Below are 143,557 nucleotides of genomic sequence, written 5' to 3' on the forward strand. Positions count from 1 at the left end.
GTTAGTAATATACCCCTGGTGAACTAGTCCTTAGTTAGTAATATACCCCTGGTGAACTAGTCCTTAGTTAGTAATATACCCCTGGTGAACTAGTCCTTAGTTAGTAATATACCCCTGGTGAACTAGTCCTTAGTAATATACCCCTGGTGAACTAGTCGTTAGTTAGTAATATACCCCTGGTGAACTAGTCCTTAGTAATATACCCCTGGTGAACTAGTCGTTAGTTAGTAATATACCCCTGGTGAACTAGTCCTTAGTTAGTAACATACCCCTGGTGAACTAGTCCTTAGTTAGTAATATACCCCTGGTGAACTAGTCCTTAGTTAGTAATATACCCCTGGTGAACTAGTCCTTAGTTAGTAATATACCCCTGGTGAACTAGTTCTTAGTTAGTAATATACCCCTGGTGAACTAGTTCTTAGTTAGTAATATACCCCTGGTGAACTAGTCCTTAGTTAGTAATACACCCCTGGTGAACTAGTCCTTCGTTAGTAATATACCCCTGGTGAACTAGTCCTTAGTTAGTAATATACCCCTGGTGAACTAGTCCTTAGTTAGTAATATACCACTGGTGAACTAGTCCTTAGTTAGGAATATACCCCTGGTGAACTAGTCATTAGTTAGTAATATACCCCTGGTGAACCAGTCCTTAGTTAGTAATATACCCCTGGTGAACTAGTCCTTAGTAATATACCCCTGGTGAACTAGTCCTTAGTTAGTAATATACCCCTGGTGAACTAGTCCTTAGTTAGTAATATACCCCTGGTGAAGTAGTCGTTAGTTAGTAATATACCCCTGCTGAACTAGTCGTTAGTTAGTAATATACCCCTGGTGAACTAGTCGTTAGTTAGTAATATACCCCTGGTGAACTAGTCCTTAGTTAGTAATATACCCCTGGTGAACTAGTCCTTAGTAATATACCCCTGGTGAACTAGTCCTTAGTTAGTAATATACCCCTGGTGAACTAGTCCTTAGTAATATACCCCTGGTGAACTAGTCCTTAGTAATATACCCCTGGTTAACTAGTCCTTAGTAATATACCCCTGGTGAACTAGTCCTTAGTTAGTAACATACCCCTGGTGAACTAGTCCTTAGTTAGTAACATACCCCTGGTGAACTAGTCCTTAGTTAGTAATATACCCCTGGTGAACTAGTCCTTAGTTAGTAATATACCCCTGGTGAACTAGTCCTTAGTTAGTAATATACCCCTGGTGAACTAGTCCTTAGTTAGTAATATACCCCTGGTGAACTAGTCCTTAGTTAGTAATATACCCCTGGTGAACTAGTCCTTAGTAATATACCCCTGGTGAACTAGTCGTTAGTTAGTAATATACCCCTGGTGAACTAGTCCTTAGTAATATACCCCTGGTGAACTAGTCGTTAGTTAGTAATATACCCCTGGTGAACTAGTCCTTAGTTAGTAACATACCCCTGGTGAACTAGTCCTTAGTTAGTAATATACCCCTGGTGAACTAGTCCTTAGTTAGTAATATACCCCTGGTGAACTAGTCCTTAGTTAGTAATATACCCCTGGTGAACTAGTTCTTAGTTAGTAATATACCCCTGGTGAACTAGTCCTTAGTTAGTAATACACCCCTGGTGAACTAGTCCTTCGTTAGTAATATACCCCTGGTGAACTAGTCCTTAGTTAGTAATATACCCCTGGTGAACTAGTCCTTAGTTAGTAATATACCACTGGTGAACTAGTCCTTAGTTAGGAATATACCCCTGGTGAACTAGTCCTTAGTTAGTAATATACCCCTGGTGAACTAGTCCTTAGTTAGTAATATACCCCTGGTGAACTAGTCCTTAGTAATATACCCCTGGTGAACTAGTCCTTAGTTAGTAATATACCCCTGGTGAACTAGTCCTTAGTTAGTAATATACCCCTGGTGAAGTAGTCGTTAGTTAGTAATATACCCCTGCTGAACTAGTCGTTAGTTAGTAATATACCCCTGTTGAACTAGTCGTTAGTTAGTAATATACCCCTGGTGAACTAGTCCTTAGTTAGTAATATACCCCTGGTGAACTAGTCCTTAGTTAGTAATATACCCCTGGTGAACTAGTCCTTAGTTAGTAATATACCCCTGGTGAACTAGTCCTTAGTAATATACCACTGGTGAACTAGTCCTTAGTTAGGAATATACCCCTGGTGAACTAGTCCTTAGTTAGTAATATACCCCTGGTGAACTAGTCCTTAGTTAGTAATATACCCCTGGTGAACTAGTCCTTAGTAATATACCCCTGGTGAACTAGTCCTTAGTTAGTAATATACCCCTGGTGAACTAGTCCTTAGTTAGTAATATACCCCTGGTGAAGTAGTCGTTAGTTAGTAATATACCCCTGCTGAACTAGTCGTTAGTTAGTAATATACCCCTGGTGAACTAGTCGTTAGTTAGTAATATACCCCTGGTGAACTAGTCCTTAGTTAGTAATATACCCCTGGTGAACTAGTCCTTAGTTAGTAATATACCCCTGGTGAACTAGTCCTTAGTTAGTAATATACCCCTGGTGAACTAGTCCTTAGTAATATACCCCTGGTGAACTAGTCCCTAGTTAGTAATATAGCCCTGGTGAACTAGTCCTTAGTTAGTAATATACCCCTGGTGAACTAGTCCTTAGTTAGTAATATACCCCTGGTGAACTAGTCCTTAGTTAGTAATATACCCCTGGTGAACTAGTCGTTAGTAATATACCCCTGGTGAACTAGTCCTTAGTTAGTAATATACCCCAGGTGAACTAGTCCTTAGTTAGTAATATACCCCTGGTGAAGTAGTCCCTAGTTAGTAATATACCCCTGGTGAACTAGTCCTTAGTAATATACCCCTGGTGAACTAGTCCTTAGTTAGTAATATACCCCTGGTGAACTAGTCCTTAGTTAGTAACATACCCCTGGTGAACTAGTCCTTAGTTAGTAATATACCCCTGGTGAACTAGTCCTTAGTTAGTAATATACCCCTGGTGAACTAGTCCTTAGTAATATACCCCTGGTGAACTAGTCCTTAGTTAGTAATATACCCCTGGTGAACTAGTCCTTAGTAATATACCCCTGGTGAACTAGTCCTTAGTAATATACCCCTGGTTAACTAGTCCTTAGTAATATACCCCTGGTGAACTAGTCCTTAGTTAGTAACATACCCCTGGTGAACTAGTCCTTAGTTAGTAACATACCCCTGGTGAACTAGTCCTTAGTTAGTAATATACCCCTGGTGAACTAGTCCTTAGTTAGTAATATACCCCTGGTGAACTAGTCCTTAGTTAGTAATATACCCCTGGTGAACTAGTCCTTAGTTAGTAATATACCCCTGGTGAACTAGTCCTTAGTTAGTAATATACCCCTGGTGAACTAGTCCTTAGTAATATACCCCTGGTGAACTAGTCGTTAGTTAGTAATATACCCCTGGTGAACTAGTCCTTAGTAATATACCCCTGGTGAACTAGTCGTTAGTTAGTAATATACCCCTGGTGAACTAGTCCTTAGTTAGTAACATACCCCTGGTGAACTAGTCCTTAGTTAGTAATATACCCCTGGTGAACTAGTCCTTAGTTAGTAATATACCCCTGGTGAACTAGTCCTTAGTTAGTAATATACCCCTGGTGAACTAGTTCTTAGTTAGTAATATACCCCTGGTGAACTAGTTCTTAGTTAGTAATATACCCCTGGTGAACTAGTCCTTAGTTAGTAATACACCCCTGGTGAACTAGTCCTTCGTTAGTAATATACCCCTGGTGAACTAGTCCTTAGTTAGTAATATACCCCTGGTGAACTAGTCCTTAGTTAGTAATATACCACTGGTGAACTAGTCCTTAGTTAGGAATATACCCCTGGTGAACTAGTCATTAGTTAGTAATATACCCCTGGTGAACCAGTCATTAGTTAGTAATATACCCCTGGTGAACTAGTCCTTAGTAATATACCCCTGGTGAACTAGTCCTTAGTTAGTAATATACCCCTGGTGAACTAGTCCTTAGTTAGTAATATACCCCTGGTGAAGTAGTCGTTAGTTAGTAATATACCCCTGCTGAACTAGTCGTTAGTTAGTAATATACCCCTGGTGAACTAGTCGTTAGTTAGTAATATACCCCTGGTGAACTAGTCCTTAGTTAGTAATATACCCCTGGTGAACTAGTCCTTAGTAATATACCCCTGGTGAACTAGTCCTTAGTTAGTAATATACCCCTGGTGAACTAGTCCTTAGTAATATACCCCTGGTGAACTAGTCCTTAGTAATATACCCCTGGTTAACTAGTCCTTAGTAATATACCCCTGGTGAACTAGTCCTTAGTTAGTAACATACCCCTGGTGAACTAGTCCTTAGTTAGTAACATACCCCTGGTGAACTAGTCCTTAGTTAGTAATATACCCCTGGTGAACTAGTCCTTAGTTAGTAATATACCCCTGGTGAACTAGTCCTTAGTTAGTAATATACCCCTGGTGAACTAGTCCTTAGTTAGTAATATACCCCTGGTGAACTAGTCCTTAGTTAGTAATATACCCCTGGTGAACTAGTCCTTAGTAATATACCCCTGGTGAACTAGTCGTTAGTTAGTAATATACCCCTGGTGAACTAGTCCTTAGTAATATACCCCTGGTGAACTAGTCCTTAGTTAGTAATATACCCCTGGTGAACTAGTCCTTAGTTAGTAATATACCCCTGGTGAAGTAGTCGTTAGTTAGTAATATACCCCTGCTGAACTAGTCGTTAGTTAGTAATATACCCCTGGTGAACTAGTCGTTAGTTAGTAATATACCCCTGGTGAACTAGTCCTTAGTTAGTAATATACCCCTGGTGAACTAGTCCTTAGTTAGTAATATACCCCTGGTGAACTAGTCCTTAGTTAGTAATATACCCCTGGTGAACTAGTCCTTAGTAATATACCCCTGGTGAACTAGTCCCTAGTTAGTAATATAGCCCTGGTGAACTAGTCCTTAGTTAGTAATATACCCCTGGTGAACTAGTCCTTAGTTAGTAATATACCCCTGGTGAACTAGTCCTTAGTTAGTAATATACCCCTGGTGAACTAGTCGTTAGTAATATACCCCTGGTGAACTAGTCCTTAGTTAGTAATATACCCCAGGTGAACTAGTCCTTAGTTAGTAATATACCCCTGGTGAAGTAGTCCCTAGTTAGTAATATACCCCTGGTGAACTAGTCCTTAGTAATATACCCCTGGTGAACTAGTCCTTAGTTAGTAATATACCCCTGGTGAACTAGTCCTTAGTTAGTAACATACCCCTGGTGAACTAGTCCTTAGTTAGTAATATACCCCTGGTGAACTAGTCCTTAGTTAGTAATATACCCCTGGTGAACTAGTCCTTAGTAATATACCCCTGGTGAACTAGTCCTTAGTTAGTAATATACCCCTGGTGAACTAGTCCTTAGTAATATACCCCTGGTGAACTAGTCCTTAGTAATATACCCCTGGTTAACTAGTCCTTAGTAATATACCCCTGGTGAACTAGTCCTTAGTTAGTAACATACCCCTGGTGAACTAGTCCTTAGTTAGTAACATACCCCTGGTGAACTAGTCCTTAGTTAGTAATATACCCCTGGTGAACTAGTCCTTAGTTAGTAATATACCCCTGGTGAACTAGTCCTTAGTTAGTAATATACCCCTGGTGAACTAGTCCTTAGTTAGTAATATACCCCTGGTGAACTAGTCCTTAGTTAGTAATATACCCCTGGTGAACTAGTCCTTAGTAATATACCCCTGGTGAACTAGTCGTTAGTTAGTAATATACCCCTGGTGAACTAGTCCTTAGTAATATACCCCTGGTGAACTAGTCGTTAGTTAGTAATATACCCCTGGTGAACTAGTCCTTAGTTAGTAACATACCCCTGGTGAACTAGTCCTTAGTTAGTAATATACCCCTGGTGAACTAGTCCTTAGTTAGTAATATACCCCTGGTGAACTAGTCCTTAGTTAGTAATATACCCCTGGTGAACTAGTTCTTAGTTAGTAATATACCCCTGGTGAACTAGTTCTTAGTTAGTAATATACCCCTGGTGAACTAGTCCTTAGTTAGTAATACACCCCTGGTGAACTAGTCCTTCGTTAGTAATATACCCCTGGTGAACTAGTCCTTAGTTAGTAATATACCCCTGGTGAACTAGTCCTTAGTTAGTAATATACCACTGGTGAACTAGTCCTTAGTTAGGAATATACCCCTGGTGAACTAGTCATTAGTTAGTAATATACCCCTGGTGAACTAGTCCTTAGTTAGTAATATACCCCTGGTGAACTAGTCCTTAGTAATATACCCCTGGTGAACTAGTCCTTAGTTAGTAATATACCCCTGGTGAACTAGTCCTTAGTTAGTAATATACCCCTGGTGAAGTAGTCGTTAGTTAGTAATATACCCCTGCTGAACTAGTCGTTAGTTAGTAATATACCCCTGGTGAACTAGTCGTTAGTTAGTAATATACCCCTGGTGAACTAGTCCTTAGTTAGTAATATACCCCTGGTGAACTAGTCCTTAGTAATATACCCCTGGTGAACTAGTCCTTAGTTAGTAATATACCCCTGGTGAACTAGTCCTTAGTAATATACCCCTGGTGAACTAGTCCTTAGTAATATACCCCTGGTTAACTAGTCCTTAGTAATATACCCCTGGTGAACTAGTCCTTAGTTAGTAACATACCCCTGGTGAACTAGTCCTTAGTTAGTAACATACCCCTGGTGAACTAGTCCTTAGTTAGTAATATACCCCTGGTGAACTAGTCCTTAGTTAGTAATATACCCCTGGTGAACTAGTCCTTAGTTAGTAATATACCCCTGGTGAACTAGTCCTTAGTTAGTAATATACCCCTGGTGAACTAGTCCTTAGTTAGTAATATACCCCTGGTGAACTAGTCCTTAGTAATATACCCCTGGTGAACTAGTCGTTAGTTAGTAATATACCCCTGGTGAACTAGTCCTTAGTAATATACCCCTGGTGAACTAGTCGTTAGTTAGTAATATACCCCTGGTGAACTAGTCCTTAGTTAGTAACATACCCCTGGTGAACTAGTCCTTAGTTAGTAATATACCCCTGGTGAACTAGTCCTTAGTTAGTAATATACCCCTGGTGAACTAGTCCTTAGTTAGTAATATACCCCTGGTGAACTAGTTCTTAGTTAGTAATATACCCCTGGTGAACTAGTCCTTAGTTAGTAATACACCCCTGGTGAACTAGTCCTTCGTTAGTAATATACCCCTGGTGAACTAGTCCTTAGTTAGTAATATACCCCTGGTGAACTAGTCCTTAGTTAGTAATATACCACTGGTGAACTAGTCCTTAGTTAGGAATATACCCCTGGTGAACTAGTCCTTAGTTAGTAATATACCCCTGGTGAACTAGTCCTAAGTTACTAATATACCCCTGGTGAACTAGTCCTTAGTAATATACCCCTGGTGAACTAGTCCTTAGTTAGTAATATACCCCTGGTGAACTAGTCCTTAGTTAGTAATATACCCCTGGTGAACTAGTCGTTAGTTAGTAATATACCCCTGCTGAACTAGTCGTTAGTTAGTAATATACCCCTGTTGAACTAGTCGTTAGTTAGTAATATACCCCTGGTGAACTAGTCCTTAGTTAGTAATATACCCCTGGTGAACTAGTCCTTAGTTAGTAATATACCCCTGGTGAACTAGTCCTTAGTTAGTAATATACCCCTGGTGAACTAGTCCTTAGTAATATACCACTGGTGAACTAGTCCTTAGTTAGGAATATACCCCTGGTGAACTAGTCCTTAGTTAGTAATATACCCCTGGTGAACTAGTCCTTAGTTAGTAATATACCCCTGGTGAACTAGTCCTTAGTAATATACCCCTGGTGAACTAGTCCTTAGTTAGTAATATACCCCTGGTGAACTAGTCCTTAGTAATATACCCCTGGTGAACTAGTCGTTAGTTAGTAATATACCCCTGCTGAACTAGTCGTTAGTTAGTAATATACCCCTGGTGAACTAGTCGTTAGTTAGTAATATACCCCTGGTGAACTAGTCCTTAGTTAGTAATATACCCCTGGTGAACTAGTCCTTAGTTAGTAATATACCCCTGGTGAACTAGTCCTTAGTTAGTAATATACCCCTGGTGAACTAGTCCTTAGTAATATACCCCTGGTGAACTAGTCCCTAGTTAGTAATATAGCCCTGGTGAACTAGTCCTTAGTTAGTAATATACCCCTGGTGAACTAGTCCTTAGTTAGTAATATACCCCTGGTGAACTAGTCCTTAGTTAGTAATATACCCATGGTGAACTAGTCCTTAGTAATATACCCCTGGTGAACTAGTCCTTAGTTAGTAATATACCCCTGTTGAACTAGTCCTTAGTTAGTAATATACCCCTGGTGAACTAGTCCTTAGTAATATACCCCTGGTGAACTAGTCCTTAGTTATATACCCCAGGTGAACTAGTCCTTAGTTAGTAACATACCCCTGGTGAAGTAGATGGTGCCCTCTGCTGGTCAGGATGAGCCCCTACAGACGGATGAGTCATCAGGAAGCTCCAACACCAAAGAGACTTCCATCCTCTCTACTAACACACAGCATGCTGGCAAAGCTTTGAGTAGGAAATCAAGACTCAGAACAAACATACAAAAAAGGCTTTTAATCAGGGACCTTGTACAAAACGATGACACTGATTTATCTGCACATTGTGAAAACTACTATTTAAGACGGTTGGATGGAAGTAAAAACAGAGAAGGCAGGAAGTGCATCACTAAGGGAAGATCTCAACTCCGCCTCCAAATTAAATGCCCTTCACACCGGTATGTTGGGCCTCTCACGTTTCCACTCTGATGCTGCGTTTGTAACCATGAGGCCATTGACCAGTTGTGTAGTCATAAATACCAGGGGGAATATTCATGTGGTTTGAACTTGTTGAGAATCACCGATTGGCTAACGGCCAACGAGCTGCGTCAACCTATAAGTACAGCTATCATGCTTGTAAACAAATCATAGTTCAAAAACCACATTCACAGACTGCTATTTCTAAATAATGTTTTGTTGCATTTAACTGCCGAAAATGTCCTTTAGTAGGTGAGGTCAGCATGTGGGTGCTCACAATGATAGTTTCCCACCAGTAGTTACCAGTTGGAGGGACATTGAAGTAGATTTAACCCAGTCGTATGGGTTAGGTATGGGTAACCAGTCGTATGGGTTAGGTATGGGTAACCAGTCGTATGGGTTAGGTATGGGTAACCAGTCGTATGGGTTAGGTATGGGTAACCAGTCGTATGGGTTAGGTAACCAGGGTAACCAGTCGTATGGGTTAGGTAACCAGGGTAACCAGTCGTATGGGTTAGGTATGGGTAACCAGTCGTATGGGTTAGGTAACCAGGGTAACCAGTCGTATGGGTTAGGTAACCAGGGTAACCAGTCGTATGGGTTAGGTAACCAGGGTAACCAGTCATATGGGTTAGGTAACCAGGGTAACCAGTCGTATGGGTTAGGTAACCAGGGTAACCAGTCGTATGGGTTAGGTAACCAGGGTAACCAGTCGTATGGGTTAGGTAACCAGGGTAACCAGTCGTATGGGTTAGGTAACCAGGGTAACCAGTCGTATGGGTTAGGTAACCAGGGTAACCAGTCGTATGGGTTAGGTAACCAGGGTAACCAGTCGTATGGGTTATGTAACCAGGGTAACCAGTCGTATGTGTTAGGTATGGGTAACCAGGGTAACCAGTCGTATGGGTTAGGTATGGGTAACCAGTCGTATGGGTTAGGTATGGGTAACCAGTCGTATGGGTTAGGTATGGGTAACCAGTCGTATGGGTTAGGTAACCAGGGTAACCAGTCGTATGGGTTAGGTAACCAGGGTAACCAGTCGTATGGGTTAGGTAACCAGGGTAACCAGTCGTATGGGTTAGGTAACCAGGGTAACCAGTCGTATGGGTTAGGTAACCAGGGTAACCAGTCGTATGGGTTAGGTAACCAGGGTAACCAGTCGTATGGGTTAGGTAACCAGGGTAACCAGTCGTATGGGTTAGGTAACCAGGGTAACCAGTCGTATGGGTTAGGTAACCAGGGTAACCAGTCGTATGTGTTAGGTAACCAGGGTAACCAGTCGTATGGGTTATGTAACCAGGGTAACCAGTCGTATGGGTTAGGTATGGGTAACCAGTCGTATGGGTTAGGTATGGGTAACCAGTCGTATGGGTTAGGTAACCAGGGTAACCAGTCGTATGGGTTAGGTAACCAGGGTAACCAGTCGTATGGGTTAGGTAACCAGGGTAACCAGTCGTATGGGTTAGGTAACCAGGGTAACCAGTCGTATGGGTTAGGTAACCAGGGTAACCAGTCGTATGGGTTAGGTAACCAGGGTAACCAGTCGTATGGGTTAGGTAACCAGGGTAACCAGTCGTATGGGTTAGGTAACCAGGGTAACCAGTCGTATGGGTTAGGTAACCAGGGTAACCAGTCGTATGGGTTAGGTAACCAGGGTAACCAGTCGTATGGGTTAGGTAACCAGGGTAACCAGTCGTATGGGTTAGGTAACCAGGGTAACCAGTCGTATGGGTTAGGTAACCAGGGTAACCAGTCGTATGGGTTAGGTAACCAGGGTAACCAGTCGTATGGGTTAGGTAACCAGGGTAACCAGTCGTATGGGTTATGTAACCAGGGTAACCAGTCGTATGTGTTATGTAACCAGGGTAACCAGTCGTATGTGTTAGGTATGGGTAACCAGGGTAACCAGTCGTATGGGTTAGGTATGGGTAACCAGTCGTATGGGTTAGGTATGGGTAACCAGTCGTATGGGTTAGGTATGGGTAACCAGTCGTATGGGTTAGGTATGGGTAACCAGTCGTATGGGTTAGGTATGGGTAACCAGTCGTATGGGTTAGGTATGGGTAACCAGTCGTATGGGTTAGGTAACCAGGGTAACCAGTCGTATGGGTTAGGTAACCAGGGTAACCAGTCACCACCACTACACTATACTGGGGTGATGGGGGTGTAAACATGTTGGAGGTGCTCCGTCATGCTACACTATACTGGGGTGATGGGGGGGGGTAAACATGTTGGAGGTGCTCCGTCATGCTACACTATACTGGGGTGATGGGGGGGGTAAACATGTTGGAGGTGCTCCGTCATGCTATACTATACTGGGGTGATGGGGGGGTCAACATGTTGGAGGTGCTCCGTCATGCTACACTATACTGGGGTGATGTGGGGGGTAAACATGTTGGAGGTGCTCCGTCATGCTACACTATACTGGGGTGATGGGGGTGTAAACATGTTGGAGGTGCTCCGTCATACTACACTATACTGGGGTGATGGGGGTGTAAACATGTTGGAGGTGCTCCGTCATGCTACACTATACTGGGGTGATGGGGGTGTAAACATGTTGGAGGTGCTCCGTCATGCTACACTATACTGGGGTGATGGGGGGGTAAACATGTTGGAGGTGCTCCGTCATGCTACACTATACTGGGGTGATGGGGGTGTAAACATGTTGGAGGTGCTCCGTCATGCTACACTATACTGGGGTGATGGGGGTGTAAACATGTTGGAGGTGCTCCGTCATGCTACACTATACTGGGGTGATGGGGGGGTAAACATGTTGGAGGTGCTCCGTCATGCTACACTATACTGGGGTGATGGGGGTGTAAACATGTTGGAGGTGCTCCGTCATGCTACACTATACTGGGGTGATGGGGGGGTAAACATGTTGGAGGTGCTCCGTCATGCTACACTATACTGGGGTGATGGGGGTGTAAACATGTTGGAGGTGCTCCGTCATGCTACACTATACTGGGGTGATGGGGGGGTAAACATGTTGGAGGTGCTCCGTCATGCTACACTATACTGGGGTGATGTGGGGGTAAACATGTTGGAGGTGCTCCGTCATGCTACACTATACTGGGGTGATGGGGGGGTAAACATGTTGGAGGTGCTCCGTCATGCTACACTATACTGGGGTGATGGGGGGGTAAACATGTTGGAGGTGCTCCGTCATGCTACACTATACTGGGGTGATGGGGGGGTCAACATGTTGGAGGTGCTCCGTCATGCTACACTATACTGGGGTGATGGGGGTGTAAACATGTTGGAGGTGCTCCGTCATGCTACACTATACTGGGGTGATGGGGGGGTCAACATGTTGGAGGTGCTCCGTCATGCTACACTATACTGGGGTGATGGGGGTGTAAACATGTTGGAGGTGCTCCGTCATGCTACACTATACTGGGGTGATGGGGGGGGTAAACATGTTGGAGGTGCTCCGTCATGCTACACTATACTGGGGTGATGGGGGTGTAAACATGTTGGAGGTGCTCCGTCATGCTACACTATACTGGGGTGATGGGGGGGGTAAACATGTTGGAGGTGCTCCGTCATGCTACACTATACTGGGGTGATGGGGGTGTAAACATGTTGGAGGTGCTCCGTCATGCTACACTATACTGGGGTGATGGGGGGGTAAACCTGTTGGAGGTGCTCCGTCATGCTACACTATACTGGGGTGATGGGGGTGTAAACATGTTGGAGGTGCTCCGTCATGCTACACTATACTGGGGTGATGGGGGTGTAAACATGTTGGAGGTGCTCCGTCATGCTACACTATACTGGGGTGATGGGGGTGTAAACATGTTGGAGGTGCTCCGTCATGCTACACTATACTGGGGTGATGGGGGGGTTAACATGTTGGAGGTGCTCCGTCATGCTATACTATACTGGGGTGATGGGGGGGTAAACATGTTGGAGGTGCTCCGTCATGCTACACTATACTGGGGTGATGGGGGGTAAACATGTTGGAGGTGCTCCGTCATGCTACACTATACTGGGGTGATGGGGGTGTAAACATGTTGGAGGTGCTCCGTCATGCTACACTATACTGGGGTGATGGGGGGGTAAACATGTTGGAGGTGCTCCGTCATGCTACACTATACTGGGGTGATGTGGGGGTAAACATGTTGGAGGTGCTCCGTCATGCTACACTATACTGGGGTGATGGGGGTGTAAACATGTTGGAGGTGCTCCGTCATGCTACACTATACTGGGGTGATGGGGGGTAAACATGTTGGAGGTGCTCCGTCATGCTACACTATACTGGGGTGATGGGGGGGTAAACATGTTGGAGGTGCTCCGTCATGCTACACTATACTGGGGTGATGGGGGTGTAAACATGTTGGAGGTGCTCCGTCATGCTACACTATACTGGGGTGATGGGGGGGTAAACATGTTGGAGGTGCTCCGTCATGCTACACTATACTGGGGTGATGGGGGGGTAAACATGTTGGAGGTGCTCCGTCATGCTACACTATACTGGGGTGATGGGGGGGTAAACATGTTGGAGGTGCTCCGTCATGCTACACTATACTGGGGTGATGGGGGTGTAAACATGTTGGAGGTGCTCCGTCATGCTACACTATACTGGGGTGATGGGGGGGGTAAACATGTTGGAGGTGCTCCGTCATGCTACACTATACTGGGGTGATGGGGGGGTAAACATGTTGGAGGTGCTCCGTCATGCTATACTATACTGGGGTGATGGGGGGGTAAACATGTTGGAGGTGCTCCGTCATGCTACACTATACTGGGGTGATGGGGGTGTAAACATGTTGGAGGTGCTCCGTCATGCTACACTATACTGGGGTGATGGGGGGGTAAACATGTTGGAGGTGCTCCGTCATGCTACACTATACTGGGGTGATGGGGGGGGGGTTAACATGTTGGAGGTGCTCCGTCATGCTATACTATACTGGGGTGATGGGGGGGTAAACATGTTGGAGGTGCTCCGTCATGCTACACTATACTGGGGTGATGGGGGTGTAAACATGTTGGAGGTGCTCCGTCATGCTACACTATACTGGGGTGATGGGGGTGTAAACATGTTGGAGGTGCTCCGTCATGCTACACTATACTGGGGTGATGGGGGTGTAAACATGTTGGAGGTGCTCCGTCATGCTACACTATACTGGGGTGATGGGGGGGTAAACATGTTGGAGGTGCTCCGTCATGCTACACTATACTGGGGTGATGGGGGTGTAAACATGTTGGAGGTGTTGGCAGCAGCTATTCTCCTTATGCCTGGAGGCTGTTCCGTCCGTTATAATCTACTGACTAAATGTTCCCAAACTGGAGATTCAACGATGGAGGATCCTCAAATTATGGTTTATTGACCCCACCAATCACCATCGTACAGAACTAGTTCACAAAAGGACGGTTTTTGAAATGAGCCAATTAAGATTTGAATTTTGATTACAACCTGCGCATTGGCTCTAGTTGTTTCAACGGAAACGTCTGAAATGTTTGTTCAGCTCAGATTTACTGCAGACATGTTAATCTAGAAGTCCCCGAATGGTTCACTACCATTACACCCCTACTGTACAGGGTGTGTAGGTGTTCAGTCCTCCAGGGCGAAGTCGTATGGTTGGAATTCGTCTCGTAGTTGTTTGCTCAGACTCTCCTCCTCCTCTGGGGTCTGTTTACACTCTCTCCAGTCTGCCCTCTCCGGGATGTTCAGCAACGCCTCGCTGGCCAACACCTCCCTGCACCACACAGAGACACAGAGAGAGACACAGAGACGCACAGAGAGAGACAGAGAGACACAGAGAGAGACACACAGAGAGAGACACACACAGAGAGAGACAGAGACACACAGAGAGAGAGACAGAGACACACACAGAGAGAGACAGAGACACACACAGAGAGAGACAGAGACACACACAGAGAGAGACAGAGACACACAGAGAGACACACAGAGATACACAGAGACACACAGAGAGACGCACAGAGACGCACAGAGAGAGAGACACACAGAGAGACGCACAGAGACGCACAGAGAGACACAGAGAGACACACACAGAGACACACAGAGACACACAGAGAGAGACAGAGACACACAGAGAGAGAGACAGAGACACACAGAGAGACACACAGAGAGACACACAAACAGACACAGAGAGAAACACACAGAGAGACACACAGACAGACACAGAGAGAAACACACAGAGAGACACACAGACAGACAGAGAGACACACAGACAGACACACGTTAGTAACTGTTTTCAGTAGGGCAGGAATGATTCACCCATATGCGTCATACTAGGGCATCAGTCCCTGAACCAAATGTTGAAGATACTAGGGCATCAGTCCCTGAACCAAATGTTGAAGATACTAGGGCATCGGTCCCTGAATCAAATGTTGAAGATACTAGTGCATCGGTCCCTGAACCAAATGTTGAAGATACTAGGGCATCGGTCCCTGAACCAAATGTTGAAGATACGAGGGCATCGGTCCCTGAACCAAATGTTGAAGATACTAGTGCATCGGTCCCTGAATCAAATGTTGAAGATACTAGGGCATCGGTCCCTGAATCAAATGTTGAAGATACTAGGGCATCGGTCCCTGAATCAAATGTTGTAGATACTAGGGCATCGGTCCCTGAACCAAATGTTGAAGATACTAGGGCATCGGTCCCTGAACCAAATGTTGAAGATACTAGGGCATCAGTCCCTGAACCAAATGTTGAAGATACTAGGGCATCGGTCCCTGAACCAAATGTTGAAGATACTAGGGCATCAGTCCCTGAACCAAATGTTGAAGATACTAGGGAATCAGTCCCTGAACCAAATGTTGAAGATACTAGGGCATCAGTCCCTGAACCAAATGTTGAAGATACTAGGGCATCGGTCCCTGAACCAAATGTTGAAGATACTAGTGCATCAGTCCCTGAACCAAATGTTGAAGATACTAGGGCATCAGTCCCTGAACCAAATGTTGAAGATACTAGGGCATCGGTCCCTGAACCAAATGTTGAAGATACTAGGGCATCGGTCCCTGAACCAAATGTTGAAGATACTAGGGAATCAGTCCCTGAACCAAATGTTGAAGATACTAGGGCATCAGTCCCTGAACCAAATGTTGAAGATACTAGGGCATCGGTCCCTGAACCAAATGTTGAAAATACTAGTGCATCAGTCCCTGAACCAAATGTTGAAGATACTAGGGCATCAGACCCTGAATCAAATGTTGAAGATACTAGGGCATCAGTCCCTGAACCAAATGTTGAAGATACTAGGGCATCGGTCCCTGAATCAAATGTTGAAGATACTAGGGCATCAGTCCCTGAATTAAATGTTGAAGATACTAGGGCATCAGTCCCTGAACCAAATGTTGAAGATACTAGTGCATCAGTCCCTGAACCAAATGTTGAAGATACTAGGGCATCGGTCCCTGAACCAAATGTTGAAGATACTAGGGCATCAGTCCCTGAACCAAATGTTGAAGATACTAGGGCATCGGTCCCTGAACCAAATGTTGAAGCTACTAGGGCATCAGTCCCTGAACCAAATGTTGAAGTTACTAGGGCATCGGTCCCTGAATCAAATGTTGAAGTTACTAGGGCATCAGTCCCTGAATTAAATGTTGAAGATACTAGGGCATCAGTCCCTGAACCAAATGTTGAAGATACTAGTGCATCAGTCCCTGAACCAAATGTTGAAGATACTAGGGCATCGGTCCCTGAACCAAATGTTGAAGATACTAGGGCATCGGTCCCTGAACCAAATGTTGAAGATACTAGGGCATCAGTCCCTGAACCAAATGTTGAAGATACTAGGGCATCGGTCCCTGAACCAAATGTTGAAAATACTAGGGCATCAGTCCCTGAACCAAGTGTTGAAGATACTAGGGCATCGGTCCCTGAACCAAATGTTGAAGATACTAGTGCATCAGTCCCTGAACCAAATGTTGAAGATACTAGGGCATCAGTCCCAGAACCAAATGTTGAAGATACTAGGGCATCGGTCCCTGAATCAAATGTTGAAGATACTAGGGCATCAGTCCCTGAATTAAATGTTGAAGATACTAGGGCATCAGTCCCTGAACCAAATGTTGAAGATACTAGTGCATCAGTCCCTGAACCAAATGTTGAAGATACTAGGGCATCGGTCCCTGAAACAAATGTTGAAGATACTAGTGCATCAGTCCCTGAACCAAATGTTGAAGATACTAGGGCATCGGTCCCTGAACCAAATGTTGAAGATACTAGGGCATCAGTCCCTGAACCAAATGTTGAAGATACTAGGGCAACTAATCTGAAAGTGGTAGATGCCTAGTCTCCCTTATGGCTCTAATCTGATATTGGTAGTGGTGTGGTAGATGCCTAGTCTCCCTTATGGCCCTAATCTGATATTGGTGTGGTAGATGTCTAGTCTCCCTTATGGCTCTAATCTGATAGTGGTAGTGGTGTGGTAGATGCCTAGTCTCCCTTATGGCCCTAATCTGATATGGGTAGATGCCTAGTCTCCTTTATGGTCCTAACCTGATTGTGGTAGTGGTGTGGTAGATGTCTAGTCTCCCTTATGGCCCAAATCTGATTGTGGTAGATGCCTAGTCTCCCTTATGGCCCTAATCTGAAATTGGTAGATGCCTAGTCTCCCTTATTGCCCTAATCTGATTGTGGTAGTGGTGTGGTAGATGTCTAGTCTCCCTTATGGCCCTAATCTGATAGTGGTAGTGGTGTGGTAGATGCCTTGTCTCCTTTTTGGCCCTAATCTGATAGTGGTAGATGTCTAGTCTCCCTTATGGCTCTAATCTGATATTGGTAGTGGTGTGGTAGATATCTAGTCTCCCTTATGGCCCTAATCTGAAATTGGTAGATGCCTAGTCTCCCTTATGGCCCTAATCTGATAGTGGTAGATGCCTAGTCTCCCTTATGGCCCTAATCTGATATGGGTAGATGCCTAGCCTCCCTTATGGCTCTAATCCGATAGTGGTAGTGGTGTGGTAGATGTCTAGTCTCCCTTATGGCCCTAATCTGATTGTGGTAGATGCCTAGTCTCCTTTAAGGCTCTAATCTGATAGTGGTAGTGGTGTGGTAGATGCCTAGTCTCCCTTATGGCCCTAATCTGATAGTGGTAGTGGTGTGGTAGATGTCTAGTCTCCCTTATGGCCCTAATCTGATTGTGGTAGATGCCTAGTCTCCTTTATGGCCCTAATCTGATAGTGGTAGTGGTGTGGTAGATGTCTAGTCTCCCGTATGGCCCTAATCTGATTGTGGTAGATGCCTAGTCTCCTTTAAGGCTCTAATCTGATAGTGGTAGTGGTGTGGTAGATGCCTAGTCTCCCTTATGGCCCTAATCTGATAGTGGTAGTGGTGTGGTAGATGTCTAGTCTCCCTTATGGCCCTAATCTGATTGTGGTAGATGTCTAGTCTCCCTTATGGCTCTAATATGATATTGGTAGTGGGGTGGTAGATGCCTAGTCTCCCTTATGGCTCTAATCTGATATTGGTAGTGGTGTGGTAGATGTCTAGTCTCCCTTATGGCCCTAATCTGATATTGGTAGTGGTGTGGTAGATGTCTAGTCTCCCTTATGGCTCTAATCTGATATTGGTAGTGGTGTGGTAGATGTCTAGTCTCCCTTATGGCCCTAATCTGATATTGGTAGTGGTGTGGTAGATGTCTAGTCTCCCTTATGGCTCTAATATGATATTGGTAGTGGGGTGGTAGATGCCTAGTCTCCCTTATGGCTCTAATCTGATATTGGTAGTGGTGTGGTAGATGCCTAGTCTCCCTTATGGCTCTAATCTGATAGTGGTAGTGGTGTGGTAGATGCCTAGTCTCCCTTATGGCTCTAATCTGATATTGGTAGTGGTGTGGTAGATGCCTAGTCTCCTTTATGGCCCTAATCTGATTGTGGTAGCGGTGTGGTAGATGTCTAGTCTCCCTTATGGCCCTAATCTGATTGTGGTAGATGCCTAGTCTCCCTTATGGCCCTAATCTGATATTGGTAGCGGTGTGGTAGATGTCTAGTCTCCTTTATGAACCTAATCTGATTGTGGTAGATGTCTAGTCTCCCTTATGGCTCTAATCTGATATTGGTAGTGGTGTGGTAGATGTCTAGTCTCCCTTATGGCCCTAATCTGATAGTGGTAGATGTCTAGTCTCCCTTATGGCTCTAATCTGATAGTGGTAGTGGGGTGGTAGATGTCTAGTCTCCCTTATGGCTCTAATATGATATTGGTAGTGGTGTGGTAGATGTCTAGTCTCCCTTATGGCCCTAATCTGAAAGTGGTAGATGCCTAGTCTCCCTTATGGCTCTAATCTGATAGTGGTAGTGGGGTGGTAGATGCCTTTTCTCCTTTATGGCCCTAATCTGATTGTGGTAGATGCCTAGTCTCCCGTATGGCCCTAATCTGAAAGTGGTAGATGCCTAGTCTCCCTTATGGCTCTAATCTGATATTGGTAGTGGTGTGGTAGATGCCTAGTCTCCCTTATGACTCTAATCTGATTGTGGTAGATGCCTAGTCTCCCTTATGGCCCTAATCTGATATGGGTAGATGCCTAGTCTCCCTTATGGCTCTAATCTGATATTGGTAATGGTGTGGTAGATGCCTAGTCTCCCTTATGGCCCTAATCTGAAAGTGGTAGTGGTGTGGTAGATGTCTAGTCTCCCTTATGGCCCTAATCTGATTGTGGTAGATGCCTAGTCTCCTTTATGGCCCTAATCTGATTGTGGTAGTGGTGTGGTAGATGCCTAGTCTCCCTTATGGCCCTAATCTGAAATTGGTAGATGCCTAGTCTCCCTTATGGCCCTAATCTGATAATGGTAGTGGTGTGGTAGATGCCTTGTCTCCTTTATGGCCCTAATCTGATTGTGGTAGATGCCTAGTCTCCTTTATGGCCCTAATCTGATAGTGGTAGTGGGGTGGTAGATGTCTAGTCTCCCTTATGGCTCTAATATGATATTGGTAGTGGTGTGGTAGATGTCTTGTCTCCTTTATGGCCCTAATCTGATTGTGGTAGATGTCTAGTCTCCCTTATGGCTCTAATCTGATATTGGTAGTGGTGTGGTAGATGCCTAGTCTCCCTTATGGCCCTAATCTGATAGTGGTAGATGTCTAGTCTCCCTAATGGCTCTAATCTGATAGTGGTAGTGGGGTGGTAGATGTCTAGTCTCCCTTATGGCTCTAATCTGATAGGGGTAGTGGTGTGGTAGATGTCTAGTCTCCCTTATGGCTCTAATCTGATAGTGGTAGTGGGGTGGTAGATGCCTAGTCTCCCGTATGGCCCTAATCTGAAAGTGGTAGATGCCTAGTCTCCCTTATGGCTCTAATCTGATAGTGGTAGTGGGGTGGTAGATGCCTTTTCTCCTTTATGGCCCTAATCTGATTGTGGTAGATGCCTAGTATCCCGTATGGCCCTAATCTGATATGGGTAGATGCCTAGTCTCCCTTATGGCTCTAATCTGATATTGGTAATGGTGTGGTAGATGTCTAGTCTCCCTTATGGCCCTAATCTAATTGTGGTAGATGCCTAGTCTCCTTTATGGCCCTAATCTGATAGTGGTAGTGGTGTGGTAGATGCCTTGTCTCCTTTATGGCCCTAATCTGATTGTGGTAGATGCCTAGTCTCCTCTAATCTGATATTGGTAATGGTGTGGTAGATGCCTAGTCTCCCTTATGGCTCTAATCTGATATTGGTAGTGGTGTGGTAGATGCCTAGTCTCCTTTATGGCCCTAATCTGATTGTGGTAGCGGTGTGGTACATGTCTAGTCTCCCGTATGGCCCTAATCTGAAAGTGGTAGATGCCTAGTCTCCCTTATGGCTCTAATCTGATAGTGGTAGTGGGGTGGTAGATGCCTTTTCTCCTTTATGGCCCTAATCTGATTGTGGTAGATGCCTAGTATCCCGTATGGCCCTAATCTGAAAGTGGTAGATGCCTAGTCTCCCTTATGGCTCTAATCTGATATTGGTAGTGGTAGATGCCTAGTCTCCCTTATGACTCTAATCTGATTGTGGTAGATGCCTAGTCTCCCTTATGGCCCTAATCTGATATGGGTAGATGCCTAGTCTCCCTTATGGCTCTAATCTGATATTGGTAATGGTGTGGTAGATGCCTAGTCTCCCTTATGGCCCTAATCTGAAAGTGGTAGATGCCTAGTCTCCCTTATGGCCCTAATCTGATTGTGGTAGATGCCTAGTCTCCTTTATGGCCCTAATCTGATAGTGGTAGTGGTGTGGTAGATACCTAGTCTCCCTTATGGCCCTAATCTGATAGTGGTAGTGGTGTGGTAGATGCCTAGTCTCCTTTATGGCCCTAATCTGATAGTGGTAGATGTCTAGTCTCCCTTATGGCTCTAATCTGATAGTGGTAGTGGGGTGGTAGATGTCTAGTCTCCCTTATGGCTCTAATATGATATTGGTAGTGTGTGGTAGATGTCTTGTCTCCTTTATCTCCGCCTCTGTACACCTTTGTAGATATTCCATAAGAAATCTGCCGTTAGTTCCTGCCAAGGCAGCAGCTACTCTTCCTGGGGTTTATTATGGATCCCTGTTAGTTCCTGCCAAGGCAGCAGCTACTCTTCCTGGGGTTTATTATGGATCCTCATTTGTTCCTGCCAAGGCAGCGGCTACTCTTCCTGGGGTTTATTATGGATCCCCATTTGTTCCTGCCAAGGCAGCGGCTACTCTTCCTGGGGTTTATTATGGATCCCCATTAGTTCCTGCCAAGGCAGCAGCTACTCTTCCTGGGGTTTATTATGGATCCTCATTAGTTCCTGCCAAGGCAGCGGCTACTCTTCCTGGGGTTTATTATGGATCCCGTTACTTCCTGCCAAGGCAGCAGCTACTCTTCCTGGGGTTTATTATGGATCCCCATTAATTCCTGCCAAGGCAGCAGCTACTCTTCCTGGGGTTTATTATGGATCCCCGTTACTTCCTGCCAAGGCAGCAGCTACTCTTCCTGATTAGTTCCTGCCACCCGACTGAACAGTAGTCCAGGTGTGACAAAACTAGGGCCTGTAGGACCTACCTTGTTGATAGTGCTGTTAAGGTAGAACAGCGCTTTATTATGGACAGACTTCTCCCCATCCTAGCTACTGTTGTATCAATATGTTTTGACCGTGACAGTTTACAATTCAGGTTAACTCCAAGCAGTTAAGTCTCCTCAACTTGCTCAATTTCCACATTATTCATTACATGATTTAGTTGAGGTTTAGGGTTTAGTGAGTGTTTTGTTCCAAATACAATACCTTTGAGTTTTAGAAATATTTAGGGCCAACTTATTTCTTGCCACCCACTCTGAAACTAACTGCAGCTCTTTGTTAAGTGTTGCAGTCATTTCAGTCGCTGTAGTAGCTGACGTGTATAGTGTTGAGTCATCCGCATACATAGACACTGGCTTTACTCAAAGCTAGTGGCATGTCGTCAGTAAATATTGAAACAAGTAAGGAGCCTAGACAGCTGCCCTGGGGAATTCCTGATTCTACCTGGATTATGTTGGAGAGGCTTAAAGAACACCCTCTGTGTTCTGTTAGACAGGTAACGCTTTATCCTTGAAAGATGCACATCACTAGATTCTAGGTTAGATCATACATGGTGTGTGTGTGTGTGTGTGTATATATACCTGCCAAACTGCAGAGGGAAGTTTTTCTGAATGCGGTAGAAGAGTTTCTCTCCAGAGTCCAGCTCTACGTAGAAGTACGGTGTCCCTGGAGGAGCAATCTGATAGAAACAAATTATTATTTATTATAACCAAGAATTACCAGAAAATATATAAAAGCAACTTAGAGTCCTGTTACATTTAACGTCTGGGTGGTCCCGGGAATCCAACCCACTATCCTGGTGTGGCACCATGCTCTACCAACTGAGCTACAGACCACCACAGTTTCAGCTTCCAGCATTATCATCTCCTAGCATTACCATCTCCTAGCATTACCATCTCCTGGCATTATCATCTCCTAACATTACCATCTCCTAGCATTACCATCTCATATCATTATCATCTCCTAGCATTACCATCTCCTAGCATTACCATCGCCTTGCATTACCATCTCCTAGCATTACCATCTCATATCATTATCATCTCCTAGCATTACCATCTCCTAGCATTACCATCGCCTTGCATTACCATCTCCTCGCATTACCATCTCATGTCATTATCATCTCCTAGCATTACCATCTCCTAGCATTACCATCTCATATCATTATCATCTCCTATCATTATCATCTCCTATCATTGCCTTATCATATCATTATCATCTCATATCATTACCATCTCCTATCATTATCATCTCCTAGCATTACCATCTCCTATCATTATCATCTCATATCATTACCATCTCATGGCATTATCATCTCCTAGCATTATCATATCCTGGCATTACCATCTCCTATCATTACCATCTCCTATCATTATCATCTCCTAGCATTACCATCTCCTATCATTATCATCTCATATCATTACCATCTCATGGCATTATCATCTCCTAGCATTATCATATCCTGGCATTACCATCTCCTAGCATTACCGTCTCCTAGCATTACCGTCTCCTAGCATTACCGTCTCCTAGCATTACCATCTCCTAGCATTGTTACTAACTACCACCGTTACCATCTCCTAGCATTACCATCTCCTAGCATTGTTAAAAACTAGCATCGTTACCATCTCCTAGCATTACCATCTCCTAGCATTACCATCTCCTAGCATTACCATCTCCTAGCATTGTTACTAACTACCACCGTTACCATCTCCTAGCATTACCATCTCCTAGCATTGTTAAAAACTAGCATCGTTACCATCTCCTAGCATTACCATCTCCTAGCATTACCATCTCCTAGCATTACCATCTCCTAGCATTACCATCTCCTAGCATTGTTACCAACTAGCATCGTTATCATCAACTAAACATTAAATACATGTTTTTAAACTCTATTTCATCTGAAACATTCTTACATGTTCAGTCATCAGATGGTTCTCCAACGGAACGTGTTCCCACATATAAATACTGAGGCATTGGATCGATATAAGTCATTAGATGGTTCTCCAACGGAACGTGTTCCCACATATAAATACTGAGGCATTGGATTGATATCAGTCATCAGATGGTTCTCCAATGGAACGTGTTCCCACATATAAATACTGAGGTATTGGATCGATATAAGTCATGAGATGGTTCTCCAATGGAACGTGTTCCCACATATAAATACTGAGGTATTGGATCGATATCAGTCATGAGATGGTTCTCCAATGGAACGTGTTCCCACATATAAATACTGAGGTATTGGATCGATAGAAGTCATTAGATGGTTCTCCAATGGAACGTGTTCCCACATATAAATACTGAGGTATTGGATCGATATCAGTCATGAGATGGTTCTCCAACGGAACGTGTTCCCACATATAAATACTGAGGCATTGGATTGATGTGATGTTTAAAAACAGATGAGTTGGTTAAGAAGCTAAGATTAAAATGTTGTTCTACAGAAACAGTGTGTGTGTGTACCTGTTTGAGGTCTCTCTCTGTGTGTGTGTGTGTGTGTGTGTGTGTGTGTGTGTGTGTGTGTGTACCTGTTTGAGGTCTCTCTGTGTGTACCTGTTTGAGGTCTCACTGTGTGTGTGTGTGTGTGTGTGTGTGTGTGTGTGTGTGTGTGTGTGTGTGTGTGTGTGTGTGTGTGTGTACCTGTTTGAGGTCTCTCTGTGTGTACCTGTTTGAGGTCTCACTGTGTGTGTGTGTGTGTGTGTGTGTGTGTGTGTGTGTGTGTGTGTGTGTGTGTGTGTGTGTGTGTGTGTGTACCTGTTTGAGGTCTCTCTCTGTGTGTGTGTGTGTGTGTGTGTGTGTGTGTGTGTGTGTGTGTGTGTGTGTGTGTGTGTGTGTGTGTGTGTGTGTGTGTGTGTGTGTGTACCTGTTTGAGGTCTGTATGTTGTGGTATCTCCATCAGCTCCATGCTCTGTTCCTGCGCCTGCAGCATGAAGGCCTCTTTAATATCTTCAGTGGTACACTTATCCTCCGGTACTGGTACTACCTGGGGAGGGACAGACTGTTACAGGGGGTGTTCTACCTCCCTAGAGGAGGGACAGACTGTTACAGGGGGTGTTCTACCTCCCCAGAGGAGGGACAGACTGTTACAGGGGGTGGTCTACCTCCCTAGAGGAGGGACAGACTGTTACAGGGGGTGTTCTACCTCCCTAGAGGAGGGACAGACTGTTACAGGGGGTGTTCTACCTCCCTAGAGGGACAGACTGTTACAGGGGGTGTTCTACCTCCCTAGAGGAGGGACAGACTGTTACAGGGGGTGGTCTACCTCCCTAGAGGAGGGACAGACTGTTACAGGGGGTGTTCTACCTCCCTAGAGGAGGGACAGACTGTTACAGGGGGTGTTCTACCTCCCTAGAGGGACAGACTGTTACAGGGGGTGTTCTACCTCCCTAGAGGAGGGACAGACTGTTACAGGGGGTGTTCTACCTCCCTAGAGGAGGGACAGACTGTTACAGGGGGTGGTCTACCTCCCTAGAGGAGGGACAGACTGTTACAGGGGGTGGTCTACCTCCCTAGAGGAGGGACAGACTGTTACAGGGGGTGTTCTACCTCCCTAGAGGAGGGACAGACTGTTACATGGGGTGGTCTACCTCCCTAGAGGAGGGACAGACTGTTACAGGGGGTGTTCTACCTCCCTAGAGGAGGGACAGACTGTTACAGGGGGTGTTCTACCTCCCTAGAGGAGAGACAGACTGTTACAGGGGGTGTTCTACCTCCCTAGAGGAGAGACAGACTGTTACAGGGGGTGTTCTACCTCCCTAGAGGAGAGACAGACTGTTACAGGGGGTGTTCTACCTCCCTAGAGGAGGGACAGACTGTTACAGGGGGTGTTCTACCTCCCTAGAGGAGAGACAGACTGTTACAGGAGGTGTTCTACCTCCCTAGAGGAGAGACAGACTGTTACAGGGGGTGTTCTACCTCCCTAGAGGAGGGACAGACTGTTACAGGGGATGTTTTACCTCCCTAGAGGGGGGACAGACTGTTACAGGGGGTGTTCTACCTCCCTAGAGGAGGGACAGACTGTTACAGGGGATGTTTTACCTCCCTAGAGGAGGGACAGACTGTTACAGGGGGGTGTTCTACCTCCCTAGAGGAGGGACAGACCGTTACAGGGGGTGTTTTACCTCCCTAGAGGAGAGACAGACTGTTACAGGGGGTGTTCTACCTCCCTAGAGGGGGGACAGACTGTTACAGGGGGTGTTTTACCTCCCTAGAGGGGGGACAGACTGTTACAGGGGGTGTTCTACCTCCCTAGAGGAGGGACAGACTGTTACAGGGGGTGTTCTACCTCCCTAGAGGAGGGACAGACTGTTACAGGGGGTGTTCTACCTCCCTAGAGGAGGGACAGACTGTTACAGGGGGTGTTCTACCTCCCTAGAGGAGGGACAGACTGTTACAGGGGGTGTTCTACCTCCCTAGAGGAGGGACAGACTGTTACAGGGGGTGGTCTACCTCCCTAGAGGGACAGACTGTTACAGGGGGTGTTCTACCTCCCTAGAGGAGGGACAGACTGTTACAGGGGGTGGTCTACCTCCCTAGAGGGACAGACTGTTACAGGGGGTGTTCTACCTCCCTAGAGGAGGGACAGACTGTTACAGGGGGTGTTCTACCTCCCTAGAGGAGAGACAGACTGTTACAGGGGGTGTTCTACCTCCCTAGAGGAGGGACAGACTGTTACAGGGGGTGTTCTACCTCCCTAGAGGAGGGACAGACTGTTACAGGGGGTGGTCTACCTCCCTAGAGGAGGGACAGACTGTTACAGGGGGTGTTCTACCTCTCTGCTCCCTACTAACTAATAGTGTAGTGTCGGCCAACAGTGCACATCCACAGTGTTGGTAAAACAGGCAGTTCCATTGGCTTATTAGCCCAGTCCAGTCATCTGGTCTATTAAAGTCTTATTCCTGACAGACTTCAGTCCAGTCATCTGGTCTATTAAAGTCTTATTCCTGACAGACTCCAGTCCAGTCATCTGGTCTATTAAAGTCTTATTCCTGACAGACTTCAGTCCAGTCATCTGGTTTATTAAAGTCTTATTCCTGACAGACTTCAGTCCAGTCATCTGGTCTATTAAAGTCTTATTCCTGACAAAGACTTCAGTCCAGTCATCTGGACTATTAAAGTCTTATTCCTGACAAAGACTTCAGTCCAGTCATCTGGGCTATTAAAGTCTTATTCCTGACAAAGACTTCAGTCCAGTCATCTGGTCTATTAAAGTCTTATTCCTGACAAAGACTTCAGTCCAGTCATCTGGTCTATTAAAGTCTTATTCCTGACAAAGACTTCAGTCCAGTCATCTGGGCTATTAAAGTCTTATTCCTGACAAAGACTTCAGTCCAGTCATCTGGTCTATTAAAGTCTTATACCTGACAAAGACTTCAGTCCAGTCATCTGGTCTATTAAAGTCTTATTCCTGACAAAGACTTCAGTCCAGTCATCTGGACTATTAAAGTCTTATTCCTGACAAAGACTCCAGTCCAGTCATCTGGTCTATTAAAGTCTTATACCTGACAAAGACTTCAGTCCAGTCATCTGGACTATTTAAGCTCTGAATAGCCTATTAGCTGCCCATCTTTCTTAGGTGTTATCTTGAGCCCACTTGCAATGATGTTTCCTCAGCAGGAAATGCAGAATGATTGTCTCCTACTCTATGATCAACTCATCAGAAAGATGACAACTTAGCCCAGGGAGCCCTGATGGGCAGGCGGGCCCTGGGGGGTGAGTGTATTCCAGTCTACCTGTATCTGTAGGTGTTGGCTGTGGTAGTTCCTCTCAAACAGGACACAGCGCTGTCCTTTACTCTTGTAGAAGGTCCTGACAGCCATCTTGTATCGGTCCAGTTCTTTAACCACCTCAGAGCTCAGCTCCACTACTGACTGGTAGTGACCGATGGGCAGTACCAACACATGCCGAGGGGTTAGACTGCCCTTAGCAAGGGCCAGGTAGCACTGAGGACAAATACATCAAGACAAAATGGTTAACTGGGGTCTTCAGAGGCCTTTACACAGAACGACCTCTTTCTACTATCTGTTGTAATACTCAGATTGTGTGTGTGGAAACTCACATGTGTACCAATGCTGATGACCAGGTGTTTCTCTACCTGAGGGCTGGCCAGACAGAACCAACAGGGGCCGCTGGGCTGAGCTGAACCAGACACACACAGAGAGACAGACATGAGAGGGTGGGAGATGGTGAGGGTAGGAGACGGTGAGGGTGGGAGACGGTGAGGGTTGGAGACGGTGAGGGTGGGAGACGGTGAGGGTGGGAGACGGTGAGGGTGGGAGACGGTGAGGGTGGGAGACGGTGAGGGTGGGTGACGGTGAGGGTGGGAGACGGTGAGGGTGGGAGGTGGTGAGGGTGTGTGAGGGTGGGAGACGGTGAGGGTGGGAGACGGTGAGGGTTGGAGACGGTGAGGGTGGGAGGTGGTGAGGGTGGGAGACGGTGAGGGTGGGAGACGATGAGGGTGGGAGACGATGAGGGTGGGAGATGATGAGGGTGGGAGATGGTGAGGGTGTGTGAGGGTGGGAGATGGTGAGGGTGGGAGATGGTGAGGGTGGGAGACGGTGAGGGTGGGAGACGGTGAGGGTGGGAGATGATGAGGGTGGGAGATGGTGAGGGTGGGAGGTGGTGAGGGTGGGAGACGGTGAGGGTGGGAGATGATGAGGGTGGGAGATGGTGAGGGTGTGTGAGGGTGGGAGATGGTGAGGGTGGGAGACGGTGAGGGTGGGAGATGGTGAGGGTGTGTGAGGGTGGGTGATGGTGAGGGTGGGAGACGGTGAGGGTGGGAGACGGTGAGGGTGTGTGTGTGTGTGTGTGTGTGTGTGTGTGTGAGAGAGAGACCGAGGGAGACTCACGGGGCCTGCGAGGCTGTTTAGGCCTGTCCAGATCAAAGGGCAGTCTCTGACTCTGCCTGTCTGAATCCCACGGCTGTCCTTGATTCTGCCCGTCTCCGTCTGAGGGCCTCTTCCTACCACGCCCCCCCTGGCCACGCCCCCCTCCACGCTGCTTCTTCCCCAGGTCAAAGAAGAACTGAGATGTCGGCTCCTGAGAGAGAGATGTCCACAGTATACAAAACATTCAGAACACTTTCCAGGACAGACTGGCCAGGTGAATCCAGGTGAAAGATATGATCCCTTATTGATGTCACTTGCCAACAGGCCCCTAAAGACTCTCAGACCTGTGGTTTGACGAAACCTAGATTCAACTATTTGGCCTGAACGCCAAGCGCCACGTCTGGAGAAAACCTGGCACCGTCCCTACGGTGAAGCATGGTGGTGGCAGCATCATGTCTGGAGGAAACCTGGCACCATCCCTACGGTGAAACATGGTGGTGGCAGCATCATGTCTGGAGGAAACCTGGCACCATCCCTACGGTGAAGCATGGTGGTGGCAGCATCATGTCTGGAGGAAACCTGGCACCATCCCTACGGTGAAGCATGGTGGTGGCAGCATCATGTCTGGAGGAAACCTGGCACCATCCCTACGGTGAAGCATGGTGGTGGCAGCATCATGTCTGGAGGAAACCTGGCACCATCCCTACGGTGAAACATGGTGGTGGCAGCATCATGTCTGGAGGAAACCTGGCACCATCCCTACGGTGAAACATGGTAGTGGCAGCATCATGTCTGGAGGAAACCTGGCACCATCCCTACGGTGAAACATGGTGGTGGCAGCATCATGCTGTGGGGATGTTTTTCAGCGGCAGGGACTAGGAGACTAGTCAGGATCGAGGGAAAGATGAACGGCGCAAAGTACAGAGAGATCCTTGAAGAAAACCTGCTCCAGAGCGCTCAGGACCTCAGACTGGGGCGAAGGTTCACCTTCTAACAGGCCAATGAACCTAAGCACACAGCCAAGACAACTCAGGAGTGGCTTCGGGACTAGTCTCTGAATGTCCTTGAGTGGCCCAGCCAGAGCCCGGACTTGAACATCTCTGGAGAAACCTGAAAATAACTGTGCAGTAACGCTCCCCATCCAACCTGACAGAGCTTGAGAGGATCTGCAGAGAAGAACGGGAGAAACTCCCCAAATACAGGTGTGCCAAGCTTGTAGCGTCATACCCAAGAAGACTCGTGGCTGTAATCGCTGCCAAAGGTGCTTCAACAAAGTACTGAGTAAAAAGTCTGAATACTTATGTAAATGTGATATTTCTGTATATTTTGCATTATAAATGAGCAAAAATGGAAACCCGTTTCATGAAGCTCCCGGCGAACAGTTCTTGTGCTGACGTTGCTTCCAGAGGCAGTTTGGAACTCGGTGCTGCAACCCGAGGACAGGCGGGTTTTACTCGCTACATGTTTCAGCTCTCGGCGGTCCCGTTCTGTGAGCTAGTGTGGACTACCACTTCACGGCTGAGCCGTTGTTGCTCCTAGAGCAATGACTTCCAGTCGACCGGGGCAGCTCTAGCAGCGGAGACATTTGACAAACTGACTTGTTGGAAAGGTGGGATCCTATGACGGTGCCACGTTGAAAGTCACTGAGCTCTTCAGTAAGGCCATTCTACTGCCGATTTTAGTCTATGGAGATTGCATGGCTGTGTGCTCGATTTTATAAACGTCAGCAACAGATGTGGCCCGAAATAGGCGAATCCACTAATTTGACGGGGTGTGCACATACACTATATAGACACGAGTATCATAGGTGTTGGCCTTTATTTATCATGAAGCATTTCTCCAGACCCTGAGAGGATCCTAAGAGTGTGTGTGTGTGTGTGTGTTTACCTGGACAGTAGGGTCAGGTCTCTCTCTGACCATCCTGCTGTAAGGGTTCTCAGTGACATCCTGAGGCTGTTTGACCAGTTCTGATGCCTCCATGCTTTTCATCGGGATAATGTTGAAGGCATAAAGGTACTAGAGAGAGAGAGACACAATACCTAGTTACAATATTAACCACTAAGCCAGCTCGGATGCCTCCATGCTTCTCACTATGTTGAATACATCCTGGTACTAGAGAGATACATAGAGGTCCTGTATACAATACATCCTGGTACTAGAGAGATACATAGAGGTCCTGTATACAATACATCCTGGTACTAGAGATACATAGAGGTCCTGTATACAATACATCCTGGTACTAGAGAGATACATAGAGGTCCTGTATACAATACATCCTGGTACTAGAGAGATACATAGAGGTCCTGTATACAATACATCCTGGTACTAGAGATACATAGAGGTTCTGTATACAATACATCCTGGTACTAGAGAGATACATAGAGGTTCTGTATACAATACATCCTGGTACTAGAGAGATACACATAGAGGTTCTGTATACAATACATCCTGGTACTAGAGAGAGATACATAGAGGTTCTGTATACAATACATCCTGGTACTAGAGAGATACATAGAGGTCCTGTATACAATACATCCTGGTACTAGAGAGATACATAGAGGTCCTGTATACAATACATCCTGGTACTAGAGATACATAGAGGTCCTGTATACAATACATCCTGGTACTAGAGAGATACATAGAGGTCCTGTATACAATACATCCTGGTACTAGAGAGATACATAGAGGTCCTGTATACAATACATCCTGGTACTAGAGATACATAGAGGTCCTGTATACAATACATCCTGGTACTAGAGAGATACATAGAGGTCCTGTATACAATACATCCTGGTACTAGAGAGATACATAGAGGTCCTGTATACAATACATCCTGGTACTAGAGAGATACATAGAGGTCCTGTATACAATACATCCTGGTACTAGAGAGAGATACATAGAGGTTCTGTATACAATACATCCTGGTACTAGAGAGATACATAGAGGTCCTGTATACAATACATCCTGGTACTAGAGAGATACATAGAGGTCCTGTATACAATACATCCTGGTACTAGAGAGATACATAGAGGTCCTGTATACAATACATCCTGGTACTAGAGAGATACATAGAGGTCCTGTATACAATACATCCTGGTACTAGAGATACATAGAGGTCCTGTATACAATACATCCTGGTACTAGAGATACATAGAGGTCCTGTATACAATACATCCTGGTACTAGAGATACATACATAGAGGTCCTGTATACAATACATCCTGGTACTAGAGAGATACATAGAGGTCCTGTATACAATACATCCTGGTACTAGAGATACATAGAGGGGAGTGGCCAATAACATCCTCCAACACAGTGGGACCCCACTACAGAGAGGGGCGTGGCCAATAACATCCTCCAGCACAGTGGGACCCCACTACAGAGAGGGGAGTGGCCAATAACATCCTCCAACACAGTGGGACCCCACTACAGAGAGGGGAGGGGCCAATAACATCCTCCAACACAGTGGGACCCCACTACAGAGAGGGGAGGGGCCAATAACATCCTCCAACACAGTGGGACCCCACTACAGAGAGGGGAGGGGCCAATAACATCCTCCAACACAGTGGGACCCCACTACAGAGAGGGGAGTGGCCAATAACATCCTCCAACACAGTGGGACCCCACTACAGAGAGGGGAGGGGCCAATAACATCCTCCAATAACAGTGGGACCCCACTACAGAGAGGGGAGTGGCCAATAACATCCTCCAATAACAGTGGGACCCCACTACAGAGAGGGGAGTGGCCAATAACATCCTCCAACACAGTGGGACCCCACTACAGAGAGGGGAGTGGCCAATAACATCCTCCAATAACAGTGGGACCCCACTACAGAGAGGGGAGGGGCCAATAACATCCTCCAACACAGTGGGACCCCACTACAGAGAGGGGAGTGGCCAATAACATCCTCCAATAACAGTGGGACCCCACTACAGAGAGGGGAGTGGCCAATAACATCCTCCAACACAGTGGGACCCCACTACAGAGAGGGGAGTGGCCAATAACATCCTCCAATAACAGTGGGACCCCACTACAGAGAGGGGAGGGGCCAATAACATCCTCCAACACAGTGGGACCCCACTACAGAGAGGGGAGGGGCCAATAACATCCTCCAACACAGTGGGACCCCACTACAGAGAGGGGAGTGGCCAATAACATCCTCCAATAACAGTGGGACCCCACTACAGAGAGGGGAGGGGCCAATAACATCCTCCAATAACAGTGGGACCTCACCTTTCTCTTCTCCGGGTTGTTGACGGTTGCCAGGGCGATAAATCTGCTGACGTGCTGAGTATTCTCCTGAAGAACAACATGATTCCTACACAAACACACACGTTAACTCCCTCTACCTCTAGTGTGTGTACCTGTAAGGTTGTGTTGTGTGTGTGTGTGTGTGTATTACCCTGTAATGTTGTGTTGTGTGTGTGATAGTGTGTGTGTGTGTGTACCTGTAAGGTTGTGTTGTGTGTGTGTGTGTGTATTACCCTGTAAGGTTGTGTTGTGTTGTGTGTGTGTGTGTGTGTGTGTGTGTGTGTGTGTGTGTGTGTGTGTGTGTGTGTGTGTGTGTGTGTGTGTGTGTGTGTGTATTACCCTGTAAGGTTGTGTGTGTGTGTGTGTGTGTGTGTGTGTACCTGTAAGGTAGTCTCTCATAGTGAACTCCTTCTACCGCAGCAAAGTGGTAACGAGGCTTCAGCTTGTTAGCCAGGTGGGAGATGGAGGTCGTTCCACAGAACTTAGTGTTGACTTCCTGAAACAAAGAAACGTTTCAAATAAACAACACTGTTTAGCTGGGTCAAACACACAGCATCTGAGGCTGCTAGCTACTGGGGCTAGTTACTGTTTAGCTGGGTCACACACACAGCATCTGAGGCTGCTAGCTACTGGGGCTAGTTACTGTTTAGCTGGGTCAAACACACAGCATCTGGGGCTGCTAGCTACTGGGGCTAGTTACTGTTTAGCTGGGTCAAACACACAGCATCTGAGGCTGCTAGCTACTGGGGCTAGTTACTGTTTAGCTGGGTCAAACACACAGCATCTGGGGCTGCTAGCTACTGGGGCTAGTTACTGTTTAGCTGGGTCAAACACACAGCATCTGGGGCTGCTAGCTACTGGGGCTAGTTACTGTTTAGCTGGGTCAAACACACAGCATCTGAGGCTGCTAGCTACTGGGGCTAGTTACTGTTTAGCTGGGTCACACACACAGCATCTGGGGCTGCTAGCTACTGGGGCTAGTTACTGTTTAGCTGGGTCACACACACAGCATCTGGGGCTGCTAGCTACTGGGGCTAGTTAGAGGGTAGTGGGGCTAGTGAGAGGGTAGTGGGGCTAGTTAGAGGATAGTTAGGTGCTGAGGAGGGTAGTTAGGTGCTGAGGAGGGTAGTTAGGTGCTGAGGAGGGTAGTTAGGTGCCGAGGAGGGTAGTTAGGTACTGAGGAGGGTAGTTGGGTGCTGAGGAGGGTAGTTGGGTGCCGAGGAGGGTAGTTGAGGGTAGTTAGGTGCCGAGGAGGGGAGTTGGGTGCCGAGGAGGGTAGTTGGGTGCCGAGGAGGGTAGTTGGGTGCCGAGGAGGGTAGTTGGGTGCCGAGGAGGGTAGTTGGGTGCCGAGGAGGGTAGTTGGGTGCCGAGGAGGGTAGTTAGGTGCCGAGGAGGGTAGTTAGGTGCCGAGGAGGGTAGTTGGGTGCCGAGGAGGGTAGTTGGGTGCCGAGGAGGGTAGTTGGGTGCCGAGGAGGGTAGTTGGGTGCCGAGGAGGGTAGTTGGGTGCCGAGGAGGGTAGTTGGGTGCCGAGGAGGGTAGTTGGGTGCCGAGGAGGGTAGTTGGGTGCCGAGGAGGGTAGTTAGGTGCAGAGGAGGGTAGTTGGGTGCAGAGGAGGGTAGTTAGGTGCAGAGGAGGGTAGTTAGGTGCAGAGGAGGGTAGTTGGGTGCAGAGGAGGGTAGTTAGGTGCAGAGGAGGGTAGTTGGGTGCAGAGGAGGGTAGTTAGGTGCTGATGAGGGTAGTTAGGTGCCGAGGAGGGTAGTTGAGGGTAGTTAGGTGCCGAGGAGGGTAGTTAGGTGCCGAGGAGGGTAGTTAGGTGCCGAGGAGGGTAGTTAGGTGCCGAGGAGGGTAGTTAGGTGCCGAGGAGGGTAGTTAGGTGCCGAGGAGGGTAGTTAGGTGCCGAGGAGGGTAGTTAGGTGCCGAGGAGGGTAGTTGGGTGCCGAGGAGGGTAGTTGGGTGCCGAGGAGGGTAGTTGGGTGCTGATGACGGTAGTTGGGTGCTGAGGAGGGTAGTTAGGTGCTGAGGAGGGTAGTTAGGTGCTGAGGAGGGGTAGTTAGGTGCTGAGGCGGGTAGTTAGGTGCTGAGGAGGGTAGTTAGGTGCTGAGGAGGGTAGTTAGGTGCTGAGGAGGGTAGTTAGGTGCTGATGAGGGTAGTTAGGTGCTGATGAGGGTAGTTAGGTACTGAGGAGGGTAGTTAGGTGCTGATGAGGGTAGTTAGGTGCTGAGGCGGGTAGTTAGGTGCTGAGGCGGGTAGTTAGGTACTGAGGAGGGTAGTTAGGTGCTGAGGAGGGTAGTTAGGTGCTGAGGAGGGTAGTTAGGTGCTGAGGAGGGTAGTTAGGTGCTGAGGAGGGTAGTTAGGTGCTGAGGAGGGTAGTTAGGTGCTGAGGAGGGTAGTTAGGTGCTGAGGAGGGTAGTTAGGTGCTGAGGAGGGTAGTTAGGTGCTGAGGAGGGTAGTTAGGTGCTGAGGAGGGTAGTTAGGTACTGAGGAGGGTAGTTAGGTGCTGAGGCGGGTAGTTAGGTACTGAGGAGGGTAGTTAGGTACTGATGAGGGTAGTTAGGTACTGATGAGGGTAGTTAGGTGCTGAGGAGGGTAGTTAGGTGCTGATGAGGGTAGTTAGGTGCTGAGGAGGGTAGTTAGGTGCTGAGGAGGGTAGTTAGGTGCTGAGGAGGGTAGTTAGGTGCTGAGGAGGGTAGTTAGGTGCTGAGGAGGGTAGTTAGGTGCTGAGGAGGGTAGTTAGGTGCTGAGGAGGGTAGTTAGGTGCCGAGGAGGGTAGTTAGGTGCTGAGGAGGGTAGTTAGGTGCCGAGGAGGGTAGTTGGGTGCTGAGGAGGGTAGTTGAGGGTAGTTAGGTACTGAGGAGGGTAGTTAGGTACTGAGGAGGGTAGTTAGGTGCTGATGAGGGGTAGTTAGGTGCTGATGAGGGCAGTTAGGTGCTGAGGAGGGTAGTTGGAGTGCCTTACGGGGCTGTTGGCGTACTGCCAGACTCCGCGGGGCCACTGTGATGTCAGCAGGATGTCCACTCCTCTGAACTGGTTGTTGCTAATCAGTGGCTCCACCAGCTGACTGAGGTCGTTAGGAGAGAAGCAGTGAGCTGGTGTCGGATCCTGCTGCCCCTCACGACCACTCACATATGCTATCTGCAGGCCTGACGCCCCAGTGAAGACGCCACGACGACCTGACACACATAGTGAGAGAGAGATATGTTATGGTCTAGCCTGTGAAACAGCAGTGGAAATACAGAGCCGTATTACCCAGGCAGGGTCAGGGGTCAGAGTCTACTCTTACCCAGGTAGGTGATGTCAGTCTACTCAGGGTCAGGGGTCAGAGTCTACTCTTACCCAGGTAGGTGATGTCAGTCTACTCAGGGTCAGAGGTCAGAGTCTACTCTTACCCAGGTAGGTGATGTCAGTCTACTCAAGGTCAGGGTCAGAGTCTACTCTTACCCAGGTAGGTGATGTCAGTCTACTCAGGGTCAGGGTCAGAGTCTACTCTTACCCAGGTAGGTGATGTCAGTCTACTCAAGGTCAGGGTCAGAGTCTACTCTTACCCAGGTAGGTGATGTCAGCCTACTCAGGGTTAGGGGTCAGAGTCTACTCTTACCCAGGTAGATGATGTCAGTCTACTCAGGGTCAGGGTCAGTCTACTCTTACCCAGGTAGATGATGTCAGTCTACTCAGGGTCAGAGGTCAGAGTCTACTCTTACCCAGGTAGATGATGTCAGTCTACTCAGGGTCAGAGGTCAGAGTCTACTCTTACCCAGGTAGGTGATGTCAGTCTACTCAGGGTCAGTCTACTCTTACCCAGGTAGGTGATGTCAGTCTACTCAGGGTTAGGGGTCAGAGTCTACTCTTACCCAGGTAGATGATGTCAGTCTACTCAGGGTCAGGGTCAGTCTACTCTTACCCAGGTAGATGATGTCAGTCTACTCAGGGTCAGAGGTCAGAGTGTACTCTTACCCAGGTAGGTGATGTCAGTTTACTCAGGGTCAGGGTCACAGTCTACTCTTACCCAAATAGGTGATGTCAGTCTACTCAGGGTCAGGGTCAGAGTCTACTCTTACCCAGGTAGGTGATGTCAGTCTACTCAGGGTCCGAGTCTACTCTTACCCAAATAGGTGATGTCAGTCTACTCAGGGTCAGGGTCAGTCTACTCTTACCCAGGTAGGTGATGTCAGTCTACTCAGGGTCAGGGTCAGTCTACTCTTACCCAGGTAGGTGATGTCAGTCTACTCAGGGTCAGGGGTCAGAGTCTACTCTTACCCAAATAGGTGATGTCAGTCTACTCAGGGTCAGGGTCAGTCTACTCTTACCCAGGTAGGTGATGTCAGTCTACTCAGGGTCAGGGGTCAGAGTCTACTCTTACCCAAATAGGTGATGTCAGTCTACTCAAGGTCAGGGTCAGTCTACTCTTACCCAGGTAGGTGATGTCAGTCTACTCAGGGTCAGGGTCAGAGTCTACTCTTACCCAGGTAGGTGATGTCAGTCTACTCAGGGTCAGGGGTCAGAGTCTACTCTTACCCAGGTAGGTGATGTCAGTCTACTCAGGGTCAGGGGTCAGAGTCTACTCTTACCCAGGTAGATGATGTCAGTCTACTCAGGGTCAGAGGTCAGAGTCTACTCTTACCCAGGTAGGTGATGTCAGTCTACTCAGGGTCAGGGTCAGTCTACTCTTACCCAGGTAGGTGATGTCAGTCTACTCAGGGTCAGAGTCTACTCTTACCCAGGTAGGTGATGTCAGTCTACTCAGGGTCAGAGGTCACAGTCTACTCTTACCCAGGTAGGTGATGTCAGTCTACTCAGGGTTAGGGGTCAGTCTACTCTTACCCAGGTAGGTGATGTCACTCTACTCAGGGTCAGGGGGCAGAGTCTACTCTTACCCAGGTAGGTGATGTCAGTCTACTCAGGGTCAGGGTCAGGGGTCAGAGTCTACTCTTACCCAGGTAGGTGATGTCAGTCTACTCAGGGTCAGGGTCAGTCTACTCTTACCCAGGTAGGTGATGTCAGTCTACTCAGGGTCAGGGGTCAGAGTCTACTCTTACCCAGGTAGGTGATGTCAGTCTACTCAGGGTTAGGGGTCAGTCTACTCTTACCCAGGTAGATGATGTCAGTCTACTCAGGGTCAGGGTCAGTCTACTCTTACCCAGGTAGGTGATGTCAGTCTACTCAGGATCAGAGGTCAGAGTATACTCTTATCCAGGTAGGTGATGTCAGTCTACTCAGGGTCAGAGTCTACTCTTACCCAGGTAGGTGATGTCAGTCTACTCAGGGTCAGAGGTCAGAGTCTACTCTTACCCAGGTAGATGATGTCAGTCTACTCAGGGTCAGGGTCAGTCTACTCTTACCCAGGTAGATGATGTCAGTCTACTCAGGGTCAGAGGTCAGAGTCTACTCTTACCCAGGTAGGTGATGTCAGTCTACTCAAGGTCAGGGTCAGAGTCTACTCTTACCCAGGTAGGTGATGTCAGTCTACTCAGGGTTAGGGGTCAGTCTACTCTTACCCAGGTAGATGATGTCAGTCTACTCAGGGTCAGGGGTCAGAGTCTACTCTTACCCAGGTAGGTGATGTCAGTCTACTCAGGGTCAGGGTCAGGGGTCAGAGTCTACTCTTACCCAGGTAGGTGATGTCAGTCTACTCAGGGTCAGGGTCAGGGGTCAGAGTCTACTCTTACCCAGGTAGGTGATGTCAGTCTACTCAGGGTCAGGGTCAGGGGTCAGAGTCTACTCTTACCCAGGTAGGTGATGTCAGTCTACTCAGGGTTAGGGGTCAGAGTCTACTCTTACCCAGGTAGATGATGTCAGTCTACTCAGGGTCAGGGTCAGTCTACTCTTACCCAGGTAGATGATGTCAGTCTACTCAGGGTCAGAGGTCAGAGTGTACTCTTACCCAGGTAGGTGATGTCAGTTTACTCAGGGTCAGGGTCACAGTCTACTCTTACCCAAATAGGTGATGTCAGTCTACTCAGGGTCAGGGTCAGAGTCTACTCTTACCCAGGTAGGTGATGTCAGTCTACTCAGGGTCCGAGTCTACTCTTACCCAAATAGGTGATGTCAGTCTACTCAGGGTCAGGGTCAGTCTACTCTTACCCAGGTAGGTGATGTCAGTCTACTCAGGGTCAGGGTCAGTCTACTCTTACCCAGGTAGGTGATGTCAGTCTACTCAGGGTCAGGGGTCAGAGTCTACTCTTACCCAAATAGGTGATGTCAGTCTACTCAGGGTCAGGGTCAGTCTACTCTTACCCAGGTAGGTGATGTCAGTCTACTCAGGGTCAGGGGTCAGAGTCTACTCTTACCCAAATAGGTGATGTCAGTCTACTCAAGGTCAGGGTCAGTCTACTCTTACCCAGGTAGGTGATGTCAGTCTACTCAGGGTCAGGGTCAGAGTCTACTCTTACCCAGGTAGGTGATGTCAGTCTACTCAGGGTCAGGGGTCAGAGTCTACTCTTACCCAGGTAGGTGATGTCAGTCTACTCAGGGTCAGGGGTCAGAGTCTACTCTTACCCAGGTAGATGATGTCAGTCTACTCAGGGTCAGAGGTCAGAGTCTACTCTTACCCAGGTAGGTGATGTCAGTCTACTCAGGGTCAGGGTCAGTCTACTCTTACCCAGGTAGGTGATGTCAGTCTACTCAGGGTCAGAGTCTACTCTTACCCAGGTAGGTGATGTCAGTCTACTCAGGGTCAGAGGTCACAGTCTACTCTTACCCAGGTAGGTGATGTCAGTCTACTCAGGGTTAGGGGTCAGTCTACTCTTACCCAGGTAGGTGATGTCACTCTACTCAGGGTCAGGGGGCAGAGTCTACTCTTACCCAGGTAGGTGATGTCAGTCTACTCAGGGTCAGGGTCAGGGGTCAGAGTCTACTCTTACCCAGGTAGGTGATGTCAGTCTACTCAGGGTCAGGGTCAGTCTACTCTTACCCAGGTAGGTGATGTCAGTCTACTCAGGGTCAGGGGTCAGAGTCTACTCTTACCCAGGTAGGTGATGTCAGTCTACTCAGGGTTAGGGGTCAGTCTACTCTTACCCAGGTAGATGATGTCAGTCTACTCAGGGTCAGGGTCAGTCTACTCTTACCCAGGTAGGTGATGTCAGTCTACTCAGGATCAGAGGTCAGAGTATACTCTTATCCAGGTAGGTGATGTCAGTCTACTCAGGGTCAGAGTCTACTCTTACCCAGGTAGGTGATGTCAGTCTACTCAGGGTCAGAGGTCAGAGTCTACTCTTACCCAGGTAGATGATGTCAGTCTACTCAGGGTCAGGGTCAGTCTACTCTTACCCAGGTAGATGATGTCAGTCTACTCAGGGTCAGAGGTCAGAGTCTACTCTTACCCAGGTAGGTGATGTCAGTCTACTCAAGGTCAGGGTCAGAGTCTACTCTTACCCAGGTAGGTGATGTCAGTCTACTCAGGGTTAGGGGTCAGTCTACTCTTACCCAGGTAGATGATGTCAGTCTACTCAGGGTCAGGGGTCAGAGTCTACTCTTACCCAGGTAGGTGATGTCAGTCTACTCAGGGTCAGGGTCAGGGGTCAGAGTCTACTCTTACCCAGGTAGGTGATGTCAGTCTACTCAGGGTCAGGGTCAGGGGTCAGAGTCTACTCTTACCCAGGTAGGTGATGTCAGTCTACTCAGGGTCAGGGTCAGGGGTCAGAGTCTACTCTTACCCAGGTAGATGATGTCAGTCTACTCAAGGTCAGGGTCAGTCTACTCTTACCCAGGTAGATGATGTCAGTCTACTCAAGGTCAGGGTCAGTCTACTCTTACCCAGGTAGATGATGTCAGTCTACTCAGGGTCAGGGGTCAGAGTCTACTCTTACCCAGGTAAGTAATGTTGTCAGCCAGCTCACAGCCGTCAGCACTGGGGAAGAAGCGGATGGTCTCCTGGCTGGCTGCTCCCAGGATGTAGGTGTGGATGGGAGCTGCAACAACAAAGTCAAGACAATGCCGTTCCTAACTCCAGACCCACAATGCCGTTCCTAACTCCAGACCCACAATGCCGTTCCTAACTCCAGACCCACAATGCCGTTCCTAACTCCAGACCCACAATGCCGTTCCTAACTCCAGACCCACAATGCCGTTCCTAACTCCAGACCCACAATGCCGTTCCTAACTCCAGACCCACAATGCCGTTCCTAACTCCAGACCCACAATGCCGTTCCTAACTCCAGACCCACAATGCCGTTCCTAACTCCAGACCCACAATGCCGTTCCTAACTCCAGACCCACAATGCCGTTCCTAACTCCAGACCCACAATGCCGTTCCTAACTCCAGACCCACAATGCCGTTCCTAACTCCAGACCCACAATGCCGTTCCTAACTCCAGACCCACAATGCCGTTCCTAACTCCAGACCCACAATGCCGTTCCTAACTCCAGACCCACAATGCCGTTCCTAACTCCAGACCCACAATGTCGTTCCTAACTCCAGACCCACAATGTCGTTCCTAACTCCAGACCCACAATGCCGTTCCTAACTCCAGACCCACAATGCCGTTCCTAACTCCAGACCCACAATGCCGTTCCTAACTCCAGACCCACAATGCCGTTCCTAACTCCAGACCCACAATGCCGTTCCTAACTCCAGACCCACAATGCCGTTCCTAACTCCAGACCCACAATGCCGTTCCTAACTCCAGACCCACAATGCCGTTCCTAACTCCAGACCCACAATGCCGTTCCTAACTCCAGACCCACAATGCCGTTCCTAACTCCAGACCCACAATGCCGTTCCTAACTCCAGACCCACAATGCCGTTCCTAACTCCAGACCCACAATGTCGTTCCTAACTCCAGACCCACAATGCCGTTCCTAACTCCAGACCCACAATGCCGTTCCTAACTCCAGACCCACAATGTCGTTCCTAACTCCAGACCCACAATGCCGTTCCTAACTCCAGACCCACAATGCCGTTCCTAACTCCAGACCCACAATAAGTTACCTTTCTTTGCTCCAGATGTGTACTCCTGCCATTCAGCCTGGGCTCCTGGAGACGAACCGAAGAAGTTTCCTACACACAGCAACAGCTGCAGAGAGAATAGGAGATGACATACTGATGGGATGTGTGAGTGTGTTTGTGTGGTTAGGACTTACATCAAACTGCCCGCTCTTCTTCTGGATGGTTCGGACGCGGTTAAACACAGCATTAATGCGTCCTTCTACGTCACCACATGCGAGGCTGGAATAGATGAAACACTATTGAAATTGTAGCTAGCTAGTTATGTGCAGAATTTATTCAAACAACAAGTGTACTTTCTCATGAAGAAACTGGACAACTTGACAATCGTAGCCATCTAGTTACCTACACGGCTTGTTGTAGTTTACTCTCACTGCTAGTTAGTTTTATTAGGTTATAACTTTGACCGTTACTACCAAGTTAGGGGAAGCTAATAAATAACTATGAATTATAACTGTAACTTACATCTTCAACGGCTTTTCCCCCATTACGTCAAAAGTTCAAAACAAGACTTTTGTTTGCTAGTTTGTTAGCTAGCTCAGGTCTCTGGATAGCTAGCTGTAGACGCGGTGGGTCGTCAATATTCCTCCCCCTTTGTTGCGGACAAAATAAACCTCCCCATCTTCATAAAACAAATTCTGGTTAATAGTAAATTAATACAGAACCATGCAAACACGTTTATTTTTGAGCATACTTGATTTGTATATGTACTTTTCCCTCGACATGATGGAGTACTTTAAAACAAAGAAAATCCTTTATACCGGAAATGTTTCTATTCGGATGGATGGACAATCCTCCGGGTAGCCAGATATTTAGTGTTGTCACGCTACAAAATCATAAAGAAATGTCATTTTGTGTTGTCCTTTGACATTTTGGAGACATGCTTTAGTAGGACACCTTCAGTTTTGAACCAAAGCGACTTTACAACTGCCCTGTCGCCTCTCATGTCTGGCAACTCCGACGTCTTAGAAGGGGGGACCAAAGTGTCGTCACTAGTTACCACAGCCATAAAGTTTAAATTGTCTATCGTAAAAATGCATAAAATGTTGTTGCTTTTTGGTCTTAATTTAAGGTTAGGCGTACGGTTAGCACTGCGGTTAACGTTAGGATTACAATTTAAAGAAGATACATTGTAGAAATAGGCAGGACTGGATTTTGTGGCTGTGGTAACTAGTGGAAACCGGACCAAATACTCTTCTCCTTCCTGAATCCTGGAATTTGAGACTTTCCCCGAGGTGCCCTGTCCAAAAACACGAAATAGATAACCAAAAATAAAATCTAAAATTCAGGGGAAAGGCACCCATGACCTGCAAAGAATGAGATTTTTCGATGTATTTGATTTAGCTCGCCAGTAAGCTGACGTGCTAGCTAGTGGACATTATGTGCTATGGCTAACGAACTTTAGTTACACGCACAGGGCTTCGGAAAACGCTCATAGCCTGTCTGCAATTTCATAATGTAGCCGTTGTGGCAGAGGCGCCATTTAGACTTCGAAACAGCCGTTAAATAGCCTGCCTGAATAATTCGTGCGAGGACCACCATGATTGGGTGCATCTCATTCCTAGTAACGTTAGCTTGTTGGCTTTCTTCACTTGTCTCTTCTCCTCTCATGCACTGATCAGGGGCTAAACACATTTCCCTAGCTAGCTACCCTACATGGTATTCTCAAGAAGCTACATGGTATTCACAGCTACCCTACATGGTATTCACAACAAGCTACATGGTATTCACAGCTACCTACATGATACTCACAGCTACCTTACATGGTATTCACATCTACCCTACATGATATTCATAGCTACCTTACATGGTATTCACAACAAGCTACATGGTATTCACAGCTACCCTAAATGGTATTCACAACAAGCTACATGGTATTCACAGCTACCTACATGGTATTCACAACAAGCTACATGATATTCACAGCTACCCTACATGGTATTCACAACAAGCTACATGGTATTCACAGCTACCCTACATGATATTCACAGGCTCATGTGGCTGCATGGTATTCACAGGCTCAGCTAGCTACATTGTATTCACAGGCTCAGCTAGCTACATGGTATTCACAGGCTCAGCTAGCTACATGGTATTCACAGGCTCAGCTAGCTACATGATATTCTCAGGCTCAGCTAGCTACATGATATCCATAGGCTCAGCTAGCTACATTGTATTCTCAGGTTCAGTTAGCTACATGATATTCACAGGCTCAGCTAGCTACATGGTATTCTCAGGCTCAGCTATCTACATGGTATTCTCAGGCTCAGCTAGCTACATGACATTCGTTGGCAGTCATAATGCGTTGGCAGTCATAATGTAAGTAACCTAATTCATGTCCCTCTAACTCCTCTGAATACCTGTCAATCCAACAGCTATTATATGCAATAATCATGAGCCTATGAACCAGAGTTAAACTGTTAGCACTGAGGTGGTGTCCCAGGAGGAAGACCACTGTTAACACTGAGGTGGTGTGCCCTAGTAGGAAGACCACTGTTAACACTGAGGCGGTGTGTCCTAGTAGGAAGACCACTGTTAACACTGAGGTGGTGTGTCCTAGTAGGAAGACCACTGTTAACACTGAGGCGGTGTGTCCTAGTAGGAAGACCACTGTTAACACTGAGGTGGTGTGTCCTAGTAGGAAGACCACTGTTAACACTGAGATGGTGTGTCCTAGTAGGAAGACCACTGTTAACACTGAGGTGGTGTGTCCTAGTAGGAAGACCACTGTTAACACTGAGGTGGTGTGTCCTAGTAGGAAGACCACTGTTAACACTGAGGTGGTGTGTCCTAGTAGGAAGACCACTGTTAACACTGAGGTGGTGTGTCCTAGTAGGAAGACCACTGTTAACACTGAGGTGGTGTGTCCTAGTAGGAAGACCACTGTGTGCAGCTCACCCTGCACTATCAGCTCCAATATAAATATCACTGTCATGTCTACTTCTGATTAGCCTCCCAGTAAAGCAATAAAATCAATCAAAAATCCCAGATAACTGCTACAAACAGCCCACATTAACATATGTAGCCTAAGGAAAGTGCTACAAACAGCCCACATTAACATATGTAGCCTAAGAAATAAGGTTAATGAAATTGATAACTTGCCAGTAACGGATAATATTAATTTACTGACTGTCTCTGAAACTCACTTAAATAATACCTTTTATGATACAGTGGTAGAAATACATGTTTTCAACATCTTCAGAAGAGACAGGAATGTCAACGGGGGTGGTGTGGCTGTTTATATTCAGAACCACATTCCTGTAAAGCTTAGAGAGGATCTCATGTTAAATACTGTTGAAGTAATATGACTACAGGTTCATCTGCCTCACCTAAAGCCCATTCTGGTGGGAAGCTGCTATAGATCACCAAGTGCTAACAGTCAGTATCTGGATAATGTTAAATACTGTTGAAGTAATATGGCTACAGGTTCATCTGCCTCACCTAAAGCACATTCTGGTGGGAAGCTGCAATAGACCACCAAGTGCTAACAGTCAGTATCTGGATAATGTTAAATACTGTTGAAGTAATATGGCTACAGGTTCATCTGCCTCACCTAAAGCACATTCTGGTGAGAAGCTGCAATAGACCACCAAGTGCTAACAGTCAGTATCTGGATAATATCTGTGAAATGCTTGATAATGTATGTGATATCAACATATTTTCTGGGTGATTTAAATATTGACTGGCTTTCATCAAGCTGCCCACTCAAGAGAGAGCTTTAAACTGTAACTAGTGCCTGCAACCTGGTTCAGGTTATCAGTCAACCTACCAGGGTATTTACAAACAGCACAGGAATGAAATCATCAACATGTATTGATCACATCTTTACTAATGCTGCAGAAATTTGCGTTAAAGTAGTATCCAGATTCATCAGATGTAGTGATCACAATATAATAGCCATATCTAGGAAAACCAAAGTTCCAAAGGCTGGGCCTAATATAGTGCATAAGAGGTCATTCAATAAGTTTTGTTGTGATTCCTATGTTGATGATGTAAAGATTATTTGCTGGTCTGTGGTGTGTAATGAGGAGGAACCAGATGCTGCTGGTCTGTGGTGTGTAATGAGGAGCAACCAGATGCTGCTGGTCTGTGGTGTGTAATGAGGAGCAACCAGATGCTGCTGGTCTGTGGTGTGTAATGAGGAGCAACCAGATGCTGCTGGTCTGTGGTGTGTAATGAGGAGCAACCAGATGCTGTTGGTCTGTGGTGTGTAATGAGGAGCAACCAGATGCTGCTGGTCTGTAGTGTGTAATGAGGAGCAACCAGATGCTGCTGGTCTGTAGTGTGTAATGAGGAGCAACCAGATGCTGCTGGTCTGTAGTGTGTAATGAGGAGCAACCAGATGCTGCACTTGACACATTTATGAAACATCTTATTCCAGTTACTAATAAGCATCCATTAAGAAAATGACTGTAAAAACTGTTAAATCCCTGTGGACTGATGAGGAATTTAAAAAAAAGTGTATGGTTGAGAGGGATGAGGCAAAAGGAATAAGTCTGGCAGCCCAACTGATTGGCAAACGTACTGCAAATGTAGAAATCATGTGACTAAATTAAAGAAAAGAAGAAGAAACGACACTATGACATAAATAATGACAGTAAAAAGCTTTGCAGCACCTTAATGACATGTGGGTCAAAAAGGCAAACTCAGCTCCATCATTCATTAAATCAGATGGGTCATTCATCACAAAACCCACTGATATTACCAACTACTTTAATGATGTTTTCATTGACAAGGTTCGGAAACTTAGGCATTATATGCCTACAACACAATCTGAACCTACACATCATAACTGACCAAATGATGAAAGACAAGTATTGTCATTTTGAATTCCGTAGTGGAAGAGGTGAACAAGTTGTCTATGAACAATGACAAGCCTCCAGGGTCTGACAACTTGGATGGAAAATTACTGAGGATGATATTGCCACTCCTATTTATCATCTCTTCAATCCTACTAGAAGGTGTTTGCCTTCAGGCCTGGAGGGAAGCTAAAGTCATTCTGCTACCCAAGAGCAAAGCCCCCTTTACTGGCTCAAACAACCGACCAATCAGTCTGTTACCAACACTTAGTAAACTTTTTGAGAAAATGGTGTTTGACCAGATACGATTCTGTTTTACAGTAAACAAATTGACAACAGACTTTCAGCTTATAGGGAAGGACATTCAACAAGCACAGCACTTACACAAATGACTGATTATTGACTGAGAGAAATTGATGATAAAATTATTGTGGGGGCTGTCTTGTTGGACTTCAGTGCAGCTTTTGACATTATTGATCATAATCTGCTGCTGGAAAAACGCATGTGTTATGGCTTTACACCCCCTGCTATATGGTGGATAAAGAGTTACCTGTCTAACAGAACACAGAGGGTGTTATTTAATGGAAGAACAAATATAATCCAGTTAGAATCAGGAATTCCCCAGGGCAGCTGTCTAGGCTCCTTACTTTTTTCAATCTTAACTAACGACATGTCACTGACTGAGTAAAGCCAGTGTGTCTATGTATGTGGATGACTCAACACTATACACGTCAGCTACTACAGCGACTGAAATGACTGCAACACTCAACAAAGAGCTGCAGTTAGTTTCAGAGTGGGTGGCAAGGAATAAGTTAGACCTAAATATTTCAAAAACTAAAAGCAATGTTTTTGGGACAAATCATTCACTACACCCTTAACCTCAATTAAATCTTGTAATGAATCATCTGGAAATGTATCAAATTGAGGAGACTAAACTGCTTGGAGTAACCCTGGATTGTAAACTTATGGTCATAACATCTGGATGCAACAGTAGCTAAGATGGGGAGAAGTCTGTCCATAATAAAGTGCTGCTCTACCTTCTTAACAACACTATCAACAAGGCAGGTCCTACAGGCCCTAGTTTCTACCTTCTTAACAACACTATCAACAAGGCAGGTCCTACAGGCTCTAGTTTCTACCTTCTTAACAACACTATCAACAAGGCAGGTCCTACAGGCCCTAGTTTCTACCTTCTTAACAACACTATCAACAAGGCAGGTCCTACAGGCCCTAGTTTCTACCTTCTTAACAACACTATCAACAAGGCAGGTCCTACAGGCCCTAGTTTCTACCTTCTTAACAGCACTATCAACAAGGCAGGTCCTACAGGCCCTAGTTTCTACCTTCTTAACAACACTATCAACAAGGCAGGTCCTACAGGCTCTAGTTTCTACCTTCTTAACAGCACTATCAACAAGGCAGGTCCTACAGGCCCTAGTTTCTACCTTCTTCACAACACTATCAACAAGGCAGGTCCTACAGGCCCTAGTTTCTACCTTCTTAACAACACTATCAACAAGGCAGGTCCTACAGGCCCTAGTCTCTACCTTCTTAACAGCACTATCAACAAGGCAGGTCCTACAGGCCCTAGTTTCTACCTTCTTAACAGCACTATCAACAAGGCAGGTCCTACAGGCCCTAGTTTTGTCCCACCTGGAATTATGTCAAGTCGTGTGGTCAGGTTCCACAAAGAGGGACTTAGGAAAATTACAATTTGCCCCGAACTGGGCATCGTGGCTGGCCCTTAAATGTACAACTACTAGCACACAGCTTGGACACCCATGCATACCCCACAAGACATGCCAGCAGAGGTCTCTTCACAATCCCCAAGTCCAGAACAAACTATGGGAGGTGCACAGTACTACATAGAGCCATGACTACATGGAACTCTATTCCACATCAGGTAACTGATGCAGCAGGAGAATCAGATTATTATAATTGTATTAAATGCACCTTATGGAACATTGGGGACTGTGAAGAGACAAACACAGGCACAGACACACACACACATACACACATTACAACATACGCACTAGACACATATGTACATGTGGATTCTGTGTTGTAGATATGTGGTAGTAGAGTTGGGTCCAGAGGGCACACAGTTAATGTGTTGTGAAATCTGTTGTGAATGTATTGTAATGTTTTAAAGTGTTTAACTGCCTTAATGTTGCTGGACCTCAGGAAGAGTAGCTGCTGCCTTGACAGGAACTAATGGGGATCCATAATAAACCCCAGGAAGAGTAGCTGCTGCCTTGGCAGGAACTAATGGGGATCCATAATAAACCCCAGGAAGAGTAGCTACTGCCTTGGCAGGAAGTAATGGGATCCATAATAAACTTCAGGAAGAGTAGCTGCTGCCTTGGCAGGAAGAGTAGCTGTTGCCTTGGCAGGAAGTAATGGGGATCCATAATAAACCCCAGGAAGAGTAGCTTCTGCCTTGGCAGTAACTAATGGGATCCTTAATAATAACACGCACACGAGAGAACAAAAGATGGAAAATATTTTGAATCATATTCATCGTTCAGTTATTTCAGTTTATCTATCCTATCAAATCCTCTGTTAAAGCCTTATTCTATTTACACAAATAAAATCTATTGAATTGTAATATTGTGTCCCTTGATGAATTTGCTCCAAGCTTTCCTTCCAATAAATCACAAGCAAATACCTTATTCCACTTGGTATTTGATGGGGTCAGGTGTGTGTCTGAGCTGATCGCAAGCTGCAAATGAGTTAACACAGAATCCTCCATAATAAAATATTTATTGTTTATCAAATACGTGATTTCTATATACTTTCTCTCCGACATGTTAGAGCTCTTTCAAAAATCGTTTATACCGAAAATGATTCTAGTCCGATGACTGACGATAGAGCAATGTGAATGCTCCGGGTTGCCAGATAAGTGTATTTCTTGAATTATTCTAGTTGGAAAAGTTGTCCCACTACAAAATCATAAACAAATGTTCCATTTTATTTTGTTGATATCCGTTGACAGTTTGGAGACCTTTACTTTGTTGGACACCTTTAGATTTGAACCAAAGCAAAGATTGTATTTTATATTGACAATATAGTCGATTGATTGCTCAAACAATGGAAATACATGTCCTTAAAGATGGAAGGCAGGTGGGAAGAGGCAAGCTCAGGTTGGACCATTATAGCCAATGAGAGGGCAAATACACGGTGAACAACAGGCCATAGAGAGAGAGGGCAAATACACGGTGAACAACAGGCCATAGAGAGAGAGATAGAGGACTCATCTTTGTATCTGTGCCATTATAGCATCTGTGACAGCATGGGCATCGGCATTAAGGCTATCTCCATTTTAAAGTAGTCAATTTTCTTCTTCATTGGCTGATTGCCTTCAACTAACAGAAATCCCCACCCAGTTGACTACTTTAAAATGGTGGAAGCCCTCAATGGCAATGTCATTTTTTAAAGTTGCTGAACTGCCACATTTCCACCTATATCAGTGCATTCGTAACACAACCTAGCCATTACGAAACTTCTATTGGATCAAATAAGCCTCACGTGGCAAATTAGCAATTACCTTTTTTGTTGACCAAATTTGCCACTCACTGACCTCTATACGAACATTTCTCAATTCGTGGTCTTATTTATTATGACAGATTTCAAGTGAAGTAAAACGTCTCACTTTGCCTCTTCCTCTCTGACCAAAGCAACTGAAGAAACTTTCTATTCCTAACTTCCTCTGGCAACCCTCATACCTTCTCTACCAGATGGTCGTCATTAGTTAACACAGCCACAAAGTCATAACCCCCCGCCTATTTCTACAAAATATCTTCTTAAACTCTGATTTGAAAACTAACACTGCTAACCTTATAACTAGCCCTAACATTAAATTAAGACCTTTTTTTCATGAATTTTTACGTGTTCGCCTTTGTGGCTGTGTTATCTAGCGGAAACCCCACCAGAGTGGTTCTCCATCCTGGCATTTGCCTTCATCCTGGTCTCTCCGAAGTGCCCGGACCAAAAACAGGAAGTAAGTAACAAAATCAAACGTATAATTCAGTTTCTGCTTGGGGCTCGATGTGGTAAAAGGATAGAGCCAATGATGAAACGGGCTGCAACATAAACACAACACAATAACACGCTGAAATGTCGACCCTACTGCGTAGACACCACAAGCTGCAATTTCTGATCTAACATGGCGTCGGAGACTTTTCGTCTTCTTTCATTTAGCTGGCATGCTAGCTAGTTAGCATGATGTGCTATGGCTAACGTTAACTACCAGCACCGGGTCTCCAACTGCAAATAGCCTGGTTGTGTAACGTTAATCATGTATACGTTGCTACTACTGTTTTATCTATCTTGTTGCCTATCCACTTTACTCCTACCTGTATGTACATATCTACTTCAATAACCTCGTACCCCTGCACATTGACTCGGTACTGGTACCCTGTATAAATTGCCAAGTTATCATTACTCATTGTCTATTTATTCATTTGAACTGTTAGTCTACACATGTTGTTTACGAAGCATGTGACATAAATTTTTATTTGATGTAGCCGTTGTAAAGCCTCTATTTTGACTAAGACACAGCCGTAACTATAAAAGCCTTACTGAACGAACGAAGCTAACTAGCTAAATAATTCGTGTTTTAGCCAAAGTGCATTAGCTAGCAGCTAGCTGGTACCACTACTACGACTGCATCTCATTCATGTTAGTTAGTTGGCATCCTTCACTCGTCTCTTCTCCTGTCATGCACTGATCTGGGGCTAAACAAGCTACCCTACATGGTATCCTCAGGCTCATCTAGCAATAGGGTATTCACAGGCTCAGCTAGCTACATGGTATTCACAGGCTCAGCTAGCTACATGGTATTCACAGGCTCAGCTAGCTACATGGTATTCACAGGCTCAGCGAGCTACATGATATTCCCAGGCTCAGCTAGCTACATGATATTTCCAGGCTCAGCTAGCTACATGGTATTCAAAGGCTCAGCTAGCTACATGATATTCCCAGGCTCAGCTAGCTACATGATATTCCCAGGCTCAGCTAGCTACATGATATTCCCAGGCTCAGCTAGCTACATGATATTCCCAGGCTCAGCTAGCTACATGATATTTCCAGGCTCAGCTAGCTACATGGTATTCAAAGGCTCAGCTAGCTACATGATATTCCCAGGCTCAGCTAGCTACATGATATTCCCAGGCTCAGCTAGCTACATGATATTCCCAGGCTCAGCTAGCTACATGATATTCCCAAGCTCAGCTAGCTACATGGTATTCACAGGCTCAGCTAGCTACATGATATTCCCAGGCTCAGCTAGCTACATGATATTCCCAGGCTCAGCTAGCTACATGATATTCCCAGGCTCAGCTAGCTACATGATATTCCCAGGCTCAGCTAGCTACATGATATTCCCAGGCTCAGCTAGTTACATGGTATTCACAGGCTGCTCAGCTAGTTACATGGTGTTCACAGGCTCAGCTAGTTACATGGTGTTCACAGGCTCAGCTAGCTACATGGTATTCACAGGCTCAGCTAGCTACATGGTATTCACAGGCTCAGCTAGCTACATGATATTCACAGGCTCAGCTAGTTACATGGTGTTCACAGGCTCAGCTAGCTACATGGTATTCTCAGGCTCAGCTAGCTACATGGTATTCACAGGCTCAGCTAGCTACATGATATTCTCAGGCTCAGCTAGCTACATGATATTCACAGGCTCAGCTAGCTACATGGTATTCTCAGGCTCAGCTAGCTACATGGTATTCACAGGCTCAGCTAGCTACATGATATTCTCAGGCTCAGCTAGCTACATGGTATTCACAGGCTCAGCTAGCTACATGGTATTCACAGGCTCAGCTAGCTACATGGTATTCACAGGCTCAGCTAGCTACATGGTATTCACAGGCTCAGCTAGCTACATGGTATTCACAGGCTCAGCTAGCTACATGATGTGCACAGGCTCAGCTAGGTACATGGTATTCACAGGCTCAGCGAGCTACATGGTATTCACAGGCTCAGCTAGCTACATGGTATTCACAGGCTCAGCTAGCTACATGGTATTCACAGCACACAGTTAGTTATATTTGACTCAGTTGAGAGAGATTCACTGATCCAGATCCGGGGCCTCCTTGTGTCCTATTTCCTTGTTGTACTGCCCATCTAATTGTGATCAACTATTATAAATAAATGGTATATCTTCCTTGACATGTTATCGGTGTAGTTGAAGTGTGTGTGTGTGTGTTTCAGTATGAGCACGGGGGAAGATGAGGACTCGGTGACCCTGGAGTCTGTCAACTCTGTCACTCTCACCCAGGACAGCGACGGCAGCATCATACTACACTGTCCTCCACACGGTAACACACACATTATCTTCCACACGGTAACACACACATTATCCTCCACACGGTAACACACACAGGATCTTCCACACGGCAACACACACATTATCCTCCACACGGTAACACACATTATCCTCCACACGGTAACACACACATTATCCTCCACACGGTAACACACACATTATCTTCCACACGGTAACACACACATTATCTTCCACACGGTAACACACACATTATCTTCCTTACAGTAACACACACATTATCCTCCACACGGTAACACACACATTATCCTCCACACGGTAACACACACATTATCCTCCACACGGTAACACACACATTATCTTCCACACGGTAACTCACACATTATCTTCCACACGGTAACACACACATTATCTTCCACACGGTAACACACACATTATCCTCCACACAGTAACACACACATTATCCTCCACACGGTAACACACACATTATCCTCCACACGGTAACACACACATTATCCTCCACACGGTAACACACACATTATCTTCCACACGGTAACACACACATTATACTCCACACGGTAACAAACACATTATCTTCCACACGGTAACACACACATTATCTTCCACACGGTAATACACACATTATCTTATTAAGGATCCCCATTACTTTCTGCCAAGGCAGCAGCTACTCTTCCTGGGGTTTATTATGGAACCCCATTAGTTCCTGTCTAGGCAGCAGCTACTCTTCCTGGGGTTTATTATGGATCCCCATTAGTTCCTGCCAAGGCAGCAGCTACTCTTCCTGGGGTTTATTATGGAACCCCATTAGTTCCTGTCTAGGCAGCAGCTACTCTTCCTGGGGTTTATTAAGGATCCCCATTAGTTCCTGCCAAGGCAGCAGCTACTCTTCCTGGGGTTTATTATGGAACCCCATTAGTTCCTGTCTAGGCAGCAGCTACTCTTCCTGGGGTTTATTATGGATCCCCATTACTTCCTGCCAAGGCAGCAGCTACTCTTCCTGGGGTTTATTATGGATCCCCATTAGTTCCTGCCAAGGCAGCAGCTACTCTTCCTGGGGTTTATTATGGATCCCCATTAGTTCCTGCCAAGGCAGCAGCTACTCTTCCTGGGGTTTATTATGGAACCCCATTAGTTCCTGTCTAGGCAGCAGCTACTCTTCCTGGGGTTTATTAAGGATCCCCATTAGTTCCTGCCAAGGCAGCAGCTACTCTTCCTGGGGTTTATTATGGAACCCCATTACTTCCTGTCTAGGCAGCAGCTACTCTTCCTGGGGTTTATTATGGATCCCCATTACTTCCTGCCAAGGCAGCAGCTACTCTTCCTGGGGTTTATTATGGATCCCCATTAGTTCCTGCCAAGGCAGCAGCTACTCTTCCTGGGGTTTATTATGGATCCCCATTAGTTCCTGCCAAGGCAGCAGCTACTCTTCCTGGGGTTTATTAAGGATCCTCATTACTTCCTGCCTGTCTTGTGCCATGTCTTGTGGGGTATGCATGGGTGTCCGAGCGGTGTGCAAGTAGTTTAAACAGACAGCTTGGTACATTCAGCATGTCAACACCTCTTACAAATACAAGTAGTGATGAAGTCAATCTCTCCTCCACTTTGAGCCAGGAGAGATTGACATGCATATTATTAATATTAGCTCTCTGTGTACATCCAAGGGCCAGCCGTGCTGCCCTGTTCTGAGCCAATTGCAATTTTCCTAAGTCCTTTTTTTTGTGGACCCTGACCACACAACTAAACATTACTTAAGGTGCAACAAAACTAGGGCCTGTAGGACCTGCCTTGTTGATAGTGTTGTTAAGAAGGTAGAAACTAGGGCCTGTAGGACCTGCCTTGTTGTTAAGAAGGTAGAAACTAGGGCCTGTAGGACCTGCCTTGTTGATCGTGTTGTCAAGAAGGTAGAAACTAGGGCCTGTAGGACCTACCTTGTTGATAGTGCTGTTAAGAAGGTAGAAACTAGGGCCTGTAGGACCTGCCTTGTTGATAGTGTTGTTAAGAAGGTAGAAACTAGGGCCTGTAGGACCTGCCTTGTTGATAGTGCTGTTAAGAAGGTAGAAACTAGGGCCTGTAGGACCTGCCTTGTTGATAGTGTTGTTAAGAAGGTAGAAACTAGGGCCTGTAGGACCTGCCTTGTTGATAGTGTTGTTAAGAAGGTAGAAACTAGGGCCTGTAGGACCTGCCTTGTTGTTAAGAAGGTAGAAACTAGGGCCTGTAGGACCTGCCTTGTTGATAGTGTTGTTAAGAAGGTAGAAACTAGGGCCTGTAGGACCTGCCTTGTTGATAGTGTTGTTAAGAAGGTAGAAACTAGGGCCTGTAGGACCTGCCTTGTTGTTAAGAAGGTAGAAACTAGGGCCTGTAGGACCTGCCTTGTTGACAGTGTTGTTAAGAAGGTAGAGCAGCGCTTTATTATGGACAGACTTCTCCCCATCTTAGCTACTGTTGTATCAATATGTTTTGACAATTACAGTTTACAATCCAGGATTACTCCAAGCAGTTTAGTCATCTCAATTTACTCAATTTCCACATTATTCATTATGAGATGTAGTTGAGGTTTAGGGTTTAGTGAATGATTTGTCCCAAATACAATGCTTTAGTTTTAGAAATATTTAAGGCTAATTTATTCCTTGCCACCCATTCTGAAACTAACTGCAGCTCTTTGTTGAGTGTTGCAGTCATTTCAGTCGCTGTAGTAGCTGACGTGTTTAGTGTTGAGTCATCCACATACATAGACACACTGGCTTTACTCAGTCAGTGGCATGTCGTCAGTAAATATTGAAACAAGTAAGGAGCCTAGCCAGCTGCCCTGGGGAATTCCTGACTCTACCTGGATTATGTTGGAGAGGCTTCCATTAAAGAACCCTCTGTGTTCTGTTAGACAGGTAACTCTTTATCCACATTATAGCAGGGGGTGTAAAGCCATAACACATATGTCTTTCCAGCAGCAGACTGTGATCCATAATGTCAGAAGCTGCACTGAAGTCTAACAAGACAGCCCCCACAATCATTTTATCATCAATTTCTCTCAGCCAATCATCAGTCATTTGTGTAAGTGCTGTGCTTGTTGAGTGTCTTCTTCCACACTGACTTTACGGAATTCAAAAGTACAATTCTTGTCTTTCATAATTTGGTCCGATATACTATGATGCGTAGTGTCAGTATTGTTGCTGGCATGTCGTCCCTAAGTTTGCTAATCTTGCCAATGTATAAGTCATTAAAGTAGTTGGCAATATCAGTGGGCTTTGTGATGAATGAGCCATCTGATTCAATGAGCCATCTGATTCAATGAGCCATCTGATTCAATGAGCCATCTGATTCAATGAGCCATCTGATTCAATGAGCCATCTGATTCAATGAGCCATCTGATTCAATGAGCCATCTGATTCAATGAGCAATGAGCCATCTGATTCAATGAGCCATCTGATTCAATGAGCCATCTGATTCATTAAATGATGGAGCCGAGTTTGCTTTTGTTCCCAAAATGTAATTTAAGATGATCCAAAGCTTTTTACTGTCATTCTTTATATCATTTATCTTTGTTTCATAGTGTAGTTTATTTTTATTCAGTTTAGTCACATGACTTGTTAATTTGCAGTACGTTTGCCAATCAGTTGAGCTGCCAGACCTATTTGCCTCATCCCTCTCAACCATACAATGTTTCAATTCCTCATCAATCCACGGGGATTTAACAGTTTTTACAGTAATTTTCTTAATGGGTGCTTATTAGTAACTGGGATAAGATGTTTCATAAATGTGTCCAGTGCAGCATCTGGTTCCTCCTCATTACACACCACAGACCAGCAGCATCTGGTTCCTCCTCATTACACACCACAGACCAGCAGCATCTGGTTCCTCCTCATTACACACCACAGACCAGCAGCATCTGGTTGCTCCTCATTACACACCACAGACCAGCAGCATCTGGTTGCTCCTCATTACACACCACAGACCAGCAGCATCTGGTTCCTCCTCATTACACACCACAGACCAGCAGCATCTGGTTGCTCCTCATTACACACCACAGACCAACAGCATCTGGTTGCTCCTCATTACACACCACAGACCAGCAGCATCTGGTTGCTCCTCATTACACACCACAGACCAGCAGCATCTGGTTGCTCCTCATTACACACCACAGACCAGCAGCATCTGGTTGCTCCTCATTACACACCACAGACCAGCAGCATCTGGTTGCTCCTCATTACACACCACAGACCAGCAGCATCTGGTTGCTCCTCATTACACACCACAGACCAGCAGCATCTGGTTGCTCCTCATTACACACCACAGACCAGCAGCATCTGGTTGCTCCTCATTACACACCACAGACCAGCAGCGTCTGGTTGCTCCTCATTACACACCACAGACCAGCAGCATCTGGTTGCTCCTCATTACACACTACAGACCAGCAGCATCTGGTTGCTCCTCATTACACACCACAGACCAACAGCATCTGGTTGCTCCTCATTACACACCACAGACCAGCAGCATCTGGTTGCTCCTCATTACACACCACAGACCAGCAGCATCTGGTTGCTCCTCATTACACACCACAGACCAGCAGCATCTGGTTGCTCCTCATTACACACTACAGACCAGCAGCATCTGGTTGCTCCTCATTACACACCACAGACCAACAGCATCTGGTTGCTCCTCATTACACACTACAGACCAGCAGCATCTGGTTGCTCCTCATTACACACTACAGACCAGCAGCATCTGGTTGCTCCTCATTACACACCACAGACCAACAGCATCTGGTTGCTCCTCATTACACACCACAGACCAGCAGCATCTGGTTGCTCCTCATTACACACCACAGACCAGCAGCATCTGGTTGCTCCTCATTACACACCACAGACCAGCAGCATCTGGTTGCTCCTCATTACACACTACAGACCAGCAGCATCTGGTTGCTCCTCATTACACACCACAGACCAACAGCATCTGGTTGCTCCTCATTACACACCACAGACCAGCAGCATCTGGTTGCTCCTCATTACACACCACAGACCAGCAGCATCTGGTTGCTCCTCATTACACACCACAGACCAGCAGCATCTGGTTGCTCCTCATTACACACTACAGACCAGCAGCATCTGGTTGCTCCTCATTACACACCACAGACCAACAGCATCTGGTTGCTCCTCATTACACACCACAGACCAGCAGCATCTGGTTGCTCCTCATTACACACCACAGACCAGCAGCATCTGGTTGCTCCTCATTACACACCACAGACCAGCAGCATCTGGTTGCTCCTCATTACACACCACAGACCAGCAGCATCTGGTTCCTCCTCATTACACACCACAGACCAGCAAATAATCTTTACATCATCTCAGTGTTAACAGTGGTCTTCCTACTAGGACACACCACCTCAGTGTTAACAGTGTTCTTCCTACTGGGACACACCACCTCAGTGTTAACAGTGGTCTTCCTACTAGGACACATCGCCTCAGTGTTAACAGTGGTCTTCCTACTGGGACACACCACCTCAGTGTTAACAGTGGTCTTCCTACTAGGACACACCACCTCAGTGTTAACAGTGGTCTTCCTACTAGGACACACCACCTCAGTGTTAACAGTGGTCTTCCTACTAGGACACACCACCTCAGTGTTAACAGTGGTCTTCCTACTAGGACACACCACCTCAGTGTTAACAGTGGTCTTCCTACTAGGACACACCATCTCAGTGTTAACAGTGGTCTTCCTACTAGGACACACCACCTCAGTGTTAACAGTGGTCTTCCTACTAGGACACACCACCTCAGTGTTAACAGTGGTCTTCCTACTAGGACACACCACCTCAGTGTTAACAGTGGTCTTCCTACTAGGACACACCACCTCAGTGTTAACAGTGGTCTTCCTACTAGGACACACCACCTCAGTGTTAACAGTGGTCTTCCTACTAGGACACACCACCTCAGTGTTAACAGTGGTCTTCCTACTAGGACACACCACCTCAGTGTTAACAGTGGTCTTCCTACTAGGACACACCACCTCAGGACACACCACCTCAGTGTTAACAGTGGTCTTCCTACTAGGACACACCACCTCAGTGTTAACAGTGGTCTTCCTACTAGGACACACCACCTCAGTGTTAACAGTGGTCTTCCTACTAGGACACACCACCTCAGTGTTAACAGTGGTCTTCCTACTAGGACACACCACCTCAGTGTTAACAGTGGTCTTCCTACTAGGACACACCGCCTCAGTGTTAACAATGGTCTTCCTACTAGGACACATCGCCTCAGTGTTAACAGTGGTCTTCCTACTAGGACACATCGCCTCAGTGTTAACAGTGGTCTTCCTACTGGGACACACCACCTCAGTGTTAACAGTGGTCTTCCTACTAGGACACACCACCTCAGTGTTAACAGTGGTCTTCCTACTAGGACACACCGCCTCAGTGTTAACAATGGTCTTCCTACTAGGACACATCGCCTCAGTGTTAACAGTGGTCTTCCTACTAGGACACATCGCCTCAGTGTTAACAGTGGTCTTCCTACTGGGACACACCACCTCAGTGTTAACAGTGGTCTTCCTACTGGGACACACCACCTCAGTGTTAACAGTGGTCTTCCTACTAGGACACACCACCTCAGTGTTAACAGTGGTCTTCCTACTAGGACACACCACCTCAGTGTTAACAGTGTTCTTCCTACTAGGACACACCACCTCAGTGTTAACAGTGGTCTTCCTACTGGGACACACCACCTCAGTGTTAACAGTGGTCTTCCTACTGGGACACACCAACTCAGTGTTAACAGTGGTCTTCCTACTAGGACACACCACCTCAGTGTTAACTGTGGTCTTCCTACTAGGACACACCACCTCAGTGTTAACAGTGGTCACTAGGACACACCACCTCAGTGTTAACAGTGGTCTTCCTACTAGGACACACCACCTCAGTGTTAACAGTGGTCTTCCTACTAGGACACACCACCTCAGTGTTAACAGTGGTCTTCCTACTAGGACACACCATCTCAGTGTTAACAGTGGTCTTCCTACTAGGACACACCACCTCAGTGTTAACAGTGGTCTTCCTATAGGACACACCACCTCAGTGTTAACAGTGGTCTTCCTACTAGGACAACCCACCTCAGTGTTAACAGTGGTCTTCCTACTAGGGCACACCACCTCAGTGTTAACAGTGGTCTTCCTACTAGGACACACCACCTCAGGACACACCACCTCAGTGTTAACAGTGGTCTTCCTACTAGGACACACCACCTCAGTGTTAACAGTGGTCTTCCTACTAGGACACACCACCTCAGTGTTAACAGTGGTCTTCCTACTAGAACACACCACCTCAGTGTTAACAGTGGTCTTCCTACTAGGACACACCACCTCAGTGTTAACAATGGTCTTCCTACTAGGACACATCGCCTCAGTGTTAACAGTGGTCTTCCTACTAGGACACATCGCCTCAGTGTTAACAGTGGTCTTCCTACTGGGACACACCACCTCAGTGTTAACAGTGGTCTTCCTACTGGGACACACCACCTCAGTGTTAACAGTGGTCTTCCTACTAGGACACACCACCTCAGTGTTAACAGTGGTCTTCCTACTAGGACACACCACCTCAGTGTTAACAGTGGTCTTCCTACTAGGACACACCACCTCAGTGTTAACAGTGTTCTTCCTACTAGGACACACCACCTCAGTGTTAACAGTGGTCTTCCTACTGGGACACACCACCTCAGTGTTAACAGTGGTCTTCCTACTGGGACACACCAACTCAGTGTTAACAGTGGTCTTCCTACTAGGACACACCACCTCAGTGTTAACAGTGGTCTTCCTACTAGGACACACCGCCTCAGTGTTAACAGTGGTCTTCCTACTAGGACACACCACCTCAGTGTTAACTGTGGTCTTCCTACTAGGACACACCACCTCAGTGTTAACAGTGGTCTTCCTACTAGGACACACCACCTCAGTGTTAACAGTGGGGACATCATTTAAGTTACTTACATTGTATCTGCCAATGCCCCTGGGATAATGTACATTTGATGCAGTATTATGATGTCTCATTGTCACAATGGGATGAACTGAGCTGGTCTTGGGTCATTGATAAGTCCTTGTTTCCGTGTCAGAGGGAGACGAGAGCTTCGAGGTGACTATGACCGCCACCGCCGACAGTGACATTACAGAAGAGGGTGTGGCCCAGATACAGGTACCTGACAAACCCCTCCCACGACCTCTCATTCTCTCTCCTCATTCTCTCTCCTCCTCATCCTCTCTCCTCCTCTCCTCTTCTCATTCTCTCTCCTCTCCTCTTCTCCTCTCATTCTCTCTCCTCCTCATTCTCTCTCCTCCTCATCCTCTCTCCTCCTCTCCTCTTCTCATTCTCTCTCCTCTCCTCTTCTCCTCTCATTCTCTCTCCTCCTCATCCTCTCTCCTCCTCTCCTCTCATTCTCTCTCCTCCTCTCATTCTCTCTCCTCCTCTCTCCTCCTCATCCTTTCCTCTTCTCCTCTCATTCTCTCTCCTCTCTCTCCTCTCCCCTCCCGTCCTCTTCGTGTTTCTTTACTGTGTGTGTAGATCTTGCAGAGCTCTGATCCTCAGAACAGTGAAGAGATATCTCCTGTCAGCCAGGCCTGGTTCACCACCAAGGAGGATAAAGACACACTGGTTAACAAAGGTGCACATTGAGCTTGCTACATACAGTGGGGAGAACAAGTATTTGATGCACTGCCGATTTTGCAGTTTTTCCTACTTACAAAGCATGTAGAGGTCTGTAATTTTTATCATAGGTACACTTCAACTGTGAGAGACGGAATCTAAAACAAAAATCTAGAAAATCACATTGTATGATTTTTAAGTAATTAATTTGCATTTTATTGCATGACATAAGTATTTGATCACCTACCAACCAGTAAGAATTCCGACTCTCACAGACCTGTTAGTTTTTCTTTAAGAAGCCCTCCTGTTCTCCACTCATTACCTGTATTAACTGCACCTGTTTGAACTCGTTACCTGTATAAAAGACACCTGTCCACACACTCAATCAAACAGACTCCAACCTCTCCACAATGGCCAAGACCAGGGAGCTGTGTAAGGACATCAGGGATAAATTGTAGACCTGCACAAGGCTGGGATGGGCTACAGGACAATAGGCAAGCAGCTTGGTGAGAAGGCAACAACTGTTGGCGCAATTATTAGAAAATGAAAGAAGTTCAAGATGACGGTCAATCACCCTCGGTCTGGGGCTCCATGCAAGATCTCACCTCGTGGGGCATCAATGATCATGAGGAAGGTGAGGGATCAGCCCAGACCTACACGGCAGGACCTGGTCAATGACCTGAAGAGAGCTGGGACCACAGTCTCAAAAAAAAACATTAGTAACACACTACACCGTCATGGATTAAAATCCTGCAGCGCACGCAAGGTCCCCCTGCTCAAGCCAGCGCATGTCCAGGCCCGTCTGAAGTTTGCCAATGACCATCTGGATGATCCAGAGGAGGAATGGGAGAAGGTCATGTGGTCTGATGAGACAAAAATAGAGCTTTTTGGTCTACACTCCACTCGCTGTGTTTGGAGGAAGAAGAAGGATGAGTACAACCCCAAGAACACATCCCAACGGTGAAGCATGGAGGTGGAAACATCATTCTTTGGGGATGCTTTTCTGTAAAGGGGACAGGACGACTGCACCGTATTCCCTCAGTAAGAGCATTGAAGATGGCTCGTGGCTGGGTCTTCCAGCATGACAACGACCCGAAACACACAGCCAGGGCAACTAAGGAGTGGCTCCGTAAGTGGGCCAAAATCCCTGCTGCAGTGTGTGCAAACCTGGTCAAGAACTACACGAAACGTATGATCTCTGTAATTGCAAACAAAGGTTTCTGTACCAAATATTAAGTTCTGCTTTTCTGATGTATCAAATACTTATGTCATGCAATAAAATACAAATGAATTACTTAAAAATCATACAATGTGATTTTCTGGAAAAATTACAGACCTCTACATGCTTTGTAAGTAGGAAAACCTGCAAAATCGGCAGTGTATCCAATACTTGTTCTCCCCACTGTATATCTGTGGTTGGTCAGTGGGTTTACGCAGGCTGTGATTGGTCAGTGGGCTAACAGAGGCTGTGATTGGTTGTTTGTCTGCAGGTCATAAGTGGAAACAAGGCATGTGGTCTAAAGAGGAGATCGACCTCCTGATGAGCAACATCCAGCAATATGTGAAGGTACACACACACACACACACACACACACACACACACACGAGATCGACCTCCTGATGAGCAACATCCAGCAATATGTGAAGGTACACACACACACACACACACACACACGAGATCGACCTCCTGATGAGCAACATCCAGCAATATGTGAAGGTACACACACACACACACACACACACACACACACGAGATCGACCTCCTGATGAGCAACATCCAGCAATATGTGAAGGTACACACACACACACACACACACACACACACACACACACGAGATCGACCTCCTGATGAGCAACATCCAACAATATGTGAAGGTACACACACACACACACACACACACACACACACACACACACACACACACACACGAGATCGACCTCCTGATGAGCAACATCCAGCAATATGTGAAGGTACACACACACACACACACACACACACAGGAGATCGACCTCCTGATGAGCAACATCCAACAATATGTGAAGGTACACACACACACACACACACACACACACACACACACGAGATCGACCTCCTGATGAGCAACATCCAGCAATATGTGGAGGTACACACACACACACACACACACACACACACACACGAGATCGACCTCCTGATGAGCAACATCCAGCAATATGTGAAGGTACACACACACACACACACACACACACACACACACACACGAGATCGACCTCCTGATGAGCAACATCCAGCAATATGTGAAGGTACACACACACACACACACACACACACACACACACACACACACACACACACACACACACACACACACACACACGAGATCGACCTCCTGATGAGCAACATCCAACAATATGTGAAGGTACACACACACGAGATCGACCTCCTGATGAGCAACATCCAGCAATATGTGAAGGTACACACACACACACACACACACACACACACACACACAGGAGATCGACCTCCTGATGAGCAACATCCAACAATATGTGAAGGTACACACACACACACACACACACACACGGTAAGAGTTCCCACCAGGTGACTTGTGTTAGGGAGTCTGTACTGTGTGTGCTAGGGAGTCTGTACTGTGTGTGTTAGGGAGTCTGTACTGTGTGTGCTAGGGAGTCTGTACTGTGTGTTAGGGAGTCTGTACTGTCTGTGTTAGGGAGTCTGTACTGTGTGTGTTAGGGAGTCTGTACTGTGTGTGTTAGGGAGTCTGTACTGTGTGTGTTAGGGAGTCTGTACTGTGTGTGTTAGGGAGTCTGTACTGTGTGTTAGGGAGTCTGTACTGTGTGTTAGGGAGTCTGTACTGTCTGTGTTAGGGAGTCTGTACTGTCTGTGTTAGGGAGTCTGTACTGTGTGTGTTAGGGAGTCTGTACTGTGTGTGTTAGGGAGTCTGTACTGTGTGTGTTAGGGAGTCTGTACTGTGTGTTAGGGAGTCTGTACTGTGTGTTAGGGAGTCTGTACTGTGTGTGCTAGGGAGTCTGTACTGTGTGTGTTTGGGAGTCTGTACTGTGTGTGCTAGGGAGTCTGTACTGTGTGTGTTAGGGAGTCTGTACTGTGTGTTTAGGGAGTCTGTACTGTGTGTGTTAGGGAGTCTGTACTGTGTGTGTTTGGGAGTCTGTACTGTGTGTGTTTGGGAGTCTGTACTGTGTGTGTTAGGGAGTCTGTACTGTGTGTGTTAGGGAGTCTGTACTGTGTGTGTTAGGGAGTCTGTACTGTGTGTGTTAGGGAGTCTGTACTGTGTGTGCAGGGTCGGGGGATGGAGGACCCAGCTGAGATCATCTTTGAGATGTCTAAGGAGGAGCGTAAGGATTTCTACCGCAGCGTGGCCTGGGGTTTGAACCGGCCGCTGTTCGCCGTCTACCGACGAGTCCTCCGCATGTACGATAACCGCAACCACGTGGGCAAGTCAGTACTCACCCCCCCCCACACACACATCATCATACCCCCCCCCCCCCCCCCCCCAGACACACATCATCATACCCCCCCCCCCCCCCAGACAGAGTTTTAGTGGGTTGGTGTGAGCTGATGTTGTTGTTGTTGTTGTTGTGAAGGTACTCTCCTGAGGAGATCAGCAAGCTGAAAGAGTGAGTATGACATCACTTCCTCCTCTAAATGTGTCTCCAGTCAACACTGCAGTCTGAGGATGTGTATGTGTTTAGGCTGAGACAGAAGCATGGTAACGACTGGGCCACCATCGGAGCCGCTCTGGGCCGCAGCGCCTCGTCTGTTAAAGACCGCTGCCGACTAATGAAGGACACCTGCAACACAGGTCAGACACTGTATCCTGGAGGGTTTATGAAGCAGGTCAGACACTGTATCCTGGAGGGTTTATGCTTTATGAAGCAGGTCAGACACTGTATCCTGGAGGGTTTATGCTTTAGGAAGCAGGTCAGATACTTTATCCTGGAGGGTTTATGCTTTAGGAAGCAGGTCAGATACTTTATCCTGGAGGGTTTATGATTCAGGAAGCAGGTCAGACACTGTATCCTGGAGGGTTTATGATTCAGGAAGCAGGTCAGACACTGTATCCTGGAGGGTTTATGCTTTAGGAAGCAGGTCAGATACTGTATCCTGGAGGGTTTATGCTTTAGGAAGCAGGTCAGACACTGTATCCTGGAGGGTTTATGCTTTAGGAAGCAGGTCAGATACTGTATCCTGGAGGGTTTATGCTTTAGGAAGCAGGTCAGATACTGTATCCTGGATGGTTTATGCTTTAGGAAGTAGGTCAGATACTTTATCCTGGAGGGTTTATGATTTAGGAAGCAGGTCAGATAGTTATCCTGAAGGGTTTATGATTTAGGAAGCAGGTCAGATATTTATCCTGGAGGGTTTATGCTTTAGGAAGCAGGTCAGATACTTTATCCTGGAGGGTTTATGCTTTAGGAAACAGGTCAGATACTTTATCCTGGAGGGTTTATGCTTTAGGAAACAGGTCAGATACTTTATCCTGGAGGGTTTATGCTTTAGGAAGCAGGTCAGATATTTATCCTGGAGGGTTTATGCTTTAGGAAGCAGGTCAGATACTTTATCCTGGAGGGTTTATGCTTTAGGAAGCAGGTCAGATATTTATCCTGGAGGGTTTATGCTTCAGGAAGCAGGTCAGATACTTTATCCTGGAGGGTTTATGCTTTAGGAAGCAGGTCAGATACTTTATCCTGGAGGGTTTATGCTTTAGGAAGCAGGTCAGATATTTATCCTGGAGGGTTTATGATTCAGGAAGCAGGTCAGATATTTATCCTGGAGGGTTTATGCTTTAGGAAGCGGGACTTACAGTTGTCTGTGTGTGTAGGGAAGTGGAGTGAGGAGGAGGAGAGGCGTCTATCGGACAGTGTGTATGCGCTGGCGGGTGTGTGTCCGGGCCGGGCGGTGACGGGCGGGGTGTCGTGGGCGGCTGTAGCTGATCTGGTGGGAACGCGGTCGGAGAAACAGTGTCGCTCTAAATGGCTCAACTACCTCAACTGGAAACAGAGTGGAGGGACGGAGTGGACCAAAGACCAGGATCTCAGCTTAGTACACAGGTAGGGAGTGGTCTGGGTGGTGGGGGTCTGGGTGGTGGTGGGGGTCTGGGTGGTGGGGGTCTGGGTGGAGGGGGTCTGGGTGGTGTCGGGGTGGGGGTCTGGGTGGTGGGTGTCCGGGTGGGTGGAGGGGGTCTGGGTGGTGGGTGGAGGGGGTCTGGGTGGTGGGGGTCTGGGTCTGGGTGGAGGGGGTCTGGGTGGTGTCGGGGTGGGGGTCTGGGTGGTGGGTGTCCGGGTGGGTGGGGGTCTGGGTGGTGGGTGGAGGGGGTCTGGGTGGTGGGGGTCTGGGTGGTGGGGGTCTGGGTATCTGGGTGGGTGGGGGTCTGGGTGGTGGGTGTCTGGGTGGTGGGGGTCTGGGTGGAGGGGGTCTGGGTGGTGTCGGGGTGGGGGGTGTCCGGGTGGGTGGGGGTCTGGGTGGTGGGTGGTAATTACATTAGCAGAATGTACAACAGCTTTATTGATGAAAGTAGCTACATCTGGTGTCTACTTCTTCTGGCTTACTGTGTGTGTGTGTGTGTGTGTGTGTGTGTGTGTGTGTGTGTGTGTGTGTGTGTGTGTGTGTGTGTGTGTGTGTAGGATAGTGGAGTTGGATGTGGATGATGAGAATGAGTTGAAGTGGGAGGAGCTAGCGGGAGGGTGGAGCAGTGTTCGCTCTCCTCAGTGGCTCAGATCTAAGTGGTGGAGCATCAAGAGACAAGTAGCCAATCACAAGGAACTGCCCTTCCACGGTAACACCCCTGACCCTTACCTCTTCTCACTCCTCACCTCTAACTCCTGACCCTTACCTCTTCTCACTCCTCACCTCTAACTCCTGACCCTTACCTCTTCTCACTCCTCACCTCTAACCCCTGACCCTTACCTCTTCTCACTCCTCACCTCTAACCCCTGACCCTTACCTCTTCTCACTCCTCACCTCTAACCCCTGACCCTTACCTCTCATCACTCCTCACCTCTAACTCCTGACCCTTACCTCTTCTCACTCCTCACCTCTAACCCCTGACCCTTACCTCTCATCACTCCTCACCTCTAACTCCTGACCCTTACCTCTTCTCACTCCTCACCTCTAACCCCTGACCCTTACCTCTTCTCACTCCTCACCTCTAACCCCTGACCCTTACCTCTTCTCACTCCTCACCTCTAACCCCTGACCCTTACCTCTTCTCACTCCTCACCTCTAACCCCTGACCCTTACCTCTCATCACTCCTCACCTCTAACCCCTGACCCTTACCTCTCATCACTCCTCACCTCTAACCCCTGACCCTTACCTCTCATCACTGCTCACCTCTAACCCCTGACCCTTACCTCTCATCACTCCTCACCTCTAACTCCTGACCCTTACCTCTCATCACTCCTCACCTCTAACCCCTGACCCTTACCTCTTCTCACTCCTCACCTCTAACCCCTGACCCTTACCTCTTCTCACTCCTCACCTCTAACCCCTGACCCTTACCTCTCATCACTGCTCACCTCTAACCCCTGACACTTACCTCTTCTCACTCCTCACCTCTAACCCCTGACCCTTACCTCTTCTCACTGCTCACCTCTAACCCCTGACCCTTACCTCTTCTCACTGCTCACCTCTAACCCCTGACCCTTACCTCTTCTCATTCCTCACCTCTAACCCCTGACCCTTACCTCTTCTCACTGCTCACCTCTAACCCCTGACCCTTACCTCTTCTCACTCCTCACCTCTAACCCCTGACCCTTACCTCTCATCACTGCTCACCTCTAACCCCTGACCCTTACCTCTTCTCACTCCTCACCTCTAACCCCTTACCTCTCATCACTGCTCACCTCTAACCCCTGACCCTTACCTCTCATCACTGCTCACCTCTAACCCCTGACCCTTACCTCTTCTCACTGCTCACCTCTAACCCCTGACCCTTACCTCTTCTCATTCCTCACCTCTAACCCCTGACCCTCACCTCTAACCCCTGACCCTTACCTCTCATCACTGCTCACCTCTAACCCCTGACCCTTACCTCTTCTCACTGCTCACCTCTAACCCCTGACCCTTACGTCTCCTCACCCCTGACCCTTACCTCTAACCCCTGACCCTGACCCTTCCTCACCTCTCATCACTGCTCACCTCTAACCCCTGACCCTTACCTCTTCTCACTCCTCACCTCTAACCCCTGACCCTTACCTCTTCTCACTCCTCACCTCTAACCCCTGACCCTTACCTCTCATCACTGCTCACCTCTAACCCCTGACCCTTACCTCTCATCACTCCTCACCTCTAACCCCTGACCCTTACCTCTCATCACTGCTCACCTCTAACCCCTGACCCTTACCTCTCATCACTGCTCACCTCTAACCCCTGACCCTTACCTCTCATCACTCCTCACCTCTAACCCCTGACCCTTACCTCTTCTCACTGCTCACCTCTAACCTCTAACCCTTACCTCTCCTCACCTCTAATCACTCCTCACTTCTTATTCCTGACCCCCTGACCTCATCTGACCTTTACCTCCTCACCTCTGACCCTTACCTCTCCTCACCTCTGATCCCCTTACCTCTCCTCACCTCTGACCCTCACCTCTGACTCCTCACCTCTGACCCCTGACCCTCACCTCTGACTCCTCACCTCTGACCCCTGACCCTCACCTCTGACTTCTCACCTCTGACCCCTGACCCTCACCTCTGACTCCTCACCTCTGACCCCTGACCCTCACATCTGACCCCTGACCCTCACATCTGACTCCTCACCTCTGATCCCCTGACCCTCACCTCTGACTCCTCACCTCTCACCCCTGACCCTCACCTCTGACTCCTCACCTCTGACCCCTGACCCTCACCTCTGACTCCTCACCTTTGACCCTCACCTCTGACTCCTCACCTCTGACTCCTCACCCCTGACCCTCACCTCTGACTCCTCACCTCTGACTCCTCACCCCTGACCCTCACCTCTGACTCCTCACCTCTGATCCCTGACACTCACCTCTGACTCCTCACCTCTGACTTCTCACCTCTGATCCCTGACTCCTCACCTCTGACTCCTCACCTCTGACTCCTCACCTCTGACCCCTGACCCTCACATCTGACTCCTCACCCCTGACCCTCACCTCTGACTCCTCACCTCTGACCCTCACCTCTCACCCCTGACCCTCACCTCTGACTCCTCACCTCTCACCCCTGACCCTCACCTCTGACTCCTCACCTCTGACTTCTCACCTCTGACTCCTCACCTCTGACCCCTGACCCTCACCTCTGACTCCTCACCTCTGATCCCCTGACCCTCACCTCTGACTCCTCACCTCTGACCCCTGACCCTCACCTCTGACTCCTCACCTCTGATCCCTGACCCTCACATCTGACTCCTCACCTCTCCTCACCTCTGACCCCTGACCCTCACCTCTGACTCCTCACCTCTGATCCCTGACCCTCACCTCTGACTCCTCACCTCTGATCCCTGACCCTCACCTCTGACTCCTCACCTCTGACCCCTGACCCTCACCTCTGACTCCTCACCTCTGACCCCTGACCCTCACCTCTGACTCCTCACCTCTGACCCCTGACCCTCACCTCTGACTCCTCACCTCTGACCCCTGACCCTCACCTCTGACTCCTCACCTCTGACCCCTGACCCTCACCTCTGACTCCTCACCTCTGACTCCTCACCTCTGACCCCCTTACCTCTCCTCACCTCTGACCCTCACCTCTGACTCCTCACCTCTGACCCCTGACCCTCACCTCTGACTCCTCACCTCTGACTTCTCACCTCTGACTTCTCACCTCTGACCCCTGACCCTCACCTCTGACTCCTCACCTCTGATCCCCTGACCCTCACCTCTGACTCCTCACCTCTGACCCCTGACCCTCACCTCTGACTCCTCACCTCTGATCCCTGACCCTCACATCTGACTCCTCACCTCTCCTCACCTCTGACCCCTGACCCTCACCTCTGACTCCTCACCTCTGATCCCTGACCCTCACCTCTGACTCCTCACCTCTGACCCCTGACCCTCACCTCTGACTCCTCACCTCTGACCCCTGACCCTCACCTCTGACTCCTCACCTCTGACCCCTGACCCTCACCTCTGACTCCTCACCTCTGACCCCTGACCCTCACCTCTGACTCCTCACCTCTGACCCCTGACCCTCACCTCTGACTCCTCACCTCTGACTCCTCACCTCTGACTCCTCACCTCTGACCCCTGACCCTCACCTCTGACTCCTCACCTCTGACCCCTGACCCTCACCTCTGACTCCTCACCTCTGACCCCTGACCCTCACCTCTGACCCCTGACCCTCACCTCTGACCCCTGACCCTCACCCCTGACCCTCACCTCTGACTCCTCACCTCTGACCCTCACCTCTGACTCCTCACCTCTGACCCCTGACCCTCACCTCTGACTCCTCACCTCTGACCCCTGACCCTCACCTCTGACCCCTGACCCTCACCTCTGACCCTCACCTCTGACCCCTGACCCTCACCTCTGACTCCTCACCTCTGACCCCTGACCCTCACCTCTGACTCCTCACCTCTGACCCCTGACCTCTCCTCACCTTTGACCTCTCATATCCAGTATCAGCAACATGTTTAAATCCTACACAATAACAAACTAGTGATGTTGTTACTACTGCAGATAATACTGTGTGTGTGTGTGTGTGTGTGTGTGTGTGTGTGTAGTGTTACTGAAGGGTCTTCAGGAGTTGATGGAGACTCAGGTGCCGTTAGGGGCGGGCACTGGGCCAGGTAGCCCTTCCCCTTCCCTGCAGATCCGAGTCACGCGATTGGAGGAGTGCTGTAGCTCCGCCCCCCGTCCTGTCACAGCACTGCAGATCCCACTGCAGATCACACACCTGGGTCAGTACAGGGGAGGGGAAGTAAGTGTGTGTGTGTGTGTGTGTGTGTGTGTGTACTGACTGGTGTCTCTATCAGCCTCAGACAGTGCTGGTGTGTGTGTGTGTGTGTGTGTGTGTGTACTGACTGGTGTCTCTATCAGCCTCAGACAGTGCTGGTGTGTGTGTGTGTGTACTGACTGGCGTCTCTATCAGCCTCAGACAGTGCTTGTGTGTGTGTGTGTGTGTACTGACTGGCGTCTCTATCAGCCTCAGACAGTGCTGGAGCCAGTGACACAGAGACCATCACCCTCAACACTGCTGCTCTGCAGACCTTACAGATCCTACCAGTGAGTTGAATCAGACCATAATATTACCTTTCGATATAGACACAATGTTCATGTCATCCTCTTTTAATATCACAACAATCACTGTGTGTGTGTAGTCTTTCCACCTGCACCCTACAGGGACTCCAGGGACGTACTTCCTTCAGACAGCAGCCAATCAGAGCCTGCCGCTCAGTCTTTCCAGCAATCCCACCGTCACACTGACGGCCAGCTCCTCCCCCTCGTCCCCAGAACACATCATCCTACACAGCCTCTCGGTGAGTGTTAGGGATGGATACACATTTACAGTGGACACCCCCATGAGTGTCTTTCAGTGGACACCCCCATGAGTGTCTTTCAGTGGACACCCCCATGAGTGTCTTTCAGTGGACACCCACATGAGTGTCTTTCAGTGGACACCCCCATGAGTGTCTTTCAGTGGACACCCCCATGAGTGTCTTTCAGTGGACACCCCCATGAGTGTCTTTCAGTGGACACCCCCATGAGTGTCTTTCAGAACCCCTCCTAAAAACCCTCCTGTTAAGTTTTGGTTGTCAGGGACATTTTGTTAATTCCCCTGTTTGAGCGACATTTTATTTTTTTCTAGCTGGGGAACGTAAACAGGAAGTAATTGGTGGCAGCGTAGCCTAGTGGTTAGAGCGTTGGACTAGTAACCGAAAGGTTGCAAGATCGTAATCCCCGAGCTGACAAGGTACAAATCTGTCGTTCTGCCCCTGAACAAGGCAGTCATTGAAAATAAGAATTTGTTCTTAACTGACTTGCTTAGTTAAATAAAGGTAACATTTTAAAAAAATAAAATAATTGATTAAGCTTTCTGTACAATAGAAGATATTTAAACCCAAACAGCTTTTAGAGAAACACTTGTGAGCGATTATTATAAATAACGTTCACTCAGTAATATTATTATAAATAACGTTCACTCAGTAATATTATTATAAATAACGTTCACTCTCTCAGTAATATTATTATAAATAACGTTCACTCCCTCAGTAATATTATTATAAATAACGTTCACTCAGTAATATTATTATAAATAACGTTCACTCCCTCAGTAATATTATTATAAATAACGTTCACTCAGTAATATTATTATAAATAACGTTCACTCCCTCAGTAATATTATTATAAATAACGTTCACTCCCTCAGTAATATTATTATAAATAACGTTCACTCAGTAATATTATTATAAATAACGTTCACTCCCTCAGTAATATTATTATAAATAACGTTCACTCAGTAATATTATAATAAATAACGTTCACTCCCTCAGTAATATTATTATATATAACGTTCACTCTCTCAGTAATATTATTATAAATAACGTTCACTCCCTCAGTAATATTATTATAAATAACGTTCACTCCCTCAGTAATATTATTATAAATAACGTTCACTCCCTCAGTAATATTATTATAAATAACGTTCACTCCCTCAGTAATATTATTATAAATAACGTTCACTCAGTAATATTATTATAAATAACGTTCACTCTCTCAGTAATATTATTATAAATAACGTTCACTCTCTCAGTAATATTATTATAAATAACGTTCACTCCCTCAGTAATATTATTATAAATAACGTTCACTCCCTCAGTAATATTATTATAAATAACGTTCACTCCCTCAGTAATATTATTATAAATAACGTTCACTCCCTCAGTAATATTATTATAAATAACGTTCACTCCCTCAGTAATATTATTATAAATAACGTTCACTCAGTAATATTATTATAAATAACGTTCACTCTCTCAGTAATATTATTATAAATAACGTTCACTCTCTCAGTAATATTATTATAAATAACGTTCACTCCCTCAGTAATATTATTATAAATAACGTTCACTCTCTCAGTAATATTATAATAAATAACGTTCACTCCCTCAGTAATATTATTATAAATAACGTTCACTCCCTCAGTAATATTATTATAAATAACGTTCACTCCCTCAGTAATATTATTATAAATAACGTTCACTCTCTCAGTAATATTATTATAAATAACGTTCACTCCATCAGTAATATTATTATAAATAACGTTCACTCCCTCAGTAATATTATTATAAATAACGTTCACTCTCTCAGTAATATTATTATAAATAACGTTCACTCTCTCAGTAATATTATAATAAATAACGTTCACTCCCTCAGTAATATTATTATAAATAACGTTCACTCTCTCAGTAATATTATTATAAATAACGTTCACTCCCTCAGTAATATTATTATAAATAACGTTCACTCCCTCAGTAATATTATTATAAATAACGTTCACTCCCTCAGTAATATTATTATAAATAACGTTCACTCCCTCAGTAATATTATTATAAATAACGTTCACTCCCTCAGTAATATTATAATAAATAACGTTCACTCAGTAATATTATTATAAATAACGTTCACTCCCTCAGTAATATTATTATAAATAACGTTCACTCTCTCAGTAATATTATTATAAATAACGTTCACTCAGTAATATTATTATAAATAACGTTCACTCCCTCAGTAATATTATTATAAATAACGTTCACTCCCTCAGTAATATTATTATAAATAACGTTCACTCACTCAGTAATATTATTATAAATAACGTTCACTCCCTCAGTAATATTATTATAAATAACGTTCACTCCCTCAGTAATATTATTATAAATAACGTTCACTCTCTCAGTAATATTATTATAAATAACGTTCACTCCCTCAGTAATATTATTATAAATAACGTTCACTCCCTCAGTAATATTATTATAAATAACGTTCACTCTCTCAGTAATATTATTATAAATAACGTTCACTCCCTCAGTAATATTATTATAAATAACGTTCACTCACTCAGTAATATTATTATAAATAACGTTCACTCAGTAATATTATTATAAATAACGTTCACTCCCTCAGTAATATTATTATTAATAACGTTCACTCCCTCAGTAATATTATTATTAATAACGTTCACTCCCTCAGTAATATTATTATAAATAACGTTCACTCCCTCAGTAATATTATTATAAATAACGTTCACTCCCTCAGTAATATTATTATAAATAACGTTCACTCTCTCAGTAATATTATTATAAATAACGTTCACTCCCTCAGTAATATTATTATAAATAACGTTCACTCCCTCAGTAATATTATTATAAATAACGTTCACTCCCTCAGTAATATTATTATAAATAACGTTCACTCCCTCAGTAATATTATTATAAATAACGTTCACTCTCTCAGTAATATTATTATAAATAACGTTCACGCCCTCAGTAATATTATTATAAATAACGTTCACGCCCTCAGTAATATTATTATAAATAACGTTCACTCAGTAATATTATTATAAATAACGTTCACTCTCTCAGTAATATTATTATAAATAACGTTCACTCTCTCAGTAATATTATTATAAATAACGTTCACTCTCTCAGTAATATTATTATAAATAACGTTCACTCCCTCAGTAATATTATTATAAATAACGTTCACTCCCTCAGTAATATTATTATAAATAACGTTCACTCCCTCAGTAATATTATTATAAATAACGTTCACTCCCTCAGTAATATTATTATAAATAACGTTCACTCCCTCAGTAATATTATTATAAATAACGTTCACTCTCTCAGTAATATTATTATAAATAACGTTCACTCCCTCAGTAATATTATTATAAATAACGTTCACGCCCTCAGTAATATTATTATAAATAACGTTCACTCTCTCAGTAATATTATTATAAATAACGTTCACTCCCTCAGTAATATTATAGAACTAGTCCTTAGTTAGTAATATACCCCTGGTGAACTAGTCGTTAGTTAGTAATATACCCCTGGTGAACTAGTCGTTAGTTAGTAATATACCCCTGGTGAACTAGTCCTTAGTTAGTAATATACCCCTGGTGAACTAGTCCTTAGTTAGTAATATACCCCTGGTGAACTAGTCCTTAGTTAGTAATATACCCCTGGTGAACTAGTCCCTAGTTAGTAATATACCCCTGGTGAACTAGTCGTTAGTTAGTAATATACCCCTGGTGAACTAGTCCTTAGTTAGTAATATACCCCTGGTGAACTAGTCGTTAGTTAGTAATATACCCCTGGTGAACTAGTCCTTAATTAGTAATATACCCCTGGTGAACTAGTCCTTAGTTAGTAATATACCCCTGGTGAACTAGTCCTTAGTTAGTAATATACCCCTGGTGAACTAGTCCCTAGTTAGTAATATACCCCTGGTGAACTAGTCATTAGTAATATACCCCTGGTGAACTAGTCCCTAGTTAGTAATATACCCCTGGTGAACTAGTCCCTAGTTAGTAATATACCCCTGGTGAACTAGTCATTAGTTAGTAATATACCCCTGGTGAACTAGTCCTTAGTTAGTAATATACCCCTGGTGAACTAGTCCCTAGTTAGTAATATACCCCTGGTGAACTAGTCCTTAGTTAGTAATATACCCCTGGTGAACTAGTCATTAGTTAGTAATATACCCCTGGCGAACTAGTCCTTAGTTAGTAATATACCCCTGGTGAACTAGTCCTTAGTTAGTAATATACCCCTGGTGAACTAGTCCTTAATTAGTAATATACCCCTGGTGAACTAGTCCTTAGTTAGTAATATACCCCTGGTGAACTAGTCCTTAGTTAGTAATATATCCCTGGTGAACTAGTCCCTAGTTAGTAATATACCCCTGGTGAACTAGTCATTAGTTAGTAATATACCCCTGGTGAACTAGTCCCTAGTTAGTAATATACCCCTGGTGAACTAGTCCCTAGTTAGTAATATACCCCTGGTGAACTAGTCCTTAGTAATATACCCCTGGTGAACTAGTCCCTAGTTAGTAATATACCCCTGGTGAACTAGTCCTTAGTTAGTAATATACCCCAGGTGAACAAGTCCTTAGTAATATACCCCTGGTGAACTAGTCTTTAGTTAGTAATATACCCCTGGTGAACTAGTCCTTAGTTAGTAATATACCCCTGGTGAACTAGTCCTTAGTTAGTAATATACCCCTGGTGAACTAGTCCTTAGTTAGTAATATACCCCTGGTGAACTAGTCCTTAGTTAGTAATATACCCCTGGTGAACTAGTCCTTAGTTAGTAATATACCCCTGGTGAACTAGTCATTAGTTAGTAATATACCCCTGGCGAACTAGTCCTTAGTTAGTAATATACCCCTGGTGAACTAGTCCTTAGTTAGTAATATACCCCTGGTGAACTAGTCCTTAATTAGTAATATACCCCTGGTGAACTAGTCCTTAGTTAGTAATATACCCCTGGTGAACTAGTCCTTAGTTAGTAATATACCCCTGGTGAACTAGTCCCTAGTTAGTAATATACCCCTGGTGAACTAGTCATTAGTTAGTAATATACCCCTGGTGAACTAGTCCCTAGTTAGTAATATACCCCTGGTGAACTAGTCCCTAGTTAGTAATATACCCCTGGTGAACTAGTCCTTAGTAATATACCCCTGGTGAACTAGTCCCTAGTTAGTAATATACCCCTGGTGAACTAGTCATTAGTTAGTAATATACCCCTGGTGAACTAGTCCTTAGTTAGTAATATACCCCAGGTGAACAAGTCCTTAGTAATATACCCCTGGTGAACTAGTCTTTAGTTAGTAATATACCCCTGGTGAACTAGTCCTTAGTTAGTAATATACCCCTGGTGAACTAGTCCTTAGTTAGTAATATACCCCTGGTGAACTAGTCCTTAGTTAGTAATATACCCCTGGTGAACTAGTCGTTAGTTAGTAATATACCCCTGGTGAACTAGTCCTTAGTTAGTAATATACCCCTGGTGAACTAGTCCTTAGTTAGTAATATACCCCTGGTGAACTAGTCCTTAGTTAGTAATATACCCCTGGTGAACTAGTCCTTAGTTAGTAATATACCCCTGGTGAACTAGTCGTTAGTTAGTAATATACCCCTGGTGAACTAGTCCTTAGTTAGTAATATACCCCTGGTGAACTAGTCCCTAGTTAGTAATATACCCCTGGTGAACTAGTCATTAGTTAGTAATATACCCCTGGTGAACTAGTCCTTAGTTAGTAATATACCCCTGGTGAACTAGTCCCTAGTTAGTAATATACCTCTGGTGAACTAGTCATTAGTTAGTCATATACCCCTGGTGAAATAGTTGTTAGTTAGTAATATACCCCTGGCAAACTAGTCCTTAGTTAGTAATATACCCCTGGTGAACTAGTCCTTAGTTAGTAATATACCCCTGGTGAACTAGTCCTTAATTAGTAATATACCCCTGGTGAACTAGTCCTTAGTTAGTAATATACCCCTGGTGAACTAGTCCTTAGTTAGTAATATACCCCTGGTGAACTAGTCCCTAGTTAGTAATATACCCCTGGTGAACTAGTCATTAGTTAGTAATATACCCCTGGTGAACTAGTCCCTAGTTAGTAATATACCCCTGGTGAACTAGTCCCTAGTTAGTAATATACCCCTGGTGAACTAGTCCCTAGTTAGTAATATACCCCTGGTGAACTAGTCATTAGTTAGTAATATACCCCTGGTGAACTAGTCCTTAGTTAGTAATATACCCCAGGTGAACAAGTCCTTAGTAATATACCCCTGGTGAACTAGTCTTTAGTTAGTAATATACCCCTGGTGAACTAGTCCTTAGTTAGTAATATACCCCTGGTGAACTAGTCCTTAGTTAGTAATATACCCCTGGTGAACTAGTCCTTAGTTAGTAATATACCCCTGGTGAACTAGTCGTTAGTTAGTAATATACCCCTGGTGAACTAGTCCTTAGTTAGTAATATACCCCTGGTGAACTAGTCCTTAGTTAGTAATATACCCCTGGTGAACTAGTCCTTAGTTAGTAATATACCCCTGGTGAACTAGTCATTAGTTAGTAATATACCCCTGGCGAACTAGTCCTTAGTTAGTAATATACCCCTGGTGAACTAGTCCTTAGTTAGTAATATACCCCTGGTGAACTAGTCCTTAATTAGTAATATACCCCTGGTGAACTAGTCCTTAGTTAGTAATATACCCCTGGTGAACTAGTCCTTAGTTAGTAATATACCCCTGGTGAACTAGTCCCTAGTTAGTAATATACCCCTGGTGAACTAGTCATTAGTTAGTAATATACCCCTGGTGAACTAGTCCCTAGTTAGTAATATACCCCTGGTGAACTAGTCCCTAGTTAGTAATATACCCCTGGTGAACTAGTCCTTAGTAATATACCCCTGGTGAACTAGTCCCTAGTTAGTAATATACCCCTGGTGAACTAGTCATTAGTTAGTAATATACCCCTGGTGAACTAGTCCTTAGTTAGTAATATACCCCAGGTGAACAAGTCCTTAGTAATATACCCCTGGTGAACTAGTCTTTAGTTAGTAATATACCCCTGGTGAACTAGTCCTTAGTTAGTAATATACCCCTGGTGAACTAGTCCTTAGTTAGTAATATACCCCTGGTGAACTAGTCCTTAGTTAGTAATATACCCCTGGTGAACTAGTCGTTAGTTAGTAATATACCCCTGGTGAACTAGTCCTTAGTTAGTAATATACCCCTGGTGAACTAGTCCTTAGTTAGTAATATACCCCTGGTGAACTAGTCCTTAGTTAGTAATATACCCCTGGTGAACTAGTCCTTAGTTAGTAATATACCCCTGGTGAACTAGTCGTTAGTTAGTAATATACCCCTGGTGAACTAGTCCTTAGTTAGTAATATACCCCTGGTGAACTAGTCCCTAGTTAGTAATATACCCCTGGTGAACTAGTCATTAGTTAGTAATATACCCCTGGTGAACTAGTCCTTAGTTAGTAATATACCCCTGGTGAACTAGTCCCTAGTTAGTAATATACCCCTGGTGAACTAGTCCTTAGTTAGTAATATACCCCTGGTGAACTAGTCATTAGTTAGTAATATACCCCTGGCAAACTAGTCCTTAGTTAGTAATATACCCCTGGTGAACTAGTCCTTAGTTAGTAATATACCCCTGGTGAACTAGTCCTTAATTAGTAATATACCCCTGGTGAACTAGTCCTTAGTTAGTAATATACCCCTGGTGAACTAGTCCTTAGTTAGTAATATACCCCTGGTGAACTAGTCCCTAGTTAGTAATATACCCCTGGTGAACTAGTCATTAGTTAGTAATATACCCCTGGTGAACTAGTCCCTAGTTAGTAATATACCCCTGGTGAACTAGTCCCTAGTTAGTAATATACCCCTGGTGAACTAGTCCCTAGTTAGTAATATACCCCTGGTGAACTAGTCATTAGTTAGTAATATACCCCTGGTGAACTAGTCCTTAGTTAGTAATATACCCCAGGTGAACAAGTCCTTAGTAATATACCCCTGGTGAACTAGTCTTTAGTTAGTAATATACCCCTGGTGAACTAGTCCTTAGTTAGTAATATACCCCTGGTGAACTAGTCCTTAGTTAGTAATATACCCCTGGTGAACTAGTCCTTAGTTAGTAATATACCCCTGGTGAACTAGTCGTTAGTTAGTAATATACCCCTGGTGAACTAGTCCTTAGTTAGTAATATACCCCTGGTGAACTAGTCCTTAGTTAGTAATATACCCCTGGTGAACTAGTCATTAGTAATATTGTTATAAATAATCCCACAGAAACAAATTATTATCTGACTTTAAGCATTTTGTTGTGTTGTCAGACGGAGGGTCTTTGTTCCAATGACAGCGTCATCATTCAGACGGTCACCTCTGACCACACCTCTCCAGAGCCTCTTTGCCAATCACAGCTGGTTGTGGAGATGCAGGGGGAGGAGCCAGAGCAGAACTTCCTGATTGGTTCCTCAGAAGACGGAGCGACTGAGACTCCGGAGCCAATGACGGACAGCTTTACTGCCAAGGTCTTGGACTCTCCCTCTCAGGAGGAGCAGGTGGTGCATTCTGGGATAGCGAAGGGGGCGGTGCTTATCGTTTCTCCTACAAATGTCAGCAGCACACTTACAGGTACACACACACACACACACACACACACACACACACACACACACACACTCTCTCATCCTCTTCTTCTCTCCTTCAGATCTGATCCTAGAGAACCAGGATGGTTCTGACTGAGCTGGATAACATCATCACTGATGGAGCCAATCAAACAGCAGAGTGGACATGTCATCATTTTGGACATTATTTCTGATTGGCTGAGTTGGCCATTAAGCCCCTCCCCTTTAAATGTTCTCTTGGGTATGGCAGTAATACACCTAATACAGGTATGTACACCGCCATCAAACCCCAACCAAGAAGAAGTTCTCTTGGGTCAGAGGTGAGACGATGACATCATCATGGGTTCCTGTGGGGGCCGGCCTACTGACCACACAAAGAACAGGACAGATCCTCATTCATCTGACACTGTGAATTATATCTGCATTTAGTTTATTTATGTGTAATAAAAACTCCCCCAGTTGCTAGTCTGGTGTGTTTTAGTACTGTCTGTCGATCGTCCGAGACTTTATCCCCGGTTACACCTGCTCCTTTGTCCTGATCTCTTGTCCACATTCTGATTTAACATTGACACAGGTGTTGACAATTAAGACACATTAGGCGGGTTTACCAATATTGCATAGTATATCCCTACCCACAACATTCAGGCCCTGTCTCTGACTCCCTCTGCATGCACTCTGCTCACGGTGGCTCCGTCTGTGAGCAACCATAGCAACGGCTCCGCTTGGCCTGATCTGCTCAGTGAAGAGTCATGAGAGAACAGTGAGCTGTTCGCTACTTTTCATCACTAAACTCTGACAAAACATTTATTTTCTGTTAAATAATCTCTCCTGGTTTATATTTGAGGTTGAAATACTTCTGAGACCATGTTATGATCCTAGTCATATGAGCAGGGGTGCAGCTTCCACTGGGGATGGGGGGGACATGTCCCATATTCTGAAATAGCAGTGTCTTCAGGGGTGCAGCTTCCACTGGGGATGGGGGGGGGGGGGGGGGGCATGTCCCATATTCTAGCAGTGTCTTCAGGGGTGCAGCTTCCACTGGGGATGGGGGGGGGGGACATGTCCCATATTCTGAAATAGCAGTGTCTTCAGGGGTGCAGCTTCCACTGGGGATGGGGGGGGGACATGTCCCATATTCTAGCATTGTCTTCAGGGGTGCAGCTTCCACTGGGGATGGGGGGGACATGTCCCATATTCTAGCAGTGTCTTCAGGGGTGCAGCTTCCACTGGGGATGGGGGGGGGGACATGTCCCATATTCTAGCATTGTCTTCAGGGGTGCAGCTTCCACTGGGGATGGGGGGGGGGACATGTCTCAAATTCTAGCATTGTCTTCCAGAATGCCTGAGCTGCCACGTCTTGCTATTCTGGATGCTTCACCCTAACCCTATTCTGGATGCTTCACCCTAACCCTATTCTGGATGCTTCACCCTAACCCTAACCTTATTCTGGATGCTTCACCCTAACCCTATTCTGGATGCTTCACCCTAACCCTAACCTTATTCTGGATGCTTCACCCTAACCCTATTCTGGATGCTTCACCCTAACCTTATTCTGGATGCTTCACCCTAACCCTATTCTGGATGCTTCACCCTAACCCTATTCTGGATGCTTCACCCTAACCCTATTCTGGATGCTTCACCCTAACCCTATTCTGGATGCTTCACCCTAACCCTATTCTGGATGCTTCACCCTAACCCTATTCTGGATGCTTCACCCTAACCCTATTCTGGATGCTTCACCCTAACCTTATTCTGGATGCTTCACCCTAACCCTATTCTGGATGCTTCACCCTAACCCTATTCTGGATGCTTCACCCTAACCCTATTCTGGATGCTTCACCCTAACCCTATTCTGGATGCTTCACCCTAACCCTATTCTGGATGCTTCACCCTAACCCTATTCTGGATGCTTCACCCTAACCTTATTCTGGATGCTTCACCCTAACCCTATTCTGGATGCTTCACCCTAACCCTATTCTGGATGCTTCACCCTAACCCTATTCTGGATGCTTCACCCTAACCCTATTCTGGATGCTTCACCCTAACCTTATTCTGGATGCTTCACCCTAACCCTATTCTGGATGCTTCACCCTAACCCTATTCTGGATGCTTCACCCTAACCTTATTCTGGATGCTTCACCCTAACCTTATTCTGGATGCTTCACCCTAACCTTATTCTGGATGCTTCATCCTAACCCTATTCTGGATGCTTCACCCTAACCCTATTCTGGATGCTTCACCCTAACCTTATTCTGGATGCTTCACCCTAACCTTATTCTGGATGCTTCACCCTAACCCTATTCTGGATGCTTCACCCTAACCTTATTCTGGATGCTTCACCCTAACCCTATTCTGGATGCTTCACCCTAACCCTATTCTGGATGCTTCACCCTTACCCTATTCTGGATGCTTCACCCTGAGAGGTGGGAGATGGGATGGGCTGAGAGTAGCTGAGAGGTGGGATTACAGAGTTGATGTTTGGTAATGAATTATTATGTGATTGCTTTATATAAAAGTACCATGTACACTAAATGTGTGTAAAATGTAGCAAAAAACACCATATATTTGTCCTCTGAAGGTGGTGGATGGGTTAATAATATATTAAAGATAATCAATAAGCTGATTAAACAGCATGATCATTACACAGGTGCACCTTGTGCTGGGGACAATAAAAGGCAACTCTAGTGTGCACTTGTGTCACAACTCAATGCCACAGGGGTCTCAAGTTGAGGAAGCGTACAATTGGCATGCTGACTGCAAAAATGTGATGTTCATTTCTTTACCATAAGTCATTGTAGAGAATTTGGCAGTACATCCAACCGGCCTCAGAACCGCTGATGTCATCGTTGTGAACAGAGTGCCCCATGGTGGCAGTGGGGTTATGGTATGGGCAGGCATAAACTACGGACAAAGAACACAATTACGTTTTATCAATGACAATGAGTGCACAGATCCTGAGGCCCATTGTTGTGCCATTCATCCACCGTCATCACCTCATGTTTCAGCATGAAAATCCACAGCCCCGTGTCGCAAGGATCTGTACACAATTCCTGGAAGCTGAACATGTCCCAGTTCTTCCATTACCTGCATACTCACCAGACATTTCACCCATTGAGCATGTTTGGGATGCTCTGGATCGACGTGTACAACAGTGTGTTCCAGTTCCCACCAATATCCAGCAACTTCACACAGCCATTGAAAAGGAGTGAGACAACATTCCACAGGCCACAATCAACAGCCTGATCAACTCTATGTGAAGGAGACGTGTCACCCTGCTGGTCACACCAGATACTGATGGTTTTCTGATCCATGCCACTACCTGTTTTTAAAGGTATCTGTGACCAACCGATGCATATCTGTATTCCCAGTCATGTGACCTCCATAGATTAGGGCCTAATGAATTTATTTATTTTGACTGATTTCCTCAAATGAACTCAAACTGTAAATCTCTGATTGTTGCAAGTTACATGTATATTCAGGAAGCTTCACAAGGCTGTAGCTTGGCTAAAACAAGAAAGCTAAATTATTTTTTGATAGGATGTTTTCTGTGATTCTAAATGTAAACATTTAGGGCAGTAGTATATCTGTACAGGCACTCCAGTTATCAGATCCTTCATAACACTGCAGCAGTGTGATGGCTCTCCAGTCGGTGGGAGGGCTACCTGAGGCATGAAACGTCACTGGGAGGGCTACCTGAGGCATGAAACGTCACTGGGAGGGCTACCTGAGGCATGAAACGTCACTGGGAGGGCTACCTGAGGCATGAAACGTCACTGGGAGGGCTACCTGAGGCATGAAACGTCGCTGGGAGGGCTACCTGAGGCATGAAACGTCGCTGGGAGGGCTACCTGAGGCATGAAACGTCGCTGGGAGGGCTACCTGAGGCATGAGGCGTCGCTGGGAGGGCTACCTGAGGCGTCGCTGGGAGGGCTACCTGAGGCGTCGCTGGGAGGGCTACCTGAGGCGTCGCTGGGAGGGCTACCTGAGGCGTCGCTGGGAGGGCTACCTGAGGCGTCGTCGCTGGGAGGGCTACCTGAGGCGTCGCTGGGAGGGCTACCTGAGGCGTCGCTGGGAGGGCTACCTGAGGCGTGAAACATTTACTGCTCAATGGAAACACTTCAACCACCTCATTTATATTCAACAATCCAATCAGATCCAGCATGAACCGGCAATAGCAGACCCCTCAACGTGGCTGTTGGAGGTGTCAGCGGTGGAAGCAGACCCCTCAACGTGGCTGTTGGAGGTGTCAGCGGTGGAAGCAGACCCCTCAACGTGGCTGTTGGAGGTGTCAGCGGTGGAAGCAGACCCCTCAACGTGGCTGTTGGAGGTGTCAGCGGTGGAAGCAGACCCCTCAACGTGGCTGTTGGAGGTGTCAGCGGTGGAAGCAGACCCCTCAACGTGGCTGTTGGAGGTGTCAGCGGTGGAAGCAGACCCCTCAACGTGGCTGTTGGAGGTGTCAGCGGTGGAAGCAGACCCCTCAACGTGGCTGTTGGAGGTGTCAGCGGTGGAAGCAGACCCCTCAACGTGGCTGTTGGAGGTGTCAGCGGTGGAAGCAGACCCCTCAACGTGGCTGTTTTGGAGGTGTCAGCGGACCTGCTGTTGGAACAGTCAAATCGCTAAGCAGCTCTTGTGATTGTCATGAAGCCACACCCGCCCCACTCAGGTTAGATGTTCAGAGCGAGAATGTGTAGGCTACATACAAATAATGGGGAAATTAAAATAACTAAATAGAGGATTTCTACCATCCTATCACATTCTAGAGTTCACTAGAAACAAAGCTTTATGGGACTTCTGTTAGTGTGACTCGTGCGGCCAACTGCAATGTCCGCTTTAGGTACAATGTCTGGAGTCACTTTGTTTTGACAACACTTCCTCCAACAACAACACTATGCCGATGTCAGCTAAACAGGATCTGACTGAATCGAGGTTTTTCTGATTTAAAAAGAAATGTCATTGTGTGACGTTCCATCCAGCTGTTTTTTTAAATCGACAAGACGGTTGAATGTAAAAGCACCACAGCAGGCTTGTTGCATCTGTTTTCTATGCAGACGTTCTAAATGTCAACCCCCCCAAAAACAATCACTGGACAAGTTAATGGAAGCGTAGCTACTGTAATCTGATTACCATCTTCCTGACCACCTTCCTAACCCTACCCCCCCCCCCCTAACCGCCCTAACCCTAACCCCAACCACCCTAACCCCCCTTAACCCCTAACCCCCCCCCCCTAACCGCCCTAACCCTAACCCCAACCACCCTAACCCCAACCACCCTAACCCCCCTCCCCTAACCCCCCTTAACCCCTAACCCCCCTAACCCCCCTTAACCCCTAACCCCAACCCCTAACCCCCCCTAACCCTAACCACCCCCACCACCCTAACCCCCACCACCCTAACCCCCCCTAACCCTAACCCACCCTAACCCCAACCCCCCCTAACCCCAACCACCCTAACCCCCCCTAACCCCAACCACCCTAACCCCAACCACCCTAACCCCCCCTAACCCCAACCACCCTAACCCCAACCACCCTAACCCTAACCCCAACCACCCTAACCCCCCTTAACCCCTAACCCCAACCACCGGAGGTAGTCAGGTGCACAGGCAGCACAATGCTCATCTTTTAACCAATCAGAGCAGCTCTTTCGCCAATACCTGGGTAAAACATCAGAACTAGGCTGACTGAAACGCAGCCAAAGTAAAAAATAATCTGTCAAATAACTTGCACACAAGGATGGATCAGGAAATCTGGTCACAATGCGTAGACAGTGGAGAAGAGACGTTTTAATACCATGTGTAGACACCTTTCTGAACATGTGGGCCAATCAGAATGTGGCCAAGAAGAAGACACAGGATGCAGGACGCCAGCTATCAACAAAGCTTATGACAGAGGTGCAGGACAACAGCTCACAGGCCAGACAGGATAGGATTATTTATTGCATAAAATACTAAATAAAAAATAAACAAAATGGTCTGAATAATCCTAAAGTGATTGCTGTGCAGAACTATGTGGTCAGATGATCTGTGCAGCACCATTGATTGGTGGAGTAGAAACAGTCACTTTGACTATGATTGGTGGACAGTCACTTGTCTGGAAACTGTCTGTCCTTTTTGTGCTTGTGTGGAATGTGCGCCCCCCCCCCACCGGAACTGGTACTGGGCAGGTCAACCATCCTCCTGGTATAACTGGTTCCACTAGTCCACCTGGTTCCACTAGTCCAATCAGTGACTGTGTGTGGCAGTAAGGGTGAGTAAGGCATGTCCAGTCTCACGTCCCTCTGCCCACGTCGTGGAAGTACAGGTTAGCACAGAGACACAGCAGCATGATGGAGGCCAGCATGTAGTAGATTAACTTCCTGAACTTCGGATCCAAGTCCCCCTGCCGGTACCAGACAATCTACAGGAGGAAGAGAGAGAGATTCAGCCCAACCCCTGCCGGTACCCAACCCCCCGTCCCCCTGCCGGTACCCAACCCCACGTCCCCCTGCCGGTACCCAACCCCACGTCCCCCTGCCGGTACCCAACCCCACGTCCCCCTGCCGGTACCCAACCCCACGTCCCCCTGCCGGTACCCAACCCCACGTCCCCCTGCCGGTACCCAACCCCCCGTCCCCCTGCCGGTACCCAACCCCCCGTCCCCCTGCCGGTACCCAACCCCCCGTCCCCCTGCCGGTACCCAACCCCACGTCCCCCTGCCGGTACCCAACCCCACGTCCCCCTGCCGGTACCCAACCCCACGTCCCCCTGCCGGTACCCAACCCCACGTCCCACTGCCGGTACCCAACCCCACGTCCCCCTGCCGGTACCCAACCCCACGTCCCCCTGCCGGTACCCAACCCCAAGTCCCCCTGCCGGTACCCAACCCCACGTCCCCCTGCCGGTACCCAACCCCCCGTCCCCCTGCCGGTACCCAACCCCCCGTCCCCCTGCCGGTACCCAACCCCACGTCCCCCTGCCGGTACCCAACCCCACGTCCCCCTGCCGGTACCCAACCCCACGTCCCCCTGCCGGTACCCAACCCCACGTCCCCCTGCCGGTACCCAACCCCACGTCCCCCTGCCGGTACCTAACCCCACGTCCCCCTGCCGGTACCTAACCCCACGTCCCCCTGCCGGTACCAGAAGATCTAAAGGAGGGAGAGATTTATCCTCTTCAGACCCAAAGAAAGCAGTGTGTACTCACCAGCACCATGGCCGAGCCGCAGGTCAGCAGGATACAGAAAGCCAAAAAGACGTTGAGTGGCCAGGGAGGCAACGAGGGGAACACGAATGAACTGATCACTGTTACCTAGGGAACACACCACCTAACTGATCAATTATTTTTTAAACAACAAGACAATACAAAAGGCCGCTCAAATCAGTGGGTGATCTGGTCGGTGGGTGACCTGGTCGGTGGGTGACCTGGTCGGTGGGTGACCTGGTCAGTGGGTGACCTGGTCAGTGGGTGACCTGGTCAGTGGGTGATCTCAACCCCCACCTGCTCCTAGACACCAGCGGAGCAAAGCGCAGCATCCAAGGGATTTTCCAAGTGTGGGACCAAGCCCCGCTCAACACCCGGGCGGGCATGAAGAGAGCACATCCATAACTACCAGGACCAGCAGACACACCTCACAGCATGAAACTACCAGGACCAGCAGACACACCTCTCACAGCATGAAACTACCCATAACACACCTCTCACAGCATGAAACTACCCATAACACACCTCTCACAGCATGAAACTACCCATAACACACCTCTCACAGCATGAAACTACCCATAACAACCTCTCACAGTATGAAACTACCCATAACACACCTCTCACAGCATGAAACTACCAGGACCAGTAGACACACCTCTCACAGCATGAAACTACCCATAACACACCTCTCACAGTATGAAACTACCCATAACACACCTCTCACAGTATGAAACTACCAGGACCAGTAGACACACCTCTCACAGCATGAAACTACCCATAACACACCTCTCACAGCATGAAACTACCCATAACACACCTCTCACAGCATGAAACTACCCATAACACACCTCTCACAGCATGAAACTACCCATAACACACCTCTCACAGCATGAAACTACCCATAACACACCTCACAGCATAAAACTACCAGGACCAGTAGACACATCGCGGCCGGCTGCAACAGAGCCTGGGCTCGAACCCAGAATCTCTGGTGGCACAGCTAGCACTGCAGTGCCTTAGACCAGTGCGCCACCCGGGAGGCCCCAAGAACAAATTCGTATTTACAATGACAGCCTAGGAACAGTGGGTTAACTGCCTTATTCAGGGGCAGAACGACAGATGTCTACCTGCCGCCCCTACGCTCTACCCACCGGGCCGCCCCTACGCTCTACCCACCGGGCCGCCCCTACGCTCTACCCACCGGGCCGCCCCTACGCTCTACCCACCGGGCCGCCCCTACGCTCTACCCACCGGGCCGCCCCTACGCTCTACCCACCGGGCCGCCCCTACGCTCTACCCACCGGGCCGCCCCTACGCTCTACCCACCGGGCCGCCCCTACGCTCTACCCACCGGGCCGCCCCTACGCTCTAACCACCGGGCCGCCCCTACGCTCTAACCACCGGGCCGCCCCTACGCTCTAACCACCGGGCCGCCCCTACGCTCTAACCACCGGGCCGCCCCTACGCTCTAACCACCGGGCCGCCCCTACGCTCTAACCACTAGGCTCGCCCCAACGCTCTAACCACTAGGCTACCTGCCGCCCCTACGCTCTAACCACTAGGCAACCCCTACGCTCTACCCACTAGGCCACCGGGCCGCCCCTACGCTCTAACCACCGGGCCGCCCCTACGCTCTAACCACCGGGCCGCCCCTACGCTCTAACCACCAGGCTGCCCCTACGCTCTAACCACTAGGCCGCCCCTACGCTCTAACCACTAGGCTACCTGCCGCCCCTACGCTCTAACCACTAGGCAACCCCTACGCTCTACCCACTAGGCCACCGGGCCGCCCCTACGCTCTAACCACCGGGCCGCCCCTACGCTCTAACCACCGGGCCGCCCCTACGCTCTAACCACCGGGCCGCCCCTACGCTCTAACCACCGGGCTGCCCCTACGCTCTAACCACTAGGCCGCCCCTACGCTCTAACCACTAGGCTACCTGCCGCCCCTAACCACTAGGCTACCTGCCGCCCCTAACCACTAGGCTACCTGCCGCCCCTAACCACTAGGCTACCTGCCGCCCCTACGCTCTAACCACTAGGCTACCTACCGCCCCTACGCTCTAACCACTAGGCTACCTACCGCCCCTACGCTCTAACCACTAGTCTACCTGCCGCCTCTACGCTCTAACCACTAGGCTACCTGGCCGCCGCCCCTACGCTCTAACCACTAGGCTACCTACCGCCCCTACGCTCTAACCACTAGGCTACCTACCGCCCCTACGCTCTAACCACTAGGCTACCTGCCGCCCCTAACCACTAGGCTACCTGCCGCCCCTAACCACTAGGCTACCTGCCGCCCCTAACCACTAGGCTACCTGCCGCCCCTAACCACTAGGCTACCTGCCGCCCCTAACCACTAGGCTACCTGCCGCCCCTACACTCTAACCACTAGGCTACCTGCCGCCCCTACACTCTAACCACTAGGCTACCTGCCGCCCCTAACCACTAGGCTACCTGCCGCCCCTAACCACTAGGCTACCTGCCGCCCCTAACCACTAGGCTACCTGCCGCCCCTACACTCTAACCACTAGGCTACCTGCCGCCCCTAACCACTAGGCTACCTGCCGCCCCTACACTCTAACCACTAGGCTACCTGCCGCCCCTAACCACTAGGCTACCTGCCGCCCCTACACTCTAACCACTAGGCTACCTGCCGCCCCTACACTCTAACCACTAGGCTACCTGCCGCCCCTACACTCTAACCACTAGGCTACCTGCCGCCCCTAACCACTAGGCTACCTGCCGCCCCTAACCACTAGGCTACCTGCCGCCCCTAACCACTAGGCTACCTGCCGCCCCTACACTCTAACCACTAGGCTACCTGCCGCCCCTAACCACTAGGCTACCTGCCGCCCCTACACTCTAACCACTAGGCTACCTGCCGCCCCTAACCACTAGGCTACCTGCCGCCCCTACACTCTAACCACTAGGCTACCTGCCGCCCCTAACCACTAGGCTACCTGCCGCCCCTACACTCTAACCACTAGGCTACCTGCCGCCCCTAACCACTAGGCTACCTGCCGCCCCTACACTCTAACCACTAGGCTACCTGCCGCCCCTACACTCTAACCACTAGGCTACCTGCCGCCCCTACACTCTAACCACTAGGCTACCTGCCGCCCCTACACTCTAACCACTAGGCTACCTGCCGCCTCTACACTCTAACCACTAGGCTACCTGCCGCCTCTACACTCTAACCACTAGGCTACCTGCCGCCTCTACACTCTAACCACTAGGCTACCTGCCGCCCCTAACCACTAGTCTACCTACCGCCTCTACGCTCTAACCACTAGGCTACCTACCGCCTCTACGCTCTAACCACTAGGCTACCTGCCGCCCCTAACCACTAGTCTACCTACCGCCTCTGCGCTCTAACCACTAGGCTACCTGCCGCCCCTAACCACTAGTCTACCTACCGCCTCTACGCTCTAACCACTAGTCTACCTACCGCCGCTACGCTCTAACCACTAGTCTACCTACCGCCTCTACGCTCTAACCACTAGTCTACCTACCGCCTCTACGCTCTAACCACTAGGCTACCTACCGCCTCTACGCTCTAACCACTAGGCTACCTACCGCCCCTACGCTCTAACCACTAGGCTAACTGCCGCCCCTACGCTCTAACCACTAGGCTAGTGTAGTCATTCATGTTTAACAGTATTACTGTACAGAGTCCACGCTACTCATGTGACTTGTTAAGCACATTTTTACTCCTGAACTTATTTAGGTTCCTTGTCATAACTAACAAAGGGGTTGAAAACTTACAAAACATTTCAGCTTCTTATTTTTTATTACATTTGTAAAAATGTCTAAAAACACAATACCATTATGAGGTTTTGTGTGCAGGTCAGTGACACAAAACTCTGAATGTAAATCCATTTTAAACATGTGTAAACAGTCCAGGGGTACTTACTGCAACGAGCAGGGACGTCAGTCCTCCCACCACCAGGTTGACGGCTCTGTCCTGCAGGGAAGAGAGGACATTACGTGAGACCAGTAACACACTGTGGCGGTCGTGACGTGTTGTCAGCCAGTCAGTCATGCAAGACTGCCGGTCTCACGGTAATTAACCGTTAATTAACAAACATGTTTAGCATCTCCAGGCCTCCGCCCATCTCCAGGCCTCCGCCCATCTCCAGGCCTCCGCCCATCTCCAGGCCTCCGCCCATCTCCAGGCCTCCGCCCATCTCCAGGCCTCCGCCCATCTCCAGGCCTCCGCCCATCTCCAGGCCTCCGCCCATCTCCAGGCCTCCGCCCATCTCCAGGCCTCCGCCCATCTCCAGGCCTCCGCCCATCTCCAGGCCTCCGCCCATCTCCAGGCCTCCGCCCATCTCCAGGCCTCCGCCCATCTCCAGGCCTCCGCCCATCTCCAGGCCTCCGCCCATCTCCAGGCCGCTGATTGGAACATCTACATTTAGAAAAGTCTAATATATATATTTTTTTAAACACGGTCACAATAAATCCATGATTGATTTTAGACAGGTTAAAAGAAACATGATGAAGAAAATGTATTTCAGAAGAACAGAATATGAGTTGGTCTACTGACTGTTATCAGGCTGTAGGCTTGTTCATTTAGCAGACTAGATACTGTATGTTATCTGGCTATGCTCTATGTCATAGGCTGTAGGCTTGTTCATTTAGCTGAATAACATAGAAAATTATATTTTTCCCATTCCGGAGCAGAGCCACATATAAAGTGGCTATGTTGAGTGCACTTGAAACGGGTCCTATACCCTAGGTTCAGAGTTATTTGAAACAGGTCCTATACCCTAGGTTCAGAGTTATTTGAAACGGGTCCTATACCCTAGGTTGAGTTATTTGAAACGGGTCCTATGCCCTAGGTTCAGAGTTATTTGAAACAGGTCCTATACCCTAGGTTCAGAGTTATTTGAAACAGGTCCTATGCCCTAGGTTCAGAGTTATTTGAAACGGGTCCTATGCCCTAGGTTCAGAGTTATTTGAAACAGGTCCTATACCCTAGGTTCAGAGTTATTTGAAACGGGTCCTATACCCTAGGTTCAGAGTTATTTGAAACAGGTCCTATGCCCTAGGTTCAGAGTTATTTGAAACGGGTCCTATACCCTAGGTTCAGAGTTATTTGAAACGGGTCCTATACCCTAGGTTCAGAGTTATTTGAAACAGGTCCTATACCCTAGGTTCAGAGTTATTTGAAACGGGTCCTATGCCCTAGGTTCAGAGTTATTTGAAACAGGTCCTATACCCTAGGTTCAGAGTTATTTGAAACAGGTCCTATACCCTAGGTTCAGAGTTATTTGAAACGGGTCCTATACCCTAGGTTCAGAGTTATTTGAAACAGGTCCTATACCCTAGGTTCAGAGTTATTTGAAACAGGTCCTATACCCTAGGTTCAGAGTTATTTGAAACAGGTCCTATGCCCTAGGTTCAGAGTTATTTGAAACAGGTCCTATACCCTAGGTTCAGAGTTATTTGAAACAGGTCCTATGCCCTAGGTTCAGAGTTATTTGAAACAGGTCCTATACCCTAGGTTCAGAGTTATTTGAAACAGGTCCTATACCCTAGGTTCAGAGTTATTTGAAACGGGTCCTATACCCTAGGTTCAGAGTTATTTGAAACAGGTCCTATACCCTAGGTTCAGAGTTATTTGAAACAGGTCCTATACCCTAGGTTCAGAGTTATTTGAAACAGGTCCTATGCCCTAGGTTCAGAGTTATTTGAAACGGGTCCTATACCCTAGGTTCAGAGTTATTTGAAACGGGTCCTATACCCTAGGTTCAGAGTTATTTGAAACGGGTCCTATACCCTAGGTTCAGAGTGATTTGAAACGGGTCCTATACCCTAGGTTCAGAGTGATTTGAAACGGGTCCTATGCCCTAGGTTCAGAGTTATTTGAAACAGGTCCTATGCCCTAGGTTCAGAGTTATTTGAAACGGGTCCTATACCCTAGGTTCAGAGTTATTTGGCAACTGTAGTTTTGAATGATACAAACCTTAGAATGACCTAGAAAAACAACACATGGGCTGTTGATCATTTGAGAACATTGCAGAAAAAGCCCTCTGTTCTTTGCCTCAGGCTGCACATGCTGTTCTCTCATCAACTGATCATATTTTCACCCATCTGACTATTTGCAATTTCATCTGGTCTTTACTAATACAGTGAATTTGGAAAGTATTCAGACCCCTTGACTTTTTCCACATTGTTAGGTTACAGCCTTATTCTACAGTTGATTAAATTGTTTTCCCCCTCAATCCACACACAAAACCCCACGATGACAAAGCATGAAAACAGGTTTAGATATACATTTGCTACAATAACAAAATTGGAAATATAACATTGACATTAGTATTCCGACTTTTTACTCAGTACTTTGTTGAAGCACCGTTGGCAGCAATTACAGCCTCGAGTCTTCTTGGGTATGACGCTACGAGTTTCTCCCATTCTTCTCTGCAGATCCTCTCAATCTCTGTCAGGTTGGATGGGGAGCGTTGCTGCACAGCTATTTTCTGGTCTCTCCAGAGATGTTCAATCGGGTTCAAGTCCAGGCTCTGGCTGGGCCACTCAAGGACATTGAGACTTGTCCAGAAGTTGAACCTTCGCCCCAGTCTGAGGTCCTGAGCTCTCTGGAGTAGGTTTTCCTCAAGGTACTTTCCTCCATTCATCTTTCCCTCAATCCCGACATCCCCACAGCATGATGCTGCCACCACCATGCTTCGCTGTAGGTATGGTGCCAGGTTTCCTCCAGACATGATGCTGCCACCACCATGCTTCGCCGTAGGTATGGTGCCAGGTTTCCTCCAGACATGATGCTGCCACCACCATGCTTCGCCGTAGGTATGGTGCCAGGTTTCCTCCAGACATGATGCTGCCACCACCATGCTTCACTGTAGGGATGGTGCCAGGTCAGGCCAAAGAGTTCGATCTTGGTTTCATTAGACCAGAGAATCTTGTTTCTCATGGTCTGAGTCTTTAGGTGACTTTTTCAAACTCCAAGCGGGCTGTCATGTGCCTTTTACTGAGGAGTGGCTTCCGTCTAACCACCCTACCATAAAGGCCTGATTGGTGGAGTGCTGCAGAGATGGTTGTCCATCTGGAAGGTTCTCCCATCTCCACAGAGGAACTCTAGAGATCTGTCAGTGACCATCGGGTTCTTGGTCACCTCCCTGACCAAGGCTCTTCTCCCTCGATTGCTCAGTTTGGCCGGGCGGCCAGCTCTAGGAAGAGTCTTGGTGGTTCCAAACTTCTTCCATTGAAGAATGATGGAGGCCAATGTGTTCTTGGGGACCTTCAACACTGCATAAATGTTTGGGTACCCTTCCCCAGATCTGTGCCTCGACACAATCCTGTCTCTACGGACAATTCCTTCAACCTCATGGCTTGGGTTTTGCTCTGACATGCACCGTGAACTGTGTGACCGTTCTCTCCCAGACTCATAGACATGTTGCAGCGTAACCAGTCCATGCAGTCTACCCCAGCTCTACCCCAGCTCTACCCCAGCTCTACCCTAGCTCTACCCCAGCTCTACCCCAGCTCTACCCTACCCTAGCTCTACCCCAGCTCTACCCCAGCTCTAGCCCAGCTCTAGCCCAGCTCTACCCCAGCTCTACCCCAGCTCTACCCTAGCTCTACCCTAGCTCTAGCCCAGCTCTAGCCCAGCTCTAGCCCAGCTCTAGCCCAGCTCTAGCCCAGCCCAGCTCTACCCCAGCGCTACCTCAGCTCTAGTCCATGCTCTAGAACGTGTATAATGTTGGAGTATAGGCTCGACCAGTTATGTACCAAAGACATCTTAAAATCTGTTTTTTAAATGTTTTTCTGCCATGTGCGATAGGCTATGTATTGTATAACAGCACAATCGTTATTTTAATTCAGTTTTTTGGGGGGCTCATATACAGGCCTATGAATGAGCTGTCAGGTGGTCTATGGGTGTTCTGGATGAATCCTTAGAAAGCACTGTCCATGTCATTGTGTTGGGCTTTGGAACAGCGTCCACAACGACCAGGTTCTACACGGTTTCAACCTGCTGTTGAACTTCTCTCTCCAAACTGATCCTCACAGTGAGGTGAGCTGTAAAAGCATGATTCTGTTGTGATGAGAAGTGTTTGATGTGATGTCAGAGTGGTTAGAGGGACACAGAGCCATTAGGACCTGCTGGTTGTTAGTGAGTTAGGTACTACCAACGCATGTCCAGAGTGCAGGAGAGGAGACTCAAGACTGTGGCGGTAATATGGTCACCGCAACAGCCGTACACACACACACACACACACACACACACACACACACACACGGCAGGCGTACCCGAGCAGAGGTTTCTCCAAACAGCAGTCTGTTGTCAAGGCCGCTGGTGCCATATGTTCTGGTGGTGAAATCATTGGTAGTGAAGTCATCCATGGCTCAGCAGCTCCACCCCATGGACACACAGAGGAACTGCATGCTAGTGCCTCCACAGGGGCAGGCCTTACCGGACAGGAAGCAGGGCCAGCCAACCAGATGCCTGACCTGAAGGGTGGGAGGAAGAGGGAAGTTAATAGCCCGTCCCTCACCCCATAAAGGGACTGGCTAAAACACTTCCTCCCCTACTTCCCTTTCTGATAACCCCCTATTCCATTACCTCCTCTCTTTCCTTGATCCCCTCTCTTCCCCTTCTCATCTCTGCCCCCAGCCCAATCGCAAATCCCCCCCCCTAGACACTAGTGGAGATCCCAGATGATTGAATGGGTCTAAGCAATATGGTGGAACTTCCACCCAGCCTATCAGAGGAAAGTTAGAACTCATGTCTGCTTCCACCCAGCCTATCAGAGGAAAGTTAGAACTCATGTCTGCTTCTACCTGTGAAAAGATCTCAGAACTCCACACGTCCATAGTGTGTAGTACTAGAGGTCCACTTGGGACTGGGCCTCCCTCTCCTCCTATATCCTCCTGCGTCCCTCTCCTCCTGCGTCCCTCTCCTCCTTTCTCCTCCTGCGTCCCTCTCCTCCTTTCTCCTCCTGCGTCCCTCTCCTCCTGCGTCCCTCTCCTCCTGCGTCCCTCTCCTCCTGCGTCCCTATCCTCCTTTCTCCTCCTGCGTCCCTCTCCTCCTGCATCCCTCTCCTCCTTTCTCCTCCTGCATCCCGCGTCCCTCTCCTCCTGCGTCCCTCTCCTCCTGCGTCCCTCTCCTCCTGCGTCCCTCTCCTCCTTTCTCCTCCTGCGTCCCTCTCCTCCTTTCTCCTCCTGCGTCCCTCTCCTCCTGCATCCCTCTCATCCTGCATCCCTCTCCTCCTTTCTCCTCCTGCATCCCTCTCCTTCCCCCCCTTCATCCTCTCCTCCCTCTCCTCCCTCCCCTACAGTCACATGTTTCCTGTCTCAGTTTTCAGAAATGCTTTAATCCCAGGAGTCAGTTGAATCAGAAAGGTCATGTTTCCTCTCTAGCCCTGCTCTAGCCCAGCTCTAGCCCAGCTCTAGCCCATGCTCTAGCCCCAGCTCTAGCCATTCTCTAGCCCCAGCTCTAGCCATTCTCTAGCCCCAGCTCTAGCCATTCTCTAGCCCCAGCTCTAGCCATTCTCTACCCTAGCTCTAGTTCAGCTCTAGCCCACCTCTAGCCCCAGCTCTAGCCTAGCTCTAGCCCCAGCTCTAGCCCCAGCTCTAGCCCCAGCTCTAGCCCCAGCTCTAGCCCCAGCTCTAGCCCAGCAGTATGTTACTGCACGGTGCAGAAGACCATTCTCGGAGAGCAGAGACTGTTTGCTGTTGCAACAACATTCTGGGTGAAAAGGCAGAATTCCTGAGGCAGCTTTGTGCTCCAAACCCACAGGAACAAGAGGTCCATTATGACATGGGAAGTAGCTGCAACTCTCTGGCCTCCAGCTCCATCCCAGCCTGGGCTACATAATACAGTGAGGGAAAAAAGTATTTGAACCCCTGCTGATTTTGTACGTTTGCCCACTGACAAAGAAATGATCAGTCTGTAATTTTAATGGTAGGTTTATTTGAACAGTGAGAGACAGAATATCAACAAAAATATCCAGAAAAACGCATGTCAAAAATGTTATAAATTGATTTGCATTTTAATGAGGGAAATAAGTATTTGACCCCCTCTGCAAAACATTACTTAGTACGTGGTGGCAAAACCCTTGTTGGCAATCACAGAGGTCAGATGTTTCTTGTAATTGGCCACCAGGTTTGCACACATCTCAGGAGGGATTTTGTCCCACTCCTCTTTGCAGATCTTCTTCAAGTCATTAAGGTTTCGAGGCTGACGTTTGGCAACTCGAACCTTCAGCTCCCTCCACAGATTTTCTATGGGATTAAGGTCTGGAGACTGGCTAGGCCACTCCAGGACCTTAATGTGCTTTTTCTTGAGCCACTCCTTTGTTGCCTTGGCCGTGTGTTTTGGGTCATTGTCGTGCTGGAATACCCATCCACGACACATTTTCAATACCCTGGCTGAGGGAAGGAGGTTTTCACCCAAGATTTGACTGTACATGGCCCTGTCCATCGTCCCTTTGATGCGGTGAAGTTGTCCTGTCCCCTTAGCAGAAGAACACCCCCAAAGCATAATGTTTCCACCTCCATGTTTGACGGTGAGGATGGTTTCTTGGGGTCATAGGCAGCATTCCTCCTCCTCCAAACACGGCAAGTTGAGTTGATGCCAAAGAACTCCATTTTGGTCTCATCTGACCACAACACGTTCACCCAGTTGTCCTCTGAATCATTCAGATGTTCATTGGCAAACTTCAGACGGGCATGTATATGTGCTTTCTTGAGCAGGGGGACCTTGCGGACGCTGCAGGATTTCAGTCCTTCACGGCGTAGTGTGTTACCAATTGTTTTCTTGGTGACTATGGTCCCAGCTGCCTTGAGATCATTGACAAGATCCTCCTGTGTAGTTCTGGGCTGATTCCTCACCGTTCTCATGATCATTGCAACTCCACGAGGTGAGATCTTGCATGGAGTCCCAGGCCGAGGGAGTTTGACAGTTATTTTGTGTTTCTTCCATTTGCGAATAATCGCACCAACTGTTGACACCTTCTCACCAAGCTGCTTGGCGATGGTCTTGTAGCCCATTCCAGCCTTGTGTAGGTCTACAATCTTGTCCCTGACATCCTTGGAGAGCTCTTTGGTCTTGGCCATGGTGGAGAGTTTGGAATCTGATTGATTGATTGCTTCTGTGGACAGGTGTCTTTTATACAGGTAACAAACTGAGATTAGGAGCACTCCCTTTAACAGTGTGCTCCTAATCTCAGCTCGTTACCTGTATGAAAGACACCTGGGAGCCAGAAATCTTTCTGATTGAGAGGGGGTCAAATACTTATTTCCCTCATTAAAATGCAAATCAATTTATAACATTTTTGACATGCGTTTTTCTGGATATTTTTGTGGTTATTCTGTCTCTCACTGTTCAAATAAACCTACCATTAAAAGTATAGACTGATCAATTCTTTGTCAGTGGGTAAACGTACAAAATCAGCAGGGGATCAAATACTTTTTTCCCTCACTGTACATCCTGACCCTAAGAGCTGCTGTGTGGGATCATGTGAACAGCTACACTGAAAACAACAGCAATCCCCCAACTGGAGTCTAAATGGCCTTGCTAGTTACAAACATTTTATTTATTTATTTATATATATATATATCTTTAAAACCTCTATTTAACTAGGCAAGTCAGTTAAGAACACATTCTTATTTACAATGACGGTCTAGGAACAGTGGGTTAACTACCTTGTTCAGGGGCAGAACGACAGATGTTTACCCTGTCAGCTCTAACCCCCGGGCTCCCCGGCGCCCCCCAAACCGCCGGGCTCCCCGCCGCCCCCCCCAACCGCCGGGCTCCCCGCCGCCCCCCCAACCGCCGGGCTCCCAACCGCCGGGCTCCCCGCCGCCCCCCCAACCGCCGGGCTCCCCGCCGCCCCCCCCAACCGCCGGGCTCCCCGCCGCCCCCCCAACCGCCGGGCTCCCCGCCGCCCCCCCAACCGCCGGGCTCCCTGCCGCCCCTTCTCATTTTAATGAAGATGACTGAGTTGAACCATATTATGATCTAATTGTTTTCATCCATAAAATATTCAATATTGCCCAATAACCCAACCGCTGTCAGCAGCCCTGATAAGCCTACCTACAGCTTGTTACACCAGATAATGGGACTTAAAGATTGTTGGAGTTCAAATCACTATGCAATCTGGTTTCCGAGCTGGTCATGGGTGCACCTCAGCCACGGCTCAATCAAGGCCCTAAACGATATCATAACCGCCATCGATAAAAGAGGGAGACATCTTGTCTGATGTTCAGACTCTGCTTGCAGATGTAAGAGAAGAAATCCATACTGCCCTGCCCACTTCACTGTTGCTCCAAACAGAGGAAACTACAGTTCTGAAATCAAAAAGCGTGAAGACTTCTGCCTGAAGCCCGTACACGCCGCAACGTACATGTTGGACCCCAAGTACGCTGGCAAGAGCATCCTGTCTGGTGCAGAGATCAACAAGGCCTATGGTGTCATCAATACCGTGTCTCGCCACCTTGGCCTGGATGAGGGCAAGGTTCTTGGCAGTCTGGCGAAGTACACTTCCAAGCAAGGACTTTGGGATGGAGATGCAATATGGCAGTCGTGCCAACATGTCTCATCAGCCACCTGGTGGAAGGGACTTTGTGGATCTGAGGCCCTTTCCCCTGTTGCCTCCATCATCCTCCAAATCCCACCAACATCAGCCGCCTCAGAGCGCAACTGGTCCTTGTTTGGGAACACACACACCAAACGACGTAACAGGCTGACCAATACAAGGGTTAAAAAATTGGTGGCCATCCAGCCAAATATGAGGCTTTTTGAGCCTGACAACGAGCCATCCTCAACAAGGTTGTAAAGTGACAGTGAAGATGAGGCCTCAGAGTCTGATGTTCAAGAGGTGGACATTGAGGAGGTCCAGGGAGAAGACATGGAGTCTGATGTTCAAGAGGTGGACATTGAGGAGGTCCAGGGAGAAGACATGGAGTCTGATGTTCAAGAGGTGGACATTGAGGAGGTCCAGGGAGAAGTCATGGAGTCTGATGTTCAAGAGGTGGACATTGAGGTGGTCCAGGGAGAAGACATGGAGTCTGATGTTCAAGAGGTGGACATTGAGGAGGTCCAGGGAGAAGACATGGAGTCTGATGTTCAAGAGGTGGACATTGAGGAGGTCCAGGGAGAAGACATGGAGTCTGATGTTCAAGAGGTGGACATTGAGGAGGTCCAGGGAGAAGACATGGAGTCTGATGTTCAAGAGGTGGACATTGAGGAGGTCCAGGGAGAAGACATGGAGTCTGATGTTCAAGAGGTGGACATTGAGGAGGTCCAGGCAGAAGTCATGGAGTCTGATGTTCAAGGTGGACATTGAGGAGGTCCAGGGAGAAGACATGGAGTCTGATGTTCAAGAGGTGGACATTGAGGAGGTCCAGGCAGAAGTCATGGAGTCTGATGTTCAAGAGGTGGACATTGAGGAGGTCCAGGGAGAAGACATGGAGTCTGATGTTCAAGAGGTGGACATTAAGGAGGTCCAGGGAGAAGACATGGAGTCTGATGTTCAAGAGGTGGACATTGAGGAGGTCCAGGGAGAAGACATGGAGTCTGATGTTCAAGAGGTGGACATTGAGGAGGTCCAGGGAGAAGACATGGAGTCTGAGAGGAAGACAACCAAAGCTTTAGTTTCTAGACTATCATTTTACAGATGCATGTTGAAAACGTTTTTGGGGAGATGCGATGGATCATGGGGGATCAATATTCCCTTTCTTTTGTTGTTCAGTGAAATCATCCCATGTGAAGAGTCAACTCAATTAAAGTTCAATTCGTAACTAAAATTGTTTTTTTTGTATTTCTATTGGAAGGATTTAATCATTTGCAATTATGTCTACTTATGATAAACCTTTCACCTTTTGTTTCTGTCTCCATATGATATGGTAAATATATCCAATGCAAAAAACATCTACATTTAAAATGGTATTGTTGGATTCTGGGTTAAACTTGGAACCTTGTTATCCTAGAGACTGGTTTCTACATCAGAAGTGAATGGCTATCTGTAGGAGCCAGATGGCTTTGGCATGTGCTGGGTGGACGGGAGGAAGTCACAGGATTGCTATAGGGGATACGGGTGGAGATCTGTGGATTAGGCATCAAGGGGTTAAGGTCAGGTCCCCTTAAGGGAGAAATGATGGTTTATTACCCTGTTACTTCCTCTTCCTGTCAAACCATAAAACATGTAAAGATTGGAGAGAAGGAGGAGTGCCTAAATTGGAGTAATATATAAATATATACACAAACACACGTGGTGGTGGAAACATGTTGTCGAATGCAGCTGTACTGATCCTATGGGAAGAATAAACTTGGTTAAGCTTTCATAGTGTCCGTTGAATTTTTCACTCTGAAAATTAGAACCTAACAGTATTACATTTGCATACATTTCCATTTATTCCCATATATTCCCGTTAATTCCCACGGAAAGTGGGGATGTGCAACCCCAGCAGCACTGCAGCCAAGTTGCTTGACATTTCAAAGAGCCGTCAGTCAAGGTGAGCTCATGAATATAAGCTCCCCGCCCACTCAGCCCGTCTTTCCAAACTTCCTGGTAGAAAAAGTACTTTTCCTCAAATGTTTTATTATTTCTATCCAAAACAAATATTATGGGTAATCTTTTAGTCACTCAAAAGGCTGTTTTAGATGGGAATCAGAATGACTGTTCAGGACCTTTAAAGAATAAAGGTAAGGTTAGGCTCCTTAAGAGTATATCTTGGGCTAGCTAGAACTCATATCTAACTAACATTAGTTAACATTAAGTATTGGTAGACACCGGTCTGTAAAATGGCGTACGAGGGCAAGAACGCGATATGGTAGAAGTGTAATATTATAACGTTAGGAGACGTGTAATATTATAACGTTAGGAGACGTGTAATACAACGTTAGGAGACGTGTAATACAACGTTAGGAGACGTGTAATACAACGTTAGGAGACGTGTAATACAACGTTAGGAGACGTGTAATACAACGTTAGGAGACGTGTAATACAACGTTAGGAGACGTGTAATACAACGTTAGGAGACGTGTAATACAACGTTAGGAGACGTGTAATACAACGTTAGGAGACGTGTAATACAACGTTAGGAGACGTGTAATACAACGTTAGGAGACGTGTAATACAACGTTAGGAGACGTGTAATACAACGTTAGGAGACGTGTAATACAACGTTAGGAGACGTGTAATACAACGTTAGGAGACGTGTAATACAACGTTAGGAGACGTGTAATACAACGTTAGGAGACGTGTAATACAACGTTAGGAGACGTGTAATACAACGTTAGGAGACGTGTAATACAACGTTAGGAGACGTGTAATACAACGTTAGGAGACGTGTAATACAACGTTAGGAGACGTGTAATACAACGTTAGGAGACGTGTAATACAACGTTAGGAGACGTGTAATACAACGTTAGGAGACGTGTAATACAACGTTAGGAGACGTGTAATACAACGTTAGGAGACGTGTAATACAACGTTAGGAGACGTGTAATACAACGTTAGGAGACGTGTAATACAACGTTAGGAGACGTGTAATACAACGTTAGGAGACGTGTAATACAACGTTAGGAGACGTGTAATACAACGTTAGGAGACGTGTAATACAACGTTAGGAGACGTGTAATACAACGTTAGGAGACGTGTAATACAACGTTAGGAGACGTGTAATACAACGTTAGGAGACGTGTAATACAACGTTAGGAGACGTGTAATACAACGTTAGGAGACGTGTAATACAACGTTAGGAGAAGTGTAATACAACGTTAGGAGAAGTGTAATACAACGTTAGGAGAAGTGTAATACAACGTTAGGAGAAGTGTAATACAACGTTAGGAGAAGTGTAATACAACGTTAGGAGAAGTGTAATACAACGTTAGGAGAAGTGTAATACAACGTTAGGAGAAGTGTAATACAACGTTAGGAGAAGTGTAATACAACGTTAGGAGAAGTGTAATACAACGTTAGGAGAAGTGTAATACAACGTTAGGAGAAGTGTAATACAACGTTAGGAGAAGTGTAATACAACGTTAGGAGAAGTGTAATACAACGTTAGGAGACGTGTAATATAACGTTAGGAGACGTGTAATATAACGTTAGGAGACGTGTAATATAACGTTAGGAGACGTGTAATATAACGTTAGGAGAAGTGTAATATAACGTTAGGAGAAGTGTAATATAACGTTAGGAGAAGTGTAATATAACGTTAGGAGACGTCTCCTTGGAACATGGAGGAGGAATGGAGGGAAAAAGAGGCAGAGAAGGTCAGAGAGAGGGAGGAAGAAGGTGAGCTTGAATCAGTTAAAAATGGCAGGAAAAGGGAGTCGGTTTTGTCAAAGAAGAACGGTAGAAAGTGTAGTGAGCCGTACGCCAGATCGAAGACAGGAAGAGAACTGGAAGAGAACGAGCGAGAATTATCGAAGGTGGTGATGTTCTCTGAACGCGAGGTTTGCACCGATGGTCGGGATAAAGAGGAGTCCGTGATGGTATTAGTGACATTTTGGGAGAAAGTGGAGCCCTTTCTTTTGACCGATCCATTCGTGCTTTCCGGGTAAAAACAGAGTTGGGTGCTGTGGAATCAGAGGGAGCAAATCAATGGAGACAAGAGGTGTGACTCAAGAAAAGGGTGCCATTGAAAGGAGCATTACTGGGGTAGGGATACATGTGAAAGCGGATCAACTGAAGGGAAAGAATCCCGGTGTTTGTGACGCTAGTCGTTTGCAGACAGCGTGGTGTGAGTGGTGAGAAGAGTCATTGTCTGTTCTTTTGAGTTTTGATGTTGAGTCTTTGCACGACAAAGTGATGTAAGGATATTTCAGTTATCCCGTACAAGCTTTGTGCCGAAAACATTACGTTGTTACAGGTGTCAGCTGATGGGCAGGTGGCAGCAGTGTGTAGGAGGGAGGTTCATTGATTTGAGAAGTGTGCAGAAGGGCATGAGACAAAAGAATGTGTAGCATTGGGGAAAGAAAAGGTATGTGTTAATTGTAGGGGTGCTCATGGGGCTGGGGATCAGAAATGACCGGTGCGAGAGAGGCAGGTTGAGGTTACCAAGTTTAGAGTAGTGCAGAGTGTGTCGTATGCTGAGGACGTGAAGAAAGTAGAAGACGTTGGGTTAAGGATCCTGAGAGGATGTGTGTGTCCTAGATCTGTACCAGTATAGAGGGAGGGGGCAACGAGTGATATATGCTTCAGTAAGATTGGCTTTTTAGCGTTCATCACAATGGTTATCAACTGTACTGCAGAGTTGGAACAGAAGTTGCAGAAAAAGAGGATGTGGTGGCAGCTGCAGAGAAGTATCTGGGTGTATGAGATTTGACGTCAGAAGAGTTACAGGGTGTGTTGAGTGGTGGTGTCCTTTCCTTGGCCTGAGGTAGGACTAGATAGGTTTAAATAATGGTGTAGGGTGGTGGGTTTTTAATGAATGTAGGTTTAGAGACTGAAAAGATTTGGCATGGATCACAAGATCCTCAAAAAGTTCTACAGCTGCACCATTGAGAGCATCCTGCCCTGTTACATCACCGCCTGGTATGGCGACTGCTCGGTATCCGACCGTAAGGCTCTACAGAGGGTAGTGCGTACGGCGCAGTACATCACTGGGGCCAAGCTTCCTGCCATCCAGGACCTCTATACCAGGCGGAGTCAGAGGAAGGCCCATAAAATTGTCAAAGACTCCAGTCACCCAAGTCAGACTGTTCTCTCTGCTACCGCACGGCAAGCGGTACTGGCACGCCAAGTCTAGGTCCAAAAGGCTCCTTAACAGCTTCTACCCCCAAGCCATAAGACTGTTGAACAATTAATCAAATAACCACCCAGACTATTTACATTGCGCCCCCCCCCCTTTGTTTTTACACTGCTGCTACTCACTGTTTATTATCTATGCATAGTCACTTTACCCCCACCTACATGTACAAATTACCTCAACTAACCTGTACCCCCACACACTGACTCGGTACCGGTACCCCCTGTATATAGCCTCATTGTTGTTATTTTATTGTGTTGCGTTTAAAAAAAAAATGTTTTTACTTAAGTTTATTTAGTAAATATTTTCTTAACTCTTTCTTGAACTGCACTGTTGGTTAAGGGCTTGTAAGGAAGCATTTCACGGTAAGGTCTACACATGTGACGAATACAATTTGAATTGATAGTAGGGTATTTGTTTATTTAATTTCGTTTTTCCAAGCAAAGTATATTGTAGTTATACTCCAGTCTAGTTGCTGGCAGTAATACAGCCGTTAAACCTAATCAAAGAATAACGTTAAATAATTCAACTGCAAATCATATTGGCTACTCCACGAAGTTAGGACATACGGGAAACCAACCGGGCTAGGAGATACGGGAAACCAACCGGGCTAGGAGATATAGGAAACCAAACCGACTAGTTAAATCACTCGTTGGAAAAGTCGGCTAACAGCTGGTAGTCGTTAGGCTTGCTAGCTAGTTTAGCTATCTTGGGCGCTGACCTCGCAGACCTTAATTTAACATTCATTTCAAACACACATCAAAGCTCACAAAACATATCTAGGAGCTTAATAGAAGACTGCTAGTTAGCCAGTAAGCCTGCTGGTTATCTAACATTAACAGCAGTTTGCTATTGATAGCATGTCCGCTAACAATAATACTACAAGGACGGCTCCAATCATCTGCCCAAAACACAAAGGTTGAACCAAACGTCTACTTTGTCTCAATGTACTTACGTGTCAGAGCATAATAAGAGGTTGTGTTTCAGATGAATATGTGTCAACTACTTGTCACTTATCCAGTGTCGACAAAACTTCCAGGAGCGAAATGATTCTGATCGGGTCAACCAGAAATTACTGCCAACTTAAAGGGAACGTGACAGTACTCTTAAAGGCAAAATGTGTTACTACGCCGATACACATTTCGGCAAAGAACGATTTGCCATTATTCAATACAGTGTACTAAATCAACCTATTTCACATGCATTAATGGGTCTGTTTTAATTGAGTTGATGAGTGTAGATTAATGCAAATCTTTTTTAGGGACACCATTCTGAAGAAATGTTTGTGGAAATCCCAGTGGTGGAAAAAGTACCCAATTGTCATACTTGAGTTAAAGTATAGATACCTTAATTCTTTAAGTAAAAGTGAGTCACCCAGTAAAATACTACTTGAGTAAAAGTCTAAAAGTATTTGGTTTTAAATATACTTATGTATCAAAAGTAAATTTCATTGCTAAAATATACTTAAATATCAAAAGTAAAAGAATAAAACATTTCAAATTCCTTATACTAAGCAAAGCAGACGGCAGAATTTTCTTGTTTTGAAAATGTATGGATAGCCAGGGCCACACTCCAACACTCAGACATCATTTACAAAACATGCATTTGTGTTTAGTGAGTCCGCCAGAACATACGCAGTAGGGATGACCAAGCGTTCTCTTGATTGTGTGTGCGTGAATTTCACAATTTTCCTGTTCTGCTAAGCATTCAAAATGTAAAGAGTGCTTTGGGTTGTCAGGGAAAATGTATGGAATAAAAAGTACAATATTTTCTTTAGGAATGTAGTGAAGTAAAAGTTGTGAAAAATATAAATAGTAAAGTACAAATACCCAGAAAACCTACTCAAGTAGTAGTTTCAGGTAATTTTACTGAAGTACTTTACACCACTGGAAAGTCCAGTCGTTATCTTCATATCATATGAATGATCATTGTAGACTTGTAAGTATATTCATCAGGACCAATACTTAACCCAAATAGTTGTAGTGTTTTACCCACCTGCTAACTGTCATACCAGTTCAGCTCTCAGTCCACTCTAACTGGGCCCCATATCCCCCACAGGAGTATCCAGGAGGATGCAACTTTACATAACATTCATATAGAAATGTATGTTTCTAGAATAACCATGAATGTCATGCAGCAGAATATGTGCTTAGCAGCTCTATGTTTTATGTTTTTCTATGTTGGAGTACTGGTATATGTGAATCATAGTTAGTGTACTGGTATGTGAATATCCCCGTTAGGGGGTCAGACTTTAGGTATTTTATTTTGTTGATGCTAATCCCAGTCCTCATACTAACGTCACAATATCACATGATGAGGGTGTGAAAGCCCCAGTCCATAATCCCCTCTCACACAGTTCAATCCTTCATCTGGATCCACAACAAAACATTCATCAAAAGGACCCTTATAACACACCCACACCTCCCCTCACAGGTTCACACACATCAGACAGCCTCAGCCTCACATCCTTTATTCAGTGAACTGGTCTACATTCCACAGCTGGGATGGTGCTGCCTTCCTTCCTAAAGACGTCTTCAAAAACATGACAAAAGATATTCAAAATGGAAAAGAGATTGCTGGACACTGCTGATTTAATATGCATAGACCTTCACTTTATGGACTTCCCTGTCTTCACATTCTCTTTTTCTGTTGTAGTAATAGAATGTGTTGTCTCGACGCTGAAGCTTCTTCACAAACCCAGTCTCAGGCCACCTGTCGATCTAAGACAAAGAAGCAATGCCATAGTGACACATTCATCTAGTAGTGAACCAACTGTCAGTGGCAATGCTTTTAGCCAGTGATAAGGATTCATTTAAGTTGTTTACCAAGTCAACTTGCTTTACTTGTTTGTATTCCAGTTCATCTCTGTAGCCTGCCTGTTGGAATCTGTATAAGTTCTCCACCTCGTCAGTCCATTGTTTCGCTCTGCTCATGGACTTTGGCGTTGCGTTGCCATCTAAGTAGGCTGCACAAGACATTGTGCTGCAGAGAGGATGTCCACAGGCGACCTACAGGAGCAAATAGTGGGCTCAGTTAGACAAGTTCAAATATCTCTATATACTGACATGACAGTCATGGACACTGAAATACATAAAGGAAAACTAAATAAACAATAAAACACAATTTAAAAAGAATGGCAATTACATAGTAGGTTATATGGGGAGGGGCATCCTGAATATGAATTAGGTGGCAGAAGTAGGGTATGGCTGATTTTCTATTTCTCTCCGTCCTCCTGTCCTGGGGGATAGAGAGCAGATGGGTGCAGCAGGTGGTTCTGCATGTCACTTGTCAGATAGCCAGTCTCGGTACAGGACATTGTAGAGGGGAGAGCAGGCAGAACTGCTCTCTTAATTCTTACACACTAACCATCTTATTGACGAAAACATTTTATCTACATATTTCTTAAACCAATCAAATTGAATTTGTACAGTTGACACTAACGTCGTCAAACGTACAGTAGCTAGCTAGCTAACGCCAATATTTGAATTAAACTTGCTAGCACTAGCATCAGGCTATGGTAGATATACTATAGAAGTCACAGTTACGAAATTAGACTGAATCTGGCTAGCTAGCTATACAGTTTTCTCAATTTGATTAGCTAATATCACATGTTACTTACAGCTGTATCGGGCAAGACTCACAGTCCCAAGAGTTGATGATGAGGTGGCTTGTCTTTAGTTGCCTAGCAACCCAAATGTTCCTTCCTTCCTTCTTCCTTCTTCCTCTTCTTCTTCTTCTTCTTCTTTAACAATGTGTTGTTTTTGTGACTACTGGTAGCAAAGATATATGCTAGCAACGTTGTAGTTATTGTGAGCAGGTGAAATTCAGATACAATGCTGGCAGTGGTAACGTTTTGTTTTGGCTCCCATCCACTAGGTGGCTTACCTAACGTTAGCTATTCAAGTATCCCGACCAAAATGCGACGAACTGCGACGAGCAGCAGTCAACGAGCGGGAGGGAGTTTAAAAAGTATTGGAGCTAATCCTCAGTCAAAATGAGTTCGTTCGCTGGTCGCATGAAGGAGTATCCCAACATGTCGCTGGACCGTTTTGACAGGGAGAATCTACATGCAAGGGCTTACTTTTTATCTCACTGTCATAAAGGTAAAGAAAGAATCTTTGAGATACAGTGAGCCCAAACAGCAGTTAGCTAGCTAATGATAACTAGCCAGTATGTGCTCTAACTGGTACACAGTGGACATGTAACTAGCTACTTACATCATGTATTTTCTGCAGATCACATGAAGGGACTGAAGGGGCCTCTATTGAAAAGAAAGTTGAAATTCAGGTGATTTCACAACGTTTTATTTTGATGGTCTGAAAGTTCAGTGAAACGTTTCAAGCTTGTACAAGGATGGGTAACTGATAATGATGTTCTAACGGTACTGTCTGTGTTCTTTTGTCCCAGCCTGACAGTCAAACTGTACTGTTCATTTGTAACTAAGGAACTGTTGCTGAGCAATCCAAAATATGCCTTCTGGGAAGATCACATAGTAAGTAGTTAATTGTCAAAAATCATTCTGAATACTGAACACTAGTTATGGACGTCATCAAAAAGAAAGGAGGACCAAGGCACTCTTCATATAATTAATTAAAATGCCTTTATTAGTATGGCATGTTCAATAGAAACAAAGTTGTTTAAAAACCGACGCGTTTCGGCTGTATGGCCTTCGTCAGGGAGTACAGAAAAAAGAGAATACAATGTCCTCTTTTGAAAGGCTTTTCCAATTAGCCCTAATTAGAAGAGGGAGTGGTTACCAAATTGGACACACCTAGTAAGCAATAATATACACATGAAAAGGTGAAATACTGTAGCTATGTTATCACAACTCCAAACTAGAAGCATCAGAACACCCAGAGAGGCAGTTCCAACAGTTCCAGTTCCAACCCTAACCATGACTGGGAGAAGTGTCCAGAACAAGAACTAGTTATGGACGTATTGCTAGGTAAGCTTTGTTTTGTGTAATTTTTTATTTTATTTATTTATTTTTATTTTTTATTTAACCTTTATTTAACCAGGTAGGCAAATTGAGAACACGTTCTCATTTACAATTGCGACCTGGCCAAGATAAAGCAAAGCAGTTCGACACATACAACAACACATAGTTACACATGGAGTAAAACAAACATATAGTCAATAATACAGTGAAAAAAATAAATAAGTCTATATACAATGTGAGCAAGTGAGGTGAGATAAGGGAGGTGAAGGCAAACAAATATATGTATAAATAAATAAAAATATAAAAGGCCATGGAGGCGAAGTGAGTACAACACAGCAAGTAAAATAAAAAATAAAAAATAAAAAATAAATAAAAAAATAAATAAAAAATAAATAAAAATAAAACAATGGAATGGTTGGTTTGCAGTGGAAGAAAGTGCAAAGTAGAGACAGAAATAATGGGGTGCAAAGGAGCAAAATAAATTAATAAATAAATACAGTAGGTAAAGAGGTAGTTGTTTGGGCTAAATTGTAGATGGGTTATGTACAGGTGCAGTAATCTATGAGCTGCTCTGACAGCTGGTGCTTAAAGCTAGTGAGGGAGATAGGTGTTTCCAGTTTCAGAGATTTTTGTAGTTCGTTCCAGTCATTGGCAGCAGAGAACTGGAAGGAGAGGCGTCCAAAGGAAGAATTGGTTTTGGGGGTGACTAGAGAGATATACCTGCTGGAGCGCGTGCTACAGGTAGGTGCTGCTATGGTGACCAGCGAGCTGAGATAAGGGGGGACTTTACCTAGCAGGGTCTTGTAGATGACCTGGAACCAGTGGGTTTGGCGACGAGTATGAAGCGAGGGCCAGCCAACGAGAGTGTACAGGTCGCAGTGGTGGGTAGTATATGGGGCTTTGGTGACAAAACGGATGGCACTGTGATAGACTGCATCCAATTTATTGAGTAGGGTTTTGGAGGCTATTTTGTAAATGACATCACCGAAGTCGAGGATTGGTAGGATGGTCAGTTTTACAAGGGTATGTTTGGCAGCATGAGTAAAGGATGCTTTGTTGCGGAATAGGAAGCCAATTCTAGATTTGACTTTGGATTGGAGATGTTTGATGTGAGTCTGGAAGGAGAGTTTACAGTCTAACCAGACACCTAGGTATTTGTAGGTGTTCACATATTCTAAGTCAGAGCCGTCCAAAGTAGTGATGTTGGACAGGCGGGCAGGAGCAGGCAGTGATCGGTTGAAGAGCATGCATTTGGTTTTACTTGTATTTAAGAGCAGTTGGAGGCCACGGAAGGAGAGTTGTATGGCATTGAAGCTCGCCTGGAGGGTTGTTAACACAGTGTCAAAAGAAGGGCCAGAAGTATACAGAATAGTGTCGTCTGCGTAGAGGTGGATCAGAGAATCACCAGCAGCAAGAGCGACATCATTGATGTAAACAGAGAAGAGAGTCGGTCCAAGAATTGAACCCTGTGGCACCCCCATAGAGACTGCCAGAGGCCCGGACAACAGACCCTCCGATTTGACACACTGAACTCGATCAGAGAAGTAGTTGGTGAACCAGGCGAGGCAATCATTAGAGAAACCAAGGCTGTCGAGTCTGCCAATGAGGATGTGGTGATTGACAGAGTCAAAGGCCTTGGCCAGGTCAATGAATACGGCTGCACAGTATTGTTTCCTATCGATGGCGGTTACGATATCGTTTATGACCTTGAGCGTGGCTGAGGTGCACCCATGACCAGCTCTGAAACCAGATTGCATTGCGGAGAAGGTGTGGTGGGATTCGAAATGGTCGGTAATCTGTTTGTTGACTTGGCTTTCGAAGACCTTAGAAAGGCAGGGTAGGATAGATATAGGTCTGTAGCAGTTAGGGTCAAGGGTGTCCCCCCCTTTGAAGAGGGGGATAACCGCAGCTGCTTTCCAATCTTTGGGGATCTCAGACGACACGAAAGAGAGGTTGAAGAGGCTAGTAATAGGGGTGGCAACAATTTCAGCAGATAGTTTTAGAAAGAAAGGGTCCAGATTATCTAGCCCGGCTGATTTGTAAGGGTCCAGATTTTGCAGCTCATTTAGAACATCAGCTGACTGTATTTGGGAGAAAGAGAAATGGGGAAGGCTTGGGCGAGTAGCAGAGGGGAGGGCAGTGCTGTTGTCCGGGGTAGGGGTAGCCAGGTGGAAGGCATGGCCAGCCGTAGAAAAATGCTTATTGAAATTCTCAATTATAGTGGATTTGTCGGTGGTGACAGTGTTTCCTATCTTCAGAGCGGTTGGAAGCTGGGAGGAGGTGTTCTTATTCTCCATGGACTTTACGGTGTCCCAGAACTTTTTTGAATTTGTGTTGCAGGAAGCAAATTTCTGCTTGAAAAAGCTAGCCTTGGCTGTTCTAACTGCCTGTGTATATTGGTTTCTGGCTTCCCTGAAAAGTTGCATATCACGGGGGCTGTTCGATGCTAATGCAGAACGCCATAGGATGTTTTTCTGTTGGTTAAGGGCAGTCAGGTCAGGAGAGAACCAAGGGCTATATCTGTTCCTGGTTCTAAATTTCTTGAATGGGGCATGCTTATTCAAGATGGTGAGGAAGGCATTTTTAAAAAATGACCAGGCATCCTCTACTGACGGGATGAGATCAATATCCTTCCAGGATACCCCGGCCAGGTCGATTAGAAAGGCCTGCTCGCTGAAGTGTTTCAGGGAGCGTTTGACAGTGATGAGTGGAGGTCGTTTGACCGCTGACCCATTACGGATGCAGGCAATGAGGCAGTGATCGCTGAGATCTTGGTTGAAAACAGCAGAGGTGTATTTGGAGGGCAAGTTTGTTAGGATGATATCTATGAGGGTACCCGTGTTTACGGAATTGGGGTGGTACCTGGTAGGTTCATTTATAATTTGTGTGAGATTGAGGGCATCAAGCTTAGATTGTAGGGTGGCTGGGGTGTTGAGCATGTTCAAATTTAGGTCGCCTAGCAGCACGAGCTCTGAAGATAGATGGGGGGCAATCAGTTCACATATAGTGTCCAGAGCACAGCTGGGGGCAGAGGGTGGTCTATAGCAGGCGGCAACGGTGAGAGACTTGTTTTTAGAGAGGTGGATTTTTAAAAGTAGAAGTTCAAATTGTTTGGGAACAGACCTGGATAGTATAACAGAACTCTGCAGGCAGTCTTTGCAGTAGATTGCAACACCGCCCCCTTTGGCCGTTCTATCTTGTCTGAAAATCTTGTAATTGGGGATGAAAATGTCTGAATTTTTGGTGGTCTTTCTAAGCCAGGATTCAGACACGGCTAAAACATCCGGGTTGGCAGAGTGTGCTAAAGCAGTGAACAAAACAAACTTAGGGAGGAGGCTTCTAATGTTAACATGCATGAAGCCAAGGCTATTACGGTTACAGAAGTCATCAAAAGAGAGCGCCTGGGGAATAGGAGTGGAGCCAGGTACTGCAGGGCCTGGATTCACCTCTACATCACCAGAGGAACAGAGGAGGAGGAGGAGTAGGATAAGGGTACGGCTAAAAGCTATGAGAATTGGTCGCCTAGAGCTACTAGAGCAGAGAGTAAAAGGAGGTTTCTGGGGGCGATAAAATAGTTTAAAGGAATAATGTACAGACAAAGGTATGGTAGGATGTGAATACAGTGGAGGTAAACCTAGGTATTGAGTGATGATGAGAGAGATATTGTCTCTAGAAACATCATTGAAACCAGGTGATGTCATCGCATATGTGGGTGGTGGAACTGAGAGGTTGGATATGGTATAGAGAGCAGGGCTAGAATCTCTACAGTGAAATAAGCCAATAAACACTAACCAGAACAGCAATGGACAAGGCATATTTACATTAAGGAGAGGCATGCTAATCGAGTGATCAATAAGGGTCCAGTGAGTAGAGGTTGGTTGGGGTCGTGGCGATCCAGACAGCTGGCCGGGTATATGGCTATCGGTAGCAGCATAGGATGGAGGTCTGTTTGTAGATACCTCGTGCGTTTCCGTCGGTAGGTTAGTGGGGTTCCGTGTAGTGGGGTTCCGTGTGGTAGAGGGGATCAATCCAAATTGGCAAAATAGATATAGTGACCCAAGGAAAAAATAAAATAAATAAATAATAATAATAATAATAGTTGTCCAATATACTTGTTCAAATAGCAGCCGATAAGACAGCTAACGATTAGCGGGCCTCAGATGAGCGTTCAGGTAACGTCGGGACGGAGGTGCCAGTTGGATAAATCCCTCGGGCAGATAACGTCGGCAGTCAGTCGCGGCAGTCAGTCGTGAAGGCCCGGTGGGGTTCCGTATCTGCAGCAGCAACAAAAGAAACGGGTCCGGATGGTGATGGAACTCCTCAGCTGGCTAGCTCCAGAATGATTAGAGTTTGCTCCGGGGTCGACGTAAGCCAATAGTCACACGGTTTGCAGCTAGCTAGCTGCGAAATCAAGGTACAAGTGTCCAGAGCCTGCGGCTGGAATCCGGGGAAACTGAGAGAAAAAGAGTCCCGGAATGCTCCGGTCCGAGTCGCGTTGCACAAAAGTGCCGGTAGATTATCGAGCTAAAGGAATAGCTGATGACCACTAAACGTGGGCAGCTGAAACACCAACGCTAGCCAGCAAACCGGCTAATTTCGGGGCAGCTACAGATTAGCTTCTGGCTAGCTATCGGAGTAGCTTCTGGTTAGCTTTCAGGCTAGCTTCTGAATTAGCCCCTGGCTAGCTTCCACGATGGATTTTCAGATTGAGGTAAGTAATACTTTTTGTAATTGGTGAAGCGGGTTGCAGGAAAGCTTTTGCAGGAAAGCTTTTGTAGTTGAGTTCTTGGATAATAAAATAGATAAAAGATATGCGAAGAAAGGTGTAAATATATATATATACAGGACACGAACAATACGGAACAGAAAAAGACGTCTGAACTGCTAAGCCACCTTGGACGAGGTGATTTGATGTGCTTCTGTTTGTCTAGGTTGCTTTGGAGCTGGAGAGTCCCACACTAATCACTTTAATAGATGAGGCTTCAGGAGAGGTACGACACTGGTTCATCATTACAACACATATAGGGTCATATAAGGGCTGATCGCTGTTAGTTTGCTATATGACTGACTCTTTGATGACTGATATTGTGTGTGTGTGTGTCTACAGAGAGAAGAACTTGTGGTGACTCTGCTTCCTGCAGGTCACTGTCCAGGCTCGGTCATGTGAGTATTGTGTGTGTGTTTGTGTGTGCATGCGAGCGTGTATGTGTGTTTTTGTGGTAATATGAGGTATCACCTAGCTTGTGTGTGTGGTATCACCTAGCTTGTGTGTGTGTGGTAATATGACATATCACCTAGCTTGTGTGTTTGTGGTAATATGACATATCACCTAGCTTGTGTGTGTGTGGTAATATGACATATCACCTAGCTTGTGTGTGTGTGGTAATATGACATATCACCTAGCTTGTGTGTTTGTGGTAATATGACATATCACCTAGCTTGTGTGTTTGTGGTAATATGACATATCACCTAGCTTGTGTGTGTGTGGTAATATGACATATCACCTAGCTTGTGTGTTTGTGGTAATATGACATATCACCTAGCTTGTGTGTTTGTGGTAATATGACATATCACCTAGCTTGTGTGTGTGTGGTAATATGACATATCACCTAGCTTGTGTGTTTGTGTGGTAATATGACATATCACCTAGCTTGTGTGTTTGTGTGGTAATATGACATATCACCTAGCTTGTGTGTGTGTGGTAATATGACATATCACCTAGCTTGTGTGTGTGTGGTAATATGACGTATCACCTAGCTTGTGTGTGTGGTATCACCTAGCTTGTGTGTTTGTGGGAGTATGACATATCACCTAGCTTGTGTGTTTGTGGTAATATGACATATCACCTAGCTTGTGTGTGTGTGGTAATATGACATATCACCTAGCTTGTGTGTGTGTGGTAATATGACATATCACCTAGCTTGTGTGTGTGGTATCACCTAGCTTGTGTGTGTGTGGTAATATGACATATCACCTAGCTTGTGTGTGTGTGGTAATATGACATATCACCTAGCTTGTGTGTGTGTGGTAATATGACATATCACCTAGCTTGTGTGTGTGTGTGGTAATATGATATATCACCTAGCTTGTGTGTTTGTGTGGTAATATGACATATCACCTAGCTTGTGTGTGTGTGGTAATATGACATATCACCTAGCTTGTGTGTTTGTGGTAATATGACATATCACCTAGCTTGTGTGTGTGTGGTAATATGACATATCACCTAGCTTGTGTGTGTGTGGTAATATGACATATCACCTAGCTTGTGTGTGTGTTAGACTTGGGTAATATATCATATATAGCTACTGTGTACTGGGCTATTTAGAAGTACCGACGGTGTGATATTCTTTTCGCGGGGGTGCATGCTACGCCACTGTTTACAACTATCATTTCCCTAGCTAAGATGTACTGACTAAATGATCTCCAGCCAGGGCTCCAGCTGTGCATCTGGTTTGATAACTTGCTAAGTGTTAGATGGCAACATCAAGCTTCTTGGTTACAGCAGAGATACTAAATGTCTGGATCAATGCTGTGCATCTGGCTTGATAACTTGCTAAGTGTTAGATGGCAACATCAAGCTTCTTGGTTACAGCAGAGATACTAAATGTCTGGATCAATGCTGTGCATCTGGTTTGATAACTTGCTAAGTGTTAGATGGCAACATCAAGCTTCTTGGTTACAGCAGAGATACTAAATGTCTGGATCAATGCTGTGCATCTGGTTTGATAACTTGCCAAGTGTTAGATGGCAACATCAAGCTTCTTGGTTACAGCAGAGATACTAAATGTCTGGATCAATGCTGTGTAATATTTGTTTTGTGCAGCAAACTGAGTAGCCTGTTGAGATTGTTGTATAACTTTATGAGCTGGGTTGTCTGTCCTTGCAATTTGTTTATGTGCGCTTGTTAGCGTTTAGCTAGCGTCCGCTATGTGAATTCGCTAGTAATTTGTTTGTGTGCTTGTTAGCATTTAGCTAGCGTCCGCTATGTGAATTCACTAGTAATTTGTTTGTGTGCTTGTTAGCATTTAGCTAGCGTCCGCTATGTGAATTCACTAGTAATTTGTTTATGTGTGCTGTTAGTATTTAGCTAGCGTCCGCTATGTGAATTCACTAGTAATTTGTTTGTGTGCTTGTTAGCATTTAGCTAGCGTCCGCTATGTGAATTCGCTAGTAATTTGTTTATGTGTGCTTGTTAGCATTTAGCTAGCGTCCGCTATGTGAATTCGCTAGTAATTTGTAAGCATTTGTTGGGACTCCAACCGAAAACATTAGGAACACCTGCTCTTTCCATGACAGACTGACAAGGTGAATTGTTGATAATTCGTTTTACTTGAGACAGGAGACCAAGTGGAGACATAGGACGAGGTGGATAATTGTATAATAAGGCCGTTTTATTCAAGTGTAAAGATATTAGGCAAAGCGTGCAGCACGGCTCTTTCTGTCTGATTTGTATGAAATCGTCCGGAAGAGAGCGCTCTACACAGTACATACAGATTATATAGACAACTAGCAAAGTAGGTTGATCTGAAGTCTGGCCTTCCGATTGGTCGATCTGGGTCGTGGGTAATCCTGTTCGGCCTGATGTCGACGTTCCATTGGTTCCTGAGATTGTTCGTTGTCTGGAGCTCCAACCCTGAGTTGTGAGTGTCTGAGTGATTGTCATGGGGGAGGGAAGTTGTGGGTGTCGTGCATGTGTCCAATGAGTCCAGCATATGTCCAATAGAAAGAGGGAGTGTGTATATTGTGTCAACCATAGCTAATGTTGAGAAGTTGTTAAAACAAGTTACCAATATCTAATACAATTTCTTACAAATCCCCCTCTTCACGTCTCACAAGAGACGTGACATAAAAGTATATAAAAAACAAAACTAAAGGATAAAATTTGTCAGAAGACAAATTTTAATTCCCTCTCTTCACGTCTCACAAGAGACGTGACATAAAAGTATATAAAAAAAACAAAACTAAAGGATAAAATTTGTCAGAAGACAAATTTTAATTCCCTCTCTTCACGTCTCACAAGAGACGTGACATAAAAGTTTCTTAGTCCTCAAATAGATAGACAGGTCCAGCTTCCCCATCATCAAGCAATGGGAACATTTGGGCCCTTTCCTGAATAGGGTCTATGGCGGCAGTGATAACACGGCTAGCAAGCGTCCGCGCACATGGAATGCAACAGCACCCACAAAGTACAAGAATGCCTGCAAATACGGAAATAGATACTAGGATAGAGGAAACCAGCGTCTTATATTTACCAAAAGCATCCATCCATGAGTCCCACATAGTAGTGTCCACTCCAGAATGCTGTTTCATCTTACCATTAAGGGTACGAAGTCCCTCCAATGCTACAGTCAGACTCCCATCCGTAGCTGTGTTATTGGGAATGAAAGTACAACACTGTTCACCAAACATTGCACAGACCCCCCCCCGTTCAGCCAATAACATATCAACCGCGATTCTATTTTGAAATGCCATCAGGGATGTGGCTGCCAATTGTCCATGGACCGCCTCAAAGCCTTGTTGGGTCCAATTGCCCAGTTTCTGGACATTAAAATGAATGTAGTTAATTCTGTCCACATTTTTATTAACTGTACACCACCAACAAAATGATGATTCAAAACCCGCGGCTACTTGGTCAACCAATTTATATTCATCTGGTACCCCCCTGGGGACACCAATTGCATCAAGGTAAGTTGGGTCCCCAGCAGAGGGGCCCACCGTGCGCTTGGTCCTGATAGGCCAAATTTCAGGACCCAGGGCTTGTATACGGGTGAGAAGATCTTGGACGCCTATGGGGTAAACAGAGATGGGCAACAGAAGAGTTACAAGTGCACAGGTACCAGTGGCATTGTGGGGAAGTCTGTCCAACAGACTAGTTCCCCCACACCACCACCACACATCAGCTCTAGACACTGGTTTAAAATTTGCCGTAAGCATGTGAGTGTACCAGCACCAACTATCAGGGAGCTTACCCAACCATGTCCCTCCACCTGTCATGTTTATGCATGTAAAGTTAGCTCTTGCCACACTGGAGGAGAATATCGGTTTCTTGACCACCATGGTGACTACCGGATAAACAGTGTCCCACTGTGAACATTTCTCAGGTGGGTTGTCTTTGTCCATAAGGGGCAATAGACAGTCTCCGCTAATAGCGGCTGGGACTATGCGGAGCAATGGCCTAGCTCCCATGCAAACTACACAGCTTTGCAGGGTCATGTTAGCTGCTTGTTCGGTCAATAGTAGCCAATTGTTATAGAAACCTGAGATTCCGGTGGCAGTAAGAATGGTATCATCAGGGGTGGTAGGAGTGGTGACCATATTAATAGGACCCCAATCGCCCTTCCCCTTAGATGTTAAAACAGTAAACCGGTCAGTAATAGCAGAGGGCTGAGCCTGCTGTGTAATGCAGATTTTTACTGGCCAGTAGAGTAGATCCTCGCTAGATTCTACATGTGGTGCTAGTATAAAATCCTGACAACCCGTCCCAGTACCTGGTCGGATAATTAGTGATAAACCCCAATTACGCAATTTAGTCCTAGTCAGTGACAATCTTTTCCGCCAGATAAGAACTGCTTGCCCTGATGAATAACTGGACCAGTCAGGACCAGTCTCAGCGACCAGGCTCTTCCATGACCACTCCTGAAACCCCCCTTTTGTCATATACCAGTTAAATCTGGTGTACTCCAGAGCATGCCCTCCCAGGCCATTCCTAGCTTTTCCCAATAACCCCCAAGACAGTGTAATGGTGGTGGTTACATTAGCGGGTACACATAAGGTGGTGCTTCTAACCTCTGTTGGAGTGCAGGGTTGGTCTGTGGTTGTAGTGCTACGTTTGTGTATGGCAGGACTAGTGAGATCAAGGGTAATGTTGGACGTGACATTAGTAGTTGTAAGATGTGCGTGGGGTGGATGTGTGAGCTGTTGTATAAGCCATGTGAGAGTTCCTAGGGACACTCCAGTAATGATTATGAAAATAACAAACAAGGGACCTGAAATTCCCAGTTTCTCCCAGGGATTGAGATATCCCTGTCCTAGGCAAGTAGCCTTAGTTCGCGGAAACTGGGGCTGGCGTCCCATTTTCACCAACTAAGGTTTGTTTGGTTGGAGTCGAATTGAGATTGGCCAAATCGGCCCTGACTTCAGTCAGTGTTCTGGAAGGAGTTGGGGCTGGTGTACAATGTGTAAGGTGATGCCAAGGTGCGCCCGATTTACCCTTGACCTGGACTGAGTGTGAAGTAACTTCCTTCACTTCGAACGGTCCAGTCCACCTGGGTTCTAGCCACTTTCTCTTGTGGACTTTCACCCTTACCCAGTCGCCAACTTTTACCTTCTGTGGTGCAGGATCTCCCGTCAGCTCCCCCTGCTGGACCTTGTGAATCTGTTTGGAGAGAGCTGCAGAAAGTTCCGTCAGTTTTCTCACATATTCAGACATTACAATTTGTTGTACATCAAGGGCGGGCATATGACCTCCCTCCCTCGGTGGACCCGGCATGACTCTACCCGTCATTATCTCATGAGGAGACAGATGGGTGCCTGCACCTGGCGAGGCTCTCATGGCCATCAATGCCAGGGGCAGGGCTTCAACCCACGTCAACTTCGAACCTGCACATACCTTAGCTATCTTAGCCTTAAGGGTCTGATTTGAGCGTTCCACGAGGCCCTGCGATTGGGGCCTGTACACTGACCCAAACTTGTGCACAATTCCAAATCTTTCCTCCACCTGTCTTAGGTGTTGGTTACTGAAGTGGGACCCATTGTCAGATCGGATTTGCCTGGGGACCCCGTACCTTGGTATGAGTTCGGTTTGCAGCCACTTAATGACCGATTTTGCATCCTCCCTTGCTGTTGGTATTGCCTCGACCCATTTGGAAAACCTGTCTACCATTACCAAAAGGTACCTTTTCCCATTTGTCACATTGTCTTGCCCCATATCTGTGTAATCTATGCTGATGTCCTGAAAACAAGCGTTAGGGACTGGGTATGAACCCATGGGCGTTTGATATGGTTTCTTTGGATTATGGCTACCACAAATGCTACACTCATCACAAAACAAATCTGTCATGTCTTTCATGTGGGGGTGCCACCAGATGTAGGACACCTTCTGTAAAGTCTTTAGTTTGCCTTCGTGTGTGGGCCCATGAGCTTCCCGTATTAGTTCTGGACAGAGGTTTGCAGGGGCCACTAGTCTGCCATCATGGCATCTCCACAGTTCGTCAGGTCCTTTGGTGGCCCCTTTCTGTCCCCATACTGAGTGTTCATAGGGTCCTGCTGTGAACTGGAGTTCTTCTATGTGTTGCTTTGTGAGCTCAGTCCGAGCTGGTTGGATCTGTAGTACCATTTGTCTCGGGGTGTATCCGCCAGCTTTCTTGGCTGCTTTATCAGCTGCATCATTTCCCTCGCTGACTCTGTTTTTCAGTTGTTGGTGTCCTTTACACTTCATGATGGACACCCTCTCAGGTAGTGAGACCGATTTAATCAGTTTTTCCATCTGTGCCTTGTGTTTGATTGGAAGGTTTCCTGTGGTGGTGAAGTTGCGTCTAACCCATTGTGGTCCATCAGTATGGACTGCTCCATGAGCGTACGCTGAGTCGGTGTAGATGTTTACAGTCTTTCCTTCAGCCTTTTCCAAAGCTTGTGTTAAACCTATGATTTCTGCCAGTTGGGCCGATGCAGGTTGTGTGATGATGGCAGATTCCAAGGTCACGTGTGACCTGTCTGGAAGCTGTTGTACCACTGCGTATGCTGCTATGTTCCCTTCCTCTCCTCTATAGCAGCACCCATCTGTGTACAACCATAGGTCAGGGTTGGTGAGTGGTTCGTTCCCCAGGTCAGGTCTCAGTTTCAGTTCTTGTGCAGCTCTTTCTGTGCAGGAGTGGGGTAGACCTTCTTCAGCATTGAGTGCGTCTGCCATGTTTTTGTCAGTGTTGACAAAAGTGATGTGTGATTGTGTGCATTTATTCTGGATTCTTGTTTTTCTTTCAGCGCTGAACGTGAATTCTTTGCTCATCAGATATGCTGCAACCCCATGGTGGGTGTGGATTTCCAATGGATGGCACATTACCAAGTGGGCTGTTTTTTCAATAGCTTTTGCCACTGCAGCTACATACCTGGAACATGTAGTTTGTCCTACTTCGATGTGGTCTAATTTGGAGGAGTGATACATCAACACTCTTCTCTCCCCCTCTTGTTTCTGAAAAAGGATGGATGATGTGAATCCTTCCTTTTCAGAAACATCCAGATGGAATTTGTTCTTGTAGTCAGGTGATGTCAATGCTGCTGCCACTGAGAGATCTGTTTTCAAGAGTGCAAAAGCCTTTGATGCTTCAGTGGTCCATGTCAATGACGAGTGTAGGTTCCTTGGTCCCGCCTCTCGCACTATTTCTCTCAGTGGCTCAGTTCTGGCAGTGTAGTCTGGGATGTGTGTTCGGCTGTACCCTGTCAAACCAAGGAAAGACAACATTCCCGACACCGTGATGGGGCGTGGATGATGAAGTATCGAGTCTCTGTGGGTTTTGGAGAGTCCTGCTCCTTCTCCCGAGATCTCTCTGCCAAGGAAAAGGACAGTTCTGCGACAGGTCTGGACTTTGCTCATTTTGACCTTGTATCCTTTGACAGCAAGGAAGTCCAGTAACGTTTTTGTCATCTGTAGACAGAGATCAGAAGTGGGAGCCCCCAACAAAAGGTCGTCTACATATTGGATCAGTATCACACCTTCTGGGATTTTCAGCTCTGCCAGGTGTGTCTTAAGGATATGATTGAATATTCCTGGTGAGCACCTATAACCCTGTGGTAAAACAAAATAAGTGTACTGTTGACGTTCATACGTGAAAGCAAAGAGTGGCTGAGAGGCTTCATCAAGTGGGATGCTAAAGAAAGCATTAGCCAGATCCACCACCGTGAAGTATTGGTGTTTTGGAGACAAATTGCTCAGAGTGATATGAGGGTCAGGGACAGGTAGGTCTATAGGTGCAGTAACGTCATTTACTGCTCGGAAGTCTTGAACCATCCGGTATGTTTCTCCTCCGGCTTTCAGCACTGGTAGAATCGGCGTGTTCCATGGAGATACAGTTCGATAGATAACCTGTGCTCTCAGTAACCCATCAATGGTCGGTTTTATCCCCATGATCTGTTCGGGTTTCAAACGATATTGTGATCGGTAGATAGGTATTTGACCTGGATATAGCAGGGTGATGGTGACTGGTTCCACCTGTAGTTGGCCCACATCAAAAGGGGTGTGTGTCCATATTCTTTCATCTATGGTGGAGATCAATGCTTTGGTAGATGGGTGGTCAGTGTATGGCTTGCCATGGTGTCTTGGCAGGGTAAATCGTTCTGGAAGACAGTGTTCTTCAGTGTCAACAGTCATGAACCTCCACATGTTCTCAGTAGTGGCCTTTTGAATCCCCGGTGTTTGGGTGGGTTCCCACTGAAGTTTGGATGCTCTTCTGATCATAGGGCCCAGGCTTCTTGCTTCGAAACCGTTTCCCACCGCTAGTGTAACATGGGGAGCCGACTCCTCCCCTAGTAGGTACCAGGATTTCAGATGAGGTGGTAAGATGACTGGTGCTGCTACTCCTTCTTGTCCGCACACAATGGTGCAACACCTAATGGATGGCGTTAGGTGCATCATGTTCTCATCCCAGTCATCAGTGTATGTGTTCTCGTCATTTTCTGTCACATTCAGTGTACAGTGAATTTCAGCTTGTGGGGTCTTGTATGGGTGTAATGCATAGATCTGTGATTTCAGTTGATTGAACTTAAACTGGACCTCTGGAGTCCCAGTTCCTGTCTCCCTGCATTTTAGCCAGTAGATTTCTTGTGTTGCTGACAACTCAGGGGTTGGGATGATGGGTAACATCAGCACCCTAACAGGGTGCTCCGGTGTTGAAGGAATGGGATCAATGGAGACCTCCACGCCCCTTTCAGTAAGGTAAATTGAACATTTCAGTTTACACAACAGGTCTCTCCCAAGGAGGTTGATTGGGCAATTGGGACAGTATAGGAACTGATGCTTTAGCTTGGATGGGCCCCAGGAGAAGAGCAACGGAACGGTTTTTTGTTGTGCTTCGGGTGTTCCTGATACCCCCACCACCTGTATTGTTTCCGAAGAGAGTGGTTGACGAGATCTTATGGCAGAATACGTGCATCCTGTATCTACCAAAAATTGGTGGGTCACTCCCTCCACCTCACACATGATAGTTGGTTCGGTGTGGAGTGGAAAATGTTGACCCCCATTCTCGTTCAGTGGTGGTGGGCAGCTTCAGGGCCATGGGGCATATTCATCTGACATGCCCTGGAAAAGAGGAGGTGGTTGCTGATTTGGGTCTGGGTTTGGGTGATTATATGCAGGTTGAGGGCCCGCACGTGGTTGGTACATCTGTGGCCGGACTCCTCCACGTCCTCTTGGGTTGGTTTGTCGTGCCCGATTGGTCATCCAGTAATGTTGGGTCGGTGTCAATGGGTATGGGCACTGACGTGCCATATGTCCAGTTTGTTTACAATTGTAGCAGTTCATTGGTCGTGCTTGACCTGTCCCCCAGGGTGATGGGTATCGTGGTTGTTGTCCCCATGTTGAAGGATAGTCTTGTTGTGTTGGTTGATAGTATGGTGGGATGTCCATGGGTAATGGCTGATCCAGGAGTTGTGATGGTAGGTTAGGTCCCTGTGGGGTTGACATGGGGGGTTGTTGTTGCTGTATCATTTGTGAAACCGTTTTTTCAATGATTTGTGAGATGTCTGGTTGATCTTCAGCCACCATCTGTTTCTTGGGTTTTTCTCCTTTCTGGGCCTCTTTCAATTGTAGTTTCAAAAGTTGTACCTGTAGGGACTGGACTTGTGTTTCAGCCCCTCCCTTATCCTTATTGTATTGGGTGATGTGGTGATGCACATGGGAATTGAACTGAGCCTGGGGAAGTGCCATTAACCCCACCGTGGCCCTAAGTTTAGTTCGGACCTCAATTGGGGCACCGCTCACCACCATCTCCTTCCACATGCTGACCGTGGTGCCAGTATGGTCATATGGTTCTTCATGAACAGTTCTCCATGTGGTCTTCGCTCTGTCGAGATAGGCTGCCGGTTGTTCCCCTGGATTGATGGTGAATGATGAAAGGGTTGCATGGTTTCGTTCTGTGGGATATGCCCTTCTCAACACTGCCCACAATTCCGCTCGGAAGTCTTCCTGGGCCAGTGCAGCCGGGGCTGTGGCAAGATCTGCCTCTCTTATCAGAACACTCATGGTGGTATGGTCTGTTGCTCTAGCCAGAAGGGCCCTCATGTCACCTAGACAGAGCCGTAGGCCTGATGTCAGTGTTTGCAGTTGAAGGAGCCATGCAGAGGCACCCCCATGCAGACTGGGTAATTGTCCCATCAAAGTGGTAAGGTCTGTTATTTTCCAGGGTTGGTATTCTTCATGCCCTCCGTCCGGAGTGGGCCTCAACGGCATCTGCATCTCCTTTCCACCATATTGGAGATCCCAGTCTGCCCTGGACGAGACACCCCTGCTGTTCTGTTCCCTGAGACGTACGGACTGTCTGATAGGTTCGACCAAATCTGTCACCTTCCCCAACATTACCCCTTTTATATGGTACGAGCCCTCTCCACGTTCAGCATCTTCTATCATAGATCTGGCCAGTGCCAGTGACTCCCTGAGGTCTCGCTCCACCTCCTCTTCATCTTGTCCTGTTTTATTCTCACCTTTATCGTCCTTGTTGTGGTTCCTTCTTAATGAGGCCCCAGAGGAACATTGTCCTGGTGACGACCATGACCCTTCAGAGACTATTTGACTATCCCCCTGTGTTCTGTTTCTGAACCAGTCTGGGTTTGGAGTGGAAGAAAACTGAATCAGCTCTCTGTCTTCTCTCTTCAAAGGGCCTGGTTGAGACCCATTACCCCCCTCTTGTGGGTTGTTTAGTAGAGACCCACCATGTCCCTGTAGTGAGGCGGGGTTCGAACCACCCCCACGTCCCTGTGTGTGCGCTCTGTCCCTCTCCTTCCTTTCTCGATGATCAGGCCTCTCTTCACACACGAGTTGCCCTTCTTGGATCCCTAAAGTCATGCTTCCTTTTAGGTGTCCTTCATGCACCACAAACACTGGTGCCTGTACCACAGCAGGGGTCAAAAAAGGGTTTTGAGGGAGGTGGCTGAATGGATTTTGAGAATAGGGAGGTGGTGTTATTTTCTCTCCCTGTGGCAGTTCCGGGTATAGTTGGGTGGGGGCCGATGGGGTTGCTATGGTGGTAGGTGGGGCATCATTATTGTTGGGCCTGCCTTCTTTGGTGTCAGTTGGGGCTTCAGTGGCCACCCCCATCATATCAGGTTTCCTGTACGGGAGTGCTCTTCTAATTTCTTCAATTGCCCAAATTCCTATTTTCAGCTCAGCCTCTGCTCTTTCCCTATGCTTTGTTCCTTCCTTTTTGAATAAGTGGTTCTTATTCCTTTCAACTTCACGTTCTATCCCTTCTTTCACTACTTCCTCTAATTCCTTCTCCATAGTGAGGAGTTGCCCTTTTGATGGGGCCACCCCACTGAGGTATCCTGCTTGGGTCCATTTTAGCCTCACACCTTCCCAAACCTTCTTAACTTCCTTATACTGCATCTTTCCCCCTGATCTATCTTTCATTCTCTGATCTAAGTATTCATTGAATTTGTGTTTGGGGACGGTGGTCGTGGCCATTTTGTCGTTAAGCTATGTCTGGCTCTATGCTATTTTGGTGCACTTAGCCCATCACTGGCCAAAACTAACAATGTATCTCTGGTGCTGACACAGTCTTATCTCTGGTGTCTGTCTCCCCCTTGTGTACAAAGAATGTTATTGCTTTATGTTTGGCGAATTAATTAAATACTTTCCCAAAGTATTTCGGCAATATCCTTTTGGAACACTCTACTAGTATTATCTAGCGCTTCTATTTTAAATATAATAATAATTATAGGAACTATTTTCAAACAGTTATTATTCGTTTTCACTTTTTCGATTATTTAAATACTTTGCCAAAACATTTCAGAAATGTCCTTTCGGGACATTATATTAGTATATTCAAGCGTTTCTAGAATAAATATTTAATTAATTCTAGGACTCATTTTTCTCAAAAACTAATCAAAAAACTGAAAACTCAAAAACTAACTTAATTATTTAAATACTTTCCCAAAGTATTTCAAACGTGTCCTTTTAGGACAATATATGGTGTATCCTAGCGTTTCTAGAATAATTATCAAATTAATTCTAGCCCTTAAGGATTTACCAACAGCACCAGAGGGAAAAACCAGGTCAATTTATCAGCAGAAAAATAGCTGCTTCACAGCAGCTCCCACAATCTGACTCGGCGGTCACTTAAACACAGCCTCAACCTAGCATATGGCTAAATAGTAGCAATCGGTCTCGTGGAACGTTCAATCACTCACATTAATTTTTTAGAGTTTCAGGTTTAATACCATTACTCCTATTTCAAGCTTAGATTTATCACCGATGCTCCTAGTTGAAGAATATTTCGACTAGTCCCAGATTACTAATGCAACTTGAATCCCAATACGCCAAGCTTAGATTTATCACCGATGCTCCTAGTGGGGTGCCATTTCCACTAGCCCCAGATTACTAATACAACTTGAACAGGCTACATTACATTTCAACACTTTGAGTTTCAGGTTTAATACCATTACTCCTAGTTCAAGCTTAGGTTTATCACCGATGCTCCTAGTGGGGTGCCATGTCCACTAGTCCCAGATTACTAATTCGACTTGAACGGCGTCAAGCTTAGATTTATCCCCGATACTCCTAGTTGAAGAACAATTCAACTAGTTCCAGATTACTAATTCGACTTGAACAGCCTCAAGCTTAGATTTATCCCCGATACTCCTAGTTGAAGAAAATTCAACTAGTTCCAGATTACTAATTCGACTTGATTTTATACTTCGCAAATATCTTTACACAATGCCTTAGATTCTAAACAATTCCACATAAATTTAGCAACAATTCACACTCACCTCAGTACTTCTGATCATTGAATTTAGATATTGGCTATAATACAATATGCAGATTTTGATTAAACCGGCTCTGCTTACCTTAATATTTTCGAGCTCTTTGATCAGTTTCCTGGGTGAGTTGAATCGCCGACGTCTCCCTCGAGCGGGTCACCTCTCCTTCTTGAATCTTTCTCCCTCTCGTCTCCTGTCCGATGAATTTTCTATTGGGCCGAATTCAAATATGTTTTGACCATCCTCTGCTTACCAAGTCTGTTGATAATTCGTTTTACTTGAGACAGGAGACCAAGTGGAGACATAGGACGAGGTGGATAATTGTATAATAAGGCCGTTTTATTCAAGTGTAAAGATATTAGGCAAAGCGTGCAGCACGGCTCTTTCTGTCTGATTTGTATGAAATCGTCCGGAAGAGAGCGCTCTACACAGTACATACAGATTATATAGACAACTAGCAAAGTAGGTTGATCTGAAGTCTGGCCTTCCGATTGGTCGATCTGGGTCGTGGGTAATCCTGTTCGGCCTGATGTCGACGTTCCATTGGTTCCTGAGATTGTTCGTTGTCTGGAGCTCCAACCCTGAGTTGTGAGTGTCTGAGTGATTGTCATGGGGGAGGGAAGTTGTGGGTGTCGTGCATGTGTCCAATGAGTCCAGCATATGTCCAATAGAAAGAGGGAGTGTGTATATTGTGTCAACCATAGCTAATGTTGAGAAGTTGTTAAAACAAGTTACCAATATCTAATACAATTTCTTACAGAATCCAGGTAAAAGCTATGATCCCTTATTGATGTCACTTGTTAAATCCACTTCAAATCAGTGTAGATGAAGGGGAGACAGGTTAACAAAGGATTTTTAAGCCTTGAGACATGGATGGAGTATGTGTGCCATTCAGAGGGTGAATGGGCAAGACAACATGTTGAAGTGCCTTTGAATAAGGTATGGTAGTAGGTGCCATGCAAACCGGTTTGTCAAGAACTGCAGTGCTGCTGGGATATCCAGCCAACATCCAGCCATCTTCACACAACTGTGAGAAGCAAGAGGGGGGGTGTGCAACTCAATATTAGGAAGGTGAGTGTACAAACAATAAGAACATCTTCCTAATATTGAGTTGCCTCCCCCCCAATTCGTTGGAGCGTGGACACTACAAGATGTCGAAAGCTTTCCACAGGGAAGCTGACCCAATGATTCCCACAGTTGTGTCAAGTTGGCTGGATGTCCTTTGGGTGGTGGACCATTCTTGATACACAAAGGAAACTGTTGAGTGTGAGAAACCCAGCAACGTTGCAGTTCTTGACTCAAACTGGTGCGCCTGGCACCTACTACCATATGCCGTTCAAAGGCACTTAAATCTCTTGTCTTGCTCATTCACCCTCTGAATGACACACACACAATCCATGTCTCAATTATCTCAAACATCCTTCTTTAACCCGTCTCCTCCCCTTCATCTACACTGATTGAAGTGGATTTAACAAGTGACATCAATAAGGGATCATAGCTTTCACCTGGTCAGTCTATGTCATAGAAAGAGCAGGTGTTCTTAATGTTTTGTGTACAGGCGCACCGGTTTGCATCAAGAACTGCAACGTTGCTGGGTTTTTCACACTCAACAGTTTCCCGTGTGTATCAAGAACTGGTACTGTGTTATATATATTTATTAGTACCATTTATTAGTACCAGTCAAACGTTTGGTCACACCTACTCATTCAAGGGTTTTTCTTTATTTTTACTATTTTATACATTGTAAAATAATAGTAAAGACATCAAAACTATGAAATAACACAATCAAAAAAGTGTTCAACAAATCAAAATATATTTTAGATTCTTCAAAGTAGCCACCCTTTGCCTTTGACAGCTTTGCACACTCTTGGCCTTCTCTCAACCAGCTTCACCTGGAATGCTTCTCCAACAGTCTTGAAGGAGTTCCCACATATGCTGAGCACTTGTTGGCTGCTTTTGCTTCACTCTGCAGTCCAACTCATCCCAAACTCTCAATTGGGTTGAGGTCGGTTGATTGTGGAGGCCAGGTCATCTGATGCAGCACTCCATCACTCTCCTTCTTGGTCAAATAGCCCTTACACAGCCTGGAGGTGTGTTGGGTCATTGTCCTGTTGAAAAACAAATTATATTCTCCTAAGCGCAGACCAGATGGGATGGCGTATCACTGCAGAATGCTGTGGTTGCCATGCTGGTTAAGTGTGCCTTGAATTCTAAATAAATCACAGACAGTGTCACCAGCAAAGCACCATCACACCACCTCCTCCATGCTTCACGGTGGGAACCACACATGCAGAGATCATCCGTTCACCTCCTCCATGCTTCACGGTGGGAACCACACATGCGGAGATCATCCGTTCACCTCCTCCTCCATGCTTCACGGTGGGAACCACACATGCGGAGATCATCCGTTCACCTGCTCTGTGTCTCACAAAGACACGACGGTTGGAACCAAAAATACCACATTTGGACTCATCAGCCCAAAGGACAGATTTCCACCGTTCTAATGTCCATTGCTCGTGTTTCTTGGCCCAAGCAAGTCTCTTCTTATTATTGGTGTCCTTTAGTAGTGGTTTCTTTGCAGCAAAATCAACCATGAAGGCCTGATTCAGGGCGGCAGGTAGCCTAGTGGTTAGAATGTTGGGCCATTAACCAAAAGGTTGGTGAATCGAATCACCGAGCTGACAAGGTAAAAATCTGTCTGCCCCTGAACAAGGCAGTTAACCCACTGTTCCCCGATAGGCCGTCATTGTAAATAAGAAGTTGTTCTTAACTTCTTTGGGATAGGTGGGACAGTAGCGTCCCACCTGGCCAACATCCGGTGAAATTGCAGAGCGAGAAATTCAAATTAAATTACTATAAATATTAAACTTTCATGAAATCACAAGGCAATACATCAAAATAAAGCTTAACTTGTTGTTAATCCAGCCACCGTGTCAGATTTCAAAAAGGCTTTACGGCGAAAGCAAACCATTCGATTATCTGAGGACAGCGCCCAGCACACACATGCATAACATATCATTTTCAACCAGGGAGTTGCGACACGAAAGTCAGAAATAGCGATATAATATAATAATATATGCCTTACCTTTGAAGATCTTCTTCTGTTGGCACTCCAAAAGGTCTGTTACATTACAAATGGTCCTTTTGTTCGATAAAGTCCTTGTTTATATCCATAAAAACTCAGTTTCCCTCCATCAAAATGTGTACAAAATGAATCGCAAACATTACCAATAAACTTATCCAAAGAAGTCAATCAACGTTTATAATCAATCCTTAGGTACCCTAATACGCAAATAAACGATACAATTTAAGACGGAGAATCGTTATTGTCTTTACGGGAGAAAAATAGCAAAGGACGCGCTCTGTCACGCGCTTGGAAACACTAAAGCAAAAATGGGAGCCACCTAGAAAAACTACAATTTCTGGCTCATTTTTCCAAAAACTCTTTCTAAAGACTGTTGACATCTAGTGGAAGCCCTAGGAACTGCAATCGGGCACGATTTCGCCCTATTTTAAAAGTGCCAGCCATTGAAATCAGTGGTAGGATGAATTTCAGTTCTGTTATATTCACGGACATTATTTTAACAGTTTTAGAAACTTTAGAGTGTTTTCTATCCAAATCTACCAATTATATGCATATCCTAGCTTCTGGGCCTGAGTAGCAGGCAGTTTACTTTGGGCACGCTTTTCATCCGGACGTCAAAATACCGCCCCCTATCCCAAAGAAGTGTTATTAGCTGACTTGCCTAGTTAAATGAAAGTGAGCTTCTTTTTTTCTTTTTTTCACATAGGATCCTCTGAACAGTTGATGTTGAGATGTGTCTGTTACTTGAACTCTGTGAAGCATTTATTTGGACTGCAATCTGAGGTGCAGTTAACTACAATGAACTTATCCTCTGCAGCAGAGGTAACTCTGGGTCTTCCTTTCCTGTGGAGGTCCTCATGAGAGCCAGTTTCATCATAACGCTTGATGGTTTTTGCGACTGCACTTGAAAAATGTTCAAAGTTCTTTACATTTTCTGGATTGACTGACCTTCATGTCTTAAAGTAATGTGATCGTTTCTCTTTGCTCATTTGAAATGTTCTTGCCCTAATATGGACTCAGTCTTTTACCAAATAGGGCTATCTTCTGTATACCACCCCTACCTTTTCACAACACAACTTATTGGCTCAAATGCATTAATTAACTTTTAACAAGGCACACCTGTTAATTGAAATGGATTCCAAGTGACTACCTCATGAAGCTGGTTGAGAGAATGCCAAGAGTGTGCAATGCTGTCATCAAGGCAAAGGGTGGCTACTTTGAAGAATCTCAAATATAATTTAACACTTTTTGGTTACTACATGATTCCATATGTGTTATTTCATAGTTTTGATGTCTTCACTATTATTCGACAATGTGAAAAAGCCTTGAATGATTAGTTGTGTCAACTCTTTACTGGTACTGATATGTATAAATGAATTCATTGGTAGCGTATACCCCGTTATGGTACAGGAACGATATGAAGGTATCAACATCTCCCAACCCTTGTGTTGGTAGGTTCTTGGTAGAGGGGGCCCAGGGTACGGCGTTGTACAGGAACGATATGAAGGTATCAACATCTCCCAACCCTTGTGTTGGTAGGTTCTTGGGAGAGGGGGCCCAGGGTACGGTGTTGTACAGGAAAGATATGAAGGTATCAACATCTCCCAACCCTTGTGTTGGTAGGTTCTTGGGAGAGGGGGCCCAGGGTACGGTGTTGTACAGGAACGATATGAAGGTATCAACATCTCCCAACCCTTGTGTTGGTAGGTTCTTGGTAGAGGGGGCCCAGGAACGATATGAAGGTATCAACATCTCCCAACCCTTGTGTTGGTAGGTTCTTGGTAGAGGGGGCCCAGGGTACGGTGTTGTACACAGGAGACTTCCGACTGGCGAAGGGAGACTCCTCCCGCATAGAACTCCTCCACTCTGGGAGCAGGTACACACACACATATACTACCTACAGTTTTTCACCTTTATTTAAACATAGAACTCCTCCACTCTGGGAGCAGGTACACACACACATATACTACCTACAGGTTTTCACCTTTATTTAACCAGATGGGCTAGTTGAGAACAAGTTCTCATTTACAACTGCGACCTGGCCAAGATAAAGCATAGCAGTGCGACATACAACAACACAGAGTTACATGGAATAAACAATAAACAAGTCAATGACACAGTAGAAAAAGAAAGTCCAAATACAGTGTGTGCAAAAGGCATGAGGAGGTAGGCAATAAATAGGCCATAGGAGCGAAGAAATACAATTTATCAGATTAACACTGGAGTGATAAATGAGCAGATGGTGATGTGCAAGTAGTGATACTGGTGTGCAAAAGAGCAGGAAAGTAAATAAAAACAATATGGGGATGAGGTAGATTGGGTGGGCTATTTACAGATGGACTATGTACAGCTGCAGCGATCGGTTAGCTGCTCAGATAGTTGATGTTTAAAGTTGGTGAGGGGAAATAAGTCTCCAGCTTCAGCGATTTTTGCAATTCGCTCCAGTCACTGGCAGCAGAGAACTGGAAGGAAAGGCGGCCAAAGGAGGTGTTGGCTTTGGGGATGATCAGTGAAATATACCTGCTGGAACGTGTGCTACGGGTGAGTGTTGTTATCGTGACCAGTGAGCTGAGATAAGGTGGAGCTTTACGTAGCATAGACTTATAGATGACCTGGAGCCAGTGGGTCTGGCGATGAATATGAAGCATCACCACCCTGGACGGTTCTGACTTAGAATATGTGGACAACTACAAAACCTAGGTGTCTGGCTAGACGGTAAACTCTCCTTCCAGACTCACATTAAACATCTCCAATCCAAAATTAAATCTAGAATCGGCTTTCTATTTCGCAACAAAGCGTCCTTCACTCACGCCGCCAAACTTACCCTAGTAAAACTGACTATCCTACCGATCCTCGACTTCGGCGATGTCATCTACAAAATAGCTTCCAATACTCTACTCAGCAAACTGGATGCAGTCTCTCACAGTGCCATCCGTTCTGTTACCAAATCACCTTATACCACCCACCACTGCGACTTGTATGCTCTAGTCGGCTGGCCCTCGCCGCCTTATCTCAGCTCGCTGGTCACCATAGCAGCCTTCACCTGTAGCACGCGCTCCAGCAGGTATATTTCACTGGTCATCCCCAAAGCCAATTCCTCCTTCGGCCGCCTTTCCTTCCAGTTCTCTGCTGCCAATGACTGGAACGAATTGCAAAAGTCACTGAAGCTGGAGACTTATTTCCCTCACCAACTTTAAACACCAGCTGTCAGAGCAGCTCACAGATCACTGCACCTGTACGTAGCCCATCTGTAAATAGCCCACCCAACTACCTCATCCCATATTGTACATTTTTTTTGCTCCTTTGCACCCCAGTATCTCTACTTGCACATCATCACTCCAGTGTTTAATTGCTAAATTGTAATTATTTCGCCACTATGGCCTATTTATTGCCTTACCTCCCTAATCTTACCTCATTTGCACACACTATATATAGATTTTTTTTCTATTGTGTTATTGACTGTACGTTTGTTTATGTGTGTTTATTCCATGTGTAATTCTGTGTTGTTTGTGTGGCACTGCTTTGCTTTATCTTGGCCAGGTCGCAGTTGTAAATGACAACTTGTTCTCAACTGGCCTACCTGGTTAAATAAAGGTGAAAAACAAATTGGGCATAGGACCTGTTTCAGGGGCCAACACAGTGCCTGAGGAAAGTATTCAGACCCCTTCACTTTTTCCACATTTTGTTACATTATAAAATGGATAGATACATTTTCTCTCATTAATCGATACACAATACCCCATAATGACAAAGTGAAAAGTTTTGTTAATTTTAGCAAATGTATTAAAAGTAAACAAATACCATATTTACATAAGTATTCAGACCCTTTGCTCTGAGACTCAAAATACTGTAGAGCTCAGGTGCGTCCTGTTTCCATTGATCATCCTTGATGTTTCTACAACTTGATTGGAGTCCACGATTTGGAAAGGCACACACCTGTCTATGTAAGGTTCCACAGTTGACAGGTAGAGCAAAAACCAAGCCATGAGGTTGAAGGAATCTTCCGTAGAGCTCCGAGACAGGATTGTGTCGAGGCACAGATCTGGGGAAGGGTACCCAAACAGTTCTGCAGCATTGAAGGTCACCAAGAACACATTGGTCTCAATCATTCTTAAATGAAAGAAGTTTGGAACCACCAAAACTCTTCCTAGAGCTGGCCGCCTGGCCAAACTGAGCAATCGGGGGAGAAGGGCCTTGGTCAGAGAGGTGACCAAGAACCCGATGGTCACTCTGACAGAGCTCCAGAGTTCCTCTGTGGAGATGGGAGAACCTTCCAGAAGGAAAACCATCTCTGCAGCACTCCACCAATCAGGCCTTTATGGTAGAGTGGCCAGACGGAAGCCACTCCTCAGTAAAAGGCACATGACAGCCCGCTTGGAATTTGCCAAAAGGCACCCAAAGGATTCTCAGACCATGAGAAACAAGATTGAACTCATTGGCCTGAATGCCAAGTGTCACGTCTGGAGGAAACCTGGCACCATCCCTACGGTGAGGCATGGTGGTGGCAGAATCATGCTGTGGGGATGTTTTTCAGTGGCAGGGAGTCAGGATCAAGGTAAAGACGAACGGAGCAAAGACAGAGATCCTTGATGAAAACCTGCTTCAGAGCACTCAGGACCTCAGACTGGGGCGAAGGTTCACCTTCTAACAGGCCAATGAACCTAAGCACACAGCCAAGACATCGCAGGAGTGGCTTCGGGACAAGTCTCTGGATGTCCTCGAGTGGCCCAGCCAGAGCCCGGGAATTTAACCCGATCGAAAATCTCTGGAGAGACCTGAAAATAGCTGTGCAGCGATGCTCCCTATCCAGCCTGACAGAGCTTGAGAGGATCTGCAAAGAAGAATGGGAGAAACTCTCCAAAAAGAGGTGTGTCAAGCTTGTAGCATCATATCTAAGAAGACTTGAGGCTGTAATCGCTGCCAAAAGTACTTCAACAAAGTACTGAGTAAAGGGTCTGAATACTTAAGTAAATGTGATATTTCAACAACAAAAAATTGTATTGTGATGTCATTATGGGGTATTGTGATGTCATTATGGGGTATTGTGATGTCATTATGGGGTATTGTGATGTCGTTATGGGGTATTGTGTCTAGATTGATGAGGGGAAAAAAACAACTTCCTCAATTTTAGAATAAGGCTGTAACATAACAAAATGTCAAAGTCAAGGGGTCTGAATACTTTGAATGCACTGTATGAGCCCAAACCCGGGGAAAAAAAGAATGATTGTGCTGTTATACAATACATAGCATATTACACATGGCAGAAAAACATTAAAACAGATTTAAGATGTCTTGGGTACGTAACTGGTATAGTCTAAATTAAACAAATTCAGAGTTAGCCTACAATTGTAGTGAATTTGTATTTGAATAGTTTAGTGTTTAATGGTCGAGATGGTTTGATGATGCTGAAGACTCACAACATGGGCCCAGATGACAAGACAGTGGATTATAGTGGAGATGGTTTAATGATGCTGAAGACTCACAACATGGGCCCAGATGACAAGACAGTGGATTATAGTGGAGATGGTTTAATGATGCTGAAGACTCACAACATGGGCCCAGATGACAAGACAGTGGATTATAGTGGAGATGGTTTGATGATGCTGAAAATTCACAATATGTGCCCATATAGGGCTGTTGCGGTCATGACAGCCAGTCTCATGGTAATTGACCGTTAATTAACATAAACACGGTTAGCATCTCCAGGCCTCCATCCATACAAACCGCTGATTGGAACATCTACATTTAGAAAAGTTGACCATAATCCACTGTGATGTTCTGTGCCCATATTGTTAATCAGCGTCATTAAACCTCCTCGACCTTAATAAACTGTCATCCGAGCCCTAACAGCACACACCAAGTACAACCGAGACAATATACAGTCACCCTTACCAGCACACACCAAGTACAACCGAGACAATATACAGTGGTCCTTAGTTCCAATGCCAGACCGTGTGCTGTGTTGTTTCAGGGTGAAAGACATCAAGAGTGTGTATCTGGACTCCACCTTTTACGACCCTCGCTTCTACCAGATCCCCAGCAGGGTGAGTGTGTGGGATTCTGAGAGAGCTAGAGAGAGAGAGCTAGAGAGAGAGCTAGAGAGAGAGAGAGCTAGAGAGGGAGCGAGAGCTAGAGAGGGAGCGAGAGCGAGAGCTAGAGAGGGAGCGAGAGCTAGAGAGGGAGCGAGAGCTAGAGAGGGAGCGAGAGCTAGAGAGGGATCGAGAGCTAGAGAGGGAGCGAGAGCTAGAGAGGGAGCGAGAGCTAGAGAGGGAGCGAGAGCTAGAGAGGGAGCTAGAGCTAGAGAGGGAGCGAGAGCTAGAGAGGGAGCTAGAGCTAGAGAGGGAGCGAGAGCTAGAGAGGGAGCGAGAGCTAGAGAGCGAGCTAGAGCTAGAGAGGGAGCGAGAGCTAGAGAGGGAGCGAGAGCTAGAGAGGGAGCGAGAGCTAGAGAGCGAGCTAGAGAGGGAGCGAGAGCTAGAGAGCGAGCTAGAGCTAGAGAGGGAGCGAGAGCTAGAGAGGGAGCGAGAGCTAGAGAGCGAGCTAGAGAGGGAGCGAGAGCTAGAGAGAGAGCTAGAGAGGGAGCGAGAGCTAGAGAGAGAGCTAGAGAGCGAGCTAGAGCTAGAGAGGGAGCGAGAGCTAGAGAGCGAGCTAGAGAGGGAGCGAGAGCTAGAGAGCGAGCGAGCTAGAGAGGGAGCGAGAGCTAGAGAGCTACAGAGAGAGAGCTAGAGAGCTACAGAGAGAGAGCTAGAGAGCGAGCGAGCTAGAGAGGGAGCGAGAGAGCGAGCGAGCTAGAGAGCGAGCTAGAGAGGGAGCGAGAGCTAGAGAGGGAGCGAGAGCTAGAGAGGGAGCGAGCTAGAGAGGGAGCGAGCTAGAGAGGGAGCGAGAGCTAGAGAGCTACAGAGAGAGAGCTACAGAGAGAGAGCTAGAGAGCGAGCGAGCGAGCTAGAGAGGGAGCGAGAGAGCGAGCGAGCTAGAGAGGGAGCGAGAGCTAGAGAGGGAGCGAGAGAGCTAGAGAGGGAGCGAGAGCTAGAGAGCTACAGAGAGCGAGCTAGAGAGGGAGCGAGAGCTAGAGAGCTACAGAGAGCGAGCTAGAGAGGGAGCGAGAGCTAGAGAGGGAGCGAGAGAGCTAGAGAGGGAGCGAGAGCTAGAGAGCTACAGAGAGCGAGCTAGAGAGGGAGCGAGAGCTAGAGAGGGAGCGAGAGCTAGAGAGCTAGAGAGGGAGCGAGAGCTAGAGAGCTACAGAGAGCGAGCTAGAGAGGGAGCGAGAGCTAGAGAGCTACAGAGAGCGAGCTAGAGAGGGAGCGAGAGCTAGAGAGGGAGCGAGAGAGCTAGAGAGGGAGCGAGAGCTAGAGAGCTACAGAGAGCGAGCTAGAGAGCTACAGAGAGCGAGCTAGAGAGGGAGCGAGAGCTAGAGCTAGAGAGGGAGCGAGAGCTAGAGAGCTACAGAGAGCGAGCGAGCTAGAGAGGGAGCGAGAGCTAGAGAGGGAGCGAGAGCTAGAGAGCGAGCGAGAGCTAGAGAGGGAGCGAGAGCTAGAGAGGGAGCGAGAGCTAGAGAGGGAGCGAGAGCTAGAGAGGGAGCGAGAGCTAGAGAGCGAGCTAGAGAGGGAGCGAGAGCTAGAGAGCGAGCTAGAGCTAGAGAGGGAGCGAGAGCTAGAGAGGGAGCGAGAGCTAGAGAGCGAGCTAGAGAGGGAGCGAGAGCTAGAGAGAGAGCTAGAGAGGGAGCGAGAGCTAGAGAGAGAGCTAGAGAGCGAGCTAGAGCTAGAGAGGGAGCGAGAGCTAGAGAGCGAGCTAGAGAGGGAGCGAGAGCTAGAGAGCGAGCGAGCTAGAGAGGGAGCGAGAGCTAGAGAGCTACAGAGAGAGAGCTAGAGAGCTACAGAGAGAGAGCTAGAGAGCGAGCGAGCTAGAGAGGGAGCGAGAGAGCGAGCGAGCTAGAGAGGGAGCTAGAGAGGGAGCGAGAGCTAGAGAGGGAGCGAGAGCTAGAGAGGGAGCGAGCTAGAGAGGGAGCGAGCTAGAGAGGGAGCGAGAGCTAGAGAGCTACAGAGAGAGAGCTAGAGAGCTACAGAGAGAGAGCTAGAGAGCGAGCGAGCGAGCTAGAGAGGGAGCGAGAGAGCGAGCGAGCTAGAGAGGGAGCGAGAGCTAGAGAGGGAGCGAGAGAGCTAGAGAGGGAGCGAGAGCTAGAGAGCTACAGAGAGCGAGCTAGAGAGGGAGCGAGAGCTAGAGAGCTACAGAGAGCGAGCTAGAGAGGGAGCGAGAGCTAGAGAGGGAGCGAGAGAGCTAGAGAGGGAGCGAGAGCTAGAGAGCTACAGAGAGCGAGCTAGAGAGGGAGCGAGAGCTAGAGAGGGAGCGAGAGCTAGAGAGCTAGAGAGGGAGCGAGAGCTAGAGAGCTACAGAGAGCGAGCTAGAGAGGGAGCGAGAGCTAGAGAGCTACAGAGAGCGAGCTAGAGAGGGAGCGAGAGCTAGAGAGGGAGCGAGAGAGCTAGAGAGGGAGCGAGAGCTAGAGAGCTACAGAGAGCGAGCTAGAGAGGGAGCGAGAGCTAGAGCTAGAGAGGGAGCGAGAGCTAGAGAGCTACAGAGAGCGAGCGAGCTAGAGAGGGAGCGAGAGCTAGAGAGGGAGCGAGAGCTAGAGAGGGAGCGAGAGCTAGAGAGGGAGCGAGCTAGAGAGGGAGCGAGCTAGAGAGGGAGCGAGAGCTAGAGAGCTACAGAGAGAGAGCTAGAGAGCTACAGAGAGAGAGCTAGAGAGCGAGCGAGCGAGCTAGAGAGGGAGCGAGAGAGCGAGCGAGCTAGAGAGGGAGCGAGAGCTAGAGAGGGAGCGAGAGAGCTAGAGAGGGAGCGAGAGCTAGAGAGCTACAGAGAGCGAGCTAGAGAGGGAGCGAGAGCTAGAGAGGGAGCGAGAGAGCTAGAGAGGGAGCGAGAGCTAGAGAGCTACAGAGAGCGAGCTAGAGAGGGAGCGAGAGCTAGAGAGGGAGCGAGAGAGCTAGAGAGGGAGCGAGAGCTAGAGCTAGAGAGGGAGCGAGAGCTAGAGAGCTAGAGAGGGAGCGAGAGCTAGAGAGCTACAGAGAGCGAGCTAGAGAGGGAGCGAGAGCTAGAGAGCTACAGAGAGCGAGCTAGAGAGGGAGCGAGAGCTAGAGCTAGAGAGGGAGCGAGAGCTAGAGAGCTACAGAGAGCGAGCGAGCTAGAGAGGGAGCGAGAGCTAGAGAGCTAGAGAGCGAGCGAGCTAGAGAGGGAGCGAGAGCTAGAGAGGGAGCGAGAGCTAGAGAGGGAGCTAGAGCTAGAGAGAGAGCTAGAGAGAGAGAGCTAGAGAGGGAGCGAGAGCTAGAGAGCGAGCGAGCTAGAGAGGGAGCGAGAGCTAGAGAGGGAGCAAGAGCTAGAGAGGGAGCTAGAGAGAGAGCTACAGAGAGCTAGAGAGAGAGAGAGCTAGAGAGAGAGAGCTAGAGAGGGAGCGAGAGCTAGAGAGAGAGAGCTAGAGAGAGCTAGAGAGCGAGCGAGCTAGAGAGGGAGCGAGAGCTAGAGAGAGAGCTAGAGAGAGCGAGCTAGAGAGGGAGCGAGAGCTAGAGAGCTACAGAGAGCGAGCTAGAGAGGGAGCGAGAGCTAGAGAGGGAGCGAGAGAGCTAGAGAGGGAGCGAGAGCTAGAGAGGGAGCGAGAGAGCTAGAGAGGGAGCGAGAGCTAGAGAGCTACAGAGAGCGAGCTAGAGAGCGAGCTAGAGAGGGAGCGAGAGCTAGAGAGCTACAGAGAGCGAGCTAGAGAGGGAGCGAGCTAGAGAGGGAGCGAGAGCTAGAGAGCTACAGAGAGCGAGCTAGAGAGGGAGCGAGAGCTAGAGAGGGAGCGAGAGCGAGAGCTAGAGAGGGAGCGAGAGCTAGAGAGGGAGCGAGCTACAGAGACAGAGAGGGGGCGAGAGAGCTAGAGGGAGAGAGAGAGAGCTAGAGAGCTACAGAGAGAGAGCTAGAGAGCGAGCGAGCTACAGAGACAGAGAGAGGGCGAGAGATCTAGAGAGAGAGAGAGAGAGCTAGAGAGAGAGAGAGCTAGAGAGCGAGCTACAGAGTGTGTGTGTAGGAGACCTGTCTACATGCTATCCGGGGGCTGGTACAGGACTGGGTCAGTAGGAGTGTGTACCATACAGTGTGTGTGTGTGTGTGTGTGTGTGTGTGTAGGAGACGTGTCTACATGCTATCCGGGGGCTGGTACAGGACTGGGTCAGTAGGAGTGTGTACCATACAGTGTGGCTGAACTGTAAAGCTGCATATGGATATGAATACCTCTTCACTAACCTGGGGAACGAGTTTCACACACAGGTAGGTGACCAACACATACGGATATGAATACCTCTTCACTAACCTGGGGAACGAGTTTCACACACAGGTAGGTGACCAACACATACGGATATGAATACCTCTTCACTAACCTGGGGAACGAGTTTCACACACAGGTAGGTGACCAACACATATGGATATGAATACCTCTTCACTAACCTGGGGAACGAGTTCCACACACAGGTAGGTGACCAACACATACGGATATGAATACCTCTTCACTAACCTGGGGAACGAGTTCCACACACAGGTAGGTGACCAACACATACGGATATGAATACCTCTTCACTAACCTGGGGAACGAGTTCCACACACAGGTAGGTGACCAACACATACGGATATGAATACCTCTTCACTAACCTGGGGAACGAGTTCCACACACAGGTAGGTGACCAACACATACGGATATGAATACCTCTTCACTAACCTGGGGAACGAGTTCCACACACAGGTAGGTGACCAACACATATGGATATGAATACCTCTTCACTAACCTGGGGAACGAGTTTCACACACAGGTAGGTGACCAACACATACGGATATGAATACCTCTTCACTAACCTGGGGAACGAGTTCCACACACAGGTAGGTGACCAACACATACGGATATGAATACCTCTTCACTAACCTGGGGAACGAGTTCCACACACAGGTAGGTGACCAACACATATGGATATGAATACCTCTTCACTAACCTGGGGAACGAGTTTCACACACAGGTAGGTGACCAACACATATGGATATGAATACCTCTTCACTAACCTGGGGAATGAGTTTCACACACAGGTAGGTGACCAACACATATGGATATGAATACCTCTTCACTAACCTGGGGAACGAGTTTCACACACAGGTAGGTGACCAACACATATGGATATGAATACCTCTTCACTAACCTGGGGAACGAGTTTCACACACAGGTAGGTGACCAACACATATGGATATGAATACCTCTTCACTAACCTGGGGAATGAGTTCCACACACAGGTAGGTGACCAACACATACGGATATGAATACCTCTTCACTAACCTGGGGAACGAGTTCCACACACAGGTAGGTGACCAACACATACGGATATGAATACCTCTTCACTAACCTGGGGAACGAGTTCCACACACAGGTAGGTGACCAACACATATGGATATGAATACCTCTTCACTAACCTGGGGAACGAGTTTCACACACAGGTAGGTGACCAACACATATGGATATGAATACCTCTTCACTAACCTGGGGAATGAGTTTCACACACAGGTAGGTGACCAACACATATGGATATGAATACCTCTTCACTAACCTGGGGAACGAGTTTCACACACAGGTAGGTGACCAACACATATGGATATGAATACCTCTTCACTAACCTGGGGAACGAGTTTCACACACAGGTAGGTGACCAACACATATGGATATGAATACCTCTTCACTAACCTGGGGAATGAGTTCCACACACAGGTAGGTGACCAACACATATGGATATGAATACCTCTTCACTAACCTGGGGAACGAGTTTCACACACAGGTAGGTGACCAACACATACGGATATGAATACCTCTTCACTAACCTGGGGAACGAGTTTCACACACAGGTAGGTGACCAACACATACGGATATGAATACCTCTTCACTAACCTGGGGAACGAGTTCCACACACAGGTAGGTGACCAACACATACGGATATGAATACCTCTTCACTAACCTGGGGAACGAGTTCCACACACAGGTAGGTGACCAACACAT

The 143,557-nt window shown here is 46.6% G+C and overlaps 6 protein-coding genes and 2 long non-coding RNA genes across 16 annotated transcripts in view; 4 read left to right on the forward strand and 4 right to left on the reverse strand.

Annotated features, from left to right (window-relative positions):
• Positions 1-9,053: 9,053 nt before the first annotated feature.
• On the forward strand, positions 9,054-9,752 carry LOC139533383 (uncharacterized). Its single transcript, XR_011666729.1, has 3 exons — positions 9,054-9,229; positions 9,290-9,316; positions 9,683-9,752. It is a non-coding gene; the product is annotated as an uncharacterized lncRNA (long non-coding RNA).
• Positions 9,753-11,395: 1,643 nt separating this feature from the next.
• cwf19l1 (CWF19 like cell cycle control factor 1) lies at positions 11,396-42,391 on the reverse strand. Its single transcript, XM_071331583.1, has 14 exons — positions 42,235-42,391; positions 41,907-41,991; positions 41,755-41,839; positions 40,634-40,735; positions 35,787-36,001; positions 33,212-33,327; positions 32,814-32,898; positions 30,468-30,596; positions 28,602-28,791; positions 27,812-27,891; positions 27,486-27,695; positions 24,617-24,736; positions 22,338-22,435; positions 11,396-14,473 (listed from the first exon to the last, which is right to left on the reverse strand). The coding sequence occupies exons 1-14, from the start codon at positions 42,255-42,257 to the stop codon at positions 14,329-14,331; spliced, it is 1,683 nt and encodes a 560-aa protein (XP_071187684.1). The 5' UTR covers positions 42,258-42,391; the 3' UTR covers positions 11,396-14,328.
• A 7,600-nt stretch (positions 42,392-49,991) lies between these two features.
• dmtf1 (cyclin D binding myb-like transcription factor 1) lies at positions 49,992-81,091 on the forward strand. 5 transcript variants are annotated; one of them, XM_071331585.1, is made up of 15 exons: positions 49,992-50,565; positions 52,785-52,891; positions 60,978-61,057; positions 61,424-61,523; positions 62,995-63,071; positions 64,801-64,958; positions 65,105-65,137; positions 65,213-65,322; positions 66,343-66,571; positions 67,145-67,296; positions 71,203-71,379; positions 71,625-71,704; positions 71,800-71,958; positions 80,333-80,633; positions 80,710-81,091. In XM_071331585.1, exons 2-15 carry the CDS (start codon positions 52,786-52,788, stop codon positions 80,742-80,744), a joined length of 1,797 nt encoding a protein of 598 aa, XP_071187686.1. In that variant the 5' UTR covers positions 49,992-50,565; position 52,785; the 3' UTR covers positions 80,745-81,091. The 5 variants fall into 5 exon arrangements, with proteins under 5 accessions (XP_071187686.1, XP_071187689.1, XP_071187687.1 ...); XM_071331586.1 differs by lacking the exon at positions 49,992-50,565 and adding an exon at positions 50,608-50,845; XM_071331584.1 differs by lacking the exon at positions 49,992-50,565 and adding an exon at positions 50,852-50,971.
• A 5,293-nt stretch (positions 81,092-86,384) lies between these two features.
• On the reverse strand, positions 86,385-106,638 carry tmem243b (transmembrane protein 243, mitochondrial b). Of its 3 annotated transcripts, XM_071331593.1 has the most exons (6): positions 106,479-106,637; positions 96,074-96,274; positions 91,889-92,197; positions 91,716-91,766; positions 87,803-87,907; positions 86,385-87,017 (listed from the first exon to the last, which is right to left on the reverse strand). In XM_071331593.1, exons 2-6 carry the CDS (start codon positions 96,164-96,166, stop codon positions 86,889-86,891), a joined length of 687 nt encoding a protein of 228 aa, XP_071187694.1. In that variant the 5' UTR covers positions 96,167-96,274; positions 106,479-106,637; the 3' UTR covers positions 86,385-86,888. The 3 variants fall into 3 exon arrangements, 2 of the variants coding, with proteins under 2 accessions (XP_071187694.1, XP_071187695.1); XR_011666775.1 differs by lacking the exon at positions 106,479-106,637 and having other exon boundaries at positions 91,889-92,210; XM_071331594.1 differs by lacking the exon at positions 91,889-92,197 and having other exon boundaries at positions 106,479-106,638.
• LOC139533512 (uncharacterized) lies at positions 92,225-92,758 on the forward strand. The gene is made up of 3 exons (XR_011666776.1): positions 92,225-92,357; positions 92,423-92,610; positions 92,644-92,758. It is a non-coding gene; the product is annotated as an uncharacterized lncRNA (long non-coding RNA).
• LOC139534838 (octapeptide-repeat protein T2-like) lies at positions 96,685-97,071 on the reverse strand. The gene has a single exon (XM_071334292.1). The coding sequence runs from the start codon at positions 97,069-97,071 to the stop codon at positions 96,685-96,687; it is 387 nt and encodes a 128-aa protein (XP_071190393.1).
• A 1,339-nt stretch (positions 106,639-107,977) lies between the features above and the next one.
• On the reverse strand, positions 107,978-109,288 carry meig1 (meiosis/spermiogenesis associated 1). Of its 2 annotated transcripts, none has more exons than XM_071331596.1 (3): positions 109,143-109,288; positions 108,349-108,531; positions 107,978-108,243 (listed from the first exon to the last, which is right to left on the reverse strand). In XM_071331596.1, exons 2-3 carry the CDS (start codon positions 108,499-108,501, stop codon positions 108,115-108,117), a joined length of 282 nt encoding a protein of 93 aa, XP_071187697.1. In that variant the 5' UTR covers positions 108,502-108,531; positions 109,143-109,288; the 3' UTR covers positions 107,978-108,114. The 2 variants fall into 2 exon arrangements, with proteins under 2 accessions (XP_071187697.1, XP_071187698.1); XM_071331597.1 differs by lacking the exon at positions 109,143-109,288 and adding an exon at positions 108,668-108,809.
• A 198-nt stretch (positions 109,289-109,486) lies between these two features.
• dclre1c (DNA cross-link repair 1C, PSO2 homolog (S. cerevisiae)) overlaps positions 109,487-143,557 on the forward strand; it is a 42,813-nt gene continuing 8,742 nt past the window's right edge. Inside the window, exons 1-8 of one of the 2 annotated variants that reach the window (XM_071331589.1) lie at positions 109,487-109,626; positions 109,759-109,810; positions 109,931-110,015; positions 115,394-115,453; positions 115,570-115,625; positions 133,286-133,387; positions 137,483-137,555; positions 141,658-141,798. In XM_071331589.1, the coding sequence (XP_071187690.1) occupies positions 109,518-109,626; positions 109,759-109,810; positions 109,931-110,015; positions 115,394-115,453; positions 115,570-115,625; positions 133,286-133,387; positions 137,483-137,555; positions 141,658-141,798 (678 nt within the window). In that variant the 5' untranslated portion in view covers positions 109,487-109,517. The remainder of the gene's footprint in view (positions 109,627-109,758; positions 109,811-109,930; positions 110,016-115,393; positions 115,454-115,569; positions 115,626-133,285; positions 133,388-137,482; positions 137,556-141,657; positions 141,799-143,557) is intronic. The other variant, XM_071331590.1, reaches the window with a different exon arrangement.

The sequence above is a fragment of the Salvelinus alpinus genome, chromosome 11 (assembly GCF_045679555.1).
Source record: "Salvelinus alpinus chromosome 11, SLU_Salpinus.1, whole genome shotgun sequence".
NCBI lineage: Eukaryota > Metazoa > Chordata > Actinopteri > Salmoniformes > Salmonidae > Salvelinus > Salvelinus alpinus.

What these genes read in the sequence shown, in the direction of transcription:
- meig1 (XM_071331596.1), bottom strand. Translation starts at nt 108,501, where the DNA reads ATGTCTTGTGCAGCCTACTTAGATGGCAACGCAACGCCAAAGTCCATG. An exon ending in AAGTAAAGCAAGTTGACTTG is followed by an intron (nt 108,244 to 108,348) that starts GTAAACAACTTA and finishes TCTTTGTCTTAG; the next exon opens with ATCGACAGGTGGCCTGAGAC.
- tmem243b (XM_071331593.1), bottom strand. Translation starts at nt 96,166, where the DNA reads ATGGATGACTTCACTACCAATGATTTCACCACCAGAACATATGGCACC. An exon ending in TTGGAGAAACCTCTGCTCGG is followed by an intron (nt 92,198 to 96,073) that starts GTACGCCTGCCG and finishes TGTTCCAATCAG; the next exon opens with CGGCCTGGAGATGGGCGGAG. An exon ending in TGACGTCCCTGCTCGTTGCA is followed by an intron (nt 87,908 to 91,715) that starts GTAAGTACCCCT and finishes TGTGTTCCCTAG; the next exon opens with GTAACAGTGATCAGTTCATT.
- dmtf1 (XM_071331584.1), top strand. Translation starts at nt 50,925, where the DNA reads ATGTACATATCTACTTCAATAACCTCGTACCCCTGCACATTGACTCG. An exon ending in TACCCCTGCACATTGACTCG is followed by an intron (nt 50,972 to 52,784) that starts GTACTGGTACCC and finishes TGTGTGTTTCAG; the next exon opens with TATGAGCACGGGGGAAGATG. An exon ending in AGACCTTACAGATCCTACCA is followed by an intron (nt 71,705 to 71,799) that starts GTGAGTTGAATC and finishes GTGTGTGTGTAG; the next exon opens with TCTTTCCACCTGCACCCTAC.
- LOC139534838 (XM_071334292.1), bottom strand. Translation starts at nt 97,071, where the DNA reads ATGAAGGGGGGGAAGGAGAGGGATGCAGGAGGAGAAAGGAGGAGAGGG.
- cwf19l1 (XM_071331583.1), bottom strand. Translation starts at nt 42,257, where the DNA reads ATGGGGGAAAAGCCGTTGAAGAT. An exon ending in GGCAGTACGCCAACAGCCCC is followed by an intron (nt 33,328 to 35,786) that starts GTAAGGCACTCC and finishes TCTTTGTTTCAG; the next exon opens with GAAGTCAACACTAAGTTCTG. An exon ending in ACAACCCGGAGAAGAGAAAG is followed by an intron (nt 30,597 to 32,813) that starts GTGAGGTCCCAC and finishes CTCTCTCTCTAG; the next exon opens with TACCTTTATGCCTTCAACAT.